The 139,985-nt window shown below is 35.2% G+C and overlaps 19 protein-coding genes and 2 pseudogenes across 27 annotated transcripts; 9 read left to right on the forward strand and 12 right to left on the reverse strand.

Moving 5' to 3' along the window:
* Positions 1 to 1,307: 1,307 nt before the first annotated feature.
* Positions 1,308 to 11,021, forward strand: UGP3 (UDP-glucose pyrophosphorylase 3). Of its 5 annotated transcripts, none has more exons than XM_011086579.3 (17): positions 1,313 to 2,113; positions 3,068 to 3,248; positions 3,330 to 3,479; positions 3,628 to 3,789; positions 3,885 to 4,057; positions 4,129 to 4,195; positions 4,784 to 4,950; positions 5,321 to 5,479; positions 6,455 to 6,546; positions 6,642 to 6,733; positions 6,961 to 7,038; positions 7,168 to 7,263; positions 7,490 to 7,564; positions 7,634 to 7,725; positions 7,832 to 7,994; positions 9,151 to 9,211; positions 10,595 to 11,021. In XM_011086579.3, exons 1-17 carry the CDS (start codon positions 1,434 to 1,436, stop codon positions 10,705 to 10,707), a joined length of 2,601 nt encoding a protein of 866 aa, XP_011084881.1. In that variant the 5' UTR covers positions 1,313 to 1,433; the 3' UTR covers positions 10,708 to 11,021. The 5 variants fall into 5 exon arrangements, 2 of the variants coding, with proteins under 2 accessions (XP_011084881.1, XP_011084880.1); XM_011086578.3 differs by having other exon boundaries at positions 1,316 to 2,113; positions 5,318 to 5,479; XR_016066283.1 differs by lacking the exons at positions 9,151 to 9,211; positions 10,595 to 11,021 and having other exon boundaries at positions 1,308 to 2,113; positions 5,318 to 5,479; positions 7,615 to 7,725; positions 7,832 to 7,849.
* An 853-nt stretch (positions 11,022 to 11,874) lies between these two features.
* LOC105167027 (U-box domain-containing protein 1-like) lies at positions 11,875 to 13,932 on the reverse strand. The gene has a single exon (XM_011086583.3). The coding sequence runs from the start codon at positions 13,930 to 13,932 to the stop codon at positions 11,875 to 11,877; it is 2,058 nt and encodes a 685-aa protein (XP_011084885.1).
* Positions 13,933 to 16,820: 2,888 nt separating this feature from the next.
* Positions 16,821 to 17,616, forward strand: LOC105167028 (LOB domain-containing protein 21). The gene has a single exon (XM_020695542.2). It carries the CDS (start codon positions 16,915 to 16,917, stop codon positions 17,380 to 17,382), a length of 468 nt encoding a protein of 155 aa, XP_020551201.1. The 5' UTR covers positions 16,821 to 16,914; the 3' UTR covers positions 17,383 to 17,616.
* Positions 17,617 to 18,071: 455 nt separating this feature from the next.
* On the reverse strand, positions 18,072 to 19,412 carry LOC105167029 (Tetratricopeptide repeat (TPR)-like superfamily protein). Its single transcript, XM_011086585.3, has one exon. The coding sequence runs from the start codon at positions 19,322 to 19,324 to the stop codon at positions 18,278 to 18,280; it is 1,047 nt and encodes a 348-aa protein (XP_011084887.2). The 5' UTR covers positions 19,325 to 19,412; the 3' UTR covers positions 18,072 to 18,277.
* Positions 19,413 to 24,174: 4,762 nt separating this feature from the next.
* Positions 24,175 to 25,071, forward strand: LOC148787610 (RING-H2 finger protein ATL66 pseudogene; annotated as a pseudogene).
* A 3,438-nt stretch (positions 25,072 to 28,509) lies between these two features.
* On the reverse strand, positions 28,510 to 29,591 carry LOC105167030 (uncharacterized). The gene has a single exon (XM_011086586.3). The coding sequence runs from the start codon at positions 29,455 to 29,457 to the stop codon at positions 28,699 to 28,701; it is 759 nt and encodes a 252-aa protein (XP_011084888.1). The 5' UTR covers positions 29,458 to 29,591; the 3' UTR covers positions 28,510 to 28,698.
* Positions 29,592 to 30,876: 1,285 nt separating this feature from the next.
* LOC105167031 (uncharacterized) lies at positions 30,877 to 33,137 on the reverse strand. Its single transcript, XM_011086587.3, has 2 exons — positions 32,938 to 33,137; positions 30,877 to 31,738 (listed from the first exon to the last, which is right to left on the reverse strand). The coding sequence occupies exons 1-2, from the start codon at positions 32,977 to 32,979 to the stop codon at positions 31,055 to 31,057; spliced, it is 726 nt and encodes a 241-aa protein (XP_011084889.1). The 5' UTR covers positions 32,980 to 33,137; the 3' UTR covers positions 30,877 to 31,054.
* A 672-nt stretch (positions 33,138 to 33,809) lies between these two features.
* On the reverse strand, positions 33,810 to 37,713 carry LEW3 (UDP-Glycosyltransferase superfamily protein). Of its 2 annotated transcripts, none has more exons than XM_088882963.1 (7): positions 37,369 to 37,713; positions 36,497 to 36,786; positions 35,818 to 36,004; positions 35,391 to 35,459; positions 35,085 to 35,278; positions 34,363 to 34,472; positions 33,810 to 34,264 (listed from the first exon to the last, which is right to left on the reverse strand). In XM_088882963.1, the coding sequence occupies exons 1-7, from the start codon at positions 37,669 to 37,671 to the stop codon at positions 34,020 to 34,022; spliced, it is 1,398 nt and encodes a 465-aa protein (XP_088739089.1). In that variant the 5' UTR covers positions 37,672 to 37,713; the 3' UTR covers positions 33,810 to 34,019. The 2 variants fall into 2 exon arrangements, with proteins under 2 accessions (XP_088739089.1, XP_011084890.2); XM_011086588.3 differs by having other exon boundaries at positions 36,497 to 36,783; positions 37,369 to 37,711.
* Positions 37,714 to 38,809: 1,096 nt separating this feature from the next.
* Positions 38,810 to 50,944, reverse strand: LOC105167033 (clathrin heavy chain 1). The gene is made up of 30 exons (XM_011086589.3): positions 50,550 to 50,944; positions 50,046 to 50,250; positions 49,209 to 49,297; positions 49,007 to 49,085; positions 48,762 to 48,889; positions 47,334 to 47,432; positions 47,142 to 47,250; positions 46,939 to 47,018; positions 46,615 to 46,842; positions 46,467 to 46,532; positions 45,877 to 45,993; positions 45,570 to 45,767; positions 45,356 to 45,472; positions 45,130 to 45,189; positions 44,901 to 44,987; positions 44,648 to 44,731; positions 44,419 to 44,553; positions 44,257 to 44,319; positions 44,076 to 44,180; positions 43,764 to 43,876; positions 43,411 to 43,663; positions 43,192 to 43,328; positions 42,833 to 43,111; positions 41,747 to 42,749; positions 41,141 to 41,626; positions 40,863 to 41,033; positions 40,595 to 40,780; positions 40,077 to 40,199; positions 39,698 to 39,808; positions 38,810 to 39,428 (listed from the first exon to the last, which is right to left on the reverse strand). The coding sequence occupies exons 1-30, from the start codon at positions 50,592 to 50,594 to the stop codon at positions 39,264 to 39,266; spliced, it is 5,121 nt and encodes a 1,706-aa protein (XP_011084891.1). The 5' UTR covers positions 50,595 to 50,944; the 3' UTR covers positions 38,810 to 39,263.
* Positions 50,945 to 53,318: 2,374 nt separating this feature from the next.
* On the reverse strand, positions 53,319 to 55,536 carry LOC105167035 (putative protein phosphatase 2C 25). Its single transcript, XM_011086590.3, has 4 exons — positions 55,005 to 55,536; positions 54,232 to 54,570; positions 53,940 to 54,119; positions 53,319 to 53,849 (listed from the first exon to the last, which is right to left on the reverse strand). Exons 1-4 carry the CDS (start codon positions 55,422 to 55,424, stop codon positions 53,676 to 53,678), a joined length of 1,113 nt encoding a protein of 370 aa, XP_011084892.1. The 5' UTR covers positions 55,425 to 55,536; the 3' UTR covers positions 53,319 to 53,675.
* A 3,885-nt stretch (positions 55,537 to 59,421) lies between these two features.
* GEA6 (Stress induced protein) lies at positions 59,422 to 60,190 on the forward strand. Its single transcript, XM_011086591.3, has 2 exons — positions 59,422 to 59,616; positions 59,741 to 60,190. The coding sequence occupies exons 1-2, from the start codon at positions 59,502 to 59,504 to the stop codon at positions 59,899 to 59,901; spliced, it is 276 nt and encodes a 91-aa protein (XP_011084893.1). The 5' UTR covers positions 59,422 to 59,501; the 3' UTR covers positions 59,902 to 60,190.
* Positions 60,191 to 60,506: 316 nt separating this feature from the next.
* Positions 60,507 to 61,526, reverse strand: LOC105167037 (early nodulin-like protein 6). The gene is made up of 2 exons (XM_011086592.3): positions 61,010 to 61,526; positions 60,507 to 60,927 (listed from the first exon to the last, which is right to left on the reverse strand). The coding sequence occupies exons 1-2, from the start codon at positions 61,224 to 61,226 to the stop codon at positions 60,602 to 60,604; spliced, it is 543 nt and encodes a 180-aa protein (XP_011084894.1). The 5' UTR covers positions 61,227 to 61,526; the 3' UTR covers positions 60,507 to 60,601.
* A 1,319-nt stretch (positions 61,527 to 62,845) lies between these two features.
* EMB2771 (E3 ubiquitin ligase) lies at positions 62,846 to 86,532 on the forward strand. 2 transcript variants are annotated; one of them, XM_088882596.1, is made up of 37 exons: positions 62,846 to 63,171; positions 63,758 to 63,821; positions 65,063 to 65,147; positions 65,591 to 65,877; positions 65,956 to 66,061; positions 66,146 to 66,303; positions 66,808 to 66,995; positions 67,068 to 67,137; positions 68,348 to 68,518; positions 68,972 to 69,462; positions 71,497 to 71,956; positions 72,440 to 72,775; positions 73,556 to 73,639; positions 73,865 to 73,957; positions 74,122 to 74,181; positions 74,270 to 74,368; positions 74,593 to 74,733; positions 75,831 to 75,911; positions 77,087 to 77,158; positions 77,303 to 77,374; positions 77,652 to 77,745; positions 77,821 to 77,903; positions 78,008 to 78,064; positions 78,191 to 78,268; positions 78,399 to 78,520; positions 78,618 to 78,778; positions 79,720 to 79,796; positions 79,874 to 79,987; positions 80,085 to 80,186; positions 80,406 to 80,546; positions 82,021 to 82,194; positions 82,466 to 82,529; positions 82,608 to 82,747; positions 82,830 to 82,978; positions 83,951 to 84,029; positions 85,013 to 85,111; positions 85,776 to 86,532. In XM_088882596.1, the coding sequence occupies exons 1-37, from the start codon at positions 62,948 to 62,950 to the stop codon at positions 86,166 to 86,168; spliced, it is 5,469 nt and encodes a 1,822-aa protein (XP_088738722.1). In that variant the 5' UTR covers positions 62,846 to 62,947; the 3' UTR covers positions 86,169 to 86,532. The 2 variants fall into 2 exon arrangements, with proteins under 2 accessions (XP_088738722.1, XP_088738723.1); XM_088882597.1 differs by having other exon boundaries at positions 67,074 to 67,137.
* Positions 86,533 to 86,953: 421 nt separating this feature from the next.
* Positions 86,954 to 89,506, reverse strand: LOC105167201 (endoglucanase 14-like). The gene is given in 7 exon segments (XM_011086824.2): positions 86,954 to 87,336; positions 87,339 to 87,366; positions 87,438 to 87,722; positions 87,935 to 88,087; positions 88,280 to 88,366; positions 88,513 to 88,926; positions 89,300 to 89,506. Coding segments are annotated over 7 exon segments (1,467 nt in total). The 3' UTR covers positions 86,954 to 87,043.
* Positions 89,507 to 90,376: 870 nt separating this feature from the next.
* On the reverse strand, positions 90,377 to 94,236 carry LOC105167202 (xylan O-acetyltransferase 1). 2 transcript variants are annotated; one of them, XM_011086825.3, is made up of 5 exons: positions 93,485 to 94,232; positions 93,204 to 93,381; positions 92,072 to 92,271; positions 91,785 to 91,943; positions 90,377 to 90,926 (listed from the first exon to the last, which is right to left on the reverse strand). In XM_011086825.3, exons 1-5 carry the CDS (start codon positions 94,063 to 94,065, stop codon positions 90,578 to 90,580), a joined length of 1,467 nt encoding a protein of 488 aa, XP_011085127.3. In that variant the 5' UTR covers positions 94,066 to 94,232; the 3' UTR covers positions 90,377 to 90,577. The 2 variants fall into 2 exon arrangements, with proteins under 2 accessions (XP_011085127.3, XP_088738920.1); XM_088882794.1 differs by having other exon boundaries at positions 90,800 to 90,935; positions 93,485 to 94,236.
* Positions 94,237 to 95,244: 1,008 nt separating this feature from the next.
* LOC148787611 (cytosolic sulfotransferase 12 pseudogene) lies at positions 95,245 to 96,332 on the forward strand (annotated as a pseudogene).
* Positions 96,333 to 96,843: 511 nt separating this feature from the next.
* LOC105167040 (xylan O-acetyltransferase 1) lies at positions 96,844 to 100,879 on the reverse strand. Of its 2 annotated transcripts, XM_020695301.2 has the most exons (6): positions 100,720 to 100,879; positions 99,882 to 100,453; positions 99,604 to 99,781; positions 98,391 to 98,590; positions 98,104 to 98,262; positions 96,844 to 97,370 (listed from the first exon to the last, which is right to left on the reverse strand). In XM_020695301.2, exons 2-6 carry the CDS (start codon positions 100,394 to 100,396, stop codon positions 97,022 to 97,024), a joined length of 1,401 nt encoding a protein of 466 aa, XP_020550960.1. In that variant the 5' UTR covers positions 100,397 to 100,453; positions 100,720 to 100,879; the 3' UTR covers positions 96,844 to 97,021. The 2 variants fall into 2 exon arrangements, with proteins under 2 accessions (XP_020550960.1, XP_011084898.2); XM_011086596.3 differs by lacking the exon at positions 100,720 to 100,879 and having other exon boundaries at positions 99,882 to 100,689.
* Positions 100,880 to 104,177: 3,298 nt separating this feature from the next.
* On the forward strand, positions 104,178 to 105,644 carry LOC105167203 (protein RESPONSE TO ABA AND SALT 1-like). Its single transcript, XM_011086826.3, has 2 exons — positions 104,178 to 104,973; positions 105,223 to 105,644. The coding sequence occupies exons 1-2, from the start codon at positions 104,743 to 104,745 to the stop codon at positions 105,493 to 105,495; spliced, it is 504 nt and encodes a 167-aa protein (XP_011085128.3). The 5' UTR covers positions 104,178 to 104,742; the 3' UTR covers positions 105,496 to 105,644.
* A 526-nt stretch (positions 105,645 to 106,170) lies between these two features.
* On the forward strand, positions 106,171 to 118,858 carry LOC105167041 (transducin family protein / WD-40 repeat family protein). The gene is given in 24 exon segments (XM_088882542.1): positions 106,171 to 106,421; positions 106,907 to 107,037; positions 107,554 to 107,638; positions 108,344 to 108,397; positions 108,583 to 108,674; positions 108,784 to 108,887; positions 109,277 to 109,352; positions 110,194 to 110,653; positions 111,582 to 111,920; positions 111,993 to 112,208; positions 112,333 to 112,431; positions 112,516 to 112,588; positions 113,834 to 113,961; positions 114,046 to 114,334; positions 114,428 to 114,627; positions 114,708 to 114,832; positions 115,259 to 115,376; positions 116,912 to 116,967; positions 117,043 to 117,136; positions 117,206 to 117,389; positions 117,508 to 117,582; positions 117,658 to 117,761; positions 117,845 to 117,907; positions 118,529 to 118,858. Coding segments are annotated over 24 exon segments (3,333 nt in total). The 5' UTR covers positions 106,171 to 106,361; the 3' UTR covers positions 118,637 to 118,858.
* A 4,020-nt stretch (positions 118,859 to 122,878) lies between these two features.
* Positions 122,879 to 125,655, forward strand: LOC105167042 (omega-3 fatty acid desaturase, chloroplastic). Its single transcript, NM_001319690.1, is given in 8 exon segments — positions 122,879 to 123,387; positions 123,505 to 123,594; positions 123,698 to 123,764; positions 123,884 to 123,976; positions 124,070 to 124,255; positions 124,424 to 124,504; positions 124,970 to 125,107; positions 125,199 to 125,655. Coding segments are annotated over 8 exon segments (1,344 nt in total). The 5' UTR covers positions 122,879 to 122,881; the 3' UTR covers positions 125,382 to 125,655.
* A 4,006-nt stretch (positions 125,656 to 129,661) lies between these two features.
* CZF1 (zinc finger (CCCH-type) family protein) lies at positions 129,662 to 132,646 on the reverse strand. Its single transcript, XM_011086600.3, has 2 exons — positions 132,488 to 132,646; positions 129,662 to 132,007 (listed from the first exon to the last, which is right to left on the reverse strand). The coding sequence occupies exon 2, from the start codon at positions 131,999 to 132,001 to the stop codon at positions 129,971 to 129,973; it is 2,031 nt and encodes a 676-aa protein (XP_011084902.1). The 5' UTR covers positions 132,002 to 132,007; positions 132,488 to 132,646; the 3' UTR covers positions 129,662 to 129,970.
* Positions 132,647 to 139,985: the final 7,339 nt, after the last annotated feature.

Genomic DNA, 139,985 nt, shown 5'->3' on the forward strand with positions numbered 1-139,985 from the left:
AAAAATATATTATTGTTATATATAAAAAAAACTAACTATCCCTCCCCACCCAACCTCAGCCCCCGCTGCCCCCCACCCCCACCATCCCCATCATCTTAAAATTGGCGGCGAATTTTTCAAATCATCGGATCTTCACAAATACTTTACCAAAATAAGTGAGGTCAGTTTCGTTAGAATCGTCTTGAAGAGACGAGTCTGACAGTGGTGGTCTGCGATTGAGATTCGATCAGACAACGACGAATTGATGACAAACATATTCGACGATCGTGGCTTGAGCCCAATCTCTCCAGTTGCGAATTCAAATTGAAGGTATGAAAATATTTCTCTTAAACAGAGGATTCGAATGATACCACTGGCGGCTGAAAACTCGTCTGGACGGTGCCGAAAACTTAGAGACAAGTTTCCGGTGCCACAAACTCATCTGTTCAGTTTTTTCTTTTTAAATTAATTTTATTTATATTAATTAAAATATATTTTAATTAATTAAGAATATTTTAAATAATTACAATATTGAAATATTTTAACTAATTAAGAATAATTTTAATAATAATTTGTAATGAAATATATATTTTAGTTAATTAAAAATAATTTTAGATTTAACAATTATAAAATTATTCAAATTTAAATATAGTTTAATTTAATATTTAATATTAAATATATTAAATATAATTTAATATTTTAATTAAAATTATAAAAAATACAAAAATAAAAAAGGACATTTTAATAAAAAACACATCAGAAAAATGCAAAACACAGGTAAAAAAATACCTTTATATACATAAAGAGCGAGTGTAATACACATTCCGTTAAAAACTAACGAAATGGGTGTTTGTTGCTGAGTTTTACAAAACACATATGGATTTTTAGCCTATTTTTAAGATTAAAGAAGTTTTTAATCGATTTTTTAAAATATAGAGAATTTTATGCATTTTGTCTTAATTTTTTTTGTAATGTATATTTAAGTAAAAGAGTATTTTAACTACTAAAGCCGGCGATTTATGGTTGTAACTTTGGTCCTACAAATGCGGCAAGGACGAATCCACAAAATATGGAGAAAATACAAACATCCAATCAAAATCATCCACGTGGGATGAGGTTTTCCGACAAAACTCAATGACTCGACCGTTAAATGCCAGAGGATGAACCCTACAATTCCTACGATTGATGCATCCACAGCATTGTACACTATACTCAAACTATACAAAAAAGTGAAAAACCCATTCGGTAGTACCCTTAGTGTCCTAAATGTATGACTCTTCGAAGCGCACTGCGGGAAAAGCATTTGCGTGCAACTTTCCCCCTTTGAATCTCTCTCCTGAACCTCCGCATATGCTTCCCGCATCTTCGTCTTATCCTTCCGCCACTTCCAAGTCTTTTTTCGCTACAAAAACACACACACAGGAAAGTGGAAACGCACACCTTCTCTCCCTCTAATGGCGCGAACGAGTAGTACGCCGGTTTTACACCACAATAATCCTCTCTTCACCTTGAATTCCAAGCCCTCTCACTCGCTCTTCTTCTTCAAGAGCTCGTTTCTATACTCCAATTCTCTCTCTTCTTCTAATTTTTCCCCGCCGATTCAGTTGCATTTACTTAAGCAGTCGCGGAATTCTTTATGTGCTCCTATCGCGCGGGTCTCCACCGCGCCGGTGGAGTACGCGCCTCCTGCGCCGGAGTTTGACTTTGATAAGGAAATTGCCAGGCTCAGGGCGCTGAGAGAGGCTCTAGCTAGTTGCGGGACGTTGGTGGAGAAGTTAAGGACGATTGACTCGGATTCTAGGGTTAAGTCTTTTTTCAAGTCGTGGAGGAACGATTTTGGAGGGGTGAGTTTGAGTGATTGTGATTTGTATTTGCTGAAATGCGTGGTGGCCGCCGGGCAAGAGCATGTGTTGGGTGAATTTGGGGCGGAGTTGGCAAATGGAGAGATTGAAATAGGAAGGAGTTATATAAAAAATGCACTCTACGCTTTGGCGGAGATGATTGAGAGTTGGGATGTGGATGGCGGGAGTAGAGGTCATGGTTTGAAAGACGAAGAGAAAGCGGCGTTGAAGTCTCTGTTGAAAATGCTTGGAGAACTTGAGCAGTTCTATGATTGCATTGGTGGAATCATCGGGTTGGCATTGCTGATTATTTATTTGTTGCTTTGTTATTATAATAAATGCCATATGTGTTTTTTGATTTATACATCTGTTTAATGCTTTGCATTCGGGTAATTGAGGTTAGTGTAATAAATGTACCTGGAAAAGTATTTAGTTTCACTGGATTCAAGTAATGTCCGCAACTGAGTTATATATCAGGAAGACGTGTTTTTGGGTTCTTCACATGTCAATGCCATTAATCTCGTACCACAGTTTGTTTGTACTGATGATAGAAATTAGCCGTATAGGATATTCTGAGTTGCTATGTTTCTATGACAAAGTTTAGACAATTAAAATAGAGTTCATCAAACCTAGGCTTTGACATCATTTGATTGAAGTAAATCAATGCTTTCTTATGGCTGTCAGTGTTCATTTCCGCCACTTGACATTTTCTTTCATGTGTTTGCCCTTTACTTACATTTATTTGTTTGACTTTACTGTTTGTATTACAATACCAACAAACTGTTGTTGCCACTCTCTTCTTAGAAGGGCATGTTTCATTATTCTCTTTCAATTCAATTGAAAAGTATTTTAGTCTCTTTTTTGATGTTTCATTTTGTTGTTCCTTGGGTGTTACATCTATAGTTCTTAACACTTAGTGGAGCTTAATGTATCATTGAGGAGATGCCATTTGCATAAATCTCCAAAATTGTTCATCATTTGCGGCTGGATGGACCATGCAAGAATACTCATTGTAAGGATAGCAATAAGAGTTATCTAAAGAGCACAGTTGCTTCACCTGCTGTAATAATGACCATGGCACTTTAACACTCAAGGTGGCAGCAGAAAAAATATAGAGCTGTGGCTTTTATAGGCTACTGAACCAACTTGTAACTTTCATATCAAACTTTTTGATGGTTGGAGAAATAGCATGAACACATATGGGATTAACTTTTGAGATGACCAACTTAAGTGTGTTCCTATTACAGATATCAGGCGACAGTCTTAGAGCTGCTTGCTCAATCAACACATGAAGGGCAAACCATTAATTGGTCTGAGCAAGCAGGTATGTTATTGAAATGCCAGTTTGTTGAAATTCACTCCCCTTCTGTCCTCGATCTTTCAGAAGATATCGAATATGCATCTCAAGCCGCTCTTTGGGGAATTGAGGTCAGTGCATATTTTTGTTTCTTCCTGAGCTTAGAAATCTGGATTTATTGTTATGTATTGCAATTGTTAACCCATTTTCAGGGTTTGCCTGTCTTAGGAGAAATTTATCCTCTGGGAGGGTCAGCAGACAGGCTTGGCCTGGTTGACCCTGAAACAGGTGAATGCCTTCCTGCTGCAATGCTTCCTTACTGTGGGCGAACTTTGTTGGAAGGCCTTATAAGAGATCTTCAGGTATGTTATCTTTATTTATCTAGCAGAGAAATTTTGTTTATGCCTATGTTGTTTTAAGGTAAATGATTGCTTGTGAAACATAATGGTCCTGAGGGATCTAAAAATATCCAATTGTGATCTAAATGATGAGAGATTTGTACTCTGCAAGGCTAGAGAGTTCTTGTACTTCAAGTTGTATGGAGAACAGTGCATCACCCCTGTTGCAATTATGACAAGCTCAGCAAAAAACAACCATGGGCATATTACTTATCTTTGTGAAAGGTTCGGATGGTTTGGAAGAGGAAGATCGAGCTTCCAAATTTTTGAACAGGTTTTGATTTGGTGCCGACGTTTTTCTGATGTTAATACTCAATAGGTTCCCTTTATTGGTTACGGCATATTGTAATGTTGTTTGTCAATTGCTAGCCTCTTGTTCCAGCTGTTACTGCTGAAGATGGGCAGTGGGTTGTAACAAGACCATTTGAACCTGTGTGTAAGCCTGGGGGTCATGGTGTGATTTGGAAACTGGCCCATGATAAAGGGGTTTTTAAATGGTTCCAGAGTCACGGAAGAAAGGGAGCAACTGTTAGACAAATCAGGTTAACTTCATTCTTATAACTTTGCTTTCAAATTTTTGAAACTGGATAGTACTGACACTGAGACTTTACAGTAATGTTGTAGCTGCCACAGATTTGACTCTGCTGGCTTTGGCTGGAATTGGTTTGCGCCAAGGAAAGGCAAGAACTTAATCTCTTACTATATCTAGTTTCGTATGTGGCTCAAAAGCAACTGTGTGACATGTGAAGGTGTATTAGGTGCAGTAAGATTTCTAAGCAAGCTTACAGAGGGGTATCTAAGATGTGTTACCTTTACTAGGATTGGCAAAGAAATCTGAAGGTCACAACTAATTTTTACACTATTCTTTCTCTTTCTCCAAACAACTGCCTTATGGATTCTATTTATCTTCTATGTTTGGGGCAGGACAAACACCAATGCATTCCTAGCTATATAATGAGTTGTTTTGTGCACTGTCAAATGCTGATGATATTGTTGCCGCAGTTCTATTAGTTACATTGTATTTGTGCTAGGCCATACTGATCCTAATAATACGTGCTATCTTACAATCGTCCACCACTAAGAGGTGTTTGTTTTTAATGTTTTGTTACCCCCTGAGGGAAGATGGATAGTATTCGATTCATGGTTACTGCTCAGCAACATATATTGCATTTAGACTTCTGAAGTTCTTTATGGATACTTGTGGTAGCAAAAAGCTGGATGTTTAATACAAAATCAGCACTAATATGTTTTGGTTTATTTCTTTTCAGAAATTAGGATTTGCCTCATGTAAACGTAATTCTGGGGCAACAGAAGGCATCAATGTTCTACTTGAGAAGAAGAATTTAGATGGAAACTGGGCATATGGCTTATCCTGTATTGAGTACACTGAGTTTGACAAGTTTGGTATCACGGCTGGGCCCCTTTCTCCCAGCGGGTACTTTTCTCTCCCTCGTACCCTTGTTATGACTGTGATACCTTTTCCCATGTGTTTGTATTTTCATATTATGATGTCTTTTCTCGTGTTACACACTTTAACAGAGTATGTTTTTAACGTTTTTCCCCCATGAAGTAAATTTTTATTGATTGTTAAGGTCACTTATTGATAGATATACTTAGTTTCTAAAGTATATTACTTGTTGAAATCTTTGTGGCGTGTTAATCATTTAAGTACTTGTTAAACACTTGTTTTTCTGCATTGAAGGTCCAAGGAAATTTCTGACTCATTAATCATGGCAACTCTAGCATTATGCTTATGTCTTCCATGGTTTTCTATTTCTAACTTTCAATATCTTCCTTCTCAGAAGCTTGCAGGCAGATTTTCCTGCTAACACAAATATACTTTACGTGGATTTGCCCTCTGCTGAGCTTATTGGATCAAGTAAAAGTGAAAGCAGTTTGCCAGGAATGGTGCTTAATGTTAAAAAGCCTATTACATATATGGATCAATTTGGAATGAAACACTGGTACAAGCTTACAACTTGGAAATCTCTTTTTTAGATCAGGAAGACTTCTGCTTTAACTATGTCCTCACATTGGTGTCTATACGCATATTTTTAAAAAATTATTACCTTGTCGACATAACTTTTCCAGTTTTCTTTTTCTGGCTTATGGAAAAAGGTCTTGGTGCCAACCTTGGTCTATATTAATTTTCTGTTGAAGTGGTTTTTGCGTGGAAATATACTTGTTCATTTTTTTTAGTTTTGTGGCTGCCTAGATGGGTTATATAGGCTCTTAACTTGGAAACTTTCAGTGGAAAATTGGCAGATGTAATTATTTTTATCCAGTACAAAGTGTTGACCTTGATATCGAATTGAAATAAACCCCCATCAAGTGAAAAATGTGTTAAAGGTTTAGCAAACAATTTCTCACCCTTCATATATTTAAAGAACCTGAAAAGAAATATGCTTTATATCATTGTGTAAAAAGAGGTTATGTATGTGTTTCGCATGAGCAGTTATCATATTTGGTGGTTGCTCTTTATCCGAATGTAGAGCGACACTGGAGTATTCAATCTGGCATTTAACTGGGAAATGAAAACAAGAAGAGAAAAATGTAAAACAACTCATGTCAGGTATTAATTGAATATTGAAGCTTGGTCGCTTTCTTTTTAAGCTGTGATGTTTCAGCAGAAGATGTGGTTAGAAGTTGTTACATGGAAATTCATAATTTAAGGTCAAACCAAATATGGTTGCCTATTCACCAGTTACTTGAATTTTAGTTGTTTTTTTAAAATATCATCAATTACTAAGCAGAAAATGATAGATAATGTCTGTGGTTCCCCATAGACTTGTCACTTGTCCTGTAGCATTTGTTTGCATTTAAACTGGCAAATAGAAAATTGGCGTAGCTTCATATTATAAGTTTCACTGTTTTACTCAATCATATGACATTCACTAAGATCAATCTGTAAGCAATTTTTACCTTTTGACTTGTCATAGCGTTTCTGGAGGCCGTCTGGAATGTACAATGCAAAATATTGCAGATAATTTTGCCAACACCTATTCTTCTCGATGTCATAAAGGCGTAGAAGGTCAGGAAGATGTTCTTGCTTTGTAAATTCTTTTGGAGTTTCTGATATGTATTTCTGTGCTAACATGGGAGTTATTCTGGTTAAAACATTTGCAGATGGGTTAGACACCTTTATTGTGTATAATGAAAGAAGGAAAGTTACATCTTCTGCTAAGAAGAGAAGGAGACATGGAAAGTCTCTGCACCAGGTCCTAATTGATTAACAGTTTGATACTACTTTTTGCATAAAGGGCCAGCCATGATTTCTACTGGAAGACTCTCACTTTTTTCCTGATCATGCTTCATTTTGTTATACCGATAACTTTCCGTTTGCAAAGAAAACTTGCTCTAGATAGCTTTCCACCTACTATTTTACAAGTTTCTTCTTACTAAAGTGCACATGTTTAAGGACTTTTAGTTTAACTTCTCATTGCAGACTCCAGATGGTTCTCTGTTGGACATCATGCGTAATGCTTATGATATACTTTCTCATTGTGAAATAACAATTCCGAAGGTAGATTTGAGATCTGTTTTGGTGTTTTCCTTAAGAATTTTTGAATTATATCAGAATACTTTCTCATCCAACATTATCTTTTACGCTTGAGATTGAATGCATGTATATTCTTTTCCCCCCGTTTTGCAGGTCCAGGGTAATGAAGAATATGTTAATTCTGGACCTCCATATCTCATCCTCCTCCATCCTGCTCTTGGCCCCCTTTGGGAAGTCACCAGACAAAAGGTAAGTCAAATTTCTTCTCACCGATTCTCTTATGCTATTGGCATGTGTTAGCTGTTTGTAGATCATGCTTTCAAGCGAAGCTCCTTAGGATTTGGAGATGAAGACCAGATATAGTTCTCTGATTATATAGAACTTTTTGTCTTGTATTTTGTTCAGAATAATGTAGTGACAGTGATCCACCTGGATTATTGAACCGCCTCTTCTTTCGGTCTATCTTGTTTGCCAGTTTCGTTGTGGTTCCATTGCCATGGGTTCTGAGTTGCAAATAGAGGTTGCAGAGTTTCTGTGGAGGAATGTTCAGGTATTATTCTTGTAAAAGAATAAGTGCCTGTTTCATTTACTTTTAACCAGTGAGTCTCGCTTATTGCAGCTTGACGGAAGTTTGCTCGTTTTGGCTGAAAATGCTGTGGGCTCAATTGAAATCAATGAAAATGGTGAACCTATAATACAGTATGGAAGGAGGTATTGCTAGAGTCACTCGTTAACAATGGAGACGAATAGCCATGAATTATGCCTTCCTTAAAAAGAAGTTGCTATGCCCTCCCTAAATAAAGTTTCATTTACACAGGTGCGCTAGGTGCAAATTAGAGAATGTGAAGATACTGAATAATGGAATAGATTGGAGCTCACGTGATAATGTTTACTGGAAGCATGACGTGCAGCGGTTCGAGGCCTTAAAGGTGATACTGCATGGAAATGCTGAATTTGAAGCAACGGACGTTGTAATACAGGTTAGTATGGTACTTCTATTGGTAATGTTTTAGTTGTCGTTCTTGTACTGGAAGTATTTTTCATATACCACGGTCTTGCATTTGACATTTGACAACCTACAACAATATCATTATTGGCGAAGAATGACTATCGATTTCTGAACTTCTATTTGGCAGTCCAAATATTAGATAAGATCTAATAGTAGTCAGAGTTGGGACAAAGTTAAGGATTGCTGGGTTTTGTGGGATTTGTGGATTTTGACACTTCTGAGAAAGCTATTAAGACTTGCAATGTCAAAATGATTTGACTTATTTGGGAACAACATAATATTTTGGAAAGCATTTGTCGGAAAGCATCCCGTGAAAGACTAAAGAATGAGCATGTTCCTGAGTCGTACAAAGTTGTGCCTATTGAAGTGAATGGTGCCAGAACTCAATTCAGATAGTTTGAGCTTTTCTAAAGAATGCTTATATATGCTGCAGCCAAGAAAGTTGTGATTAATTCCCCGTAGTTTCTGTACATTGGACCTGTAGGAAGTGGTCCATATAAATCCATGTGTAATAAGGTAAGATAAACTTTAAGCATGTGTGTTCAGATTTTGGAGATGATTCCTAAAGAAATAAAGTGGAATGCGGATCATATATCATATCCAGGTTTCAGTTAAGCCTTTGTTTTAGTTGGTTGTGCTGTATTGGGTGAATGTCTGCGGAAATCATAAATATAATCCATTGAAGATGGTTAACATGTGATTTTTTCTAATTTCTTCATTTTCTAGTGTAGTTGATAGGTCTCCAGAAGTAAGCAGTTGCCTGCAAGTGTAAGCAAGGTAGCAGAGTGATTAAGTTTGGAAGAAAGTCATTGTGCCATTGAATTTTTAATTGTAATTTTAACCTTACGGGTATTTGTCTGAGACATGTTTTTAGATTTCTCTTAAACTCTTGGTATGCAAAATACTGGTATTCTGGTCTTTTGGGTATCTTATATATTGTCCCAGTTATGCGCCAGAGTTTAGAGTTTATGGTGTAGTTATGCACTGGGAAATTACAGTGTTCTTCACTTTTGAGTCTGAACAAGTTCATGCAGATCTCATTATGAACATAAGTGAAGTCTTTAAAATGTTTAACTATAGATTGGTTGTATAGATTCATAAGATTTCATTTATCTTTTTGTGTGCAGGGCAATTATGTTTTCAATGTCCCAGACGGCCACAAAATGCAGGTTACATCAGGAATTTCAGGTTAACCATAGATGTATTTGGCGTATATGGTTTCCATTTTTGCACGCTTTTCTCATTCAATGTTTTAGCATTCCATTATATTTTCACTCAAAATTTATGTTGGCTACTGAACCATCTGTCCTTTTCACATGCTATATCGTTTATGTGATATAATGGAGCATTCAATTATTGATCTTCACTTGAAATACAGCTTCAGGTTAACCATAGATGTATTTGGTGTATATGGTTTCCATTTTTGCACGCTTTTCTCATTCAATGTTTTAGCATTCCATTATATTTTCACTCAAAATTTATGTTGGCTACTGAACCATCTGTCTTTTTCACATGCTATATCATTTATGTGATATAATGGAGCATTCAATTACTGATCTTCATTTGAAATGCAGCTTCCCGTACCCTCGATTACTGTATTTATTATTTTTCTAGGATGTATAGTACTAATGACGTCTAGTTACAAGTGCAACTTGCATGTGGTGAAGCATTTGGATATCTTCACCATTGAAAATAACTGGAAATAATAGGTCTCGGCATTAGGTTCTGACATACAGTGGTAGAATATTGTTCTCTTTGCCAAATCTGCCACCCTTCATTTTGTAATATATTGCAAATCTTTTATTCTTAATTGCTATTAAAATTTGATGTTGCTATTGAATATTTGTCGGGCATGCCAATTGTGTAAAATATTAGTCATAGACTTTGTGTTAAGAAGTATGTTAACTTTGGACTTGGGCATGAAACATGCCATTAATACAGATATAGGATGATTGTCAGATTCTTTATAGAAACTACATGATTTTTACAGTGTTAACTATGCAGAATATTGTGCATGTTCAAGAAAGAGTGTATGCCAATATTTGATAGACTTGTAAGGGAGAAGGAACATCTGATTAATTGGCTGGTAAACGGTAGTTATGGTTTACTTAAGGACTTGAAGACAGCATTATTATGGCTGCATGTTGGGGAGAAATGATAACATGATAAAGTAAATGCTGGAGTAACATATGTCAGCAGCACTTTCTCTATTGGGGTGTGATTACCTGTAGTGTTAATGACTTTTTATCAGGTGGTAGAGAGCTGTATCATTTTAAAAGATAAGGCATGTGTTTAGGTGTTGCTCTGTGCACAAGTATGCTCTAGGTAGTGAAGTTAAAAAGAAAGTCAACTATGCACCAAGAGGGTACGAAAGACTTCTGTGCAAAATGATGTCCTGCTGAACTTTCTGTGGTGTATTGGGTATTCCGAGACTCTGTTTCTGCCTAAGCCAACAAGAACGTTTGTTGAATCCTTTTCACTCATTTAACATTTTACTTTACCTCTATAGTGAATTATTTCCCATGTAAAGCATACTACTAACTCTAGTGTTTTATTGGAAATTTACTCCAGGTTTAGACGTCCAGTTGAAGCCTATTGAGGAGGATTTGATGGATAGTGGAACCTGGTTTTGGAACTACAAAATAAGGGGCACACACATTGAATTAGAATTGATAGAGTTGTAAAGACCTAACCTTCCACAGCCTTCATCGTGTGAATCATTGTTCACAGATAACGCAGTGGTCTCAGATAGTTGGTTCAGCTGCTTGGTTGAACAGAAGTTGAACCCATTTTCAGAATCATATCCTATTGTAATAAGTTGAGTGCTAGTATGACCAGAGGGTCAGAGCTGCTGATCTTGTAATTCATATGTAAATTTTGTTAAAGAACAAGGCCCAAGTAATATAGTGGTTACAGTCTTTCAGTTTCACCTCATGACAGTTCAAAATGTAAATATTAGGTCCTTTATATATTTCATACACCAGTTTCAATTGTCCAATGTTACTATATTCTTTTAGACTAATTAGATAGCATCTCAGTAAAGCAATTATTCACTCCATGTGAGTATGGAGATAAGGCTTTCATGAGTTGATTTTTTCTTCCATGAAACGCTTTTGATTCTTTAGTTAGCTGCCTAGCATTCATGCAAAGTCACAGATATTATGGTCTGCATGCACTTGTTGATCAATCTAGCACGTGCAGGCAAAACTCATGTAATATTTTCCATTGATGTAGCAGTATATGATTAACAGGATGAGAATGAGCATCATTTTAAACAACTCCTTTTTACTAGTAGAGAAAACATAATCAACTTCCAGCGTACTTGCTACAAAGAGAAACAAGATTGAAATGCCAAAATGATGTATTCTTGTTCTTTCTGTATGACTTTTATACCTGATTCCTTTATCTAAGTTCCTTGCTCGAGTCCTCCAGCAGCAACCTGAGTGTTCAAGGTAACATTTTCCACGAATCAAGTTATTCATTTGCTGATCTCTATCTGGTGACTCTTTCATCTGTTTATGGTTGTTAGTCTTTCAAATGTGCAGTCCCCAAACTTGGGCTGCAATCTTTGTGCAATCAAGGATAAGGTATGTACAGGCTTATTGCCTTTTCGTTCAGCTTCATATGTTCCACATTCTGTCTTATGTCAGATGCAAATAAGAAGACACTGTTTGTCATATGCAACATACATCTTTTATCAGTTAATGTTGCTATACAATTGCATAGGATATTTTTTGGACAGTGGCCTGATTCAAGTTTAGCCAGAAGCACAGAGGGGTATATTACAGTAACAAATTGCAGCGTCTCCGTTTATTTACACAAATTATCATTGCTAATGAATTTAACGTGCATCATCCAATAGGATTTGTCACTTGAGAGCAGCATCTGTTGAGTATTCTGAGCAGAGCATCAGCCTTTCGACGAGCTTTTGGTGACCCATCAGTGGTTAAGCTTTGCAGAGAAGGGACGCTGCGTGGATTCATCAACAGTCTCCGTGCAACATCCTCTCCCCCATCCTTACAGAGCCCCAGTAGAAGAGTAATTGAGTTCTCTTTTCCCTTGGAAGATCCAAATCTCAGAAGATCAATAAGAAGGGGTATCAGATTCCTGCTCTTCCTTATCTCTTCCAGTCCTTCAGGACATCCCAAAAGAAGGGCGAGCACTGCTAAGGCGTCATCCGTGACACCTGCCTTATCATCTGTCAACAGATTAATGAGCAAAGGAATTGCTCCTGCAAGTATTACCTTGGCTCTATTGACATTAAGAACTGCAAGGTTGAAGAGTGCTGTTGCAGCATCCCTTTTACCTGCTGGAGTTCCTTCTCCTAGGAGCCCGACCAAAGCAGGAATAGCTCTTGGGTGAGCACCAATAATTACTTTGTAGTCATCAATTATAGACAGGCTGAAGACTGCTGCTGCTGCATTTTCTTTGGCCTCCATCGTTCTTCCCGATTGCAGAACATCTACCACATTGTCAATTGCTCCAGCAGCCATAATTAATGTCTTGTTGTTCTCATTTATTGAAAGGTTAAGTAAGGCAGTGACTGCATTTTCCTGGATTCTGGAGTCGAGAGAACCCAGCAAAGTTACCAGAAATGGAATGGCTCCTGCCTCAGCGATTATTCTGCGGTTCTCCATTCCAGTTTTTGCAAGTAACCGAATCTCATATGCTGCCTGCCTTTGGATATCTGGTGATCCTGTTGCTAGTTTCCCTACTAAAAATTCCGCTGTCATTTTTACAGCATCTACAGCAGCTTTAGTTGCAGAAATATGATCGATGACAGTCTCAGAAGATCTTTTCTTACTAGTGGTTCTCTCTAGCTCTGACGATGATGTTGAGTCCACAGTTGGGATGTTGTTCTCCTGGCACCATTGGTGTATCAGACTTCTCAATGCATAGTTGGGTATGAGAGCCATGTGGATCAGCCTTTGCCCACTTTTCGGACATGTGTGATGTCCTGAATTTATCCACTGCGCTATGGAATTCCGATCATAAGTATGCCCTGATGCTACAATTACAGGGTCCTTCATCAAGTCCAGTGAAATTGGGCACCGGAATTCATCAGGTATGTTACACACCATGGACTGAGAAAATGATTGACCATGGCGACTGTTCATTGGCATTTTGCGCTTCTTCAGATCCTCGTGAGTCTTCATATGCTCATCCCTGCTGCAAATTGTAGTTTTGGACAGTGATATCAAGGATATGAGGTTGTTAATATTAGAAACCACAAGCAGCCCACCTGTGCCTGCTTGCTTCTCAGCTTCTGCCGCCAGTTTTGAAATCTCTTCTTCAAATTCCACCGGGCTTCTTAGACCAATGCCACTTAAGACGTCTCTAATTTTTCTGATATCAAAGAGCCCTTTGTTCTTTCTGTTCTTTTCGCTCATGAGGGCTATCAATTGGACAAGCTCATCCCTTCTCTGAATCTCCCTGTGGTCGACAAATAACTGTGCTCTTTTCGCTTGCTTGTGAAGAAGCTCGACTTGCTCTCTGGTATCTGCTGTTAAGTCAAGCAAGCTCAGAGGCAAAATATCCAGTGCTCTTGCCATCTCTTTCACCAATGAGTAAAACTGATTCGAGATGTATTCTGTTTGCATGAGATTCCAGAGGACACTACCTTCTCTGCAACTGTCAATCAGAATCTTCACTTTTCTGATTACCGAGTAAAGCTCGGTCAGGCACAAGATTGAAGATGGCGGAAGTGCTTTATCCGTGTCTTGGACCTCTTCAAACAACGACGAAAGCAGTCTTGTCCTTCTCATCATTGTTGAAATATTTTTCATCTGCAAGAAGGCGACCTTTTCCGTTGATGTAACTTCATTTGAGATGTGGATCAACGACTCCAGCAACATTCCTGATGGAAGAAGCCCTGAAGAAACCATTGGAGGTGGTACAATGACATCCATAACTGCTCTGTTTATTGAGAAACTCGTTGATCGTTGCTTTCTTGCATGACTTAGTACTCGTTCCGGGTATAGAAGTTGCCTGGAGAAATCGTCTTCATTTCGCTAAAACTGTTATAATAATATGATAGCCTATCGACCCTTTCTGTTTGTACTTTCTGTGTAGTTGACAATAATATGGCTGATGCGTAGAGAAGTTTGAAATTCTGGACTGCTGCCATTTGGAGCGCATACCGGCCTGCAGATTAGTCATATACCCTTGCAGTTATATATTCATTTCAAACATAAACATTTGATTTAAATATGCTAGTTGACGAGATCATACAGATGCAAATTAGGATCTGCTCTATTGATAGTAATTGTTTATTCAACTAGTTTGAATTGTTAAACGCGTATTTTGGACTCTTGTTATGTGTACTGCATTGCCAAATCCTAACGAAACCTCTATATTAAAATACAATATGATACGCCTGATTCATGCATGCCAGTCTTGGAGCTTCATGTAAGAGGTAGAAGGAGAATGAATTCTCTATTTGGATCCTAATTATTGCTGAAGTTTTCATACTAGGAAAATAATGAGTATGTGGAGCTTATTGAGTTGAGCTTTGTTAATTTTAAGTCCTGATCATAACTTAAAAACATGGGATAATTACACCATTCTTTCCGAGATTTGATATAATATCTTTGTGGTTTGAGAAATACATCAAATATCTTTGATGCTTTTCTTCCGCCCAACAATTAATAGATTCATCCGCTAGTCAAATATTTATAAAATTTAATCAAAATTCATATTTACCCCCAGATTGACTTAGTACTGACTTCAGGACAAATAAATTATTTCTGGCCAGATTATTCTTATACATTTTTTCATGTTTATGCATGTGATGAGGTAGATTTTCAATCTTATGAAGGTAGTTTGATTAGAAAATGATTGATTTGACCTACAATAAATTTATAAATTTATTGGAAGTAAATATGAATTTTTATTCAACTTTTTTACTGATGTTAGCAAATTTCATGAACCTTATTGATAGACGGATTAATTTGTTGGATAAAGACAAATGTCATGGGTATTAGGTATAAATTATAGGAGGTTTGCATGGAACACTAAATTTTAGAGGAAAACGGTGTAATTAAGCCTAATAACATTGGAGCTCCATGATGCTTATGTTAGACTACAAGACAAGAATGCAGTTGAAGACAAAAATTCAAGAAAATCAGCTAAAGTATGCTTATAAAATGCAATACGTGTGCAATAATATCACACGTATACTTCTTATAATTGAAACAATAATCTTTCTTTTCAGGTCATTTATGTTAAATTTAAATTAACGGAATTTTTTTGTGATTAAGGAAAGATTTTTTAGATTTATACGTATATACAATGAATAAAAGGAATATATATGAAATAATAAAAAATATAAGAAGCAAATTACATTATGCATGAGGTGGTGACAAGCACGGCTAGCTAGTGGCCTCTCCTCTTTGTTGGGACACCACAAATAACAAATTATTTGAACAACTTTTATCTCTAAGTGGGACTCTTTATTAGCATTATTTGAACAACTTTTATCTACTCGAAGTGACCCTTTTTCACCCTTCTCTTTTACTTCACTTTTTCTTTTTTTTTTTCTTTTCTTCGTGTTCTATTTGTACCAAAAATCAACTTTTTTTAGAGAAAAAAAAAAGACAGAAAAAACATTTTCAAGTAACCGACAACCCTTGGTTATGTTTATTTTGATGACTAATATTTTTTCGTTCTTTTTAAAATAATTTATAAAAAAAAAAGAGGACTATAGTGTGCCTCCATTTCAATCAAAATAAATAAGTTCTCATGTAATTGCTAATGTCCGTCATATTTTAAAATAATTTGAAAGTCAAATGCAAGACATATAGTTTCCATCATGGGATTAAACATTAGATGATGAGATCCTTAAATTATGCTAAGATTTCCACTTTTATGCAGGAATCGACTTTGAACCATAATTTTCTTGATTTGTCTTTTCGAGACAACTTTTCTTCAACCCAATGTTGTGTGAAACATGTCATCAAACTTTGGTTGATGAGTGCACATATATAGGACCCATTTAATTTAGTCTCATCATGCCACGAACAATTGTTCCGTCCGCTTTCTTCTTCAACTATATCATATTCCATCATTCCTCTTTAGACATTTCCATCATTCTTCCTATTTTCCAACCATTTCCTTTTTTTAAATTTTCAAGGTTGCAATATGGAATTTAATGATATTGGGTCAGTTGAATTCCATCAAGGTTTTTTTTTTAATTATTATAAATCACATAAAAAGGAGAACATGCGAAGTAATAATGTTGTTATTTATTGATTTGACAATTTATCAAACTGTTGAGCAAAATAATCTCTAAAATTACTGCTTTAGTTAAATTTTCGCATTAATTGTGTCTTTAGTGACTCTCATAATACACAAAATCTCAATTTTGACCTCATACTAAAACACCCCGACATCATTTAAGAATTAGGTAAATTACAAAAACCTCTCTATTATCCGAGAAATTATAAATACCCCCTTATATTAATGTTCGCATAACAACGAGCCCATTTCATTAGTCACTGTTAAGTTTTTATTCAATTTTTATAATAAATTGACCAAAATGCCTTTTTAAATTATGAGTTATAATTGTTTTTTAGAATTTTCTAAGATCTTTTTATGAAGTAATATGCCCTACCTAGTGATAGCCAACTTTCAAATCTTTTTTCCACTTTCAAATGTGTCTTTTTTAAAATTAACAAGGATAAAGTAGTAATTTTTAGCTCACCATCTAGTGACTGTATAATTAATTTTTATTTTGAGAGAAATATTTGTAACGTCTCAAATGGGATATTTATAACCTTGTTAGACTTCATGATGGTAACTGTAATATACCTTAAAATTTAGTTTCCGGTTTGGGGCTGAGGCCCATAAGTACTGATGATAACACACTCCGAGTAAATAAGAGAAGCTCAGGCATGAAGAGCTATCAAGAGCAACCTCGTTCAAGCTCTTCTTGTGCAGCCTGCAAGTTCTTGAAGAGAAGATGCACACCAAACTGCCAATTCGCACCCTATTTTCGTTCCGACGAGCCGAAGAAGTTTGCCAAGGTACATAAGGTGTTCGGAGCTAGCAACGTGAGCAAGATCCTAAACGAGGTGGGCGAGGATCAGAGAGAAGACACAGTGAATTCCCTCGTTTATGAGGCCGAGGTGAGGCTCAGGGATCCTGTCTACGGCTGCATTGGCGCGATAGCGTTGTTGCAGCATAGGATGGTGGAGCTACAACATGATCTGATTCTTGCACGAGCTCGTCTTGCTAGCTATGTTGGCCACCGTTCGTTGTTTCTGGATGATCATGGGGGTTCATTAATGGCTCCTTTTCTCGACATCCCAGAGTCCAATTCACTGCCATCTGATCAGTTTGGTCGATTCCATTTTCCGTAAATTTGTGTGCGCGCAGGTGTTTGTGTTGTCTGCAGGTGTTTGTGTAATGCACTATTGGATTTATCATGAGAAGATTAATTTTGAGAGAAATTTTAAGGTTTGGGTTTGTGTAAGATTGAGGGCAGCTGTGGAATATTGAACATGAGTTTGGGTATGGTTTAAGGTTTCATTTGTTAAAGATGTATACGAGGATGGATTGGTTTCTACTGTACTTATCCACTATAATTCCTTTGACTTCTCCTCTCTATACATATTTGATGAGACACACACACACAGAGGTGTTTTAGTTCATTTTAGAATTGTAGGAACCAACATAAAACTCTGGAATTGGTGTTTAGTTTCTAAATGAATTATGGCATAATTTCTACATTATATGGGTTCATCTTATATTTTAGTATCATGTTCAGCATTTCATTAATGGATGAAGTTTCAGGATCTGGATCTTATGTCACAACGTTTCTGTTTCATCTTATATTAAACTTTACTATGATAATTAGATGTACTAGAGATACTTTTTCTTGAGCTACAATTTTCCCATGTCTTCATTTTTGTTCCAGTAAGCAATGGATCAAACTGAAAGGGTCCATCCCCCTACTATACCACTTGGAAGGAAATCTGGCCAACGCACTGCAATCTATCTCATTACATATAATGCCACTCAACTATCTTTTGGCTTACCCATGTCAAAGTTGTTCCAATTATCATATTTTTCACAACTTTGAACTGATCATAAATTACAAAAGCGACTACTGTATACTAATTATCTAAAAATGGGGGGGCAAGCATACAAAGAAAGAAAATTTTTAGCCATATATATATACAATATAGTTATTATATAGTTGGTAATTCTTTTTTAGTTCGTACTGCAAGCCCACGACAAATATCGTTTAACTGGTTATGGTTCAGTCAAATCTATTATACATTGCAAATTTGGCTCTAAACCCTCCAATCCATCGGCAATTGGCAAACCCCTTTTCACCATCTCCTCAACCACCACTTTGGCCTCTGCAATTCTCTTCATATTCTTCAACCTACGCCCCAGAAACAAAAAGTTCTCTGCATCCAATTTCTTGTCCCTGCCGGCGAATATCCCCACGAACTCCAACGCCGCCCTATCACAGCGACATCGCAACATCTCGCTTATAATGTGCGTATATGTGGAGAACAACGCCGGCACACCATCCTCCACCATTCTCCTCATCAGCACCAACGCCGCCTCCACCTTCCGCGCCCTACACGCTCCTTGAACCAGCGCGTCGTACGTCATCGAGTCAGGCCTCATCCCTTCTGCTTCCATTTTCACCAACGCCTCCGCGGCGGAAGCCACGTCCCCGACAGAGCAGTGCGCCGATATGATGTAATTATACGATGTCAAGGCAGGGCGGACGTTGCACGCGTGCATCACATCCAACACCCGCCAAGCGGCGGACATCTCCTTCTTCCTCGCTAGCGCGTTAAGTATGGGGTGAAACGTAACTGCCGTAGCTCCGTACTTCTTCCTCGCCATGGTCTCCGCCACACGCAGGGCATCCGTCGTGCGGTACAATCTCGCGAGCTGAGCCACCACCGCGTCGTGCGCGTGTTTTCTGGTGAACCAATCATCGATGACGCCGAGACTTTGCAGGAGCTCGTCAAGCACGGAGGGATCTATGGCGATGAACTGGAAAGTATTGTTGGTGTTTAGGAGTCCATCGCTCATGCGCCTCGACAGAAGGTGGCGCACGGCGGCGAAGTCTCGTTTGCGGCCGGCGGCGTTGATTAGATCGTCGAACTCGGCGATGGATAGAATTGCGTTAAGGTTGGAATTGGGGCTTTGGGTGCTGAAGCAACGGGCAGCCACATTGTAAATCGGCAGCGAGAGTATGCAATTGTTGTTGAGCCTGCGAAGAGCTAGCATTTGGATTAGGGTTTCCGCAGAGGAGGAGAGTGGCAAAATGGGCATCAACCAATAACGAAGAAGGATTTAATGGGCTTAGGGTCTTGTAAAGCCCAATTCTTAGTTTATGGGCCAAATCCCCAGAGGCCCACAGTCCATTGGGCCCCACATTTTACTTAGCTTTGAATATAACAAATAACATCCTCTTTTGATTTTTATTTTTCTTATTTTGCCATGTTGAAATTGAAACTTCAAAACTTTTCACTCCATAAGAGGTATTAAATTCGATCTCATCTATAATTATCTAATTGCTTATTTAGTAGTTTATTGTTTATTGTCTTGCTATGGGCCCATTTTTGTATCTATTATGAAATTACCTAAAACTTGACATGACTGACGTGACATTATAGTATTTTCAATTATAGAAAATATTGATTCACATCAATTCTTGCAGATTTTCATTTGACTCTAAATATTAAAATCAAACATTCAAACACAAACACAAATTTCCTCAAATGTCACTCAATGTTATATTAAATTGAGTACCAAATAAAATCTTACTCTATAAATTTTTTTGGCAAATTTCAACAACTAAGTCTAAAAGAAATATTTAATATTTACAAAACAACATTTTAAGAATTCTGATCTAAATACTATTGAAGAGAAGTTAATCTGTTAAAGTTCTATGTCTAGTTTATGGAATGTACGTATTTACATTTGTCGTTTACGGAGGTTCTCTCTTTGTTAGATAATCGTAGTTCTTTAATTATTTCATATACGTTCGAACTTTAAGTATTTTATCCATAATAAATGTCTCTCAGCGGGATTACTCTAATGTAGATAATATGTAAGTCGATATCTATATGTTACGTTAGAATGTTAGATCGCAGATTCTCACTTTAGAAAACTCATAAATAAACTAACGTTAGAGTTATCAATAATAATTATTATAAAGAACTTTATAACAACGATTGTTATAATATTAAAAGGTACAAATTTATACATGGATTTTAAGTCAAGATAACCTGAAAAAATGGACAACAAACATGAACTTCCTACATGCTCCCTTTCACTTTACATGAGAGAAAATTCTAGTCCAGATCGAGCTCGACAGAATCTAAATCAATTTTATGGCAAGAATTTTTCATAAAGGAGTTTAAAATTCATTTCATTAATTATGTACATTAACATTCTTGAGAATTAGGTCCAAATACATAAATATTCTGTTTTTTACAAAATTATAGATACACTCCTGTGGGGTGTTGGTGTAATGTATCTTGAGGATGTTTGTATAAATTTTTGCTGTTAAATATGGCGTGTCGTTGTATTACAACAACCACCTCAATAGATCATTGTAATTATATAAAGAATGAGATGAATTTGTGTATTTGAATCTAAATTCATAAAGTGTCAATATGATATGTTTTGGATTAACACATTTTCCCAATCCCTTCTTACATTGTTCACAGCAGGTAAGTTTAGTATACGCAAATATTTTGATGTGACAATTTATATTTGTTGATACAACACAAAGGTTAGAATTCACAAGGTTGATACATATTATCTTTTCAAATTATTAATGGTGAAGCTCAAAACATAAAACCAAAAACAATTTTTGAATAGTTAAGGAGAAGAATGGTAATAAATTTCTAAACCCCATTGAAATCTTACTTTGTGAAATGAAGATTTTCAACAAAATCACATTATTAACATTCGAAAGTAAACCTTATATCATCTGAACAAATACTACTAACATAAAGTAAAATGACAGGAACCTGATCGAATAACTAACACAAGATAAACAAGATTAAATCGATCAAATCCCTTCAAATATATAGATCAATTCCCTATCACATGTGCAAGCATCACAAAACACATAATTGTCCGTGTTTCCAACTGAAGCCAAAGCATTTGTCTCCAAGAACCTATGACGATCATTGGTACAACAAGTTGGTCTGCCATTTAACACCTTAGGATTTCTTGTCTTGGCTGACCTCAAAAACTTGATTAATTTTTCACGGTAATATTTCACTTTTTCTCTGTACTCCACTGAGCTCTTCATTGCACTGAGTAACGTAACTCCTCTTTGTTTAAAGTCCTTTCCACTTAATAATAGAATGATGGTGATAATGTAATATGCTCCGACGTGGCCTAAACTTGCAGATTTGTTCAAGCACACAAGGGCTTTGGCTAGATTATTGCAACTGAAGTACTCAATCTGAAACAATTTGAACATAATTCTTAGTAAAGATCATCTGTCTATGCTTAATTTGTAAGAAACAAAGCAAAAAAAAAAAAAAAAAACAGTATGTACCATTCCCAACATATAGAGGGCATCGAGATTTTCACATTCTACGCATCGATTGATGAAACTTCTAACATCTCCATTCATATCGTGCAATGCATCCATAGGGAACTCATCGAGCGAGATGCACTTATACACATTGCTGCATTCTGCTACCTCTTTTAACATCTTGCAACTATGAATTGAATCAAAAATATGTAAATCAACAAAAGAAAAAGAAAAAAAAAAGGTAAATTAATACATATACATATATTTTTATACGGAAAGACATGAAATATTCATTTCTCATCATACCTTAGTTTAACATTGAAATAGCTATTCAACGAAGATGTTGCAACTCGAGCCAAAATATGGGTGAGCAAATCCTTAGGAATAGAGTCTAGGTTGCTACTCATTTCAAGAAAATTGTATAAGGACGCTAATAAGTCTAAGTGTATATGAAATGTAAGTATGTTCAAATGCTTCACCAATACACACATATATATATATAGTGTGAATATTCTTCAAGTATTTAATTTTTCTGGATTATGTTACTCACATTAGATATGTCGAAAATATTATCCAAGTATTTAATTTTTCTGGATTATGTTACTATATTAGATATCCCGAATTTTGTGACTAAGATAGAAAAAGGTTTACTAATGGGTCAAAATAATCAAATTCGTAAATTGGATAATTAGAGTCAACAAAAATCTGAAATTGGAAACAATAGTAATTAGGGTCATTCACATATAGGTCCAAATGTACATTGCTAAATTTTCTTATTCACACACGAATTATGTAATTATTTCTTATATATACATGATTTTTTGCAAGATTATCATAGAATATATGTAATAAGCTATTATTGATGTAATATTTGTCTAGAATATATAATTCCATGGGTTATTATAGATTATCGCTATCATTTTAATTTCATTGTGTGTGTAGACTATTGAAACTTTTTAGTAATAATTGCACATCCATAATAAGATTCGAGCACGTTACTTCTTTAAATATATTTTTTGAACTCCATGATACAAATTCAATTTTATTTAAAAAGAACGCCTAATATTAGAGGTTTTTCGTGCATTCAATTGTAGCATCTACTCACCTAAGGGTTCCGTTGTTACTTATAATAAAATTAGATCATGTCGTAGCTTATGTCGACACATTAATATATATAAGATCAGTTTATTTAACATCATGATCACCTAACGGTTACATAATAAAATTAAAAGCGATAGTAACGTACTTATTACCTTTTGTTGACACAACGGTAGATGTTCTTAAATTGTTACAATCAATTTACATCAAATAATCTTATATGCCTGCATGATGTGAATTAACATGCTTAATTTTGTGCTAGAACATCAGCTATACATCTTTTGCACCTATTGATGATAAGTTGAAAAAAAAATTCATTTTGTAATATGACAATTATATTAGGGCCTATTATAATTAGATCTATCATCATATTGCAAGCACATAATTAATATAAATAATATATATTTATATATATATCTATATATCCACATTCGGCCTACTAAGTGTCCATTTATTTTCTAAATAAATAATTTCACTGATCGTTCTAATATTGGATAATGAGCTTCTTATATATACTTGTTTATCTAATAAAAATATATATATTTATTTAATAATAATAATAATATATATAGGCAGATGTTATCATACTTTTGTGATAAAAATGTATCTTTTTATTAAAACACATTTAATTCACTAATAATATTTTTTGTACATACTTATCAATAATATTTTATATTAAATATTCTAAATAGTATACCTTTTATATTAAATATTCTAATACATTTGTTAAATAGACCAAGAAAATTATTGGTATGGATTCATAAGGCCATTGAAAATTGGGCTTAATTTAAAAATATAATAAATGATCGATATTGAAAAATCCATCGACCCATTAAAAATAGAGCTGAAAGCGTGTTTCCAATAACATCATCTTAGTTGCACTGATAATTATATTTACGTAAATTATCTTTATTTGTGTGCTAATTATAAGAATCATTCTTGATAGCTAAAAAGCATGGATTGTTTGTATAATATTGTTGACGTTTTCGAAAAATGTATGTGTAGTTTTTCAAAAAGTATAGGTAATTTATGTAAATGATGTGAACGTTTTTTTTAATATATGTGTAATTTTTCATTATGCAGAAGTGACTTGTGTAAATTATAATTAACAAATTAAACTGATCACCCACTACAAAATTACATATAAGTTTAATAACAAAAAAAATCAAAAGATAATTTTTGTATTGTCGATTAATTACGTATATTTAGTTATATGAATATTATTTTGTTGCAATAATGAATGTATTATTTTGTAAAAGTTATTCTTAACGACAAAAAAATTATTAACAACACATATGTAGTGATAATCTAATAAAAATTAATAATTATATTATATTATTATCATAAATATGTCAATAATTATCTACATGAACACTGAAGAAATGTATTATGATATTAAAGTGGAACGACGTCATTTTGATGGTGAAGAACAAAGTTGGAGGGGGGGGGGAGATAAATCAAATAATATTATAGTGAAAGGACTTGGACATCTATTTTAATGTATAAAGAAAGTAAAGCAAATTCCACGCGCGAGTAATTACAATCCCTTCCCTTTCCCGTTATAAGTAGAGGCGAGCTGAGCTGAGCTGCGCTGCTTATATATGTAAATGAAATGAAGTGTTGTGTTAATATCTGAAGTTCCCCCGTTCCATTCCAATTCTTCCACAACCACCACCCCCGCCTCCGTCATCACCATCACCAACTCCTCTATTCTCACCAAAACCCAAAATTAATTAGCTGCATTACATTATTTATATGCAACGTTGGCTGTATATATATAATCATTAATTGCTTTTTCCTGATCATGTCATCGGAGCAAGTAACCCCACAGCCATTCCGGTGGCACTACTCCGAAATCAACGGTGGCAACTTCGAATTACGTGGCCGTACTCTCTTCTTCATCGTCGTGCTCTTCTCCATCATCCTTGTACTCACCCTTCTCTTCATCTACGCGCGGTGGGTCTGCCGCTTCAGCCCTCCTTCTCCTCCATCTCCGCCTCCGCCTCCGCCAGCCACCAATTCCCCCTCCCGATTGCCTAGAGATCCGCAGCGTCGACCCCGTAGTCTCGACATCGCGGCGGTCAACAGCATGCCCATTGTGCTGTACAGAAGATCGGCCAGCAGCGGCGGTAGCCGTAACGAAGCGGAGTGCTGTATATGCCTTGAGATATTCGTGGATAAAGAGAAGGTGAAAATGCTGCCGGAGTGCCGCCATTGCTTTCATTCAGAATGTGTGGACGAGTGGTTCACGGCTGAGTCGAGTTGCCCGCTTTGCCGCGCTTCACTCCGAGTAGATTCTCCTGTCTGACTCCCACTTCTCTTCTTCCCTGCTCTTTCTTCTTTTTTTTATTTTTTTTTTTGTGCGAACTAAACCAATCACAAAACAATTATATCAACTTGTAATTTATTATTTTATTTGAATGGTACATCAATCATAAAATAAATATATTACACTTAATATATAATTAGTTCAAATTCAATCAAATTAAATTGAGCTAAAATTTCTCCAAACTATGAATTAATTGCGCTACAAAGTTGAATAAGTGTTGATATTCTCAATCCTAATCTTAATGGAGCACGAACTACGTCCATCCAAAGAGAATGAATGGATACTATGTTCTTATCATAAATCCTTTAAATATTGATTGTGATCACATAATTTGAAGAGTATTTTAATATTTATTCATTATATTTGGCACTTTAGTATATCATCAGGAGATGATATCCAATCTAACAAATTGAAATTCAAAATTAGTTGGTATTTATCATTTTCAAGAATATATAATAAGGCTAATTAAACATTATCCGTTTTACGGGATATTTTTTTGTTTTTTTCATTCGTATTGATATGGAGCTGTATATTATCATACTCCATCCACGCACGACGAACTATTAAAATAACTCAATTTTATAATTGTCAATATATATAGGAGTTGGAAAGCTAGTTTGGAAAAAATTGAATACAATGCAATTGTCAATATCCTCATTGGTCCGGGTCGAGATTGCCACGCATCCGGATTTGTCTAAATTCAACATCCTACCCGAATCCGAACCTGAAAAATGAAGGGCTCTCTAAGAAAAAAAACATGTTTCGTTATTGAGTTAGTTCCGAATTAAAACTTTCAATACTTAAATCAGATGAGAGAAGTGATTAAAGTAAATGTATGTATGTATCATAAATGAGTGAATATTCCAAAGTATATGTAGATAGGTCCAAAATATCATAATATGAATGAAGCTATATGGTGATGGGGGTAAAAATTGCTCGAATTAGTGTTCTATTTCAAGATTTTAAAACTCAAAACTCGCCATGATCTTCATTTTTTTGAATCCAAAACGCACCTCATTAGAGGGATTCAATACGAATTTTCTCTTATTCGAGTCCAATTGCCGCCCCTACATATCGTCTCCTAATTACACTCCAAATGAACAAATACCATTTATGTGGCATGCTACTTTTTTGTCATCGCATACTCATTAGGGATTCTCTCTCTCTCTTTCATAAAGAATATAATAGTTTATTTCTTCTATAATTTTTTTTAAAAATATTATCTTTTTTCAATATTCTAAAGCTCAGCTACCAATACCTTTGCTATTTTACTTTGCAATATATTTTATTTAGTAATAAATATTTAATTTTAATTAATATTAAAAAAATTATATAAATAGAGTATGCCACAAATTACTAACTTAGAAAGATAATTTTGTAAGTGGAACAAAGATGAAAGTTAGTAAGTAACAAAAAGAAGACCAATTAAAGAAAGGGGTAATTACACCGTCTTTCTTGAAGTTTGGTGTGAACAAATATAAACTCCCTGAAAATTGAGAAATTATACCTAGTATCTTGATGATTATTTCTGTCTAACAAATAAATTATTATGTTAGTCGAAATTCACTAAATTTGTTGATATTAGCAAAAATATATATATAAATAAAATTAATATTTAATATCGATTGACTTATTACTCACTATTGTAGGTTAAATAAATCATGTATGACCAAAATATCTTAATAAAAATGAAGATATACCTACTCACATGCATTATCGAATAAAGATGTATATAGATTGTTTGGTCAGAAAATATTTATTTAACTTGCAATAGGTCAATATTCAATCATGAGTAAATATAAATTTTTATTCACTTTTTTGTTAATATAAGCAATTTGGATGAATTTTGATTAATAGAATGATCAATTTATCAGAAAAAATAAATATTAAGGATAATTTTCTAAATCAAGAGTTTATATATATAATTACACCAAATTTAAAGAAAGAACAATGTAATTATGTGTTAAAAGAAAAAATGATAGCAAGACTGAATTATGCGGTCTATAGAATCCTTCACGTTGTCGCATTTGGATTTAAAATTCCATGTTCAGAAATGTAAGACTGATTTGATGATCCAACTTATCTATAAGTGGACCAACTTTAAGAATCTAAACTTACCATAAAAAAGAAATAACAACTTCATCCCCATCTCTATTTAAATATCAACAATATTTTCTTCTCTAATAAAACAGAGAGATTGCCCAAAAATATTAGAGTTGGTTTTATCCAAAAACCCATTACATCGCAGCAAACATACTTATCAATTAATGGTTTAAATTTAAAAAATATTTATGGTTTTTGTTTCTGGCTCCTAATTACTCCCTTTTGGTCTCCTTCCCTTTTTACCTAATTATGTGATACTGTTTCTTTATGACTTTCATCAAAATCCATTCATTCATCTTTTCGCCCAACTTCTTCATCATACATTGCATTTAATCATGGTACTGTGTGTGTAATGTGTTTCTGTATATTTCACTTTATTAGTGAAATTAAAATGAAAAGATTAGTGGTAAACACGCAATTAAGTAAGCCTGTATAACTAATGGGGTTCATGTTCATCCAAATTTGTATAATTAATTTTGGATTAAGCTATATACATATTTATGTAGTTGATTTGTATTTGATGGGACAAAATGGAAAAGTGGATAGAGTCTCTAATGTACAAGTTAAGCTAACAAATGTTGTGTTTTGTGTTTAGAGGGCAAAATTGTAAATTTAGTCCTATAAAAATAAAAATAATTATATGTTTTACTGAAAGTGGGACTATTTTTAAAAACTTTTAAGTGTTGAACTATTTTTTAAATGGGCATAGAGTTACCAAATTTAGAGTGTGTTTTGCTGAAATTGTTTAAATGATCTTGTAAATATGTACAGATATATTTTACTAAATATTTATAAAATATTGAGTCTTATTTTAAAAATAAAATTATACAACTTATAAGATTTCAGTAATTATAATATTGTGTGATTAAAATTAAAAAAGTTTGTTAAACTTTTAAAAATAAATTAGTAACTCCTACATTTTCTTTTCTTAAAGATTTTTTTTATCATTTTATTTTTGAATTTGATGATAAGCTTCTCTTTCAAAAATGTACATAAAATTTTATAAGTTTTCAAGTTACAATATATTTTAAAGAGAGTTTGAAAACATCTTATAAAATCTCTGAAACGCTTATAGGATTTTGTAAATTATTGATAATTTTCTATAACAATAGATTTATAATACACTCAAAAATAAAATATGAGGAACTTACAAATCATTTGGAAAAAGTAAAATAAATTTATTATTTTTAGAATTTTGAAAACTTGTTGATTGATGATCTTATTAATTATAAAACTATTATTGGAGTCGTGATGTGATCTGAAATTTTAATCTTATAATATTTTCGGTCTTCATATTGACAATGCAATAGCTGAATAGTTAGGATGGAAATTATCCAACATTATAAATACAAAAAAAAAAATCAAAACTAAATCAAATTATCGATTTATTTATGCATACGCATCAAGATATAGAACAAGTAAATTTTCTTAATTAGGTTTTGAATTTTAGGTAACATCTCTTTTTTCCTTTTAAATACTAAGATTACAAAAAAAAAAAAAACCAAGGAGAAGAAAAAGGAAAAAGGAAAAAGCGTTACTGACATTTGAAGTTAAGCAAAAGTGCTCGAAATCTATTAACGTTTCTCAGTTTGCATCTTAATTAGTACGCCAATAAGTCTACGGTGCTTTGTGGATGTGGGACTCAAACCCAGGCCCATGATCAAGCCCAAGGCGGAAGCCACCTTGAGCCCGTAACTTGTCAAAGTAATTCCGAACCTCTTGTGCCACCATCCTCTGCATCATCGTCATCAGACACGTATCTCCAATCTCTACCGTCTCTTGTGTCATGTTTTCCTTACCCGCGGGTGATTTTACTAATTCCCGTCCCGGCGGCAAAAGGGTCAAAGTGAGCCCATCAGGCCCACAAAGGCCCAAACCCATCTCCCCGTCCGCCAAATTCTCATCACCACTGTAACTACTCTGCTCCATCGACACACGCGAACACTGCCTCTTCAACCCCGACTCCGACGACCCGCTCCCCGACTCATCAGAACTCCGCCGCCTCTCCAACACGTCGACGTCGTGATAATTCCGCTTTCTTCTGAGCGTGGAATTCCAATGATTCTTTATAGCGTTGTCGGTCCGGCCAGGCAAGATGCGGGCGATGGTGGCCCATCTGTTACCGTGCAGGGCATGCGCCTGAAGAATCAGGGCGTCCTCGGCGGCCGTGAAGGGGCGGTGCTGCACGGTGGGGCTGAGCTGATTGCACCAGCGCAAGCGACAGGATTTACCGGAGCGGCCAGGAATGGCGCTGCTGATGAGGGACCAGTTGCGGGGGCCGTGCTCCTCCACGAGTTTGATGAGAGCAGCATCTTCTTGAGGGTTCCAAGAGCCTTTAATCTTCTCTCCACAGCCAGCGTCGCCATTAACGTCCATAATTCTCTATTTCTCTCTCTCTCTCTCTCTTCTGAATTCTCTCTCTATATATATAAACATATACGTATAGATGGAGATGTATATATATATAGAATAAGAGGGGTTTTGATGATAATTGTAACTGTTGGGGGGGGGGGGGGGGGGTTGTTGGCATGAACCTGAAACTGCTCGCAAATTGGCGAAACCACTTCGATTTTGTTGGTTAATCAGTTTCGTGTGCATGTCCCTCCGCATCCATTTTCTTTTTATTTTTATTTTTATCGGAATATTTTATAGTTATTGGTAAGTAGAAATTGGTGATGATTGAATTAGGATAGGTGGGGGTAGGGTGGGGTGGGGGGTAGGGGATATATCGGAAAATGCGAAGGACGTTAAGGAAAACAGTTGAGATTACGACCCACAAACTGTGGCAGTTAAGTTTTTAGTATTTTTCAAGTCTTCCGTCTCAACTACTTCTTATTTGCATAATACTTCTCACTTCTCTCTCTGTCTCTATATATATATACTTTGTAATAACAAGAACATACATATGTTTGTAATAACAAGTAAATGCATATGTTAAATGAAGTTTTAATATAGTAATATATATTTTATATCGATATATTGATTGAATTAATATATTGTTCAATTTATTTATATATGATATGGTCATGCAATCAAGATATATTTATATATATCAAGAATGATTTTTATTTTCAGGTGATGATGTTTAAATTAGTGTGTGAAGAATTATAGCTTCGATTACTCAAACATGCTCACATTGTAAAGATATATTTTAATTTGGATTCCGTTCGAATAAATTATTATAATTTAAAAACAATGATCACTAATTAAATCACAAATGTAATAATTGATATAAGGTGTTCAAGTTCAAGTGAAGTAAAAATCTTGGCATAGTGTGAGAAGAAATGATAGTAAATTTTTGAAATTGTTAAAAAGAATAATTAGGTTAATGGTTGGTAGGAGGCGGGCTGCAAACTGTACGTGTTTGCAGTTAGGCATAGACATATGAATGTGTCGGGATGTATGGCATTCAAATGGGGCCGTTACAACTCATACAAATGTTCAGGGACCATTTTTTAATGATTTCTTATAAATGTCTTTTCTATTTTTGTCATAAAAGTAATAGCGTTTCTATTTTCCCTTATAGTTTTCTAGTAAATGCTCCAACGAATGTTTATATGCATCAAACCATGAGAATCCGAAATTGAGATTACTAGTGTCATCCTCGTTGGAATTGGTTGAATTCACATCATCTCACTCTTAGATAGCAGGAGAAATTCTAGGTTCAAATTACAAAGGGAGAAAAAAACAAAAGAGGGAGGTTTTATAATTTTGAAAGAAAGTTAGATGGGGTAATTGGTAATTTAGCATTTTGGGGGAAGATATAAATGTAAGAAACACTACAAAAAATGCACATTCCATCAAGCTAATTTAGTTTATTGAAGCAACTAATACTATTACATACATGAAAATATGCTCTAAGGGGAAAGAGAAGCATGCATTGGCCAAGATAATCCTGTGGTACCTTGCAATTCCTGTAAGTATGGCCATAGAAGTTTGCTCCAAAGACCAAAAGCCATACACATCCATCGTATTAGTATTCGTTGAAATGAATAGCACCAACTTTCCAAACTATATATGTTGTAGCAAACATAACTGAGCTAATAAACACAAACGAAAAGATGACGAGGAAAATGTCCATACCCCCTGGTACAATATCAATAGTCCAGCCCTGCTTTGGCAGCCCTCTTTTGCTGTCATCAAATAAATTTGTAGGCGCCTCAGGAAGGCCGGGCCGCTTTTTCCCCTTATCGCTTTCTTGTAGGGCCTCTAGCAATTTGCTCCCAAGCTGTGGTTTAGATGGCTTTGCCTCTGTGTAGCGGTTAAGTACCCTGGCTGCCCTAAGTCTTTCTCGTGCTGTTAAGGGGGATCTTTTCAAGGTCGGTTTTGAATTGGCTGACCCATTAAGTACTTCAGAAACCTCAGGTTCCGACCCCACTTCAGCAATCGGTTTAACTTCATCTTCTGTGGCTGAAGAGTTTATGTCGGAGATTTTAGCCGGGGAACCATCATCAGAATATGAGCCTTCAGTTGTTTCAGAGACCTTATCAGTAGTTCCTATGGCAACATTATCACCACCAGTAGCTGAAAGGTGGAATCTCGATCTTTTTCCTTCTGTACATTGTCTTAATCTAACTGGTCCTGAGGGCGAATTAATAGAAGGGACCTTCAGTAATAATATCCTAACATTAGTCTTCTTGACCTGCTGGTACTTAGCCTGCAACATGCGTCGACCAAGAAAAATCAGCCGGTATAGCAGCTCATAGTCAATGAGATACTTTTTAATATTTCTATATGGAAACCTATAAATGTCCAAGTAACAGCTGAGTTCCTTGATGCACATCCGTAGATTGTTCGAGGCGCTGCATATGTTAATGAATCAAGCAGTCATATCAAGGCAGCGTATTGTTACTAGCCATGGAGAATAATGCAGCATTTATGTCGGTCTATGAGTTTCTGGAAGCCCCCAGTTTTACACCAAGCATTCTAGTTCGTCTAACTTGAAAGCATTAGCCAGAAGTACAAGCAACACTAACCTATTCGAGTCTTATGTCACCAATCTATACAGCCAAGCCACAAATAACATGCCCTCAAGAATCTTAAAAGAAAACAAAAAAAAAAAAAAAAAAGAGTATCTCAAAACCTAGCACATAACTAGGTTAACAAGAAAACACTATTTTACCAGAGTGAATCTCCACACCTCTGAGTGTACCTCGAAGAGTTTTAAATTCCAGTTGTCACCCGAAGGAACTACTAGGCTTTTCTTGTGTTCTTTTGGAGCCCAGGCCAATTTTTGACCTACTATACAATCTTCTAAGGTTTCTAAAACTTCTCATACCACTTTATATTCAAGTATGGTAGACTCGAGACATTATCCTTTTGCAATATTTGAGCATTATTCTCCAAAAAGACAAACACCGTAGCGTGTACGAATGGATTCTGATATTGCAGAACTGTAAAAAAATTTAAGCTTACTACTATTTTCCATCAGAAAAGTCGTAAAGAAAAACAATAACATAGAGATAGAGGAAACTAAGGGTATATTAGGGCGTCCAACTTGTTTTCTTATTGGGGTCATTATATGAAATTCTTTAATGTTCAAAATACAAAAGTTTAGGACATGTTTAGTGGGGTATTTTTGAGTAGTAGGAATTTCTGGAATTATTATGTATCTTCACTTCAATCCCTAATTTCAATCTGTTCAGCATATATAAAGTTTAACTCAACCCAGACACAGACACCAAAACAGAAAGAGGCATAATACGAATGATCTGACTAAACCACTTTATTCTTCGTTTCAAATTCTATTGAAAGGCAAAGCCAGTGAATTCTATGGAAGCCCACTCCAACAAAATTCAAATGGACAGAGAACGTTCTTCATATACTTTAACAGAATCCACACACACACAGACTTACAGTGGGAGCAAAGCCGATGACTGAATTCAAAGAAACAGCCATTAAAGAGTTTGAAGATTGTGTCGTGGAAGCGGCAAACCATTCACAATCTGTCTCTCTATCGCTGTGAGAGAGGAAGAAGAGAGCTCCAAAGCGATTGTTGAGGGGGAAGGGGGGCTACTGCCTACTGCCTACTGCCTACTGGTAAATGGATGGTCCTCATCCCACCTCTCATCTCATATCTCATTTTATTATTTATGATGCTCCTTTTTAATTTCTTGGTTTTATAAATTCTGATTGGACGACCTCACCTTCTAAATTATAACCTAAAGTAGTATTATATAAATCCTAAATTCGACTCTTTTATTTGTTATTTTACTGTTGTGGAGTATGGAAGAAAAGGAATATGGAACATGTTGTGTTATAAATGACATTTTAAGAGTAATAAGTAACAGTTCATGTGAGATATTTTAAAGCGATACTGCAATAAATAAATTATGGGTCCACATCAAGATCGATACCAAAACCACAAAAAAAAAAAAAAAAAACAAAGAAAGAAAAATTCCTTTCTTTCTTTTTTTTCTTATTATAAATTATATTAACTTTTGCTTGAATCAAATCTAATTATAAAAGCATTCCTTATTTGAGATAACACAAATTACAATTAAATCACTTGACATTGAAAATGAAGTATTACAAATTACAACTAAATCACTTAACATTGAGAATGTGTTACTAATAGCACCCCTTGTATTATTATACGCATATTACAAAATAAAGCAAAGACAAATACCATTTTAACAATTGTATCGAGTTTTTTTAATGTTCGTTACCATCGGGCAATGTCATTATAATTTTCCAAAAAGTAATAACACTTATATTTAGACATAATGTCGAGAAGGGTTAATATAATTTCACTCACTTTTGGAGCAATATTGACTAAGTTGGATACAAGTTTTTGCAGAGGTCTCCACCAGTTCCTTAGATTACCAAAGAAACACGTCCTTTTTTCCTATAGAACTTGAATCATGTTAGCCTCGTCCCTGTGTTAACAATTTTGAGGTGTGGCCTATGTTCAGTGCAGCACAACCATACTTGTATGATCATCTTGAATTATGAAACATAACTGGTCGAATAGCAGCCTTTAAATCTTGATAGAATCTTTGCTCTGAGAACTTTGAGGCTCGTTTTCGGGCAGCTGCAGCCATCTCCAACCGCTCGGATTCAGGCATTTTAATGATCCTGAGGATCGCATCTGCATACTCTTGCACATTTTGGGCAAGAAATCCTGTTTGCTTCCCATCTTCTGGTGATACAATGTCCATCTTAGGGCCAGCGGAATTATGAGCTGAAAAATCAACGAAATTTGATTGTGAATGTGACAAATTCAAGGCACATTCCGTGAAAGATAGCAAGAATACTACAAGGATGGAATAGTGGACGGACCAATTGGTATGGCTCCAGAAGCCATGTATTCCACCACACTGATCCCAAAATGCTCGTCTGTCATGGAATGAATTCCTGCTGCAGCACCACCTAGCAGACGCACCAGTTCACTGGGGGAAAAGAAGAGGAACGGAAAAACAGGGTAAATAGCATGTTTATAGAGTCATAACATGCAGTGGATGTAAACAATTTGAAGAAAAAAACCTACATGCCTGAAAAAGGTGCTAAGGAAAGTGTAGAGATGTAAGAGCTACAGTAATTTTTAAAACATAAAAAGAAAGTCGTGGCTGAAGGTCCAACAGCAGCTACCAAGGATAGGATATGCCAAAATCTTGGACATCTCCAATATTTTTGTCAAAGTAGAAAGTATTTTACAATGGCACGTGCAGAAAAATAATTGACATGGTGCTCACATCAAATCAGGCCAACCTAATTCTTTCAACGATTAAACAAGAATATGCTTACACCGATTAAATACACACATGAAGACTATGTAACTTTCCTGCAACATGATCAGAATTTCCTGTTTAAAACAGTATATTCACAAGGCTGGAGTTGCAGCATTATTTGCTCAGACTCTTTTAAAGATGCAGCATGTGATGGTCCTTAATTAGATTGCACATCTCCCACGGCATGTTTTCACTTGTAAACAGTCAAATCAAATTATAATCGGATAGGATAGGATTTAGTCCAAACTACATATACAGAGAAATGCTAGAAACCTGTAGGGTACATTTTCATGGAACTCCACATCAGTGTCCACATTCAGCTCCCTAGCATGGTCCTTCAAGCATTGCAATCTTTTCTTATCTGCTTCATTTCTGCAACTACCCACAAATTGGAGCTTAGGTCTCGGTAGGTCTGCTTCCAACTCCTTTATGGCAACTGCAAATGCCTCAAGTTGAAGGCTATGCGCCTGGAAAGATAAAAAAGCATCGAATTAAGTTCTATCTTATCAAATCTTTGACTGACAAAGAAATGAAAATGATTGCATAAGCATGAATACCTTGATCTCATAAAAGGCTCACCTTCTCCGGACGAAACTGAGCCACAGAAATTATCTTTGCAGGGTTCATTGACCTTTCTAACGGTAGCTCCTATTAGGAAGCCAAATGTCAGCATTACACTAGCAGGAAGAGATTCTTCCGGAATAATCCAATGCAGGCACCATCCACATTCAGTAGTACTATTGGCTATTTTTTTGTTCCTCCATATGCCAAAGATGGATCCTAATGTATAGAAGGTGATGTAGGGACATAAACTTAAATTACAAAGCCTCCCCCTTTCTTTCTTCAAATAATCTTACCTCCCCTGTTTGCCCTCCCTTTATTTCCTAATGATTATAGTGTGTACTCAACAGGCAAATTCTTGGAGGACAAAAGTGATGATATACAAATTGAATCACTCAAATAAGTTAGAAATCAACATATAGAAGGTACACTATAAAATACAGACCTGAAGACCAGAAGTGTCACAGGGAGGATAGACAAGCTTAATACGAGCTGTAATCCCCCAAAGCTTCTGAATATGAGACTGCGTCCATGACGAATTAACCATTGCAACATGTGTACAAGAGCCTACAATTCCGTACATCAAGCTGAAAAGCTTATAATAGACAGCTTTGCACTGAGAGAAGAAGACACTTCCAAAGAGAAATTTCTGTCAGCTTCATTAATAGATTTCAAGAAGAGCAAAAGTAATACGAGTATAAAAGTTTACTGACTCGTTTCTTAAGTTCACAATTTCTTAATATCGTTAAACATCTTGTATGAAAATCAGAACAGATATCATAAAAGCAAACAATAACTCCATGACATGTCTCCTTGATAAGACAGTTTGGTTGGTGTAAACGGGAAATGAAAAGGAATGATGGGCTGGGATTTTCTCTGAACTTTTCACATTCAGGGGATAAAGGTAGACTCTTCAAGGGGTACATTTTGTGTGTGCTTAAATATACATATATATATATTCTTTCCTTCTAATAATTCCAATAGGTTATACACAACCTACCAAGGGAGTCATACACCAACCACAATATAAGTCAAATTTCACAAATAAATCAAGATCACAAAATGTCAAATCTTGCCGATGTGTGAAGCTTGATTAAGGAGGTTTCAGTGACAAGTCATAATACCTCTTAGCAATCATAGCATCATTATTGTACATAGAACTCCGTGTCTGAACCCGTGATAGCATGTCTAAACTAATTGTTGGGTAATGGGTGTAGGAAAGAACTTTACATCCAAACATGCGCGCGGCAGGATATGTAAAAGCATACCCACTGGTATCAAAATAATATAAAGGAGTAAATTTGCACAGAGCTTCCCATGATAGGTACACTGATCCAAGGCTTTGTCCAATCATAGTGAATCGAGGATATGTAGTTTCTTCAACCCATTTCCTCTTATGCAGATATACCACCTGCTAAAGCAAATTACAACCATAAATCCTAGACAGCAAACTTCTGGCTATAATATTGTAAAGTGAAACTTGGATGACCTGAATATAAAACAAAAAATGGGACAAAAAAGAAATACAGCAGAAAATCACTCTCTAGTCTCTCTACAAACCCATAAAAGAACCGCATACCTCTCTGCCCGTTATCAAAAAGTAGCAGTAGGAAAGAGCATGAAAGTTCCCTAAGACTGCTGATAATTACTAAAGTATGCCAAACATCTGTGGACATCCATCTAATCTAAGAGAGAGAATAAAGAAACACATCCAAAAACCAGAACTTTCTTAAGTTTGTTGATCATTTTCGATTCACATTAGACATATTACCTTCACTATCTATCTTCTACCTGTATGTATATCAGAACCAATGGACAACAATGCTATCAGCAATCAAATTTTCCAAATTGAAACGAAGCATTCTCATCTAAAATTAAGTCCATTCCAGCACTTCATTTAGCATAAACTAAAACCACTGCAAGCTCTAACTCACAGTAAAAACATCTCCCCCGTGAAGAAAACATGACTAGTCCACAATAATTGAAAAGTAAATACCTTGGGAAGGCGGATCAATTCGACACCAAAGTTATCACGCGCTCGAGCGGCGAGAGATTGAGGAGAGCTGTCGTGGTCGCCGGTGTAGATGACGCAATCAAGATCCGGAGACTCCTCTTGGACGGCTTTGACTGCGCACCAAAGAACACGCTCTCCTCCGCCGCCATTGGTGAATGGGTGGAAAAATCCCACCGCTCTTTTCCTGCTTCTCCGGCAATGAAATACAGTGGAGATAACTCTGATGATAAACGCGATTACTAGGGTTGCTAGAGGCAAAGCTAAGAGGAAGAGCCTTGACGCCATTTGAGCTGAGAAGCGGCCGATTGGGTAATAATAATAATTAATATGCACAACAATACCAAGAATTAAATTTATTCAATTAATTGAATCATTATTGTTTTAGTTTTCAGGATAGAATTGAATGCGTGGTTTCTACTGCAAGAAATAGATTTTAAAGTTAATTATACTTAGACACACTTCAAAACTATTAACTTATACTTTTTCTAAAGTTTTAAAATTTAATTTACACCTCCATAAAAAATTCCCTTTCTTAGAGTTTGAGCAAAAAATGTTATGTTAGGAAAAAAAAATTATATTAATTTTTAGGGTTACTCCTCATTCAAATATTTTTCATATAATAATTTTAAATATAAAAAGAGTAATGTAATGAAGAATTTTTCAAAGAGTACATATAATTTCAAAAAAAAAAAATGAAAAAGTATTAACTTTCCATAATTCCTAAAAGAATATTGTATTATATTTGAATCGGTTTGTTTCTTCTAAATTTTTATATCAAAGTACAAAATTCTTTTATTATTCTATTTTCTTATTATTCTTCAAATTTAAAATAAATTAGGATAATCAATAACGCACTGAAAAGAGTATGTATTTAACTATTCTATTCTCTAATGATAATTTTTTTTAAAAAAAAAGACTGTAAATGTACGTTGATCAACAAAATATGAGACGGGAAAATCGAAGGTAAAGATTTTCAAAAATATTATACCTCCTGTGGGATTTTCTAGACATAAAATACTCCTGGGCTATCATAGAAGCCTGGAGAACATAATACTGTTGAATTAAATCCATTGGCGCTTATAATGTTGACTTTTTAAACACTATTCTTATTTGCAATGATATGCACAATGTGTCGGAGCCTGTTTGGACCAATGAAATTCATAGGAATAATAAATGTTACTCAACATGCAGGTAAACACTAACACACAACGCTAGAACAATTCCCACCCGCAATGTCATTTAAATTTTTCGGCAATTCTTTGCTAATGTCGTCCCTCAGAAAGGTAACCTGACGCACCAAGATAAATACAATGTCAACACCACCAAAAACGTACTGGTGTAATCAACAACCTGGGTTCAGCTCAATACCAGCGATTAGCGAAGGAACTAAGAGTCTGGAAAGCCTACATACAGAACTGGAAGATCAAACAAAATACATGTATGCTATTTCATAACTATACCTTGCAGGAAGGCATAAAAGTAGTAACAAGAAGGCCCCAACAGGAGAAATTCGAGGAATAACAAAACTCAAACTAAACCACAAAACGGCATTCAAAAATCAGTACAAAATGTCCCTTGCCATGTAAGGGAATTACTTATATAAAATACAGAACATCCTCAGCTTGCCGCCCTAAAGCTGCCAAAAAATGCCTCAGCTACCAAAGAATATTACAAAGAAGTATATCCACACCCTATGACAGACAACACCAAATCACATTATTTTCTAACTTGATAAAAGCCTCGGCCTTTTTGCCTGCCAATTCCCAGAAACGTGAAATGGGGATGAGAAACACACCGGAGTACAAAAACACAATGATCATACCATTGGTGTCCTCATCTGACTAAGTCAATCTCCAAGCATGAAGTCATCCCACAGATTAATAGGACCCCATTGGTGGCATGCCAAATTGCGGCATCGGAGGCATGCCCATACCACCCATGGGTGGGGGAGGGGCAAACCCCCCACCCATCCCAGGAGGACCTCCCATGCCTGGCATAGGTGGAGCTGGCAAAGCAAGAGGCAGTAACTGGGCATACATATTCTGCACCAAATAACGAAGCTAACAAGTTACTTGCGTATTCAATACTAACAAATTACCAGCAAGCGAGGTGTGCAGGTTCATATTGCAACTTAGGAATGAGATATGATTGAGCACTATGGAAAATGTAATGATCGATGTTTACATATTTACACATCAGTATAAGCACAGCTGGCATGCAACACAATGAGGTTGAAACACTATTCTTAGACCGAGGTTGAAAATAACAGAGGAATCCTTGCATGACTATAAAATTGTTTCAAGAGGTGTACCTGTTGCATCATAACCTCTTTCTCCTCATTCTCTTTAGCCTTCACCTCTTTGACAGCCTCAATCTTGTCTTTAATTAGTTCATCAACTTTGCCCGTGTATTCCCGGATAAACTGCATGAGAGGATAAAGAAAAATACACACTTGTATATTAAACATGTATCAACAAACATAAAATAAATGTACCAAGTTCTCAAGCAATATTCTAAACTTCACTTAAAAGGTTCACAGAGCATTTCATATCAGACGAGCCAACAAAAACAAAATAAATGTACCAAGTAGCAAGTTGCCAAGCACGATTCTAAAACTTCCCTTAAACATATATATAAGCACCATCATGCATAATTGACCAGATAAGAGGGTATTAAGGATGGACATTCACCTGTAACAGATATGGGAAGGCGAAGTCAATCATGTTATTCATCCACGCAAGTTCAAGTGCGACATCTGGGCGAATTAGATCGTAACAAACAAAGAGGCATGACGAAAAGCACTCCTTCTTACCCTACAAAAATACGAACAAAAATTAGATATCCATATCTCAACCACAAATATCTTAAAGAAACGATACTGCACTTTTCAAAAGCAAGTACCCATGTCAATTAGAAGAAAATAGGGCAAACAGACACATGGACCAAAAAATCAAAGTGTTAACCACCCATTTTAAACAAACATGCATCACATTGAAAATCTTACCTGTCTTTGAGCTAAGAGGTGTTCTCTTGCAGATCTATCTTATGATAAATGCAAAATAGATCTTGCATGGCAAGCACAACGCTATATATACATGCCATTTGCTTTCAGTAAAACAAATTCCATTCATGCCCAAAATAGAGAAGAAAATGGATATTTTTTCTTGGTGAAAAACACAAATAATACAGATAACACCATCAGTTGTACCTGTTCAATGAAGTAAACAAGCAACTCCTCAGCAAGCTCACGATCGCCAGATTGTGAAGCTGTCTCCATCGCATCCTTGTAAAGGTTGTCTTTCTTTGATAAGGCAATTGATTGCTTCCACCTGCCTGCCTTCTTGTAAATGTAGGCTGCCACGCGCCTCATCTCAAGAAGCTCATGTTTCTCAATCTGCTCAGGCACAAAGGAGAGTGTACATATAAGCCTAGAGTTGGCGGAACAACAGATAGTATGAAATCACATCAAAAGTAACCTTTTGAGCAAGGCCAATCTGATCAAAATTATCGTGCAAGTCAATTGATTCACGTAGCCTGTCGTAATCCTCTTCTTCTACATAGATCTCATTGAGAGCTTCATTCACTGCAGAGACATTATTGCTCTGAACAGCTACCATATATGGCTTAACAAGACGCAGGTGTCCCGCCTAACAGAGCAACACAAAATATTACAAGAATAATGTTACACCTCAGACTTTGAACCAAATAATAGTGCAGTTAGAAGGGGATTAACACAAGAAGCAGAAGTCTGAACCTTTCTCATAATGTCCACAACACGGGTGTGATCCACACGAAGAGCAAGAACGTTTAGAACATCATTGATGAGATCAGGGTGTTCTTGCAAATAGAAGTGCACAGCCTTGTAATACAGCTCCACATTGGCAACTTTGACAATAATATCTTTGAATTGCATGTGATCCCAAGCTTCAGGGGAGTGATTCATGACAGTTGTTGCAGCATTATCAAACTCGTCATACTGAATGTACAAGTAGGTGAGCTCTTGCCAGTGCTGCTGTTCGTCACATGCTCGGATCAGCTTGGGAATGTTGAGACGAGTAGAAAACAATTTAATGTGCTCCATGAGCTTCTCATGGCGATATCTAGCATAAAGGACACCAAGCTCCGTAAAGATACCCATATGCGCGCGTTCCAATCCCAAACCACTCTCCATTAAAGATATAAGCTCATTAAAGCATCCTCTGTTCTGATAATACTCACTGACCTCTTCCAGGTCATCAACCTATAAGAACCACAAAATGTTGCAACACATTACTCATATACAGATCACCGAAGGTGTGGCTTGAAGTTGATTCTATTAGAATGTACTACATTACAAAGCAACTGAATAGCTATAAAGTACCTGTACAATGATGTTGAGGCCACAAATCTGAGCCAAGCGGAACTCCTCAGCATCAACACAGGCAAAACAGACTTCCTTCCATGTCTTTGCGCTATTGGCTTTCCGCGCAGCATCAACAGCTCCTTGGAATTGTTGCAACTTCACTAATGTGCTTGCCAATTTGCCCCAGTTAGAGATAAAAGCAAAAATAATCTTTGCAGCCTCATATAAAGCTTCATCATACAAGCGATCACCAACATTAGGTAGATCGGCGACATTTGGCATGAGAATAAATTCTTCAATATCACCCAGCCTATCAATCTTAGCATATGCATAGATGAGCTCACTATCCACTTTGGGTTCTTTTGTTTTCTGCCTAACCATGAGAAGATATTTCACCAGGTCATGATAAACATCCCCATCCTCCGCAGCTTTGATGACTTCGAGGAACTGAGTTGCATCATCAGCACGAATAAATGATTCAATTGCATCACTGACGAGTCCTTCCCTGAGTTGAGCTTTAGCCACTTGACTCCATACAGCATCTTCTTCAACGCGGAATGCAAATTCTACAGCTCGGTTAATATCTCGGATATTATCCAACAAGACATTAACAGCCTGTACATTCAAATTGAACTTCTTAAATATAGCATAAGCTTCCTCGTATAATTGGGCTTCCACAGCCACTTCTCCAACTGCCGGGCCATCAAAGTTATCAAGTCTATTAACATAGTCCATAACCCTAGATGGATCAGCCTTGATTGCAGTTAAAATAAGTAAGTTCTGCAGGTTGAAGTTCCCACTGAAAGCCGAGTTTTGAAGCACAATCTTTTCAAGCAACTCAATTAGTTCGTGAGGAAGATCAGCTGTCATAAAAGCCTTAACAGCAGCAGAAACTTGTTCTGGACTTTTGCTTTCAGGCAAAGCAGTAGATACAACTTGATCGATGAGAAGTCGTCTGAATTCATTTTCAGGATCAAGAACCTTGGCCCAAAGATCACCATCCATTCTTTCAACCACATACCTACAACAACAATCCAGAGGGTCAAAATTTACAGAAGAAATGAAACTGAGAAGCCAGGCATTACAACTACATCAGTCACAAACCTCGCTTGCAGCTTGAACAAAGAATTCTTATTTGTCACGTTAATAAGTTCATCATCACATGTTCCTTTCCGGTATGCCACAACAGCAAGGGTAGGATCACGTTTCTCACAGTATTTACCCACAACACGAGGATCATAATATGGATTGGTGGTGAGGAAGTGTTCTGGGTTGTTGTTGCTATCTATTATGATTTTACCCAAAGCATTGTGGACATGAACATCTTGGCTTCCCTCACTCACAAGATGCTCCAAAAATTGAGTAAGTAGACGAAGTCGATTCCTGTATACACATCTCATACATAAGGATAATAAAGAAAAGGGCATCCTCAAAGAGAATTCACGAGAGAGTAGACAATGGACCTTTTTTCACACTCCTCCACCAAAGGCTCAACTGGAAGGAGAGAACGGACAGAAAGGATTAGGCCTTTAATGAAATCTTCAGGACACTCATCGTCTAGGAGCTGCCCAACAACTAATGGAGCATTTCCTGGATTAACCTATCCAGAAAGAAAGCAGAGATTCACTTGCATGAAAAACAAATCTCTACATCAGAAAGAACAACTCAAGAGGAAAACAAACCTTTTGCACATAACCTTCAATGTAGCGAAGCATATTGTTGGAGTACAAGTAATGTGTGAGGTCAGGAACAAAACCAAAGCGGTCACACACATTGATCAGTGGCCGCGCATCAGGGAGTTTCGCTTCCATTAAAAAGTTCTTAGTCTTTTCAGGATCATAGAAATTTGATTCCCTTGTCACCCGTTCAACCTCTTTAATTTGTCCAGTCTTGGCAGCTGCTTCAATGTACTTGAAGTGAATTTCAGGATCCTCACTGCCAAAGAGCAATAATTAGCACAAAACCTCACAAATAGGTTGTGAAACTGCTTATCCCTGGCAGTAGAAGTCTTCTGCTTCCTAAATAGATAGATTACCTGGAGCTCAAATACGAGCCCAAGAAGAAGTATAATCCTTCATATGATTTGAACTGCTCAAAGAGCTTAATACATGCTTCGACGCCCAATTGTTCGCAATATTCTTTTGCAACCTACACAGGTCACACGTCAGTATAGTCAATATGAGAAGGACAGAGTCAACCCAACTGAATAACAACTTAACTTCACATTCTCCAAGAGCTTGGTTCCCAAGAAGAATCTTTAAACACACTTCTACAATGGAAGAACAAAATTGCCAACCCTGCCTGGGAAAAATATCACAGACAAATTCATAGTAGTTTCTGACCCTACCTGGACAATTATCTGAAGGTTTCCTCTTAAGTTGACGAGTAAAAGATCTTTCATGCACTCTAGGGCCCATTCCTTAGACAGTGACCCAAAGAATTCCACAAGCGCCTGAAATAAGTACATCATTAGAAACTAATATGACCACTCAGAGAACGAACAGAGATAATAACTATAATTTAATAACCTGTGGCTCAATTGCATGAGTATTGACAATGACACGCTTGATATCAGGCAGTTCACTGTAATGCTGCAGGCATTAAGATATTGTTTAGTCAAATGGAAATGTGAGCATACCACATATGTCCTAACATAGTAATGGAAGTACATAAATGTGAAGAAATCAAACCTGAAGTGCTCGCACATAAAGACCTGCTTTCTCACAAAGTTGCGCAATGCGTGGCCTATCATAGTGACTAAACATGCCATTTGCCAAAATGGCATCTGCCACATTAGGGAATGTCACAAGATTGATCTCCAGGACCTGAAGTAAAACAGAGAGTCATGATTCCAGTGTTTGACAAGGAGATGCACCTGATATTGATCCACAAGACAAAGGGCCAAAATAAATGATTGACCTTAGTTTGCAGGTGGGCATGCTCCGGCAGATTTGGTTTCAGGACATCCAACAGAAATGCTGTTGCCTCACGGATCATGTTCCTCTGGTGAAAAAGTGATTCATTTAGAAAGATATTACTAAATCGACTAACTCAGAAACTTTAGGTATAAAAGTAAGAGCTTTCAGACACAAAACAGAGAGAAGATACAACGCAATAAGTTTCAGAGACATGGGACAAAATGTTCAAATAAACAAGAAGAAAATATTCAGACCTGAAGAAAGAGATCGGTAATGGTATTGTAATCAACGGGACAACCTCCCTCCATTTGAGACATCATAAGGGCAAAATTAACAGCTCCCTGCAAATATCAGAAACATCATCAAAAAATGTAGTTACATATATCAAATCCATATGCGCATAATATAATAAAAGAAAATTGCAAAAGTATGATAATTGATATCATCACGTATTGAGTTTACGTCATGCAGATCCAAGCATACCTGAGGATCTGACCGCAAAATGGTTTGAAGAAGGAACAGGTAGTCAGGTGTATACCCAACCTGTTTCAAGAAAACATAATTTATTAACAAAATCCATTAGATAACATCAGGGTATCAGCAATGACCAACAAAAGAAACAGCAGCTCCTCCTTATCTGACGCGACAATTATCCTGAACCAAATATAAGGACGGACTATGATATTTCAACTTTTATTATGCGCATAACCTGCTTTGAGTATATCAAGATTTTGTCAAACTCCCGACGCTCGGCAAAAGCCGCCACAACTTTCGGTGTAGCTCTGGCTTTGATATATATTTTTAGGGCAAGGTCATTGTCAACAGTCTACAGACAGACAAGAAAGATAAAGTTAATATCACGCAATAAAAGGTGGAAGCTTAAACATCATAGGAACAAATAAAATATCTGCAAGAGGTGAAACCTTCACAAGGTCTCCAAGCTCCTCACTACATTCCAATTTATCTTCAGCCAACCAGTTCTCCAATAGATTCTTCTTGTTCTGGTTGACAACAAGACGCGAAAGCTCCAGAGACTCAAATGCATTGAGCTTTCCTTTGGTTAACAGTGTTCCAAAGTACTGTAGCAGCGGTGGTGTCTGGCCAGCTTGAACAGGAACACTCTGAAAATGCACAAATTCCATAAGAAAGTTAATGCCATGACGAATGTATGCCATTGCCCGCTATGTGTCTGGTGTTGAGCAAAATAAATAGAGAACGGACAAAAAGTACCTGAAATTTGGCAACAGTATCAGGTGTCCGGAGGATGCCTTGTGGAGATTCTGCAGCAAGCTCAGCAGCCTCCTTGTACTTTGTCTGAGCAAACAATTCTTGGAAACGCTGGACAACCTATGGCATGCAAGACACCCAAAAAGGTAGCTCATCTTTATCCAATATGTGAGAATGTCTCTTAAAAAAAAATAAACATAATTTATTTAAGAGAACCAAAAGTGGTGCAACATTTGCCGAAAAGGAGTAAGATGATGGAAATTTCAGCCAGTCAAGTCTTCAAAATATTCTGCAGGTGACATGCAAATCATACAGGGAGAAACCCCCCCCCCCCCGGCAGAATCCAATCATATATGGTTGTACATTAATCATTTCATAAACATGTAAGGTAAGGGGAAGAAGTACTTAAAAAGGTTAGTCCAAATTCAATTCTGAAATAACTATTGCCTAATTCATTTATGCCTCCATAAAACCCATATTTGACATGGAAATCTTTACCAAAAAACATCCTTTGACAATGCGTAGTGAAATAGCTGCAAACTCTTCCTAACACAATATCTAGTAAAAAGGAAGAGTAGCCAAAATCAACTTACCAAATTCTCTGCACCAGGAAGGTTTCCTCTTTTGGCAAGATTAACAGCAAGCTCCAGATTGTTTAACTACAATATCATTTAGGATTCAGTATGTCTAATGGAGAAAGTTTAAGAATATATTATACAATGCAAAAACTAAAGAAGATACCTGCCCGCTGACAAAGGGCACGATAGTTGCGTCATTCACTGTAGCAAGTAAAACCTGGCCTCTCCTGTTAATTGCATAGAAACCTCCAATAGATGATGCTTCTGACGTCAGAAATATGGGATCAGGGCTGATTCTATTTCTGTATACGGCTGTGGCTGTTTCCAGATCATATACAAAGAGCAGACCAAGCTTTGTAATCACATAAATAAGACTATACTTATGAGATATCTGCAAAATCATGAAGGGGAATTGTGAGAGATGCAGAATATATGCAACACGGACTCACATGTTGAGATGAAAATAAGTCCTCCAAGATGAAAGTACCTGCATGGCCACTGGAAAATCATCAGCAAAATCCGGAGGGAAGAACAGATCTGCTTGCTTTTTTGTAAAAGATGGTTTCCCTGCGTAAGTTGCCAGCATTAACCAACCAATAAGAAGAAATAAAACCTGAAAAACACTATCCATGCCTACTGCATTATAAACCAAAGGAACACCAAAATCCATCACATGAAATATGTATCCACCTGGCTGAGCACCAAGCTCAATAACATGCAACTTGGATGTGATCTGACCAGCATTAGAGGACTTCGTTGCAAAAGAAATAAGAATGGAATCCTTATCATTCCCTTGAACCTGCTCGAAGGTACACACATAATATTACAGTTGCCACCATAAAGCACACGCAGAGCCAACAAATGCAAACAACAAACTCGTACTCTAAAAGAAGCAAATGATGCAGCATGAGCCTCAAGAGCTTGACTGCGTTGCTGATCCACAGAAAACAGCTGCATATTTCCTTTGACCAGTTGAGGCCGCTAAAAGAAAGAAAGAGCATGGTCAAGGAAACTGATAAAATTAAAAAAGAGTGTGAAACAGAATCTCAATCTGTGTATTCTATAGTATAATATATATTCATAGCAAAATTATCATGCTTAAAAGACTGTCCAGAAAGGTTAAAACAACGTCAGAAAAGAAGAAAATAGTCAGCATAAGAGGAATAACGAACTATATAAATAAGTGCAATATTAGTTAGCAGATGATCTTGGATAAGCATTAGGATAAAGCATCATTCAAAACTGTCTGCCAGCTAGAACACGGACATTATAACAATTCAAAATAATCTCCAGCATGTGATTGACTTTGCTACAATGGCAACAAACTTGAATTAAAATTGATACATTCTTCTGCTACATCTGTAAAAGGACGCAATTTTCCAATGTACATACATCATCTCCATAGCATGTTGGAGCAAAGGTATACAAGATGCACAAGAAAGAATATAAATCAAGAAAGGAATAAAAAAAGAAAAAGAAAAAGAAAGGAAGAACCGTTTGGCATTAGGCCATAAAATCAGTTTTGGCACCTAAATTTTCATTTCACCCGACTCGTCACTCCAATAAAAATCATAGTGCTACAGATACCAGAAACCAGGATGTTATAATTACATCCGCCCCTATAAATGGAACTGGCAAGCATCACGACTAGAGGTTGTAAGTGATAGATAAGAATCTCATACATTTTACAACATTTTTCTCACCCCCATTCCCAAATATAAGCACTATGTCTTCAAATAGAAGACCACATGCTGATATAGTTTTGGTACAACATACATCATACCGTTGGGTTGCCAAATTCCAGCATGACAAACTTGCAGAATAGTATGCATTCGAAAATTTAACACTGGCATTATCATGAATATGATAAAAAAGGAAAGCATGGTGAAAGATTGGAAGACAATTAAATCCATACAACCACCAAGTTATCTGAATTTGTCAGGTTTCAAAGCCAAAAAACATAGTCATTGGTTCTCAAAATTAATGGTGGTGCATTTGCATTGTGTAAAAGAAAATGCAATTTCAAGAACAAGTTTTATGATTGAACAGAAAACTCAGTGCTTTCAACAAGAATTCATCCTAAAAGTTGACAGCATCCATACATGTTTGGAAACAAATAACCAATAAAGTTACAAACCAATTACATTATTTCAAAAGTTTAAGCAAAAAGCAAGGAATAAAATAGCGCAACCAGAAAGACTGTACATCACAGAATTTTAATACTGAACAATGTCATTTTATATGAATTATAACCAATTTCTAACAATTTCAGATGAGTAACTCCATGAAGAAAAGTTGGTAATCACGTACCTCAGGTGAACCAGGAGCAATTCCAATCAAAACCAACCACTTTTCAGAAGGATCACATTTATAATTAATTATTTGGTTGTTGGCTAAATTGGCGGTTCTATCAAACATCTTTACAGGTTCAGAATCACCTACTCAGAGCAAGATGGAAAATACTTCAAAAACAAATACAGAGCAGATTTTTAAAAAAGAAAGGAATAAGTGAAGCCAAGCACTAAAATTAGGAAACCCAAACAACAAGACCTTACCTTCAATTAACCAGTGGTAAACTGAGGATTGTGTGACTAAACCCAACATCTTAGGGGTAATCCACTTCCAAAAGACAACCTGTCCAAGAGCATAATATCCATTATCCAGATAAGAGGGCTTGATAATACCTAGTTTCCACTTATCAAAAAATGTGTATCATATGCTGCTATTTCAATATCTTTAGAGCTAATATCGACTTGCCTGTTCCGGCATCTGATGTGACTTCATCTTTGCTTTTGCCTCAATGTTAAATATTTGTAAGTGATCTTGAGTGGTTCCAGGAAGTTGAGCTTCATCATGAAAACTAATATTTTCAGTATTAGGATCAATATTAAAGAAAGCAAGATCAATTATAATACGTACTAATTGATTCTCTCAATCAACTTGGACAAGCACAATACCATGACCCTTTACCAGCAAATAGCAGTCTTAGTAAGTGCATGTTAGTGTAACAAATTCCCCAAATATGTAAACAGATGCTAATGCAATTGCTTAAATTCCTCAGAAGTCAGACCAATAACCTTATTAGGCACAGAAGAGAGATTTTTCCAAAATACTGATTTGGACTCTCGCCTCCCTTTCAAAAAGCTATCAGGGCTTTTCCAATTAAATCGATTGCCATTATTATATAAGTGTTTTTAGAAGACATACTGGAGAGAGATTTCTCCACATAATAACAATGTGCAGCAAGCTTAGAGATAACAGGAAGCTGACATCATTATCAAATCCTTTCAGAGATTACCCTGGCCAACATTTCCTATTGTGATTTCTTAAAGCTGCATATGTTCTCCTAATTTAGACTAGCTATAACTCCAACATACTTATCCTACTCTACATTTTATATCTTCATTTTTCCACAAAATTCCTCATGAAACTTAATTCACCAAAATGGCGTCTTTGTAATAACCCACATCCATAATCCAGGCAAACCCAAATTTATCAAAAATACATCATAAGTTACATGGCAATAAAAACTGAACACGCCAATAAAATTGTAAACAGTTCACTAATTGAAAATGCTTAGCAGAATTCATTCACCTTTTAGTGCCAAAATTCTACTATTTGGATTCATAAGTGCCGAATCTGCAGTAATAGGCCGCCTCAATGGCTGCATTGGCATGTTCATATCAATGATCACCACACTATTTTGAGGAGCCGTTTCACGAACACAAATGTACTTATCGGATTCCATCGTCACATTCGTAAACGTAATGAACTGCGGGTTGATCCCTATGCTAGTCAACTGCAATCACGACATTAAACACACTCAAACTCCAATTCTACTAAACACAAGCCCAGATTACAATAACCTCAAAACAGAATCAACAGATCTGAAACTAAACTAATCAGAAAATAACCCAAACATGAAATGAACCATTATGTGCAACTGGCAACTATACCAGCACATCAAATCTAGCAATAATTAAGCAAATTCAGACCACACGATGCAAATGAGCAGTCACACAGTTGAAAACGAGAGTAATTGAGTTCAAAACAATTAAAATAAATCGCGACAAACGAGCGGGCAGAAATTCGTGGTACCGTGAGCGCTTCTTTCATGGTGATCGGAGCGTTTGCGGCCGCCATGGCGGAAGACACAACAAAGCTTCGAGATCGAAGCTCCGGATCTGGAAAAGGATCGGGAACGAGAGGTAAGAACGACGGCGTAGCAGCAGATAACTTCTGAGATCTGGAGCAGCAAAGAGAAACCCTCGAACCCTCCGAGAACCAAAGAGAAACTAAGAGAGAGAGATCTAGAGAGAGAAAGATAGGAGGGGGTTCTTCTAAAGAGAGAAACTAAAGAGAGAAGTGTGTATATATAAATACATATATATCATATATAATTTGACAGCGAAAATGGAATTTTTGCTGAGTCGAAAATTATGAGCGAGAGATCTGAAACACTAGGAAAGAGAGAAGAGAAGAGAGAGTGTGCTCTCGTGAGGGAAAGAGGGGGTGTGAGACACTGACTGTGTGATGGGAAATGCTAATCGTCTGCAGTTGCTAGACCTACAATTATGTCCGGTAGCTATACAAGTCGAGTGTCTGGACTATAAAACGCTTTATGATTATTTTTCCTGCTTTTTTTTTTTTGGACAAAGTATGTTTATAATGATATTGATAAGAAAAAAATATAAATATTGTGTAAACAAATAATTAATAATAAAATTTATAATATTATCTAAAATAGAACCTCATACATTTTATATCTTAAATTTGCACGTAAGGTACGAGTTTATAATTTTGGGATATAAGTACAATTCATTTTCAATTAATCAATCATAATTAATCATTTTCTCATTAGATTCGTTAATAAGTCATGGATATAAAATACTTAAAATTGCAGGCTTACTTCCAACATTTTATCATCCTTAATTTTATTCATAAATACTTGATTTTTGTACGTATTAAATCACATATAATAAATTACATAAGGAAAGACGCTTAAAAAGAGAATTGTAGGGATTGTAGGCTTTGTCACCACAGAAGTCTTGCCGTGAATTAAATATCTTTTTAAAAAATAAAAAATAAAGGACGCGTTGAAATGTATTGTGGGGGCGATGAGGCGCACTTAAGTTGGTCCGGAAGTGGGCAAAAGGTTCGGGCGGGGGCAAAAATGAAATAATGTATTTTCGTGGGGCCAATATTGCAATTTTCTTTAAGTTGAAGATACTTGAAGTAGTTAGGGCCAACGGCTGCATTTTGGGTAAGAATCTGCTTAGAAGCAATTGCAATTGATTGTAACTGCCGGACAGATCAACCATTTTATAGAATTTATTTATAGAGGTACTATTTTTTTTTTAAACAATAAAAAGGTAAATTGATGGAATGATCCCTTAATATTTGAAGCATAATCTTATTGTTCTTTAAAAATTCTTTTATACCTGTCATATAATTTTAATATTTCCACATATTAGATCAAATAATTTAAAAAAAAAAAGACAAATAGTATTTTTGAAATCGTTGTAAATTGAATTTTGAAGACACATTTCATATTGATATGATAAAATTGATTGATAAAAAAGGACGAAAATTATCTTTTTAATTGATAAGACTTGTTTTTAACGAGTTTAATGGGGTTGTATTAGACAATGCATCAAAAAGACTAAAATACCCCCCTTCAAAATCGGTCCAAGCCGATGACTCAAAATACGTTGATCATATTATACTATGGAGATTCATGACCATGCCATGTTGATCCGTATTTGTGCAGACATTTAACCCTATAAGCACCCTTCAAAACTATTTATAGTCACACCACATTATTTATTACTTTCATCCCAACATTTCATACTTTCTTTATGATCTTACAAACTAATTTAAGTGTTAAAGGGTTTTCATTGAAAATCACCCATTGAGCTTAAACGATATCTCTTTTTCTTATATTCCCGAGCATGTCATTTTGGACAACTATCTAGACGACCTCTTCCCAAAATTGGATTAGGGTTGAACGATGGTTTTGTCAATTTATTAAATTTAGAAAGTGAGATGAAGTGTCTTTAGCTTAATATGGGGTGTCGATAAGTTCAAATTTTCAATCTTGTGAAAAATTAAAAGTATTGCTTTAAGGTACATGAAAAGGCATTACAAATGTACTAAGCACTCAAGATGGAATATGTTGTCATGTTGAATAAGTATCACCCTTGTTTTATATTGCATTGTACATAAAAAGTGATGTAGACATAAAGTCGAACGCCTCGAATTTTTTTCGAAGAAAATCTAGTTTAGTTTATACTGTATATCCTTTATTAGTAACTTGAAATTGTTTTGGTAAGAACTCGTCTATTCTCTAATTCGTGATAACGAGAAATGATTTAGTTGATAAAATTACAAATCAAACTGTTATACAAATATTTATTTTTATTGCACCAAACAACAAAAAGTAGATGAAATTTATCTTCTTTCTAATCATATCAAACAAGAAGTACCGTAGTTCAGCCATGCAAAGTAAATTTTGACCACCACTCTCCTTTCCATTTTTCCTTTATTTGAGTTTGGTTGAACCAAAACAAAACAATTTCACACCACATAAGAGTACACCAGCAGCCAGACCTGACCATGTGACCACCTATGAAGATTTACGGCATAAACTCCAACCTTAATTCAATAATACAAACTCAAAAATAGAAACTCATCCAAACACGTTTTAAAATAGGAGTGGGGTGTGTAGTAGTCAACCTTCTCCTTTAGCATGAAAGTGATGTACATGTTGCGCATAAGATATAAGATGAATAAGAAGAAAAAACAATCACAGCCATAGGTTGATGTTAAAGACAAATGAAATATTTATCAGAAGCTGTGGAGCAAGAATTACCAATAAATTCTAGATTGAAATTACACTTGTGTTGTTGATTGATTACAGTTAGCATATCTGTTCAGTAATGCTTGGAAAATTATACATGACGGCCATAAGTTCAGCAATTCTTCTCCTCTTGTTGGCAAAATCCCTTATCTTCCGGCAGGCAAAATGGTGACTGTATATACAAGAAAGCTGATATATGACCTTCTCCACATGTATATGTCTAGTTAATGGACGTGACTGTTAACAATTATACTTCAGCTTTGATGTCAACCAACCGTGAAACTTCCCTACCTAAAGGGTTTAGGGAAATTTCGAGGATCATAAATATGTCTGGAATAGCGAATTTGCAGGTGCTAGGACTTCAATCATTTGTGTTGGTTCAGGACCTGACTTAACTGAATGACCATAACACTTGTATCATCAGCAGAACCTCTTGCCAGTGACAAATCAACTAGCTTCTTGCAAGCAGAGAATGCTTCTGGCTTCTCCACACCGGTACATAATGGTCGGACTACATCTACTGCTTCTTGATTGCTAACCTGCAAAGGAAATAGAAATGTTTTCAGTATCCAAGTTATTGATCAAACACCAGGTATAAAACAGAAGGGTTACAAAATTTCAGAAATTACCTTATCCCAAAGGCCATCGGAGGCAAGGATTAAAAACTCGCACTCTGGGCTAATCTTCAATACTTTGGTCGCCGGTTCGGCTATCACCCATTGTTTGAGATGACGATCTCCAATTGCTCTTGATACAGCAAGAGATCCATGTACTCTCCAAACACCATGGCAACAATCCACATAACCACCCTGCCAAGAAATTTCCAAAACCCATTAGCAAAACGTAATCCAAGCCATCAACCTAACAAACATTGATATCTCAATTCTTTCTGCAAAAGAGAGAGACAGAGATGGTGCTTACAAGATTCTCAATCCTCTCTCTTTCATCATTCAGAGAAGGCCTATGATCAACTGTGAGGGCCTCAGCAACTCCTCCTCGACACATAACAGCACGACAATCTCCAGCGTTGGACACCACCAAATCTCCTTTGTGTATCAATGCTGTCACACAACAAGTCCCACCTCGAATATCTTTTTTCAGGAACTCAGCATCCGTGGTGAGGTAACCCTCTTTCACCGCCTTTTCAATCTCTACTTCACTTCTCTTTGACATTTCATTCATAACATTCTTCTCCAGATTCTTTGCTGCAAATTCTGCAGCTCCAGCTCCTCCATGGCCATCAAATACGCCAAAGAAAGCCTGAAATCATAATCAAACACTACATCATATAAACATAAGTGGGGATTTGAAAGAAATACCAATATGGAACTATAACTACTTGCATTCTGTCCTTATTGCCCCAACAATTTTATGTCAAGATCTCATAGTTATAGATGTTATCCAAACAACTCCAACAATCTCCATTAGCAAATCAGCAACCCGTAAAAATTCCAACTTCTTCATGTATAATTAATCCTAATCAACAGAGTAACTAATACAGATCGACCAGTGGCCAAACAAATTACGACGAAAATTTTATTTTCTCAATTGAACAATTAATGCACCAATCTTCAACAGGTCAAGCTTTCAAGGATGCACAAGCAGATATAGTCAACAAAAATTCCTACAAAATCACAACAAACTAAGAAATTAAACAAATAATCGTGAAATTATGATTAAGAAATCCAACAAACCTGCTTAGAATCCCCTTTGGAACCTAGCACGGCAGCGTACCGATCCTCCATAACGCCACCCCTTTTCCCTCTCTTACAGTACACAGAATACCCCTCTCCTTCAACCTCCACCTCATCCAACCTATCAAAATCCGAGATCGTTCTCTCATTATCAAACCCAAAATTCATCGCCGGTATATCAATTCTCGCCGGCCTTTTCCTCTTCATCATCGTCACCACCTTCGACGGCCCTACTTCTTCATCTCTTCCTCCACTCAACGGATTCCCAATATGCTTGATTCCCAACCGAGGCGGAGAAGATAGCGACGACGGCGGAGGAGGAGGAGGAGACGCGGCGGGCTTACAGAATATCGGCGACAACTTTCTCGGCGACGGAGTGAACATCGGCGAGGTGGATACTGCAGCTACTGCACAAGGCATGGCTTGGAAAGGGTTTAATTCTTGGGGTATTCCTTCTTCTTCTTTGGGTTATTGGCGTTTGCTGTTTTTTTATTGTTCAATTTCTGTGAAATGGGTTTTGGTCGGAGCTGTCTGTCTTGATTGGGGTTTATATCCAGCGTGGTGATGGCGGGGAAAGCGGGTCAATACGGTGTCGTATACCAGGAGAACAATTTCAGCAGTTCACGCTCCCATGTTGGAATATCACAATAACGCGCTCAAAATAGAAAGCACAAAAGAAAATAGTGAAAAACACGGTAGCAAGGTGCGAGTGGGGAAGCGGAGTGGTGTAAGAATATTTATATCTCCAGTGCCACGATTTTGGGTTTCAAAAGTTTGACTGTGAGTCGTCAACGGTCAAACACGCAAATCCCGCTGTTTTATTCCCTCTCGTTTCTCATCTCTGACTCTGACTACGCCCTATACTTCATATACAAGTATACTTGTAAGTAATAGTTTTTCTATTTTTGCTGCTACGGTGGGCGATGGAGGTGTACAGTATATACCATCGGCGCCAACTAATGTGTGAATACGGATAAAAGTTAAATAAAATTATTTGACGTTAAAATCGTTGGATAAAAGACTCATTGAGATTGGATTTGTTGAATTTAATAAATCATGGATGCAATTTTTTGTTTAATAAATTTTTAAATTGGACTCGAAATCAATTCGATTGGTATAATTAATAAAATATATTTAATTTAAATTATTCAAGTTTAATTCATTTTGATTCACTTAAAGCTTGTTTGAGTTTGATTAAAGCAATGATCAAACGTAAATTTTTAAGCTCGATATTTAATACTGTGTTTGATTCGATTCGAACAATTTATATGATTTTTGGAATTTTTTAGGAGGTATTGAATTTTTTTTTTAAAATTTTATTATTATTTGTAACGAGTCACGTTTAGTCATAATTTTAGTTGATTTGTTTTAATTTAGGTAAATGAAGTTGAGTTATACCATTCTTAGCCCCTTTTTCGCAATTTTTTGTTTTGAAAAATGCATTGTATTCTTGTGGTGTTGTTGTACTTTTCTACTTCTTTGTATACAATTAAGAGATGTTTTTGATAAGCTTATACATTTTTTATAATATTTTGAGAGTTTATAATATACTAAAAATTGTATAATATTTTTTTTTACAAACATAGTTTATAAGTTTAAAAATAACATGTTATGAGCTTATAAGCTATTTTTCTGAAAAAAACAAAAAAGTTGTCATTTTAAAAAAGGTAAAAGATTTAGTCCAATACATTCAATTCCAAATACTAATTCAATACATTAATATTTCTAAATCAATAAATACATTTAAATTAAACAGGCAGTATACTACTATGAAAAATAAATTATATACCCATTAATTACTAATTTGACATTACTAAAATCATACGCATTTAACAGTCTTATTTTATCCAATCAAATCATTAACTTTTTTCTAAAAATAAGACCAAACATCTTATAAATTCTAATTATAATTTGAAATCATAAAAAAAATATTATTATATATAAAAAAACGCTAAATACCCACCCACCCCCACCTCGCCTTCCTCCGGATCCGTTGTCACCCCCGCCCCGCCGCCGCCGTCCCTTTCAAATTGGGAACTGCGATGTTGCCCCGCAAATGGGGGCGACGGTGTTGCCCAGATAAAGAGGCGATGGCGGCGTCATCATCGCACTGGTGTGCGAGCAGTGGCCATTGCCCTCCATTTTTTAATTAATTTAATTATATTAATTAAATATATTATATTTAATTAAGAATAATTTTAAATAATTATTACACTTAAAATAATTTAAATATATAATTAATTAAGTATAATTTTAGATAATTAATATAATTTTTTTCAATATTTTAACTAAATAATAATTAAATTATTACCATATAAGTTTTATAATTATTAACATTTATATTAGTTAAGATATTTTACTATATTAATTTTTATACTGTTATTTTAATTTAATATTTCAATTTAGAATACAAAACTTCAAAAAATTATATATATATTTTTTTTGATATTTTTAAGTAAATGTATTTAAAAAATATTTTAGCTTTTAGATATATAAAAAAGTTTAAAAAAAAAAACTAAAAACAAGTAAAAAAATGTATATATGGAAATGTATAAACAACATAAGAGTATTTTTGTCAAAAATACCAAAATATAATATGAAAAATAATTAAAAAAAACACCCACAAACACACAAGAAGCGCTTGCAACACACCTTCCGTTAAGTACTAATTGAATGGGTATTTTTTATTGGGTTTTACAAAATACATGAGGATTTTAGTGTATTTTAAAAGCACATGGGGATTTTTAACTATTTTAACAAAATACAGGGAATAAAATATATTTTAGCCTTATTATATTATTATTGGAAAAAGCTTGTTACATCTATATATTCCCACCAGGAATGGAGTTGCATAATTTAATTTTCTAGTCTATTTTGTTTCCGATTGCTTTGAGTATTCGATTAAATAAGTGATGGGATTATATTTAATAAAATAAATAATTAAAAAAATTATTGAATTAAATAAAATTATTTATTTAGAGATATTATTATATCAAGATATTTAGTTATGTATTTACCTTGATTGATACACATGGGGAATGGAAAAATTACTATTAAATCCTTTCAAGGTAAAAACGCTATAATCAATTATACTGTTTTTTATTTAATTCAGTGCATTAAAGTAAACGGGGTCTCATGGGATAATACCATTAACGAGCCTCAATTATGGTTAACTTTAAAAAGTTATTGTCCTTACAACTCGAGTAATTATACTAATATTACTCCTAGTACATTTAATTGAGTTTCAGCTATTTTCACCAATAATTGAGTTACATAATTTAATTTCTTAGTCTCGTTTATTTTATTTAATTAAACCAAACAAAACAATTATACAATTATTATTAAAATAGGATGTACCATGCATTTTAACTTCAAATAAAATCAAAGTTGACCCGTCACGAGAAAGTAACATCTAAATAAATTAGAATACTATTATTTTGTAACTTAGACTAAAAGTTATATATGTTGGGTGCAATTTTTTGACCCTCTTTGTGGTCAAAAGTCAATGATGTTTTTTTTTAAGGTAATGAAGTCATTAATGGTATTATGTAAATAGGTAAATTATAACCACTCACGTCAGATTTGATACAAGAATAAATATCTTCGCTATTTAAACAATTATAAATACATCTCATAAGATTTGATGAAATTATGTTATCATTTGATGGGGGTATGAAATTATCAACTTTGTCATTACTGTACTTTTTTTAAATAAAAAAATCGAACGGGATGAATGAAAATTTTTAAAAATTATAAAAAATTATCCACTTAGTTCATAAAAAAAATAAAAAAAATATAATTCTTAATTCACAAGTGTATTTTGGCCAGTTCACCAAAAAAGATTGATGAAAGTCTAACAAATTGGACTAACTGTCAGACGGTCGTTAAAATCAAACATCAGTGGTGTTTCTGAAAAATTTGATTTTGGCTTGGGTTTGATAAGATAAGTAATTATATGACAATATAATACACTTACATTTAAAAAAAAAATAATAATAAAATACATAATAATTATGAAATATTTTACTATACAATTAATTTGATTAAATTAAAAAGTTTTGGTATTTCTTGAGGTTGGTAAGCATTTTTCGTAAAACAAGTCCAAACAAATTCCAATTTACTGTGAAAATGTTTGTATGTGGTCCAGTTCAGACAACATAACGCCACAGACGCACACTGCACCAGTAAAACAAGATAACTGATAGTTCTAAAAGAGGAAAACAAACCACAAAACTTCCTTACTAAAACAGTAGTACGCGTCACCCCAGTGCACTGTTGCCCGGCTACGTGTCATTCCCCCCACCGCCGCCACACGTGTCGCTCTCCTCCGCCTCCCCCCACGGCTGAGTAAACCGCTACGTGTCGTCTGCTGCCCTTCTCAACCCTCCATGCACTGCTCCTATATACATCCTTCTTCACTCAGTGGTGGAGCATATTAATCGTTTTCCCATTGTAAGAAACAGCGAAAGAAAAAAAACAGTCCGATCGAAATCGAAAATGGCTTCCCAACAGGAGAGGAAAGAGCTCGACGCCAGGGCGAAACAGGGGGAGACGGTGGTTCCCGGCGGCACCGGGGGGAAAAGCCTCGAGGCTCAAGAACACCTTGCTGAAGGTATATGCATATATATATTTATCTGAGCGAACACTTTTATTAGAGCAAAACATCGAATATCTTGATGGGTTTTTTCATTAAATTGCGTTTACTGATTCGTTCATTTATTTACGATCGTGTAAAGGGAGGAGCCGAGGAGGGCAGACGAGGAGGGAGCAGCTGGGGACAGAGGGATACCAGGAGATGGGGCGCAAGGGCGGGCTGAGCACAGGCGACAAGGCAGGAGGGGAGCGGGCGGAGGAGGAAGGAATCGAGATTGATGAGTCGAAGTTCAGGACTAGTTGAATGGGAGAGTTGAGAGTTGTGGGTCTCTGAATACACTAGGTAGGTAGCTTTGTGAATAAAGGAGTGGAGTGGACTGGCCTGATGATGATGTTGATGGAAAAAGCACTGTAGTTTAACGTTTCTGTATGTTGTGGTTGTTGACTTCACTAGTGTTATTTCTGGGTTCCTATGTTGTTAAGGGTCTGTTCGGAGATCCGGAGAGGTGTTGTGTCTCTTCTTCTCTGTAGTGTAACTGTCGTACTGTTCTGGTGTATCAGAGATGTTAATTAGCAAAAATCTTCGGCTGGAACTTTGGTTTACTACTTTACCGTCAACTTATTGCGAAAGCACGTGAAAACATACAGCACTGGTGGTCTAATGGTAGAATAGTGCCCTGCTCTCGCTGGTGCACTTTTTTCCTTTTGCATTCGAAACCGTTTGGGATCCCATTAACGTCTTGCTATTTCCCGGATATCAAGGCATTCTCATTCTAAAATTGAGAGTTAGTAAAATAATAAGCGTAACAATGCATATGGACCACGTGTAAATTGTAATTGTGTTTTGTTCTTCACAAGTATCAAATATATTTAATTAACCATAAATGTAATTTCATTTGGAGACGCACGAAACAACCTTATAATGATTCAAGTAGAAAATCACACTAGTCGGAACCCTACTTCAACAATGGAAACTAATAATCCTTCCGTCCAGTCCACCGGAATCATACGAAGATCAACCCCCAAAGCGACGAGAGTAGCACAAATACAGTCTTTGCTATATTCGCCGGAGCAACGAACACGGCGCCGCTGGTCGGAGGAGGATCAGCGGCGGCCTGAGGCGAAGATCCATGCTCCAAAACTTTGACGACCATCTTGAGGCCCCTCTGGCAGTGGCCGGAGACGCCGCTGATGAAGTAGAACAGTCCAGGGCGGTCCAGCATGAAAACGGTGTCGCCGTTGTTGGAGAAGAACACGGGATGCGACGACCGGCATCTTTCGTACTCTTCTTCCGCCACTGTCATCACCGAATCCTTCTTGTACGTGAACCCTACATTTTTAATTGCGCAAGGGAATATCAAATAGTAACATCTTTAAAACCCGACTGAAAAACCAGAGAAGCTGAGACTTACGTAGGGTGTCGTTAACCTGGAACCGATTCTTGGAAGCCCAGTCATTGTACATCTGATCGTTCTTAGCCGGAGGAGTCGCCCACCCATACGGCCCACCGACATCCAACTCCACACACTTCACTGCGCGTAAACGCATCACTGCTAAAATCAGAACAATCAGAGCGAGGGAAGAACAATGCTTTCTGAGTGGGGTGATGGTGATGAAGCCAGGAGCCATTCTTGGAGATGAATGTGGTCTAGATTAGTGTTTTTGGTGATGTGTGTGGGTTGAGTTGATCAGCTTTTTATGAGCTGGTGTTGCTTAAAAAGAGTTCGTTTAGGGCGTGAACTGTGAACAGAAAGCTTGAGATGGAATCGGGGGGAGAGATACGAGGAGGAAGAGGGGGGCGTGCGTGGGGGTGTTTGGTGGCGGGTGTTTAGGGATGGTGGTGGACTTGTGTTTGACCCATCGCAACTGCTTTTCAAAGTTCAGGAGGATCGCTTTGGTTTTTCAAAATCATCAGAAATAGGTTAAGGCCTAGATTTGGATGGCTAGATTTTGAATTGTGTATTTTAAATTTTAAATAATAGCTTTCTTCAATTTGATTGGATAATTTTAAAGGTAAACGACAACCATCGTTTTGAGATTTGTTAATATTATATACACATTCTCATTGGTTGAAATTTACAAATTAATAAAATTATAAATATTCTAACAAAAATTCGGTTGTAATTGATTTCATAGTTGATCATTCGGACCTTCAATTTAAACATCTAAATCTCGCACTTATGAATTGGACTAAAAGCAAATGAGGTAGACAAAAATAAAAACAACTCAGACAAAACAACGACGATATATTGTAATTTGACAAATCCCAATGATGCTTATTGTAATTTGTCCTCGTTTTAATATTAAATAATTTTAAATTATTTAGCTCTAAATTCTTTCTATATTGTATAAAATATTAATTGATTTTAAATCCTTTTTTCAAATATTATCCTTAAATCCAAACTCAAATATATCGCTTCAAATGCAGTTTGAATGACTTTGATTAATGTTTTTTTCATTCGAAGGTCAAGTATGTTGAAGCCATCACTATTTTGGTATGGGAGACGAATCTATTTATCCAACCTAATTATGCACCGTTTATTTTATTGAATTGTGTTACTTGATATAACTTGATCATCATAGTTCTATACATAATTATATATTGCAGTCTTAAAACAATGTTTTCAGAATTAGATCAAATATTGAACTGATCAAGTTATTGTTTATTGGGTCATTGTACAATTGAATTAAATAAATCAATATTATATATGTATGTATATACATAATATAGCAATATATTATATATCAATTAATTAAGTAAAAAGATGCGAAAAATAAAACTCTCAATCATCTTCATTGGGAAGTTCTTGATTTGCGTTTGGTCGAGGGTTTGAAAATTGAGATAGCTGAGAAAATTGCAATTAATTTAAGGGCAAATCTTATTCTCATTTTCTCTTCATATTTTTGCCGATTTTCAGCTTAAAAAGAAAATATATGTCCGTAGATTTAATCGGTTCAAATTGGGTTGATTGAAATTGATTTATATGTATGATCCAAGTTAAATTCATGATTAGTTTTTTATCGGATTCAACATTAAATTGATCAATTCGATCCAAATATGATAACATAGATTTAAAATCTAATCATAAATTATATACATAACATATTAATGATTTTGAATTATTATTGATTCGAGGATATTCGATATCACTTTATTAAATCAGTCTCAAATTTGTACATTACCCTTGATTGAAAACAGTCGGATATCCACCCGGACCCAAATACCCGTTAGGGTTCTATACTTGTAACTCAACCCAGTTTGGATACCCAAACCCAACAAAAACCCAAAAAAGAGAAAAAGCGCGGGAGATTTGCTCACCTGCTCCTCACTCACCGATTGCACTCCGGAAATGCCCAGCGGCGGCGTTAGAGAGCTCACCGTTCTTTCCGAGTTCAAGCCCTTCGGTTTAACCGCAGAAGCTGCTGATGGCGGTAATTCTTCCTCCGACGATTACCATTACTTCCTCTTCGATCCCCAGGTCGCCAAACAGCGGGATGAGGCGGACGAGCTTGATGATGCTTCGCCCTTATCTAGTGAGAGGAGTGATCATGAGCTTTTTATCAGAGGAAATAGGTGAAGCCCGCATTTTTTAGATGGTTGATTATAGTTCTTGAGTTCTTGAATTTTTGGTATTTGTTGATTAAGAGTTTCGTGAAATTATGAGGGTGGAGTTGATGCAGTTTAAACTGTTGCCTGATTGAAGTCGCGCCGAATTGTTTATTGGAGGAAATTGGCAGTTCGGGAATGTGTGAATCGTTTTGATCTCTCTGGTTTAATTTATGAAAACAATGTAACGGAATCATCTTGTCGGGTAAAGCAGTAAGTTGTGAAAGAAAGTATATCCCTCTCCTGTCAAATGAAACATAATGATGCTCATAAGAAGGAAACATTAATCTTCGCTCCTGTGGCAAAGTGCATGAAAACATCTCCACTTGAAGAGACTGCTACTTAATGAGCAAATTTTGAACTCTCTATATTTTGATTATAGATAAGAATCATTTTGTTTGCAAAAAGTATGCACCGCAGAAAGTTTTCTATCCTGAAGTGTTTTTATTGCATGGTGAACTGAAAAATGGAAATTCATTTTTTCTCATTGATCTTTTGATTTTAGATGTACTTAATGGAAATACTAACTCTAGCCAATTTGAAATTGTGACAGAATCATATGGAGTACAGGCCTTAGAGTTTACAAGAGGTTTAGTCTACCCTCGAAGGTCATCAAGGTGATTGTGGTTTTCAAATGTTAAAATAGTGCTTTTTCATGAAGTTGGAAACTAGTTTAATTCTCCACTTTGTTTTCAGCATGTTGTTATGTTTTCTGTTGTTCACTACTGTGTTGTTGAATGTCCTTGGTAACAGACTTCAAGTTGATTAGCTCAAACGATATTCTTCTAAGACTGGGGAACAACCATAAGCTGAATTTGGTTCATTGTGTTTCTTTTGAGTTTGATTCAGTGAATGCGTACAAATGAGTTCATCTTAGGTGCACCTCATCAAGCTTTACTTGCCTGCTTTTGTTTGTATATTCCTTTCTCCAACGGACCCCTAGAGAGCTGGGATAGACCTTATCCCTAGGGCATCGAACTCAACCAAGAAATTCGAGAAAGAATTTCATTCAGCTGAGGAATTCACAGCACATCCCGTGACCCCTCCATTCATGCTAGAGATCCTCGTGACATTGTTCAGTTACCAAATTCTGCTTTGGTAGAATATACCATTCCCCAGCTTCTTTTTATTCTATCTGAATGCATTTTTTTTCCTCGCGACATTGTTCGTTTACCAAATTTTTCTTTGGTAACTGTACCATCCTCAGCTTCGTTTTATTCATTCTATCTGGATGCATTTTTTTTTCTATGTACATTGCTCCAGGTTGCCTGTGTGATTTCACTTGACTTGACATGCTTAGCCTTTTACTTAGAAGTTACTGCTCATTTTCATGCACTCGAGAATTATGTTTTTTTCTTTTGTTTTCCTGCAGAATGTAGATGCATGATTCCTGTAACATTATTTTTCTAAAAAACATGATTAGTTGTTTTCCTATGTTCACAAACGCCAACCATAAGTCTTGTTTAATAAAATCAAGCAATTGTTAGGATATCTGTTATTCTATGTCTTAGCGGTACGACCTCTGTTTATTACCCTTTGCTACATGAACCGTATTCTGTGATGCTAACTTGATCCAATATTTGAGAAAATGCAAGAGAAGTGAAAGTTAACATTTGATAAAACCTTTTCATCATTTGGAAAATTCTAATAAGAACTGTTAAGTTAACACTTATGTTCTACTGGTTAATTGGAGAACCATCATCCTTGGTTCTGAAAACCCATTTTATCTCACAAAAAATGAGAGAAATTGCTGATAAGAAAGCTAACTTCGTTCCTGTTTGTCTCAGGTATGAGCTTAGTTGGTGTTATTGCTCCATTTTTCAAAGTTGGAAATCAGGCTCATGTTAAAATGTTGCAGGTATGCTGGTGCAGGATGGGTGATATGTCTGAAGCCTTGCTTTGTGTTCTTCAAGTTGATAGGTTAACTATCTATGGAATAGCAGGTAAACTAATCATTTGTCTTTTCCTTTTTCTACGATGCTTCTTGAGTTCTTGTCTGTGTAGAGTTACCCAGGCACGAGAATATTGACAATGACCAAATATTTTCTACCTAGGGTCAATAACTGTAGTTGTCCTTAAGCTCTCTGGAAATGTAATCTTCCTCTTTGTTCCACTTTTAAATATTTAGTCTTTCTGTTACAATTTAGTCACAATGTGGTCGTATTTCTGATTTGTAATGATTGCATGAGTTCATGCAAATTGGCCTAAATTGTGAATATATTGGAACCTGATGGCCCAAAGTGAAATTTTTGCAAGTAAAGGGGTCAGTTGTTTGGTATCAGTCCTTATCTCTTTTATTTCCATATTCAACTGCTAGTCTTCAGACTGCATTTGTAGCTTGCTGCAGTATCTTTTGACAATGAATTTTGTGGCTGTTCCTCTACAGGTGAAATGGTTTCTGTCCCGCTTCCGCATGCCATTGCATCAATATGGCCTCTTCCATTTGGTTTACTTCTCCAGCGGGCACCTGAAGGGAGCTTACTAACAAATATTTCGTTATCATCTTCAAATCCACTTTTGAGTGCTCGTGATGTCTTCCGTCCAAAAAGGGATATTGGATATAGTCCTCAAAATAATTATACTCCGACTCATATATTTGATTTTACCACAAGGAATGATGGGACATCAATGCCTTCCCATCTGATATTGAAGGATCCCTTGGAGGATCCTCAGGTACTAATAATTTCTTTTGGTAATTTTGGAGAATTTTGTATTTTACAGAACATGTTATAATTATATATGGTTTCTTAGATAACTTATATTGAGGAAAGAGGGAAGTTGAATCTGATGCGGGAATTTGATGAAAGAACAATTTGGACTAGTGATTTGGTTCCTCTGATGGCATCATATAACAAAGGTATACACAATCAATTTTCTAAAGTTTAGTACTGTTTCCTCTTGGTTGTATTTACTAAGAGGAGATGCATAAAATTCTTTGTAGGAAAGATGCAGCACTCCCTTTGGGTGGTAGAAGTCAATAACTCCAATCTTGAAGCAGTGAAGTCTAAATCATCTGATTTAATTACTCCGGCCATGTCAACAAAGCATTCTTTCCGAAGGATATGGCAGTGGAAGGGTTCACAGACTGCTGCCAGTAAGGTGGCGAAACTTATTATCTTCTTTGGTGCCTTCTGGATGAACTCCCTATCAGCAAGACTTGTTATTTATACATCTAAAGTTTCAGTTCATTTTTGTTAGATGTATTGTTGAAGAAGAAAATCTTGAAATTTGCAATTGATGCTTTGGAAGCTTTTGTAGTTATGATATCTGCATGTCTTGTTTGGTTTAAGGGGTGTGATTGTGGGCGATTGATAATGACGGGTTGTCCGCAGACCCCTTAGCGTCGAACAGTTTAATTTTGTGTTTGGTTGGCTGGATTATTTCTTGGATGGGTTACTGTATGGGGCTTTTATGGTCGGATATGACCTTCAAGGCACAGTTGAACTGCGGTTTCCATAATATTCTCAGGAACAATGTTTACCCGGTTGGAGCACATATTAAGTTATAGACTGTATTACCTTTATTTAGGAGTCAAGCACCTGATTTTAATTTTCCTTGTTTCCTTCACATCTTTTGACTTTTTTGGTGTTAATTTTTCATCAGGTTTTTCTTGCCACCGATGGTGATGTTAGACCAATAATTTGTTTTCTTCTCCAAGAACAAAAGAAGTTGTTGTCCTTACGAATTCAGAGCCTGGAGATAAATAACGAGATAGTTTATGATATCAAGCCTGACATGAGCTGGAGCATATCAGCAATTGCTGCCGCTGCTGTTACCGTTACTCGGCCCAAGTATGTTTACTTCTTTTCTAATGTTAATATTTTTTCCCTCCTAATTTGTGCAGTGACTAGAGAGTAATGCAGAGCCAGAGTGGGACAACTTCCCCTTAGGGATGTCATTGCTTTGACTCCAGAAAACACACTTCTTCTCCATGTAAGTTGCTGGAACTCTCAGCTTATTCGTTCCCAATAAACTATCTCCATCTGTACTAGATGATTTATTTTGTGTATGCGCTCTCAATTTTTACTATCTGGGAGATGCCAGCTGTTAAGAAGTTGCTCTTTCATGCCTGTACTTTCTATTTCTGTTGGATCATGACCGCAGCTATTTTCCATATCCTCTGGAATCGAAACTCTATGTTTGTTATGTTTCCATATTTCTCTTTTGTGGATCATGCCAGTATAAATGTTATTCCCTCGGCAGCCAGAGTTCTGTGCTCCAAACAGTTTGTTTCCTTCTTGGTATAAGAAGAATTGTTTTTGTCAATAGTTTTTGTTGGTTTCTCTTTCATGTGTAGCCTGGAGGTAAATGGTGGAAGTGAATCTTTTGTTGTTGTTGTTTTTTTCTGTTGTTTTTTTCTTCTTCGCTCTCTCTTTTTCCCCCCTTCTCCTGTTAACTCCTTCATCTTTAGAAGACTATGTTAAGTAATATGTGATATTCCGCCAGGCTCTTTGCTTGTATTATTGTTTTGTTGGAGATCTCTCTCGCACATTCTCTTACTGAATTGTATTGTTCTTTACTGAATACTGAGATCAATTATGGTGGTCATGACCCATGTAAAAGAGGGTTTCATGTTGATTTTCTGTTGAAACAGACTGGGAGGTGCTCAAGTAAGAAGAAAAGGGATGTATTAAGTTACATTATATGCCCGAGGGAAAGATATTATTTATTTCTTGTTCCTATCAAGAATGATAACTGCCAATCGTGTGCGCAAATTTGGCTAGCTTATAATTAGAACTCTTCCTCAGTCTTTTCTGCAATTGGGACAGCTGAAATTAGAAATGATTGGAGTCAGCAGTGGTCCTTGCATAAATGGGAAATTGTTTTATTTACATAGCTGCATGTAAACCAGCTTCTTGAAATGATTATGCGAATCTATAACTTCTAAAATTAAGATGGACAATTTGGTTAGGATGATAAAAAATTAATGTACTACGCTAGGTTCAAGAATGTTTGATTAGTCTGTGACTTCATTTCATTACGGTTGATGCATCTGATAGTAACAAATGCATTCTGCAGGTTGATGTAAATGTAACTTAACGAGATTGCGTTTTGTGTAATCTATCACTTACCTTTTTATACCATAGTTTTCAGTCGAGGTTCTATGTCTGTGCTTTCACGGTGTTGGCCTTTATAACTGCAGTCAGGGAACCTATGCTTGTGCAAATACATTTTGCCTTTCCCTTTGGGTAAGGAACAGTTTTTGAGTGGAATCAAAGTTTCGGGGACCAACAACAGCATACATGATCTGAAAATTGTAGATTTAGCTGATGCTGTAGAAGGACGTGTGAACATAGTTCTGAACAATGGACAGGTATGTCTACAAATGAGTACAGTCTTCTGCAAAATGATCAATGAAAAATCACATAAATTACTAGAGAGAGATAGAAACTTTACACCTCTAATTAGTACATTTTACCTGGAGCTTCTTGTTGTAATGAGAAATTATGAAGAGAATTTGGGTACTTGGTTGGTTTTGGAGAATTTCAGTCAAAGTGAGATGAAGAATGTTCAATTACTTGGCTCTATTCCTTGGATCAACATTATGCTCTCTTTTTCTCAGTTGGAAACAACAAGTGATTCTATCTGGACATCTGAACATAAATAACAGAGAAGAGAAAACAGATTTAAAATGCACAATCTGAAGAAGTTTCTTATTAATCACCATAATCTTTTATATACTGTTAATTTTTTTTCAGCATTCTTTTTCCTTTTTATAGTAATCATGTTAATATGCATGCTAACTCTTTCCTTTTTTCTGCTTTAGAATTACAGATGTACATTGCGACGGAGTCCTTCATCATCTCTAACTAATGAATGTATCACAGCAATGTCAGAAGGGCTTAGCTCTAGTTTGTACAGTCACTTCCTTGGCCTTCTATGGGGTGATGATGAGTCAACTTATTTAGCTAATGCAAATTCTAGTGCTGATACAGAATGGGAGTCCTTCTGTAATGTGATAACAAAAATGTGTCGGAAGCCTAGTACTACCTCCCCATTATTGTCAGATACAGTTTCTCATTCATCTTGGGAGTACCTGATCCAGAGCAAATACAACCAGCAGTATCTCAGAAGCAATTTTGTTGCTGGTGCTTTTCCTGGATTATCATCCGACTTTCAGGGATTTGATTCATCTGGTACTATCATAGCTGACACCCCGAATACGGAGGAAACCTTCTACGTGAATTTCCTGACTGAAACACTGGACTCCTTGCATGCAGTGTATGAAACCCTTAAACTTGACAATCTCCGTAGAAGGTGCGACTTCTGTACTTTTTATCTTTATTATATTCCCTGTCTATGTCACTATGATAATTCTTCTTTCACTGTCATTCAGTTGGTTAATAGTGCATAACCTCTTTAATGCATATAAACTGTCCTACCGTGCCATAGATGCTACTGAAAGTTCCCTGTATTTTGGATTTAGCCTTGGACTTCATCAGAATGAATAATCTCATCTTGACCAAACAGCTCAAGCGAGTGACTCTTGGGCCGCAGCATGTATATAAGGACTAAAGTACTATTCATATCGAGAACATGACCCAGCTGGGTTTTCATAGCGTTTCGTTTACTGATTCGGGGAATCTACACTTGCTACAGAAAAAGCAGAAATAGGTTCATGTTTGAATCTTTCATTAGATTGGACCTTCTGAAGGTTAAACAACAAATTTGCATACAGTTTCTGCCCAGGTGGTCCAGAAAGAGCACATGAAGTCAGAATGCAAACAGAAGTTTTTTGTTTCTTGGGGGCTTTAGATCTTCTATGATCAATTTCAAGATGATTGGTTATTTGGATCAGTGACTATCACAACTGAGATCATTATAGAAAGATTTTACTGTAAACTCCATTATTAGTGTGAGTCCTGATGTTTCCGAGGAATAGGTGTACCACCAATTACTAGGGAATCACTCTACCATCAGATTTTACTGGTTGCTTGCCAGAGAATGTTGTCATTAGGAAATCACATTTAACTAGTTCCAACAGCTTTTCAGTTTCACAGAAGGATCTGTCTATGTACCAGGAATCTGGATTCACATCTTCTTATTTTTAAATGTTGACCTTTCTATACGGAGTCTCATGATTTAGATCCAAGAGAAATGTTCTTTTGGTGTTCTTTTTCATGAAACATGGCAACACATGAAAAATCCTCTCTTAAAAATCTCTCCAGACTCAGAGTAGCAATCAAAACAGTTCTAGCTTTCTGGTACTTTCAGGCTCAAGCTGTTTTTTCCTTTTTCCCTAACCACATTTGCCCATGCAATTGATGAATCTTCCTTTCTCATAATGTTTGGCTTGAGGAAGGTTGTTAAGTCAATATAGGGGCCTCAGAGGAGGGGGGAAGCCAATATTTGGTCAATGATGTAACAGATTGAGTGGAGGTGGTTCTATTGCCGGATAAAGGGGCTAGATAATGTCTTTTCCCTTTTAATACTAGGACCATACATGCAAACTCTAGAATGGATGTAAAGATACTAGTACGTCGTTGTCAAATTTACCATTCGGCAATGCCAGTACTATTAGACTCTTTTTGTAAGCTTGGATTTGATGTGTGAAGACACAAAAATTTGAGATGATAACACACTAAATTTTTGACTGGAGAATAGCAGAGCTGACTAGTCTTCTCTTTCTCAGCTTGGGTCTTCAAAGTTCGGTTGTGTTGGTTATCGATACGATATAGTTGTGGTAGTCAACAAAAGTTGTTTCTTGTTTATGTCTGTCAACTAAAGCAAGTCTGGTTTGCTGTACTGGCTTTTGGATGATGCTGACAACAGGGAAGAGAGGAATTAAAGCTCATAGTGATGGCCTGTCAGTAATTTCAGATAAAATTTTATGAATGAGATTTTAGATGAAAGATTGACAAGCTTCCCCGTACTATTTGCAAATAGAATTTGAGGGACAATATTGAAGTAATGTTTCACGTTAATATTAATCCCTGCAATGAGTATGAGTACTTGCGAATGTCATAGACATGCAAAGACGAAAAAAGGAAATAGGATACAACTTATATGCATATCTCTATTCCTGGAGCTTAATGTGCATCGAATCTGCTTCTGTTTTATGTATTTGTAGGCTTTTCAGAACTGGTATCCTTTGCTCCTTTGGTAATCTCTGTTTCTTATCTTTTTGGGGCTTCATTATGCCCGCCCACTTTAACTATTGTCCTATAATACTCTCTGTTGGAGATTAACTAGCATTCTCAATTTCTTGTTTCGGTTGAGCTTCTGCATTCATGCACAACTTGCAGTCTGAGTTCTACAAATTGTGGACTTAAAGTTTCTCTATTACTATAGGGACTTGGGTCTTCTGGTAGTTCTTTTATGTGATATTGCTGATTTCTTGCATGAAGTGAGCTACTTGGATCACTACAAACGTGATTTTCCTGGACTTGTGAAAGAACTTGGGATGTCTCAAAACTTGTTTATACCAAGAACTCCCCCAAGTTTGTTGAGATGGCTTGAAAACTGCTTGCAGCATGGATATGGTTTTGCCAGTACCTGTGACCTTCCACCACTGATCTGTAAAGATGGAACTTCTATTGTGAACTGGGCGCGGAAGATAGTTTCTTTTTATAGTCTCTTATCTGGTGCAGATCAATCAGGAAATAAACTGTCATCTGGTGTTACCTGTAATATTGTGCCCGGACTATATCGTACTCGGGAGGAGCTTACAGTTTTGGGAATGGTTGGTGAAAAATTTGGCTTGCAGCATTTGGACTTGCTGCCAGCTGGTGTCTCTCTTCCACTGAGGCATGTAAGTTGACACCTCACAATAATGATGCTTATTGTTGTTGAAATCATCTTTATTTTAAAGTTACCTTATGTTTGGGCTTTAGTGTCAATGGTGGTCAGTATGATTTTTCCTATTGGATACCCACCTCATTTATTTTAAGGTCAAACACATGAAATTCCTTTTATAATTGGGTGGCATTGAGATGAAGCTGGCTTCTTCATCTTGGCCTGACTAGAATACTATGACCACATCATCTAAAAGCTTAGCCTTTAGGGAGTATATATGCATTATAATACTCTATATGTTTAAGAGTGACTATCATGGTTTTCTAAAGAACTCTGAATAATGAGTAACATGCATCAGATGTTCATCATATGTTCTTTTATCTGTCCTCCAGTATGATTGTGAATCTTGTTGTGGGACTTGGTTATATTATCAGTTATTTTAGTTGTCCTGTGACATACAAAATTGTGAATCATTAGATGTTTGTAATGTGTTGCTTAGGCTATAGACAAGTGCCGCGAGTCTCCTCCGACCAATTGGCCTGCTGCTGCATATGTGTTGCTTGGTCGTGAAGATTTAGCATTGCTACATCTGAGAAATCCCACAAAATCTGTTGAACTTGACATCAAGAAGACAAATTTGATTTCAGTGTCTACGCCTTACATGTTACCCCTGCATCCAGTTACCATACCTTCCTCGGTTGCGGATACACTTGAAATGGACAGTACCAAGCTAGAGGACATAGATACTTTTGAGGGATCTGTGGCAGATGGAATGGAGCATATTTTTAACTCTAGCACACAGTTACGCTATGGTCGTGATCTGCGGCTCAATGAGGTGAGTTCCAAGCTAGCAACTTATGTTAACTCTGGACCAGCTGGAACTTTCTTTTTGGATTAAGATTCCCTTGAGTAACCAACCATGGTTTTGTATTTCTTGATCCTTTTAACTGTTATAGATTTCCTTGCATGCTGTATTTGCTCTGATTTCTTCTTTAAATACATTAACCTTCAGATCCTTTTCAGTTCTTTTACATGCTTAATGCTTATACGTTCTTTGTTAGAGTTGAAGAAGGAAGTTAATGATACTGCACTTCAATGATAATTGTTCATGTGGAACTTTGCTTTTCAATTAGCTCATGTACATTTGCTTGCTTACCTTCTTTTTTATGTTGTGTCCTTGATCAATTTGTTTTCTGGATTATGCACGACTCGAGCTTCAAGGCATGTGATGCATGCGCGCGGGAGTTAGATGATTTTGCTGCAGTCTGCACATGCACATACATATATGTTTCGAGTTATTTATGGATATTTGAATTCCCATTCTTCAGTTCTTTGATGTGGTTCAAGTTATTTATGGATATTTGTTTCACTCTGTTCTCAATGCAAGTGACATGGTTTCTATCATGTAGCTTTGCAGTTTGTTTTAGTCTGGCACTTTCTTCATCAACATAGATACGTGTTGGGAGGATATACTTTCTACTGTTTTGGAGATTGCTCTGACAGACATTTAGATTGTTTTGTGTTGTGTTGTCTTGATGATGCAACTTCAATTTAACTTTTTTGTATGTAGCTCTTGTAGATATTGCAGATGACAGTTCAATTGTGATTTTCATAGGTCAGACGACTTTTGTGCTCTGCAAGACCTGTAGCTATTCAAACACCTGTTAACCCTACAGCATCTGATCAGGACTTCCAACAGGTATCTGGTGCTTCAGTAACTTCAGTATCTGGTACATTTGTTATTTATAATTTACTCGCCAGTTTTTGATTTAAGCACATTTGTTATTTATAATTTACTACTCATGACAATATTCCACTTGAAAGATATTGCAATAGATATAAATTCTGGTTTCCTATCCCTCAAAGGTTAGGTTAATTTTTCTAAAGACATATGTGGTGGTTTATTCTGATATGACTTCTGCAGACTCAGCTCTGGCATCTTGCTCAAAGAACTACTGCTCTTCCTTTTGGTCGTGGGGCATTTACACTGGGTACAATATGTACTCTTTTGACAGAGGTGCTTGTTACGATGTTTTGGTATTTTTGTACTTCTCTTAACCCGTCATCTTTTGTCACAAGCCTCCAAACTGGAATTTTCCCTTATTTATTCCATACTTTTGTTTTACTACCCAAATGGATACATTGAGGCATAGTACTATCATTTGAATAATTTTTATTCAGGCACTTACTGTTCCAAAGCTTGTTTTAGCTGGGAGGTTGCCTGCTCAACAAAATGCAACGGTATGCCTGGTTGAAATAGTAGGTTAATATGAATGTTCATCTTGTTGGTACATTTGATAATTATACAAGAAATCGAAAAATGGCGCAGGTTAATTTGGATCCAAACATTAGAAATATTCAAGAGCTTAAGTCTTGGCCAGAGTTTCACAATGCTGTTGCTGCTGGCTTGAGGCTGTCTCCTCTCCAGGTCTATTTTCTATATATTCCTTCGTTTTCTTTACTGATCATTGGTTTCCAATATCAATACTGAGTTTTATGATTTTCGTTATTTCTGCATGGTGATGGACTTTAGCTCTACATTTGGATTGTGAATTTCAGCCTATAAGCGTGTCTTATTTTCTAAACTTGACTTTGCTTCAAGACTTGCTGGTATTCGCTAAATTCTTCTGCATTGTTTACTTCTATATGCAGGGAAAAATGTCTAGAACATGGATACTCTATAACAAACCAGATGAGCCTAATGTTACTCATGCTGGCCTTCTTCTTGCTTTGGGTTTGCATGGACATCTCCGGGTCCTAACTATTACAGATATATTCCAGTATTATTCACAGGTTACTATATCTATGTTTGGACACCCTATTATATCATGATTGTTGATTTTCTGCTTTTTCCTTTTGCTTTTCTATGGAGTCGTCTTCATTCACGAGACTAATTGCTTTTACGTAATATACATATATATATATTTTAATCGCACCCACCTGGTGTGCATATTTTCATTTTTCTTTGTAATTTTAGATTTAGTTTTTATTTTTTCTCATCAGCTTGTAGATGTAACCGCTGGACTCTTTTTTGCAGTCTTTTATCATTGGGTTTAGGGCAACATAATTGACATGCACTTAATTTTTTGGATTTACTATATGCATGATTCTTGCCATTTTTACCAGTGGTTGGAATATGTTTTATGACGAAACCTTTGAATGCCAGCTGGAGGGGCATAAATTTGCAATGCTAATTGGATACATAGTTGGGAAATTTTTCCTTGAAATGATATCTTGGAGAACTTCTGAACTTTAGTTTCATGTTATACCTATATCTACTCAAACAAAGAGTGGTAAAAATCAGAGCATATTGAAAGTTGGTCTTGTATGGTACCACAAGACGAGATTTCGTTGAAATTCTATTAGGGAATTTTCAAACATTAGGTTGCTATTGTATCTATATACACTAAGACAAAGAGTTGTCAAATTTAAAGAATACTGGAGATTTGTGTATTCAGGAGTTCTTCTCCAACAATGGCATGCGATTCATTGGTTTTCTTTTCCAGAGTTTGCTGGTAACTGAAAAGAAATAAAACTGCTTGCTTTGCTGGTGGTTATGCTGACCCTATTATCAACCAGTTATTTGCATCCAATAATCTTAACCGAAGTTCTTTTTGGCATGTGTTCACTCTGCAAGTATGGTTTACCAAGGCAATGGCATGAATGGGCTTTTGCAAACATATCAAGTAAAATGTTGATGCCTAATGGAAACAATGTCATAACTAATTTCATCCTTGCATTCTGCAATTTCACAGGCATTAAACCTGACCAACAACCCACGCAAGTACTTTGATTTGCTGCTCTATTTTGTTTTTATGCATTTCGTCTTTCTTACACTTCCAATATTTTTATGCTTCCCTATTCTCTCTGTTTTAATTTTTCCTTTGTAGGAACATGAAAGTACTACTGTGGGACTAATGATTGGCCTTGCAGCTTCATATAGGGGAACCATGCAACCATCAATTTCAAAGGTAAAAAACCGACACTTGTTTTATTTTTGAAAATGTTTTCAACTTTATTTCGCTGAGTTAATATGTATATACTACTAGAAAAATTTCTTTTGAACTAGATCATGAATTTCAAGCAGGTAATATTTGACCTGAAATTTCACAAGTTGGATACAAATCATTTTGGTCATTGAGTTGTGCTATTAATATATGTTGCTTTTGTCATAATTGCCAAATTGGTATGTGATGGATTTTAATGACAATTATAACCCTTTAAATTCTAACTTGGTCTTGCATATGTATATGATATATCCTTTTGACTAAAATTATCATAACTTAAGTTGACATGATATAAAATTGACAACAAGTAGCGATAGAAGTAACACAAAAATATATTTTTAATTGAAAAATTAAAATTAAATATACCTGAAAACAGTGATCTTTGAAATTATGTTTCATGAGGTTACATTTGAATTTGAATTTTAAAAATTGAGGTTGAAGAGAAAGAGTAGAGTTGATAAGAGAAACATTTGCTTTGCTTTTGCTACAGTTTACCCTTTGTGTTTGTTAGGCCTTTTGGATAAAGTTGAAGTCCAAAAAGTTAAAAACAACGAAAATGTATGGCTGCAGAATCTTCACTTTTAAATTCTCATGAGAGTTCAGTATGACCTTAAGGAAAAAATAATCTTGCCGCAAGATCAAAGTTATTCTGCCTCCAAATATTTTAATTTCAATTTCACTGTTCCATTATGGTCCTTTTGTGTCTTATATATGATAGACCTATGTTAATTATGAGCGAATTAGTGCAAACAAAATCCAATACTGAATGGAACAGTAGTGCTTAAAAGGTACCTTTGGTGATTATAAGAAAGTTGGGTGTAGAATTAGCCAATTAGGTGGATTTTATCTAGTGTATACCAATTTAACATACAGGCAAAATACAGTGCCAATTAGAAAATTTACAGAAATCTTATACCCATTAGAGATTAAAGACAAAACTCAGCTTATTATTTTTACTCTATTAACGGCAATTGGCAAGTATCTAGTTTTTGGTTCTATGCAGTGCTTCATATTTGTTCCCTAGTATTGGTGTAACTGGTTGAGAAATTTAATACTTTATACTTAATGTTTATATGCTATCTGGTGAACTCTTGTTGCCAACAATTGAGTATTGACGTAATTATTTCAATTTTCACCAGTCTCTATATGTGCACTTGCCTGCCCGCCATCCATCTTCATTTCCAGAACTGGAACTGCCAACCCTTATACAGGTAAATTGCCAAGGATTATGGGTGATTTGAATTGCATCTAGAATCCTTTGATGTTCCATTTTTGACCTGTTGCTTTGTGCCTATCTTAGGTGGTTCTGATTTTTCTATAGAAAGAGCTTTAACTCTAAATTTGTAAATTTCCAGTCAGCAGCTCTTATTTCTGTTGGGCTTCTCTACGAGGGATCGGCACACCCACAAACAATGCAAATTCTTCTGGTAATTTTGTCAGTTAATCTGATTCTAGGGGATCCAAGTTGATTATTATTGTTATTAGTTTAATTTTATTGTTTGACGTGTTATGTTTGAGCAATACTCTTACTGAAACCTACTTTTAAGAATGGCAGAGGCAAGTCACTATTCTTTTTGTCTTTTCTTTTTTTTTTAAATTTTTTACTTTGTATTCTCTTGCATATTCTTTTATCACATGTTATGAAATAATGGCAGTCTAAGATGCCGATATTGGTTTTTGTAATATGTTTAACTTCTTTTCCAGGGTGAAATAGGTCGCAGAAGTGGAGGAGATAATGTTCTTGAAAGGGAGGGCTACGCAGTTTCAGCTGGATTTTCACTAGGACTTGTTGCATTAGGTTTGGTTTTTAAATTTGTCAGTTAGTTAATTCTATGTTTTAGCTAACCCACACCCACCCCCTTTGTTAATGAAGGTTGTGGTGAAGAGGCTATTGGCTCTACAGATACCTTGGTGGGTCGGTTGTTCCAATACATTGGTGGCAAAGAACTTCATAATGTATGTACTGCCATATCTGAACCAGATATTGGTACAACTATGATTGTTTATTTTCACAGAGTTTTTGAAATTGTGTTGCTGATTGTAATACTCTTGGTTTACAGGATCGAGTCCCTCTCTTTTCATCATCAGCTGATGAGCACAATCGAAATGCTGGACAGGTTTGTTTGATACATTATCTGATATATTATATTGCTTTGTCGGAGTACCGATACACTTCGAAATCAATATATTATATGGTTTCAAATTTCTCATTTTCTCAAGTATCACCACTTTTCTCCTACTAGATTATCGATGGGAATCTATTCAATATTGATGTTACTGCACCAGGAGCTATAATTGCTCTTGCTTTGATGTACTTGAAGGTAAAATGTAGCATGAAGTCTCTTTAGTAATTTTTTCCTCATGACAAGTTATAACTGGTTTTTTTAGCTTCCTCTTATTTCCTGATCTTGTCCAAGAGATATTTTGGTTTAACTGCTGTGACTTGAACAGACAGAATCACAGTTGATAGTGTCTAGGCTGTCAATTCCGCAAACTAAGTTCGAGTTGCAGTACGTAAGGCCTGATTTTATATTGCTCCGTGTCATTGCTCGGAATTTGATAATGTGGAGCAGGTATGGTGTTCAGTTGGCATGCTAAGAGATGAGATGTTTATAAATGACTCTCTGAAATCTCTGAAATTGTGGTTAATGCCATCTTAATATTGCACAGAATTCATCCATCAGAAGACTGGATTGAGGCGCAGATTCCTGAAGTTGTCAAAAACGGGGTAAAGGGCCTTGGAAGTGACATGGATGATCAATATGAGATGGACGCTGAAGCATTTGTTCAGGCATATGTCAATATAGTGGTTGGGGCATGCATTTCTCTTGGTATGTCTCTCCATTGTTGAATATCGAAGAAATAATATGATATTTATTTGTATATTTTTTCCCCTAAATTTTTGATATGACGTCATTCTAACCTTATCGGTCACTTGTAGGAGCATGTCCAATATCATATATACAGAGTTGTTAGCTTTGAACTTTTCACATTTGGAATTATTACTTTCTTCACAAAATGGACAGACATGGACTTCACTTGTTCTTTGGCTGTTCGAAATTGGATGGCACTTTATCCTTTGTCATTCTAAACTTTAGCCAGGTCAAAATATGGAATCTTCTGATACAAGAGCAGGCTAGAACAGAGGCCTAAAAATCTGTATAGCGGTTTTCTGCATACAATTTCCTCAAGGAAGGTTCTTTGCGGTTCTTCCGTTTATTCTCAGTCTCCTTCCTGATTGTGTCTGATCTTTTCTAAGGATATGAACTTTTTGTGGTTTAAGGAATTAATTGAAAAAGGACTATTGCCCTAAACATCCTTTCTGCACATTATGGGAGTCAACTCATGCTTACTTTCTTTGTGGGAACACCTTTCTGAAGCTTTCAGTATAACTAAAGGTGAAAAAGAAAGAAAAAGAGAGGTTGTCAACCTCAATGTTCTCTCTAAGTCCAAATTGTGGTTCTTGTCTCCATTTATCTTTGTGGCTTGAACTTCCACGACTAACAAATGGTTTCACGTGGAATTTGACATATTTCAGTAAATTTATCCATCCCATCCTTCATTGCTTCTTTCTCTTGAGCCTCTTTGATTTCATGTTTAAACTGCCTGGATGTCAATTTACCACCAGTTACAGGTCTTAAATAACTTCTCATCAGAACTCTTATGACTTGATATATGTTATATTTCTTTATGGCAGAAAACGAGTAATAACTTCTCGGCTTCTGGTAATTCAGTGATTTGGCAAAAAGTATTAATCACGGCATGTTTGCAGGGTTGCGATTTGCTGGTACAAGAGATGGAAATGCACAAGAGTTGCTTTACAAATACGCTGTCTACTTCCTAAATGAGGTTTGTACCAAAAATGATGTTACTGCATCTCATATTGATCAACCGTATGTGTAAGAAGCTCACTACTGTACCTGCAGATAAAGCCTATTTGTGTTTCCAATGGAATTGGTTTGCCTAAAGGATTATCTGTCTATGTTGACCGTGGGACATTGGAGACATGCCTTCATCTAATTGTTCTTTCCCTATGTGTGGTCAGTATATCATAAGAATTTCACCTTTTTTTCCCCTTCCCTTTTTTGTGTGTGATTCACTAACAAGGCAATATGTGAGAGCAATCCTATGAAACAGGTAATGGCTGGATCTGGTCATCTACAAACATTCAGATTTCTGAAATTTCTTCGCAATCGCAACTCTGCTGATGGACATGCTTATTTTGGTACTCAGATGGCGGTAAGTCTACTAAACATCCATCTTTACTCCAATTTATGCTGCATATGTAATATACTGCAATACATGTGAAAGTAGATATATCTGATGGTTATATAAAGGGGCTTAAGCCTTGTTTGTATTCACTTTTATTCTCATTCTTAAATTTTGGTCTGTTTCAAAATGTGAAAGCATGTTGTTTCCAAGTGTTTCAGTTGAAAATATTTTCACCATCCTTTGTAGGTGAGCTTAGCAATTGGTTTCTTGTTCCTTGGGGGTGGAATGTGGACTTTTTCAACTAGCAACGGTTCTGTTGCTGCTTTGCTGATAACTCTTTACCCACGTTTGCCTACTGGACCAAATGACAATCGATGCCACCTCCAGGTGAAGCCATAATATATGCACAAGTGATACACTTTACTTATTTTTGTATTGCATGGATATTTTATAGGTTATGAGTGTTTCTTGTCTGGAATATCCTTAAATTTGTTTAACGCAAATACATGATTTGAGTTCTTAAGGCCTCCCTTTTTACTGGAAAAGGTTGCGTAGTACTGGGGTGTATCACTCACAGCCGAATCCTTTTGATTGCAGAAAAATGTGTAGGAAGGGGAACACAAATAGATATCTGTTCCTCTTACGTCTTAAACCATATGTTGAATACTTTTTCTAGTTCTTCACAAGGTTGCCAACATAGAGAGCTGTGATGCTAGGAAATTCTTGCTCTTGGAATTTGAATTGGGTGTTTATTTATATTGATCTCACATTATTCTTAGCAGAAAAGTAGGCTTGGTTTATCCTTATTTTTGGGGACATTGTGTATGCTTACTAGACCCTTACATGGGTAGGGATGACGTTAGGGTTGGTTGTGGAAGGTTTTGCAAACCCAAGACCGTGCTGTCAAACTGGTGCTGAATTCAATATGGCCCTGCTTTCATTCATCCACAATTCAGGACCTTGCCTTGAACCTGGCCAATGGGATTATATAATTATAAAATTATTACTAATGTTTTATTTTCTTTTAAAATATCATCATAACCTTCAAAATATGAGAAATAATGTTATTACCAATTAATCAATTATTTTGACGCTTGAGCATGCCTGTTTTTCTTTTTAAAAAGTTATTATTTTCAAACACAATTTGACCTTTATGTACACTCAAAGTTGTAAGCTATTAATGGTCTTTTTTCTTAGTCTAATCTACAACATATCATATCTATTATTTAAATATGATTACACATGTAACATTAAATATAATCTCACATTAACATATGGCATAAATACTCGCATAAGTATACATATATGAACATTTCTTTTGTTAAAATTAAATATATAATGTAATTATGCACATAACATTTATTTATTTGTGTGTGTGTGTATTGAGAAATTACGAGGCAAGTTGAGTACCCACTACCCACCAGAAGGGTCCAAAATGCAAAAACCCATTGCTACCTTTGACCTGCTTATAGGCTTAAAATGTGGGTCGAACCTAGGCCAGGACGGGACCAGCACCCTCTGCCATTACTAGTACTTCACTCATCAAGGAGCCCAAGACTCTTGCATCTCTTTCCAGAGTCTCTTCACTTTCTCCGGGGGCCTACTGTCTGAAATCTAGATGCTTTTAGGATATCGTGGCGCACTTCACATATCCACTTGGAGTAAGGTCTTTTGCTGTTGTTCAATCAACTTTACTGCATGCAGCAGGACCATCTATGTACTGCTTGATGCACTTCGCCTGCTTTATGCGTTTTGATATTTTCCAATTTTCAGTATCTGATGTTTGTTGTGACAACTAGTTATTCTGATAAAATCAGTGTAATAAGTTCTCTTCTCCGGTATGCACGGTCTCTGCTAACAGGCGTTCAGGCATTTGTATGTTCTTGCGACCGAAGCCCGATGGATTCAAACAGTTGATGTGGACACTGGTTTACCCGTTTATGTCCCTCTTGAAGTTACCATTAAGGAAACTGAACTTTATGCTGAAACGAGTTTCTGTGAGGTCACTCCTTGCAGTCTCCCAGAACGTGCAATTGTAAGTCTTGGTCTCCTTTCCATTCATGTAAAATACCTCCCCTTCCCTAAATATCTTCCAAGTGAACTTGTGCCCCGCTCAGTTTTGTATGTTAACTCTTAACCTGTTGGTTGTTCATCAGTTTATGGCATCAATGTTTATTATCATGGTCGTAAAATTCTGTACAATTGAAATAGTGTCTATTGCTTTCATGAGTAGTTTGAGAATTTGCACCGACTTGCCTTGCTGTTTGATGCATGTGATTGTACTATAAACTTCTTGTTTGCTGCAGTTGAAGGCTGTTCGTGTCTGTGGTCCTCGATACTGGCCTCAGGTTATTGAGCTTTGTCCTAAAGGTACGGCTGATGCCACACATTTATTTGATCAGCATTTTTGGTTGCATTTTGACTACACTGATCATAGTACTTGTACAGAAAAACCTTGGTGGAATTCCGGAGACAAGCATCACCCATTTAATTCAGGTGTTCTATATGTCAAAAGAAAAGTTGGGGCTTGTTCTTATGTGGATGATCCCATAGGAAGTCAATCTTTGCTTTCAAGAGCAATGCACAAGGTTTGCATCCTGCTTAATGTTTGCATTTTACCTTTCTCAATGTAGTGATCATTGGGTCGAAAGGATGCCTTTTATTGTGCAGATGAGTGGCTTGACACAACCAAATTCTGGCCCTGCAAGTTCTGAGTGCACAGGTGCAGTCACAGTAGACCAGTTGGTTAGTACTTTCTCGTCAGATCCAAGCTTAATTGCTTTTGCCCAGCTCTTTTGTGACTCATCCTGGAGTAGCAGGCAAGTTTGCTTCTTTTTGTTGTGCTTGTTTTAGCTAGTTGCGTCATCATTGTTAACTCTTGTTCAACGTAGCAACTAATGATGATAAAATTACCTACTCTACTAAATCGTGAGATGAAAGTATACAGCAGTTGTTGACCTTTAAATTAGAGACTACCTCCATATGTACATTTTCTGGTTTAAGGCACAGCCTTAATATAGTCTTGAATAAAAGTTTTACGTCTCTGAATATTCCTATTATTATTGATACATGTTGGACACACCTTCCTTTTTGATGTGGCAAAATTTACTTCATATGTGCCACCATAGCATCCATGACTACAGTTATGCAAGTTTTAGCATCTTTTATATCTGATTTGATTCAATAAATATAGCATTTGCTAGCGTAAGTAACAAATGTCACAGTTTGTAGTTTGTTTCTGATAGGTGTTTCCATCAAGAATGCAATTATGAAGAATACTTCTACTGAGGATAAATAAAATAATGAAACCCAATATCACTATAGTAAACCCAGAAAATTTAAAATTATAAGTTCTAGTTTTGCGATTTATGTCCTCTGATTCTTGCAAAGAACATTTTGTTCTCTAAAAGCATTCCCGTATTTGTCACTTATACTTTTTGGTACTTGTAATATATGCATCTTATCTATTAAATGTTTTGATCAGAACCAACATACGGACATGCTGGACACATATTTCTTTGTACTTTTGTCCTACATATGCTTTTGAATTTTGTAAAATTTATCATTGGTTGTTATTAGTTCAATGTCCATTACACCATTACAAGCATCTGAATCCAAATTTGAATGCTTATTTAACTTTGAAAATAAAGTACTGCTGCTTCTCTTGGCCATTTATTTTTAGCCTTGGCAGGATGGACCCATAGGGTGATGGTTTCCAGTAACTATAGGTGAAGTTTTAGGTAGGAAATGATTTCCACTTGGTTGTTATTATTTGCAAAATCTTTCTCCAGATCCGAGCTCGACTTTCAGGAATTCTGCCTTCAAGTGTTATTTGAGTGTGTTAGCAAGGACAGGCCAGCAATGTTGCAGGTAATCTCATAGATTTTCATAAAGTTGTACCTCCATTTTGCCTGATTGTGTATTCTATTTGCCAAAGGTGGGTCAAGTTGGGAACAGCATGCCACTCAATCTTGCGAAACTTCTAGTGGTTAGAATATCATCATATTTGTTAGAGTATCAGCGTTCCACCAATATGTTATTGTTGCTGGTACTGGGAATTGTGTTTAATTAATTCTGGTTCTTGCTGAATCAGAAGGAAACCCTCAAATAGAGAGTAAGGCCTTATATTTCTATTGATGTTTGTAAACTTTGTATTGGTCCAGTAGATCTGGATTCTAGTTTCTTGTTTGCTGATATTAGTGGGTTCGCATTGTATTACTGTCTGGTTTCACACACTGAATCAGATGATCTCCTTAGCTTCTGGCCAAAGCGCAACATCTTATCCCTCTGATGGAGACTCCCTTATGGGATCTTATAGAGAACTAACATGCTGTAATTTTGTAATCTCTAAAAGAGTAAAGTTTAAGGTGCATTTGAGTCGAAGCATTCTGGAGTTGGGATTTTAAGTCCATAATAAAAAATCTATTAAGTTTGTACTGGATAATTTCAATTTCAATGGATTTGGCCCTCTAATAGATAATTTTAGCTATTTTCTCAATCATTATGGTGGATCCTGATATTGGATTGATTTGGAATGCTTCCCTGAAATTCTTCCAGTTAAATGCAACACAAAGGTAGAACAGTATATTGTCTTATGGACCTTAATTTGGTAAAAGTTTGACAAACGTAAAGATCACTTCAGCTGTACTCTCAGAACTGTGTGCCACCAATTTGATTCCTGAATGTACACCTAAAATTGGATATGTTTCACGACTTAGCAAGGGAAACAATGCCAAGAAGTAGTTATGCGGCTTACATTGAGATTCAAATGTTGTCCCTGCGACAGAAGCTTTCTATTCTTGAGTCAGTCTCATTTAAGCCTCATTAAATGAAGATATTCTAAAATTATGCAGGTCTATTTGTCATTGTACACCACAATTGGATGCATGGTGGATTCGTTGATTAGTGGCACTTGCCTTGCCAGTGATTCGCTCTCCGTTTCTAGTTTGAAGGTACAAGCACCTGAGTCATAATGCATCCAATTATACAAATATTCAGTTGTTAGACCTTCTATGTGGGTTTATAATTAGTGATATTCCAGAGAGCTATATAACATGGATAAAGCATGGTAATTTCTGGTTCTTAGTAATTTATTTTTTTCAATTCAAATAAATTGCTTCTTTCATAACTGTTGTGAACTTCTTTGAGGCTAGCTCATTTTGTGGTTGGCCATTGGGCAGGCTGGGGACTGTCACTGTTCCTTGCCTGATGATACTTTCTTTCTTCTTTTCTTTTGGAAGCTTATACAAATAGGTAAGCGCAAGATGAGGTTTGCTGCTACATGAAGAGATGAATTAGTAATTCATAACATGGCTCAAAAAAGATACATGCATGAGAATAGATGTAGCTACGGAGAGGGCATCTATGTATTGTAACAAATATGTAGCTGTAACTGTTGAAAGCTGTGTGTTTCAACTTCTGAAAACTGAAAAAAAGCATGATTCAGTGATCTGTTCTGGTATTTACTCATTCACTGTTCAGTTGCTGGGATGGGTCTCCTGAAATTCTTGCCTCTGAATAGAGAAATATTTTCTGGATTGAGTTTGCATAATGTTGCCTCGGATTTCCACCAGGGACATGCTTTTCACTTTGCTCCTAAATTTTCTTTTGGCACAGATTGCTCTGGCATATAATGAAGCTCTCTCCAATGGAAGATTAACTACTTCAAGAGGGGAAATTGTGCAATCAGTTTTTCTGGGTTCACTCAAGAAGCGAGTTGAAGACCTTTTGAACTCTTTGAACTTGACTGCCGATTTCCATGCTTATACTATGTTGGGTAAATGGCCAACTGATGGTTCCAATGGAAAGAAATCCCAGACAATTCTTTCCTGGTACCTCCAGTGGCATAGCGTGCCATCACCGCTAGATATTAAAAGAGCTGTGGAGAAGATTAATTGCACCAAGATTCAACCATCTATTCCCTTGTTGCGGCTGGTTTTCCCAAGAACTGATATTACTGCAATTGATGTTATCAATAGTTTCTTGGTGTCCTCCAAGGTTGAAGATTGAAAGATTTTGCAATCGTAGTCTGCTAACAATGATGGCAAAACCCAGCCACAAGCAGCATACTCATAGACAGGAAATCTGGATACAAATAAGCAGCGAAATTGGACTTTTATAAGAGAAGGAATTGGCATAATCGGGGTGGCCCAGTGCTGTGTATTATAAACATCAACCTTCTGTTGTTGTAGATATAAGATATTCTGATCCCCTCATCTCATATTTAAGGTTGTAAATGTATTCTAGATTCAGGCATGTTGTATCACTGGTGAGTAGTCGGTCATTTGTGTAATATAAAGACCACTAGAAAAAAAGCATAGATACATTATGGTGCATTTTTGGAAGTTTAAATCGCTTCATAACTGTTTGTCAATTCTAATGGGAATACATGATGGTCTGATGGGTTGTTTTAGTTAGAATAAGAAATGATGAAACAGTAAATTATGTTGGAAATGGTAATTATATTGATGCACGAGAAGTACAGGTACCTCTTGAAACAGCGAAACTGCTTTGAAAAATTATGGCGTCGCAATGAACAATAATGTGTTTCAATGCAAGTATTTTGTAACTGCTGAAACCTTAGGCGTTTCGGTCAGAAGAATTTATGCTGCATGTTGGTGATTACCAATTAAAACAAGAGTAAATTACAATGTGATATAATTATAAATATTTTTTTTGTTATTTAAAAAGATTATCAATATACTTTTGATTTTAACGATAGCCTTTTATTTAAAAAAACTTGAAAACAAGAAATCATTGCATTAATCAATTTCTTATCAAATTACATAGCGTTGCAAAGTCCATTGCTCACATAAATGTGGCAGAAACTAACACACACCGCAAACTAATTACTAAGTTGTGATCCTGGACCTGCACAAAAATTGTCAAGCTGCAGCAAGACTTGCCAATACCCCAACAAGAGGTGCATTATTAGCAGTGGCAGGCTCTGCTTGCTGGTAATTATCCCTCGCATCCCTGTACTCGTCTCTCTGATCCGGACCCCCCACTACCGCCCCTTCCAGCACATTCGGGTTCTCCGCGTTCTTATGGAACCACTCATTGAACCCCTCTTGGCAGCTCACCGGCCTCGAATCCTTCTTTATCGACACTATTGATGCTCCTCTGTGGTGCACCTGTTTCGGATAGTTCGACCCGAACCCCACCATGTAGCTCATTTCTTCGGGTTTGAACCCAGTATGTAATCCACCTAATGAAAACCAATCAATACGAAATGAATCTCCAATTTAAGAGATTGAAGACTAGTCATTATTTCTGTACCTGAGATCTGGCAAAAGCCATTAAATCGTGAGGTCCAACATCGCCGGCAGCGCAGCGGAGAGTCTTTGTCCTCGTGCCGGCGAGAATACGTGCGTAGGCGGTGATGATGAAGGAGGAGCTGGTGACGTACTGAAGATTATCCCATTCCAGAAACCAAAGGAGTCCGCCGTTGGTCCTCGGCACGTTGCTGTTTCCTTTCTGTATGCAGTTGCAGATGTACTGCTCCGCGTTGTTCTTGTACTCACCCAACTTCCCCTCTCCCGACAACTTCCCTTCTAAAATACCCTGTTTTTTGACAGAAAATTCAAATGTATACATGTTTGTTTGTTCATGACTGCATGGATTGCAATCTAAATTGGGTTTAGTCGAACCTGAGCCATTGAATGATAAATGTAATGAACTTATCGTGTGATCGCTTTATAATTTAGAAATCGAACAAGTATATTACACTTGTTTGGTTCGACCAACCTGATTCTACATCTATGATTTTATGTTACCTTGGCAATAAGGAGTTGGGCGCCAACATATTTGTCGTCCCATGAAAACATTCTTCGGGTGCCACCTGAATTGGAAGATCCCTCGATGAATTCCAAGTACGTTTTGTCGTTGGTTGCCCGTTCTAGCCACGCCCCAGCCCACAAAATTTCGTCCTGTCAAGATTCCACCTCAATTTCCTCATCATGACCGCAATCAAGTCAATACAATGATTGATCGACAATTTAAGAAGAGTTATGGATCATGCGACAAGTACTATAATGTGTGAAATACATCGATTGGTATGATCAGATTTGTTTTGGATAAGAATATTTCATTATGTAACATACTAATATTAGTATTCTTACCTCATAGCCACTGCTTGAATAGAATTGTCCAGCAACTGAAATGCTATTCTGGTATTGACCAGTGTGTTTTCTTGCAAATTCAAATAACTGTTACGAAATGCAATCAATCATTACTAGGTAGATCCTAACTAAAATTTTACATACATAATATTTGAGGTATTTTAATTAAATATTATATATATTTGTATATATATATATATTCGAGGGGAGTGAGGAGTAGAATGAGTAGAAACCTGTTTAGCATGTTTGAGAAGCTCAGACGAATAACTGGGGTTAGATTTCCTGAAAGCAATGGAGGCGGCGGCAAAAGCGGCGGCGGTTTCACCTGCGAGGTCGGCGCCGGGATGTTGCTCGTCGATCCTGTAAACAGTCCTGGGCGTTGTCATGTCCTCGGGTCTCTGCCAACACGCGTGATCCGACCCGCCATCTCCGACTTCTCCATACAGCACGTTGGGCTCCGGGTGTGCCTTGATCAGATAGTCCGTTCCCCATTTGATGGATCTTAGAGCGTTAGATAACTCATTTCGGGCCTGGAGTTGCGGCTCGAATTCTACCACGCTCCATGCCAGCATTGTCACCGTAAAGGCCATCGGGAACCCGAATTTCACGTTGTCTCCCGCGTCGTAGTATCCTCCCACCAGATCAATCTGCACACCGACAGTGACATGCATGCATCAATATTAAGGCAAGTGATGATATGGCGTGTATACGTGAAGTCAATACAAGTACCAAGATGCTCGTACTTTACAGTAAAAGATTCTAACGGCTTTTACGTAGGTAATAAAGTGAAATACTGATGTTACATACTATGAAGATCATTTCATTTAAAAGATCGAAGAAGCTGCTAGAGACGAAAATCATTTAATTTCACATTCAGGGACACATGTGAAATTTTTCTTTCTTTTTTTTATAAATGAATGTATTGAGATTTATTTAACATGATTCTTAATCTGTTAAAGAGAAGAATCATTTAATATTAATATCTTAAACATTCAGCAGCATGCATTGTATAAGAATTACCCTGGCAGATTTGCCGTCACTAAGCGCAGAATCTCCCCGCCATCGGATGCGCTGGTTAGGGGGCAGTTTCCCTGATCTTTGTGCCTCATAGAACAACAAAGATTTAGTTAGAGCAGCTCCATAGTCCACAGTCGACACAGCATTCTGAACTTGAACAAAAAAACAGAAACCAACGACTAGCAGGAGACCAAACAAATGGAACGACATAGTTGCTAGTTTGCAAAGGCGATTTCAAGTGGAAAGGTTGGGATAGAGGGAAGTAATTTATAGTTGAGACAAAGAATGTACGAAGTTAATGTTTTTTGCATTTGATGAAAGAGGTGCATCTCCTTTGTTGTCTTGATAGCATGATTTTGATTAGGAGGAGATTGAGTATGCTTAAGTGTAGTTAAATCATAAATGATGATATGATGAACTTAGTTAATTATCAAAAACTATAATTAATTGAATTAGATAAATGTTCTTTACATTGAGATATTACATATTAATTAGTTATAAACTTTAGTGAGGATTAAATTATCTATATACATATCTATATTAATATGTCCAAGAAATTATAGTTAAGTAGGCAATTAATAGTTAAGAGATTATTATTTTCAAAGTACACAAAATGTGATTAATTAAGAAAGTCGCAGTTAAGACACTTTAAGTTATAGAAATCTTAGAACTTCATAATTACCACATGCACTAAAAAAATTTGATTTATTCTCTATGCTATAAATCACTTATGGTTTAAAATTCGTAGTAAATCAATACATACTATTTATTGTGGTCAAACAAAAATTACATGAAAATTTAAATTTTGACGATGTCAATTAACATTCTCTATGGTTTTATCTACGATCAAAATATTTGCTATAATTTTTAATCATAGCAAATATTTTGGCTTTGCTTGTAAAACCGACGATTAATAGCCGTTATGCAACCGTGATTAATTAGTATTCATTTTAAGATTTTCTATTTTTATCCATAATAAGATTTTCTATTTTTACAATTGAGTGTCTGCCAATGGGCAAATGTGCCTCCTTAATCATCCCCACACCCCCACCCCCACCATCCAAACTCAAAACAGAAGGAAAAGAAAACTCTGTGTTAAAATTAAAATCTTACAATCTATAATAAAAAGAAAAAATTTCTAATAATATGAAATACATTCACTACATACGAGATTTTTTCACGAAAAGCACGTGTGAACATGACATCATATGAGCTCGAAGAAACTCATTTCACGTGAAACCTCATTTTTTGTGGATTAAAATGTTACATAACGAACTTAAATTAACAGTGTGATATGATACGAGTATAGAGGAACTCATTCCACGTGTCAGGCAAGCCAGGGAGACACCAATGGATGCAGTCGGCGAAGGTGGCAGGGTCGGCCTGCTGCTCCGAGGTGAGCATTTTGCCCTGGCGGGTGGTATAGACTGAGGTGTGGGCGTCTTTTCGGTACTCGGACAGTGTGGTTATATTGAGGAAATGGACAGGGACTTTCATGAAATTTGTCACATTGGTTGTGAGAGCAAAGAGCCTTCTGTCGGTGCCCACGTTTAGTGGCATTGATGTGTTGAGGATTGGGGCTGTCTCCTTAGCACATTTGATGCCGTCTGGGTTGTCCCAATCTAAGCTCCTTCATGTCCTCGATATGAAATTATAACGTTAAATTTAGAATATTAATTAGTTTGAGAATTGTGAGAATACTAAATCAATCACAGAAAAAGTGCGTGATATACTAATGTGATTGGTTACTTATCATAAATTATACGTCAATCACACTATAAGTATATTGTATTTGTTATATAATTAATTCTAATCTCCAACCTAATTTAAAGTAGACTTTTCCGACACCTTATATATGTAAGACGTAATTGAATTTATAATATTACGTGGTATGTGTGGGTTTTAGCAGTGATTGAATTATTAGGAGTGGTTTAGCAACCTAGAATAATTATTTGAGAAGTCAAATTCATTTAGCATTTTATTTGGGAATATATTAGAGAATGAGGGTTCTACAGATTAAAAGAAAAAAAAATAGGAAAGGTAAAATTACAATAAGCTGATTTAATGAGATTTATCATAATTAGAAATACCTAATTATAATATAAAATATTTAATATACTTCTTGGAATTAACTGTTGTTTAACTAATACCCCTTACTTTGAGCTATCATGAGGGGTAATTATTAGACAATTGTTGATTCTATGAGGATATTTATAGTTTTTAAAATAATGATAAATTAAATAATTGAAATTATGTCAAATTTCAAGGGAATTTGTCGTGAGAGAGGCATGCATACTTAGGATTAAAACTAAATTTAATTATTAAATATCCGATTTTAAACAAATTAAAATCATAATATATAGGGAAAAAATTGAAAGAAATCAAAGCACTGGACATAAAATTTAAATTAGTTTCTAAGACAAAATTTAAATTAGCTTCTAAGCAAATTAAGGAAGAAGAAATAATGGAGTAGAGAGCAGGTAATTACTTGATGTGAAGAGGAGACATGCTCATGAAAAAGACTTGGGTCCGATTCGGATTCACATTCTTGTCGACCCACTTAGCCCAAGTCCTCAGCACTCTCCTATAAGCCAAGGCCCTATCCACTTCATCGTACTCCGTCGCACCTTCCTCGAATGATCCTCGACTAGTGTTCCACCAAACATCATCGTATCAATGACCCGTCGGGATCCATGTGTGTTTGTTTAGTGGTCGCAAATTAAGTAAAAAATAAAATAAAATTAATGACAAAATCATTATTATTTTATTACTTACAGAACTTTCATGGTGAAGGTGTTCATCCACCAGATGTAGGTGTTGAAGACTAAATAATCGACGTTCCTCCAGTTCTTGCCATGCTTTTTGATTGATTTAGGCATGATGATCCGGTTCAAGATGCTGTGCATCGTTGGATCATCTGAATTTGACTCCACCAGGAACGGAGCCCAGTAGAACTCCAACGTTGCATTGTAATCCTGCTCATTTAGTAACACTACTCTTATTTAGCTGGAAATATATTTAATTTAATCAACATATCTATTTTCTAAGATTATTTAGTTTATATATAAAATTAATTCACATCTGATTAAATTGGGTCCAACATAAAATTTGATGTGATATAAAGTTTATATTGTCCCACCTTAACCCACTTTAGAGGGGGTGGGGTGCATGTTGCTTAAATTACACGTACCAAATTTATTCATCTAATTTCACCAAATAATTATATAGTTGCGCATGTGGGTCCCTTACAATTCACATTCTTTTCATTTATTAAAATTTTTATTTTATTTTATATATTTTTAAATTTAATATTTCACTTCTACATGTATATATAATTTATTTTCTTAAATTTAATATAAAATAATATTTTATATTAAAAATCCAATATTCAAACTGCATGCAACCCATGTACCTAAGATTTTGCAACAATTACGAGAACGGAAAATCCAAATTAAAGTTAATGATTCGATGGATGAGTATATATATATATATATATTACATATTGTTATGAAGTTTTATTATAACATAAAATTCAATATTAGTAATAATTATATAATAAGTATAATATATAATTTAAATACTTAATTTGAAGTGTGATGGATCAAATAGATTCGAATTATAAAAACAAAAGCATTTCATTATATTAAACATTTAATTATAATGATGAGCGATGATCCAAAAAGGTTTAAAGACTCAAAAAAAATATTATAACTATTTGTATAGAATAAGTCTTAATTAATACATAAATAACCCTGATTATAAATTTCGTGCAAAAGATTATATATCCCAACTATATAATTATTCAACAAACCCAAAAAAGTAGTCGCAGACAGACATTCAATAAAGTAGTGAGTGAGTGAGTGGAGCAATAATTATGATTATGTCGAAAAAATAGAGTTGTAGTAACCTGGATTCTGAAAACAGACAAAGAGCCATTCTTGGTCAAGTTTTTCCTGCCCGGTCCCGGAGGAACCACTGACTGAACCAAGCAAATCATGGATTCCCACTGGTTCTTATTCAATGAGTCTCCCACGAACATCAGCCTCTTGTTCCTTAGTTTCTCCATCAATAATCTTGCCTTAAACCTTAATATATATTAATAATCATACAAAAACATATTCAGCATTCACTAAATATATATATAAATAATAGGACTTCCATTCAAGAAGAGGAAAATTATTAGGTTACTTAGGCAAAGAACAGTCTCTGGGCTGCCACCTCCAGTTCTGATACAAAGAGTCTCGTCTTCCATTCCTCATGCAAGTCACCTGCGCTGTCAGATATTCACACTCCTCTTCTCTGTAAATTGGATGCGAAGAATTATCAAATACCCATTTCCCTGTAAACAAATCGCACTCTTCAGGCGGGATTTCCATCTCCTCCTCCTCCTCATCAGCAGGAATAATTTCGACATTCTTCTTCTGCTCTTTTTCGAGCATGCCCGCAGCCCGGAGTTCGCTGGCGGCGCTGTGGTCTACTTGTGTTTCCACTACGGTTCTTGAATTCATGACTACAGAAACCGTCATGGAGGTTTCCGTAGTTTGGCCTCTTTGACTTTCTTTGGCTTTGGGGAGTGAAAACGGGAATTCGGCGACGGATTTGACGTTCTCATTGTACATGAAGCAGCCGAAGAGGAAGATGGAGAAGACCAGCACGAAGACGGAGAGGTTGCCGCCCTCGCGGGAAGCGGAGGCGGGGGGCTTCATGATGGGGGCGTCGGCGTCGGAGTAGAACTCCGGAGAGAACTTGCGGCGGAGTGAGGGCTGCATGAGAGAAGGGGGAGGGGGAGGGTGAGATGAGAGAGACTATTAAGAAGGCATGAGATTAATAATGAAGTATAATTCATCATCTCTACTAACATTATTTATTGTAATTAGTTTAGTAGATGAAGGAAATTAAGAAGAGTTTGCTGATGAAAATGTAGTTTAAGTTGGCGATTGTATTTGTTACTCTCAATAACAATTTTTTTTTAAATTTTATTAAGGAAAATAAATGTCATGGAAAACTGAGTATGATGTACTTAAATAATTAATGGGCTTTACAAATCTTTATAAATCCATCGATGCGCGAGCGTAAGTCAGCTATATATATAATTATTATAAACATGAGATGTTACATGGTATTTAAATATTTTATGATTTTAAAAGCTTGGGATGCATGTGATTTTCTTCAACTTAACTTTGATGCTGCATGTTGAATTATTTATTAGTCAATATATAGTTTCTGATTTGAAACATTATAATATGTAGTGATGATTATTTATTTAACATTGTCCAAGTCATAGTTGTAACTTGGAGGCATTGGGAGTATTTCATACTATTTTACTATGTTGTAAAATAAAATTTATGTTGAGAATTGATATTATTAGTAGTAATTTATGAATTATTTTCAAGGAAAAGACGGTAATTTATGAAAACAGTGTGCAGCATTAAATAACAGCAAGTAGGTGCTAACAACACTAGACAAACAAAGAAGCTAGAAATCTGAGTTTCTGCAGTGCTGCTTCAAAACGTACGTACCACCTTCTCCATCACTTCCCCTGCCCTTTCTCTTGTTTCTTACCCACCACACAAACCAACAGGTAAGAACAACTCTTCTAAAACTCACGCACCCCACCCACGCCTCTCCATATCTTTTTTATTTATTACCAATCTTAGGTTGTATATTTTTACCCTTCATAATTACACTTTAGTCAATGCCTTCCACTTCACTAGTATTTAATTTCTCAACATCGTCTTCTTAGAATCCCAATGCCCTCAAATTTTGAAAACACCATTAATGCATGCAACCTAATGCTAATTTCAATCAAATTTAATTAATCTCAACAAGTGTATTGATTTGATTCGTCTCTTTCTAGTTTTGGTAAGAATTTTTGGGCTAGCTAGCTACCCTTAAACCCTCAAATCTGCTCAGGTAACAAACTCTCTCATTCATCCCTCTCAATTATCTCCCAATAATTGTTCACCATGTCAAACTCACTCCCTTCCCAAACCCCAACCTCCAACAATATGGACGACTCTCCAAACGAGCTGCCAAAAGCGCGTTTCTGGGAAGCCATGGACATCTGCCAGTGGGAAGGCTTCTGGTTCGAGCCCGGCCTGGTGAAGCCCGCCATCACCTTCAGGTCAACCTTCCAGGCCAGAGACGACGACCTTCTCCTCGCATCAACACCCAAAACCGGCACCACATGGCTCAAAGCCCTCTCCCTCTGCATCATGCAGCAAAACCAAGAACACGACATCTTAACAGTGGAGAACCCTCATTTCCACGTCCCCACCATTGAAAGCACGATTTATTCAACCAAGCCCCAGAAAGCTGACCTCTACGACGCATCGGCTCCTCGTCTGCTCCACACGCCGTTCTACCATATTCCATCAAGAATTCAGCCTGCAAAATCGTGTACATTGCCAGGAACCCTAAGGATACCCTAATCTCAATGTGGCATTTCTTCAACTCAATTTTCAGGCCGAATCAAGAACCGTTTCCACTAGAAAAGGCCGTGGATTGCTTCTGCACTGGAGTCTATCAATACGGGCCTTTCTTCGAACATGTGGTGGACTACTGGCAGGAGGGCCAGAAAAGGCCTGAGGAAATACTTTTATTCAAATATGAGGACCTGAAAACCGACCCAAAGGCCCAGGTATAATATTAGTCACAAAAAATTATTAATTGGGAATTTTAAAAGTACTTTCAAAATATATTTCAAGCAAAAATAATTTGGATTTTATTGCAATATAATTTTTTAAGAATGCATGAGATTAATATTGAAATATAATTCACATTAAATCAATACATACTATTTACTGTGGTCAAACAAAATCATACGAAAATTTAAGTTTTGACCACGGTTAATTACTTAACATTTGCTATGGTTTACCTATAGCCAAAATATTTGCCATAGTTTTTAACCATAGCAAATATTTGGCCTTGCTTGTAAAAACGACGACTAATAACTATTATGCAGCCGTAATTAATTATTATCCATTGAGATTTTCTATTTTTATCCTTAATAATTAACCATAATTAAAAAAGTTAGATTTCTTGTAGTGATGGGACCTAATTATTTTTTACATCCCATTAATTTGTCATCATATAATACTTGATACACTAATCTGTTTTCGATTTGCATTAATTATTTACAAAGGTGTCATTAATGCTTTTCTTTTCTTTTTTCTGATTTTGTTTGTGTAGAAATGATTAACATGAATATTATACAAGTAATATGTATATATATGTTAAATGAAATATAATTTGAACTAAAAAATCTAATCCAGTTTTGGTGGGCTTTACCCAAGCAACACTTCTCAATTCCAATCATAAAAAAAAAAATAAAAAAAAAATAAACATGATAAGTTAGCAGAAGAAGCACAAAAATTTGATGAAGAAATAGTTGCAATTTCGCTTTCATTTTATTTTCCTACCAAACATTCATATATATTACAATTGAGTGCCTGCCAATGGGCAAATGTGCCTCCTTAATCATCCCCACACCCCCACCCCCACCCCCACCATCCAAACTCAAAACAGAAGAAAAAAAAAACCCAGTGTTAAAATTAAAATCTTACTATTTATAATAAAAAGAAAATAATATGAAATACATTCACTATATACAAGATTTTCTCACGAAAAGCACGTGTGAACATGACATCATATGAGCTCGAAGAAACTCATTCCACGTGAAACCTAGTCCTTTTGAGGATGAATATGTTATCTTACAAACTTAAACTAAGAGCGTGATATGATACGAGTATAGAGGAACTCATTCCACGTGTCGGGCAAGCCAGGGAGACACCAATGGATGCAGTCGGCGAAGGTGGCAGGGTCGGCCTGCTGCTCCAGGGTGAGCATTTTGCCTTGGCGGATGGTATAGACTGAGGTGTGGGCGTCTTTCCGGTACTCGGACAGTGTGGTTATGTTGAGGAAATGGACAGGGACTTTCATGGATTTTGTCACATTGGCTGCGAGAGCAAAGAGCCTTCTGTCCGTTCCCACGTTTAGGGGCATTGACGTGTTGAGGATTGGAGCTGTCTCCTTAGCACATTTGATGCCGTCTGGGTTGTCCCAATCCAGGCTCCTTCATGTCGTGGATATGAAAATATAATGTTGAATTTAGAAGATTAGTTTGAGAATTGGGAAAATACTAAGTTAATCACAGATAAAGTGTGTCATATACTAATAATATGATTGATTACTTTTAATAAATTATACGTCAATCACACCATAAGTGTATTGTACTTGTTATGTATATATAATTAATTTAAATTTAATCAAACCCAATTTAAATTAAATTTTTCGACACTTTATATATGTAGGACGTAATTGGATTTATAATATTACGTGGTATGTATGGGTTATAGCAGTGATTGAATTATTAGGAGTGGTTTACCAACCTAGAATAATTAATTTGAGAAGTCAAACTCATTTAGCATTTTATTTGGAAATATATTAGAAGATGAGGGTTCTACAAATTAAAAGAAAAAAAGAGAAAAGGTAAAACTACAATAAGCTTCTCCTAAACTTTATCATAATTACAAATGCCTCATCATTATTTAAAAATTTTAATATACTCCCTAAAATTAACTATTGTCTAACAAATACCCCTTATAATGAGCTATCGTTGTGATACAAGTATGCATACTTAGGATTAAAACTAAATTTAATTATTGAATATTCAATTTTAAATAAGTTAAAATCATAATATATAGGGAAAAAAATTGAAAGAAACTAAAGCTGTGGACATAAAATTTAAATTAGCTTCTAAGCAAATTAAGGAAGAAGAAATAATGGAGTAGAGAGCAGGTAATTACTTGATGTGAAGAGGAGACATGCTCATGAAAAAGACTTGGGTCCGATTTGGATTCACATTTTTGTCGACCCACTTAGCCCAAGTCCTCAGCACTCTCCTATAAGCCAAGGCCCTATCCACTTCATCGTACTCCGTCGCACCTTCCTCGAATGATCCTCGACTAGTGATCCACCAAACATCATCGTATCAGTGACCCGTCGGGATCCATGTGTGTGTGTTTAGTGGTCGCAAATTAAGTAAAAAATAAAATAAAATTAATGACAAAATCATTATTATTTTATTACTTACAGAACTTTCATGGTGAAGGTGTTCATCCACCAGATGTAGGTGTTGAAGACTAAATAATCGGCGTTCCTCCAGTTCTTGCCGTGCTTTTTAATTGATTTAGGCATGATGATCCGGTTCAAGATGCTGTGCATCGTTGGATCATCTGAATTTGACTCCACCAGGAATGGAGCCCAGTAGAACTCCACTGTTGCATTGTAATCCTGCTCATTTAGGTAACACTACTTCTATTTAGTTGGGAATATATTTAATTTAATAAACATTTCTATTTTCTAAATTTCATTTATTTTATCTAAAAGATTTTACTCATTTTTAATCTAATTCTAATAAATTATTTTTTTAAACTATATATCAATCATACGATAAATATATTATACTCAATATATAAAATTGATTCACATTTGAACAAATTCGATTCAAATTAAAATATGATGTCATATCAAGTTTATATTGTCCCACCTTAACCCACTTTAGAGTGGGTGGGGTGCATGTTGCTCAAATTACACGTACCAAATGTATTCACCTAATTTTATCAAATAATTATATAGTTGCGCATGTGGGTCCCTTACAATTCACATTCTTTTTGTTTATTTAAAATTATTATTTTATTTTATATATTTTTAAATTTAATATTTCACTTCTACATGTATATATAATTTATTTTCTTAAATTTAATATAAAATAATATTTTATATTAAAAATCAAATAGCATGTAATCCATGTACGTGAGAATTTTGAAACAATTACGAGAAAGGAAAATCCAAATTAAAGTTAATGATCCGATGGATGAATATATATATATATATATATATATATATGTTACATATTGTTATGAAGTTTTATTATAACATAAAATTCAATATTGGTAATAATTATAATATATAATTTAAATACTTAATTAACGTTAATTTGAAGTGTGATGGATCAAATAGATTCGAATTAAAAAAGCATTTCATTATATTAAACATTTATAATGATGAGTGATGATCCAAAAAGGTTTAAAGACTCAAAACAATATTATACTATTTGTATGCAATAAGCCTTAATTAATACATAAATAATCCTGATTATAAATTTCGTGCGAAAGATTATATATCCCAACTATAATTATTCAACAAACCCAAAAAAGTAGTCGCAGACAGACATTCAATAAAGTAGTGAGTGAGTGAGTGGACCACTAACTATGATTATGTCGAAAAAATAGAGTTGTAGTAACCTGGATTCTGAAAACGGACAAAGAGCCATTCTTGGTCAAGTTTTTCCTGCCCGGCCCCGGAGGAACCACTGACTGAACCAAGCAAATCATGGATTCCCACTGGTTCCTATTCAATGAGTCTCCCACGAACATCAGCCTCTTGTTCCTTAGTTTCTCCATCAATAATCTTGCCTTAAACCTTAATATATATTAATAATAATACAAACATATTCAGTATTCACTAAATATATATAAATAATAGGACTTCAATTCAAGAAGAGGAAAAAAACTTAGGTTACTTAGGCAAAGAACAGTCTCTGGGCTGCCACCTCCAGTTCTGATACAAAGAGTCTCGTCTTCCATTCCTCATGCAAGTCACCTGTGCTGTCAGATATTCACACTCCTCTTCTCTGTAAATTGGATGCGAAGAATTATCAAATACCCATTTCCCTGTAAACAAATCGCACTCTTCAGGCGGGATTTCCATCTCCTCCTCCTCATCAGCCGGAATAATTTCGACATTCTTCTTCTGCTCTTTTTCGATCATGCCCGCTGCCAGGAGTTCGCCGGCCGCGCTGTCGTCTACTTGTGTTTCCACTACGGTTCTTGAATTCATGACCACGGAAACCGTCATGGAGGTTTCCGTAGTTTGGCCTCTTTGACTTTCTTTGGCTTTGGGGCGTGAAAACGGGAATTCGGCGACGGATTTGACGTTCTCATTGTACATGAAGCAGCCGAAGAGGAAGATGGAGAAAACCAGCGCGAAGACGGAGAGGTTGCCGCCCTTGCGGGAGGCGGAGGCGGGGGGCTTCATGGTGGGGGCGTCGGCGTCGGAGTAGAACTCCGGAGAGAACTTGCGGCGGAGTGAGGGCTGCATGAGAGAAGGGGGAGGGTGCGATGAGAGAGATTATTAAGAGTGCATGAGATTAATATTGAGATATAATTCATCATCTCTACTAACATTATTTATAGTAATTAGTTTAATGGATGAAGGAAATTGAGAAGAAAGGAAGAAGAAGAATTTGTTGATGAAAATGTAGTTTAAGTTGGGATTTGGTGAGATAGGAATGGGGTTGTCTTGAAGAAAGCGGTTAGGTTAAGATGCATGGATGGTGGCGGGAGCCTTGTCCTTCTCACCTCGTCACTTTCTAACTGCTCTTACTTCCCACATCTTCTACTTTCTTCTTCTAAGTGACTCTCTGTCTGTGTGTGTGTGAGAGAGAGAGAGAGACAGAAAGAGAAAGAAGAGAGAGAGAGAGAAAGGAGAAGAGTTGAGTTATGCCAAAGATTCTTGAGTTATGACATAATTTTTATATACGGGACATGCATACATAACTGCAAATATAAGATGCAATATGTATTACAATAAAAAATCCAATCTTGAGGGTTGGGGGTTAGTTTTGTCCTTTTAGCTGGACATCCAAATATTCAAAGCACCTTTCTTTTTACTTTTTTAGCTTGACTTTTGGTCTAAAAATATATTCCTATGTTTTCTCCATGAATCCCATTGTTTTTATATACGAAAGTCTAAAATTTTCTATTTATTGGTTAAAATTATATTCAAAATTAATAATATCATAAGAGAATTATTGTTTAAGCAAATAAAATCTTACTTTCGGTAACTCTCTTGTAATAATATATGAGTTTCTCATTCCATCTGCAAGAAAATTCTGAATTTCTATTTTAGTTTTTTTCAAAAAAAGAAAATACTTGCTAGACATTTTTTTTATAATTTATTGGTAACTTTTCAAACAACGAGAATATATATTTATAATTATATTAGATTTTAAAAGAACTCATTATATTTTATATGAAATTTAACATATATATAAATTTATCCGTTTGAATTTCTCTTATGCCCTTCAACATTCTCGGAAAAAATGTAATTTAAGTCCTGCAATTTATGGGGGGTGGCATTTTTTGTTCTGCACGAATTGATTTTCGCAATTTAGTCATGTAACTCTAAAAATTTGGCAATTTTCATCATTTTTGTCAGAAAATTACATGTGATTTCATGTCTCAATTAAATTGCATTTTTAATCCTATAACTTAAGGAAGTTGATATTTTTGGTCCTACATAAATTTATTTGCAGGACTAAGATTGCAAGTAAATTACAATTTTCGATCAAATTGGCTGAAAAAACACTAAAATTATCAAAATTTCAAAATTAAATTACGAAAATCAATTTTACAAAACTAAAAATACTATTTTCTTAAATTACAAAACTAAAATTACAATTTCCCTTTCCTTCTTTCGTGTGTGTGTGTATGGAGTAAAATGATCTTGTTTGTTTCACGCTATACATTTTTTTATTCCATAAATAAAAAAAAGTAAATTGGAAATAAATTCAAATAAATTCTAAATAATTAATTAATGCACCCTTTTAATTGCACAATATCCAAATATACATAGGTACTTTCACTGTATACCAATTAATATATATGTTCTCATTAATGTTCTCTTAAATTACTAAATATGTGGCTTGTTTGATCAATTGAAATGATCATCATGTCTGGGCACCAAAATAATACGACAATAAAATTATTGATCACCATGACAACCAATGGTTGTTGACAATAATTTTATTTTATTGTCACCATGACAACCAATGGTTGTTGACAATAATTTTTACAAGTACGATTAAAATATTTATATGACTAAATTCCATAGCTCATAAGCCATAACCATGACCAAATTTTTTTTTACTGTAGATAATTTAAATTTTTGTATCGATTTTTATTTAATCATAATTAATAATAGTCATTTATCACAACTTTAATACATAATCAATAAAATTGTTGCTAATAATTTTTTTTAGTACATGTATGGGTTCAAATTCCATTCATGTTTGAATATCAATTTATTTTAATAATAATTATTTATTTGTCTATTGTAAATATGATTAGATGTAATTAATTATTTTTAAAAACTAAATAAATAACAAACCACTCAGGTCTATATATATATAAACAATATATACAAAAAATATTGGTATGCCAGATTTTAACCGATTTATTTAAATATGTTAGTTGTAATGACTAAAGTGGGGTACCTTAATTTATATGCATAATACATGCTGAAATTTTAAAATATTACAGTAGGAGACATAATTATTTGTAGTTAGTTTTCTTTTTTTTTTTTTAAATTATATATATCTGATTTGGTACGCCTATAATGAGAATTTAACAGAGATAACCCTACCAATTTAAAAAAAAAAAAAAAAGAAATAGTACAAGGATGGGCCTACGTACTTGTAGTAGTTATTACATACAGAGTAATAAATCAAAGAGAAACAAAGTGTGATTAGACAATATTAATTTTAACGTGCAGACTAAAACCCACTTACGTACAATCATTGTAAGCATGAAAAAGCAAACATTATTAATTGTGTACCAATTATTTTTAAGGCAAAGTTACATTTCCGTTCTGAATTATAACTCGTTAGTATGTTTGGTTGCATAATTTATTTTATTTACATATTTTGTTATTTTTTTTGATAAATTTAATTTTAAACATTTCACAATTAATTATTATTTTTTACAAATATAATTATATATTGATAATTTTAATGCTAATAACAAAAAATGAAATATACTCCAATACGAATGGAACCATACGGAAAACATAAATATAGGACGGGAAGTCGTGAGTTATAGTACATATTGCGTCGAATTAATCCAAGCGGACTAGGAATTGGGATGAGTAAAAATATATATTGGAAATATAGAGTGAGTCAAAATTGAGTAAGACAACAGTTTGCACGTGCGCGCATATATATATATATATATATATATATATATATATTTATAATATTTTTTTTTATGTGTTCCATATTTTAGAACAATCCAAAAATAGAATCAGACAAAGTCAAAATTCTTGGCCTTTAAGACAATGTGATCATGGTACGTCGCTGCATTTTCATCCATGGGGGCACTGAGCTAAGCTGCTGTCTCTTCGCCTTTCTAATCGACAGACCCTAGTGGAGTAGAGACAATTCAAATTTTCATCACTTTCTAATCCTAAACCAGATCCTTCACTTTCTAGATTTTACTTTTTTCATTTTTCTATCGTAATTTTCAAAATTAAGATATATGATGTATATTTCAAATTCATTCTTTTAACATTTTATAATAAACGATTACATGACAAAATTATCAAAATAAATTGATAAAAGATCAAAATTACCAATTTTCACACTATCTAGAAATAGATAATATTTTTAAGCGAAACATCACCGCATACAAAAATGATACTAGCAGATAATACCATTTAATCCTAATTGTGTCCAAAATGGGAAAGGTCTAATACAAATCAGGTTTGGTTAGACCTGACATTTATTAAAAAATGACTAATTACATGGCAATTATATCACACTTCCCCTATAATTAATTGATTCGATCAAATATAATTTGTATAAGATTTTTTCGTGCATAACGCTAGAAGGATCTACTGTTGGTGTTTTGTTTTTAACTCTTGTCTAAATCGTAAATTTTACAACTTGTGTCTAATTAATCTTTGTCGGAAGTGAGAGTATTAATATTACATTATTATATATACTTGATGCCGGATCTAGGCGAGATTGGAGTCAGAGCTGATCAATTCTTCTTCCTCCATGAATTTCTAAAAGAAATTGAAAGTAGTGAGAGATACAACCTACGGACAAAATTCTGCAGAAGTTGCAAATTGAGAACAGTCGGCCAACAAATAACTCCATCTTTCTCCATCAATCTTGTGACGGCATTTCTTGTCCAAATCTCCTCCACGAGAGTCTCCTCCTCCTCATCTTTGTCACGTGATGAAAATGCAAATTCTTGCCCAACAGCGATGGAGTTGTCCAGTTTCTTCAATATTCTCTCATCCTTAGCCGCGAAGCTTGATGTACTATATAACCAGAATATTTGGATTCTTGATTGTACATGTTAAAGGGTAATTGTTGCATCATGGTTCTTCCTGTAGTGCCATTGCAAACCAACGACAGTGCTCAAACGTTTGAGGCCTTTGTAGACCAATGGTTCATAGATAAAGAGCATTATCTCCGGGACCTCCTCGGACTTATTTCAAGAAACGGCTGAGACAATGAGGTGAATGAGGCCCAATGCAAAGACCTTATCGACCGAGTCATTAGGCACTTTCGCCAGTACTTTGAAGCCAAGGCAAGAATGATTGGGGACAATGTGTTCCTAGTGCTTATGCCTACTTGGTTTAGCTCGTTCGAGAGAGCCTATCTCTGGATGGGCGGATTTAGGCCTGGATTGGCATACCGGCTTGTGATCAACAATGTCTTGGACTTGACCGAGGAACAGTCTTGGAGGATAAACACATTGATGACGGAAATCAAGGAGGAGGAGAAAGAAATCACAGATGAGTTTGACAAGGTCCAAGAAGTCATGGTAATAATTATTACTTCCTTCCCTTACATAATAAATTTGGGGTAATGTGAGGTAATTGTGGTACATACTCGAATATGACTTGATCCGAACTATATAAATTTTTGTGTCGTTTTTAGATTTTAGATATTCTTGATTGTATTTAAATAATTAAGTAATAAGATAGAGATGTTTCAAGAATCTTGATAGAAACTCATTGCAAATCCCAACTATTTATACTTAATGTTCCAACTTGAAATTCTGGCCTTGCAGACAAGTCCACCGATGCTGGAATTGTTGAGGCATGGGGGCCAGCTGAGGAACGGGTTAGGGCATAGCATGGCATTGCTTGTCGATCAGCTGAAATCAGTGTTGGAGGCTCTAGTTGAGTGTGCTGATTTTTTGAGAATGAAAACTGGAATAATGCTAATAGAGATACTAAAATCGGGTCAAACCATCAGGTTCCTGGCAGCTGCGATGCAGCTACAACTCATACTTCGTCGATGGGGGATGATGAGAGATGCTGAGCCAGATGAATATGTTTGAGACTTAGCCTATCTAGCTAGCTAGGAAAGGAACAATTTAGCTTATTACCAATTGTTGGTTTGTTGGCTGTTGCTGTTTTATTATCTTGATGATTTATTGTTGTGCAAGTAGTTCCCATTTAGCTGTCAAACTTTGTTTAGTTTACCAAAATTTTGAAATATACCATTATTTTTTAAATAATATATTATTGATTATCATTAATAATTCATATATACTCGTTTGTGAGACCAAAGGTTGTATAATTTGGTAGGGAAACTTTTTCATGAAGCATCTCTTACCATTTATCTGGAGTTAATTAAGACGCCTATACATGAGAAAGTCCTATTTAGAGGTATTTAATCAATTACATAAATATGTGACTGCATTTTAGTTTAATTAATTTATTGTATATAAAATTATATACTAATTACGTGATAATGTTTTGGCATGTTGGAATCTAATTCCCTTGATAATCAATGAGAGATGGACTAATCTTGGGCCTCGATAAATGATGAAATCAGATTATTTGAATAAGAGTCTAGCCCTATCAAATAGGGTCCAACAGTGCAATCATCCATGATCCAAAGTTAGAGCATTTGAAACAGATGTCCAGCCCACTCACACCAATATGTAGCTAATAATCAAACGCTCACTCGTCTTTCTTGTATTCCATCACTACCCATTTTCTGCCAACTCACCTTACTTTTGGCGTCACGTTACGCACACAACCCACTCTATTAACAATAACAGCTCCACTCGCGACCGTTGAACATCAAATTCTTCTTCAGACAAATTCGAACATAATCAATTTTACCAATTTTCATAAAAGTCAAGAGAACTGTTCCTGCTTATAAAAAACAACAACTGTTCCTTCCTTCGAATATATTATGTTTGCTAAATTATTCCATAAGTCCCCTCAATCCCAAACCGCAACCCCTTCTTCCCAGGTAAACTGAAGAATTTCCCTCCCCCCCCCCCCCCCTCTTTTTTTTGGAAAAAGGATTCCTTGTTGGTTTATTTCATCTTGTTGATTTTAATTATCTAGAATTAGCTCATTTGGTGAATGTATTTTATTAAATAACTTTGTGATAATAATAGGATTATTTGATTTTAGTGCGTGAGTGAGTCGAATTCCCGTGATCTCAATATTTTGGAGGATATGGATTCTTGATACTTTGTATATGGTTTTCCCAATCTGAGATAGTACATGATACCCGTAATTTTTAGGTTTTATATGATGAAGTAAGGAATTGGTGGGAAGCTGTGCTTGTGGAATAATTTCTTGAATTTTGCTTAACAATTGAATATCCATGGAAAGTGCCATTTTTCAGTAATTGCAGCTAGCATAAGTATAATTGTATTCCTAATCATCTATTGACAACTTCGTCTCTTTAGAATTTGCTTATCAATAATGATTTACATTTTTCTTCAGCCGGATGTTGCGCGTGAAAGCATGGCATCATCAGAATTTGCACCACGTGTTGCTGTTCATTATGGCATCCCATCAACTGCATCAATTCTTGCGTTTGACCCAATCCAACGCCTCTTGGCAATAGGGACTCTGTGAGTTAAATCCTCTTTTTCACATGAATAGATTCAGTGTATTTGGTATTTTTGTTTCAGTAATAACGATTCCTCAATATTCGTAAGGCATACAAGCTACTGTAGCATGGTTTATATGGCAACCCTTCACTTATCATATCTTAAAGCAAATTACTGATGTCAATAGCAAATCGTAAGCAATTACCTTGTTGCATTTAACTTTGACTGATTATCTGTTACATTATAAACATGCATTCTTTTGGAGTTACCTTATACATTCCTGTTTAGAATCTTTACATTCTTCGGTTGCATTAACTTGTCATCATTAGTTAATAATCATAGTTATTAGCCCTGGAGAATACCTTCTAGGCGTCATTGCTGGCTCTTTTCATGCTATAAGGTGTGAAGGACAAGAGTTGTTTACATGTTAAGTGATAGTTAGAACATCTAGTTCGTGGCGGACATCCTGGCCATCAAAGTTTGATTGTCCATGCTATGCTTTTTGTAATTCTTTTCTTTTATTTAATGGGATTTCAGGGATGGAAGGATTAAAGTGGTTGGTGGTGACAACATTGAGGGACTTCTTATATCTCCCAAAGCCCTACCCTTTAAGAACCTAGAGGTTTGTCGATTTATTTATGGTAGAATTTTCATCTTATTCATCCTCCTCACTCTCTATATTTGTCTTAGTTTGTTCTCTATTCTTTGACTTTGAAGTTTTATTGTTTATTTTGACAAGAGTTTCCAAACCGCTTACTAAGTGTCGACAATTGAGGAATGGATTCTTCCATGGTTTTATCCTTTATGTTATCACTGTTTGACTGGTGGTAGCTGCTGTAGTAACTGTTCATTTTTATAAATGAACCTTTGTCTTGGTTTATTCTCTATTCTTTGACTTTGTTTTTAGTTTATTTTGACAAGAGTTTCCAAATCCTTACTAAGTGTCGACAATTGAGGAATGAATTCTTCCATGGTTTTATTCTTTATGTTATCACTGTTTCCTTAGTGGTAGCTGCTGTAATAACTGTTCATTTTTATAATTTATATATTTTAGATATAGTTTTCTGGTGTTTACTTGACTGTAATTCTGTCGATGTCTTCGTACACTCTTACCCATTGATAAATGGTGAAAAGCCTTCTTATTACACATGTTGTCTGAGTTTTTTTTGTATATGTTAATTCAATGTTTGCATGAATGAGCGAGCCACTGATTTCTTTTCTAAAGAAAACCTGTGACTCTTACTGATGTTATAGGCTTTTGGCTTCTGGCTTCTGGATACTCAAGTAAGACCTTATTTTATTGATTTTCCTTATGTATTCTTTTCAGTTCCTGCAAAACCAAGGGTTTCTGGTGAGTGTCTCCAATGAGAACGAAATTCAGGTACGATAGTATGCCGGCTATCCAACTTCATCTGCTGAAACATTTTTGTCTTGCTCTGGAATCTGTGGATTTAATTCGTTCTGCAAAATCTGTTGATTCATTTCTATCTTCTTATTCCTGACATTCTTCCTTTCACTGATCGCCAACTTTGTTCCTTAACTGTTGACATGTATGCACCTTGGCAGGTCTGGGATCTAGAGAAGAGGCGTCTCTCTTCAAATATGCAATGGGAGTCCAATATAACTGCATTTGCTGTTATATCTGGTACCAATTTCATGTAAGGATTTGGAAGTTTTACATATTTGCTTCTAAAACTGTATGCTTCTGGCTGAAATGAATTGCCAGAATGGTGGCCTGATTATCCTTTGCTTTTGTGAGAAATTCAGCTATGTTGGTGATGAGTATGGGTTCGTGTCTGTGCTCAAGTATGATGCTGAAGAAGCAAATATTCTTCAATTGCCATACCACGTCCCTCCAAATCTTATTGCTGGTAACTTGATCTTTAGACAATCATAATACACGTGTGTTTACTTATTAGCAATGTCCAAAGGTCTCTTATTAGATGGCTGCTGTGAGAATTTACCCTGTCTGAATTAAGTAGACAGAGAAGGTCTCCAAGAATTGAGTAAATCTTTTGGTCTTCCTTTATAACTTTAGACAATGAAAGTTGCAAGTTAGTGTTAATCAAGCCCCTACTCCCCGTAACAATGAACAAAATTGTGTAAACTTAATGGGAAGTATTATAGCTTTAGATATGCAGGTCTTTTGGGCTTTGGCAACCTGTTCCATTCTTGAAGAGAATCTCAATCTTTATTTTTTTCATGTAGGGTTAAAGTTTTTGCCTTACAAAATAATTTTGCGGTGTCATTAACTTTGTAGAAGGAGCTGGGGTTTCATTGCCTGATCATCAGTCTGTTGTTGGTGTACTCTCCCAACCCTGTTCATGCGGGAATAGGTAATACATAAAGTTTTTAAATTGAATACGGATCTCTTTATAAATTTCAGCATCTGATTTTCATACCTTTGTGATTCTTGTGTTTCTTTGCTCATTCTTCAAAGGTTTGCAATTCCTTAGATGCGATACCATGCTTCAATTTTTCCACTAGCATGTGAGGCCTTTCCTGCTTAATTTTTTTATGTTTTCTAACAATTGCATGAAGGAGGCACAACAAACACTGATTAGAGAACCTTTCTTTTCTGTCTTAGTTCTTTTCACTTCAGAAAACAACTGCAAAAGATATGCACAATCATGTGTTTTTTACTTTTACATAGAGTTTATTTTCATCGTAAGTTCTTCCTTGTTAGTCTTCACTTAATCACGATTTTACATTCATTACAAAGTCTTTCTGCCTCCTTATCAGTTTATTGTTAGTTGCCCTTGGTTGAGGAGTGGTTCACTTTGACCCTTGGATTCTTTTGAATAACGTACGTATTTCTCCTAACCCACCACTCTTTTAAGTATATAAATTAAGCTTTTAATATTGTTGAAACATTTCCTGAAAATATGAAAATTATATCCTTTATATTAAAAAAAGTCCCAAAAAATAATGGGTATCTTTTTATATATTGGAAAAACAAAGATATCGACCCGGTTTTTATGGTAACCCAGATTTGTTCAGGAAGAATATGACATATAACGCCACCATTTCCATCTGTAGATCCATGGAGATTAAAGATATTAATACAGATATCTGTTACAGTAAGGAGATTCAGCACAGACAACTTCAGTTTCCCTGTAGTATTTTTATTGCATTTAAGAATTGAATTGAACACTGACTGCTGCTCTTTCTTAATAGGGTTTTGATTGCATTTGAGAATGGGCTGATTATTTTGTGGGATGTTACTGAAGATAGAGCTATTCATGTTAGAGGCTATAAGGATCTGCAACTGAAAGAGCGTATGGTTGTGAAGTTTTCGAATAATGAGAGCCATACCTACCTGAATGATGCACTAGATAATGAAGAAACAGAAAAGGAAATAAGCTCTCTCTGTTGGGTGTCTCCTGATGGGTCAGTATTAGCTGTTGGTTATGTGGATGGAGATATTTTGCTATGGGACCTATCAGTTTCTGACAATGGTAAAGTTCAGAGAACTCAAAAGCCACCTAATGATGTTGTTAAGATACAGCTATCGTCGGCCGACAGAAGACTTCCTGTCATTGTTCTCCACTGGTCTCCCAAGAAAGCTCAAAATGGTTCTGGAGGTCAACTTTTGGCCTATGGTGGGACAGACATGGGATCTGAAGAAGTACTAACGGTATGCTCTGAACTGCTGGCTATTAGCTTCTCACTTTTTGGAGGTATATACATGAATCTTAGTAGCAATAACGAGAACCATTTTCCTAAATTGAATTTCCTGTGCTGTAGATGTGTCTCGTTCTGCTCTTCCAACTAGTTAGGCTGCTATCTAACTTGAGTCCCAATGAGTGAAGTCTGGCTTAGTTTCTCTTTCTCTTGTAATGTGTTGTGTCTCCATGTATTGAGATTGAGGCACAGTACATGTTCTACAGATTGCTTGGAAAATTTATGTCTGTGTATGTCTATAGCACACTTGATCGATTATGATTGCACTGAACATTTAATAATGGGCTACCAGCTAATTATGTCTTCTTTCTGGACCTCCCACATGACCTCGAATAAAAGCCAGAATCCATCTCTAGATTTTCACAATGATATGCTCCTTATATGTGTTAATGCATCAAAACGTATATTCATGTACAGTACAAAGGCAACAGATGCCATTGGGTCTAATATTCTTAATATGAACGTTCTAATCGATGTATCTAAGTTGTCACACCTTACGTTGGGGATCTAAGAGAAACAGAAATTAGAGCAGTTTAAATGTCTAATGTGGAGCTAAGAGTGGTCACTGAATATTCAAGTAGCTCCCCCGGATTCTATGACCTGATCCGATCTAGTTCCTGATTCAAGATTCTAAAAGATTTTGCTCCATATAAGGCCCAAAGATCATACAAATTTATGTGAATATAACTGTTTCTGCAATGCCTTTTTTTTTTTTCTAACTTTTGCTCTACAACATCACTCCTTTTTATTGTTCACATGATTTTCATACTGTCCGCAATTAGAATGAAGATGTGTAAAGAAGTCAAACAAGATTTGTTATTTCCTGCTTAAGTCTTTAGTGATGGATATATCATTTTTCTGCAAATGATCTTCTATTGCAGATCCTCGATCTTGATTGGTCTTCTGGGTTAGCAAAGTTGAAGTGCATCGAGCATGTTGACCTTAGACTCCATGGATCTTTTTCAGATGTTCTTGTCATATCAAATTCTTATAAGGCGCAGAACAAAATGGCTACATCAATATTTGTATTGACCAATCCAGGACTTCTGCATTTCTACGAATATGCTTCTCTGTCTACCCTAAAACCTGAGAGAGGAAAGAATCATTCTGTGCATGCATTTGAATATCATTCAGTTATACCCACAGTGGAACCATATATGACTGTGGGAGAGCTATTTATGATGAGTTCAGAAAGAAACAATTTTTATGCACTCTCAGAGGTATTGGATATCTTCAGCCATGATCTACAGATACTCCTTCCTTGAGTTGTTCATGTTAATGATCAGAAATAGTTTTATTAGACAGTTGCACCTGCAAAACAACAATCAGAAACGCTGACTGGCAGGAGCACAAAGTGGCCTCTGACAGGTGGCGTTCCTTATAGAATATCAGAAACTGAATGCAATACTATCAAGAGAATATATATAGGAGGGTATCAAGATGGATCTGTTCGAATTTGGGATGCCACATTTCCGGTTCTGTCACTTGTTTCTGTTTTAGGATTTGAGGTTAGTGCAGTTCTAGCTATAGACTTGAACTTATAAATTGTTTGCTATAGTACCTTGTCTATATACTGAGTTTTCAACATACTATTTATTGCACACTAACATAGCATATGCTGCATGCTGGCAGATAAAGGGCAATGAAGTTGCTGGTGCAAATGCGCCGATATCAGCTTTGGATTTATGTTCTGCTAACTTAACTTTAGCTATTGGCAATGAATTTGGTGTTGTAAGGAATAGCTTCAGTATTTTTCCTCACTAGCTTTTCCAGAAGTTATTGATATTACTGAAAAAGTTTCATATCTCTATACAGATTTTCCTTTATAGGTTACATGGAAATTCAGATCAAAGAGCCGTTACCATCGTAACTGAAACCAAACATGAAGGTGAGGTTTTCATTTTCATTTTGTCTGTGGTCATCCTTATTCTTTGTTTAATGGTTTTTTGCTATCAGTCATTTTACTATGCTAAGATTGGGCTTCACGCCTGGAATTTGGCTTGTTTGGCATAAACTAGTGAGCTTATGTATAATGAAGTTCTACTGAAAAAGAAATATGTATAATGAAGTTAATTTTTAGGATTTTAAGGTGGGTTTACTATTCTTTGTAACTAGTTTGAGTTAGCATCAAAATTTGGGAGATGGGAGCTACAACTGAAGCTCCATGTAATCAAAGGATCCTAAACTGACCTTATGATTGTTTGCTCATCTTTTAGCTAATAATATCCAAAGGGTGGAGCAGGTTAGTGACTTGCTTCCTATCGTAAAATATGCATGTTAGTTGTTAACATCATCAGATTAAGAGGGTGTTTGGCTGAGTTTATAAGCTACTGAAAACATATTATAGGATCTTAAAAACCTTTTGGCAATTTTTTTTCTAAAAGCTTGTAAGATGTTTTGGATCATATAAGCTCCTTAAAAAAAAAGATAAACTTCACCTGACTTTTCCTAAAACATCTTTAAGCTCTTTAATCTTAACATTCAATAGACAAAAATACACTCATAATTTTGTTAGTATTTCACTTTTACCCTTCATACAATTGACATTTTTCATTCCAAAGCAAAATTATCTATTTGTCTTATTTTGTTAGCTTTTTCGGTCGTTTTTACAGTATGAATCGCTTATTATGCCAAACACTCCAACATCTTATAGGCTTTGAAATCTTAGTTATCCAAATACCTTTTGAGCTTATTTTTAAAATAAGATTCCACATTTTTAAGTTCTTAAAACATCTTATATGATGTAGGAGCTTATAAGATGTTTTAGATAAGATTAGCCAAACACCCTGTAAATCATTTATGAGTTTTCTTTAATCTCAGATGTTACTTATGGAGCTTCTTGATAATGACTCTATCACTACTACTGTTATCACACCATTGGTACTCTCCAAAAGTTTTGTCTCATAACTCAAAGTAAGGGGGTTTACAGGATAGACAGTTCTGAATAGTGTATAAATCCCACCTACTTTAAATATGTTAGGATGTAACTCTTCTTGGTGTTAATTGTAGCAGTTGCGTTTTATTTGTCTTTCCTTCATGTTGCTGTAAGGGATCCCAATGTCCACTGCGGGGGTGTTTTCAGTAGTTTATGTAGTAGGTTCTCTTCAATGACCAGTGTGTAGTTCATCTGCAGTGCATGATTACCTACCCAAGGAGAGAAATGCTTGTTCTACCATATATTCCATACTTACTTCTGCTGTGGCTGCCTTACAATTTGCAACTTCTGGCATCAGACTTGTTGCTGGATTTGAGTGTGGAAAGGTACTGTTACTAAAAAATTATTGAATCATTAAATGCCTGTTAACCAATACAAATTAGTCTAAAATTGTATTTGCCCTGTTACAGGTTGCAGTGCTTGATACTAGTTCACCTTCAGTTTTATTTGTTACAGACTCTGTGTCTAGCTTGATGTCACCAGTCATTTCTGTGGCTATTAAAACTTCACCTGATACTTATGAGAATAGTGCAAACAACTCTGATGATGGAACTGGAAGTGAATCAGCAACAGAGATCATTCTTTTCTTGATGAGAGATGCACACATGGTCTTGATGGATAGTACCACAGGGAATATGATCAGTTCACCGCCAGTGCGTCCAAAAGAAAATTCGATTGCAATAAACATGTATTTATTAGGTAATATGCTCCTCTTTGCATAAAATCTTATGGTTTATTTCATAATCAGATCCTTACTTCTTCAGATATGTTCTTGAACCTGTCTGCGTGCAGAATTGAAGCATCCTCACCCAGAAGGGTCCAGAAATGATTCAATTATGTCTTTCCAGCATATAGAAGCTATGCAGAGTGATTTATCAAAAGTCGAAGAAGCTATGCAGCGCACAAATTTAGAGCACAAGACCCTGGCATCTCAGATTTTACTCTGTTGTGAGGATGCTTTTTACTTTTACCCATTAAAGTCTTTGATTCAGGTGCTCTCATGTGTTAATCCACTCTCAGTTTAACTCAATAGTATTTCTTTCACACCTTTTGACAAATCGTTAATATGTAGGGGGATCATAATTTTGTCCGCGAATTGAAACTTGAGAAACCATGTTCTTGGACTGCAATCTGCAACAGAGACACAGAAAAATATGGAATCATAATAGTTTATCAAAGTGGAGATATTGAAATAAGGTATTCATTTATTGTATATTATCTTTTCGATTGTGATAATGTTCTGTTAGATGGCACCTGACTCATGATTGATAATGTACTGCATAAAGGCAATTAATTGTCAAATTTGCCTTCTCTTCTTTTTTATATATATTAAGTGCAAAGCTACCTGGTAATTCAGTTGGATTGAGTACAACTAAAATGCTGCGACCATTCTCTAAAGAAGTATTTTGTTAAAACATGTTCACCTCGAGGTAATTTATGTTAAAAAGGGGCTGTAAGAAAAGAAATACACATATCAATCTCCATTCAATTATTGAGGCAGTTGGTTTTCCCTGACCATTTTAACTGTGATTTTGATGAAATAGTTGGAGTACATATTTTTTCCCATGCATTCATTCATGCAAAGGAAAGTATAGATAAATGTTAATGTTTTGTATCTTTTAGGTCTTTACCAGAGCTTCAACTGCTGGGCAACACGACTATGATGTCACTACTAAGGTGGAACTTCAAGAACAATATGGACAAGACAATGAGCTCTTCTGACAAAGGGCAGATTACCCTGGTTGGTTCCTTGACATAGAAATAGACTTCACCTTAAATCCTACTTGCATGTATTTTCTGAATCACTGAAACTTCATCCTCTCTGTATAGCATGCATCTAAAAGAAGGTAAGAACTAGATTCTTTACAATTGTTTCCCTCCTTTTTAACTGAAGAAATTAACTCCCCTTGCAGAACCGCTGGTGAACATGTTCCCTGCCTCTGATTCTCAAAGCCCTGGTTAAATTTACTGCCTTTTTTGGCAAATATAAAATTTCCTTCAAATTTCTCTAAACTGATTGGTTTAAATTGACTGTTGAATATTTTTGCTAGCTTGTTCCTTTAGAATGAGTAGAAGCGTTAGAATGTGGGGAAGCTTATGTATATCTTGCCTATAGTTGGTTGACTTATCCAACTGATTGAGCTGCTAGTTCCTAGTGTAACCTCACAATGAGCTCACAACTATTGCTGCTATCTTTGTAGGATATATGTGGATTACGAGAAGGCATTGCTAGAGAATTCTTGTTGATGATATAATGGCTTAAGAATAATAGGTAATATATATCTAGATCTCTAAACCAATATCAGTCCCTTATTCGAGTACGATGTGAATTGGAGAACCTCAGTTCTGCAACAGCAAGTTATAAAGTTTAAATGACCCGGGTATGATTGAGCAAGAATGGGCAATGCAAAAATTGAACACTTCTTACTGGATGATGGTTGTGTATCCTTGCTTCTAAAAAAATGAATGGAGTTTAAAGAATGAACAAGGGGAGAAAATCTCGTGCTGCAAATGGTACCTTGAATTAGGTGGTAACTGGGATGTGGACAAAGAGAGATCTTAAAATCTGAAAGTTTACTGTAGCAATTTCTTTTGTAGCATACGATTAGAGGAAAGTTATTTTAGTTGAGAGGGAGAGGGTTAAGTCCCAGTAGACTTTCAGATCCCAAGTCGAATCAGACTTTCAGAGACGCAGTTTCAGCCCTTGAGATTCTTTAAGTTGTTTGCAACACCTGATCTGGGCTAGAATAGTTTAAGGTGTATACAGCTTCTGATCTTGCTCAATCTTAGTTTGCAGGTGGCCATCTGGGATTTGGATTATAACAGTTCAGGCTCAATTGCTTTGATATACAATCTTAATTGCTGCTGACTTTAGAGTTTCACACTGATGATCTATTGATAGAATAAGAGTGGTAAACAGAATAGCCCGCCTTTTTGATGGCCTGATTCTACAATCTTATGTACCTGCTTGAAATTGGTAAAATTGAATTTTAATTCCAGAATTATCTCTTGCCTGCTGAATACTTCATTATTCATTTCCTCTTTCTTGGAGTGTAGAGCTGAGAAAATTTTTGGCATGCACTTTATTGCTAAAGCCAATTTTTATTATTCAATGTTCTACTAATCCCTAGCGTAATAGTTGCTAGGTTATAATCTATTATAATTACGGGATTCTATCATGGCAAGAGATTTTGAGTACCATGGACATAAGAACATTTTCTGAAACTCAATCATATGGATATGTTACTTGAGCTGATGGTGTTTACCTTGTTCTAGGTCAATGGAGGTGAATTTGTTTTTGTATCTCTTTTGGCATTTGAAAATGAATTCAGGTCAGGCCCCCTCTCTCCGTCCCTCTCTCCACCCGCTGTCTCTCTGATTCTTGACAAGAAGCTTTCCTGTTTTAGGATGCCCGAGTCATTACCTTGCCTACATGATAAAGCCCTCGCAGTTGCTGCAGATGTGGACGTGAATTTCTTCCAATACCAAAAGAAGGCACAGGTCATAAATACATTCTTGTTTTCTTCAATTTTTTGAACTCTAGAAGAATTTGATTATTCTTTTGGACAGAGTGGTATGCCTGGATTTGTTAGTAATGTGATAAAGGGGTTGAAAGGGGTTAAAGAAGAGCAGGATATCAACTATAAGGAAGCTCGTGAAATTCTGATTGCACATCTGGAAAAAATATTTTCAAGGTTTCCGTTCTCTGATCCCTATAATTCATATGATCTAGAAGATATGGAACTTCAAATAGGTGAGTTTGAGTTGGCAACTCCCACCCTAAAGCAAGTTGTATTCTTGATTTGGAGATACGAAGAAATAAAGAAGTTTTAATGACTTCTGCTCCTAAAATTGTGTAATATTATTTGCAGATGACGTTGACATAGACATTGATGAACCTGTTGTTGTGGTTTCATCCTCACAAAAGAGCAGTGATCATATGAAAGGTAGAAGTTATGGATTTCTTTTTATGGTAGCGATTTAAGCTTTGCTGGGCCTGAAATTCTTTTCTGCCTATTCAGCAAAGGAAAGTGAGAGGGAAAAATTATTCGAAGGCAGTTCCACTGATGTTAAACCAACAACTCGGACGCGTGAAGAAATCATTGCAAAATATAGGAAGACGGGGGTAAGTTATTTCCTTTAAGTAGCTTGTTCATTACTGCATGCTTAAATGGTAATTTCACCATCTGACTGTTTCTTTGGTTTCAGGATGCAGCAGGTGCAGCATCAGAAGCTAAGAATAAACTTATGGAACGCAAGGAGAAACTTGAGGTAATCCCACCAAAATCAAGTGCTTAAGATTAATACAACGGATACTGAATATTCTTATATTCCAAAGTTTGAAGTTTAGTGAGAACATTGAGACGTTGTTGTGACCTTTGTCCAAATTTAGATGTTGATGTAAATGGGTCAGAAGCAACTGGAGACCAAGCAGTTATTTGTTTATTTTTATGTGACTGTTAACCGTCTCAACAACCACGAAAATTGGTTCATTATATCGAGCAGAGTTAATTACTAGGGTTAATTACAGTGACTTCCCCTGAGCGGCAGTGCAACTACAAACTATACCCCTAGTACTCACAAAATTTCAAATTCCTTCCCTCCAAGTTTCTGTGTTGAAAAACCCAACAACCTGAAAGCTCCAAACTTATCCTGATTCAAAGACAAAGTCTCTCTTTTATGTCAACAATAATAACTTTACCATACCCTGTTCGCATCTCTTTTTTCAACTTATATGGAGTATATCTCTTTTCTGGAGTATTTTCTCGAGTTCCAATTCTGTCATCGTCTTGGATATGCAAAACCAGACTTGTGCTAAATGAAGTTGTCTTCATGTTAAAACTGTTCTGTAGGTCTTAACATTTCTGAATTTGCTTCTCTGATTTGTTCCAGCAACTCAGCAGACAGACTGCAGAGCTCCAAAGCGGTGCTGAGAACTTCTCATCGTTGGCACATCAGCTTGCTAAGAATATGGAAAAACGTAAGTGGTGGAATTTATGACTGCATACATCACCTGATCTTCCTGGCTGGAATCAATCTTTTATAAGGCTAGAAATTTTACAGATATTATGACGTAGTTGGTTTGCGTTTGAAGTCGGATTATTGTATGGTCGATTTGTTCAGTACTCGTAATTTAAATCGTGATGAGTGCAAGTTATTATGTGATTAATTACATCTATACTCTTTTAAAAGTGCAATTATATTTTTCTCTATTTACGGTTATTATTGATTCAGAGTAACCCATTTTTTGGTGCTTTTATGTTGGGAAATTCAAGTCCACATTGGATTTGGTTAAATTTGAATAAATTATATAAAAAGTGTAATATATTTGTTATATAATTGATACATTGTTCACAGAGGATAACCAATCACATAATATGTATATTATTTTACTATATAATCAATTTGATCTGAAATAATTATTAGTAAAGTCATATATAGTATATTTCAGTAGCTTCCACAAGTCGGCACAAATGTGTCTTAATACGAGGACTAGGTGTTAATGATCTCAAGATTGAGAAGAGAGAAGGAAAGAGACCGTGGCCGCAGCTGCTCAGGCTCAGCCCCTAGCCTCTCAACTCATATTCAAAGTGGGACAACATTGCATGAGATCCAAACAAGAGAATCCATCTTTTCAGAAGATCTCAAACCCAAATCGTTGGGTAGATTTTCTTGGAAATTCTTTCTGGGATATCCTCTTCAAAACCCCATATGAATATTTCACAAAAAACGTTTGGTGAGAGGGGTTTTTATTCAATTTTCTTTTATTAATTTCAGCAAATTCGGTGAATTTTTACTAATAGGGAATTTATTTATTGGATGACAACAAATATTATAAAAGTGCAATATAATTAATATCCAAAAAATGGTCTATTTTTGACCCAAAAAAAAAAAGAAAATAAAAGAAAAGGCAAGAAGAAAGAAACAGTCTCTTAATGTTAAATATTTGAGAACACAATAGATTGCAGGTATGAAATTAAAATATTTGCTTCTCCTACTTAAACACGTTTAAAAAAAAAAAAAAACACGATATTTGGCTGCATGAATATAAAAATGGTGTCGACCACAAAACCTTGTCGTGGTTGACAATAATACAAATCAATTTTGTTAATAAAGGTAATATTGTAACATGATTATGGTCCGTAGTTAAACATCCTAATCAAATATCTAAATCCAGTCCTTCAAATTTGCTTAATTAAAGTTTCTCATTTTTGCTTTTTTTTTTTCTTCTCTTTAAAGAAATTGATCGGTAATAATTTATTACATCAATTGGTATTTTAAATGTTAAGAGATCGAAATTCTAATTTGTGAGACGAATAGTTCTCGTTTTTTAAAAGATTATATATTTTTTTCACCAAATTATTCTTATAACAATAAAATATACTTTTGTATGTGTATTAGCGTAGGAAGATGTAGTAAGATAGTTTTGTTAAGAAAAAAAGATTGGATGATGTGGAATAAATCATTGATAAGTCAATTGGATATTAATATAAATTTTTTTATATTTTTTTGTTTATTAATATCAATAAATTCGATGAATTTGACTAACAAATAAATTTATTTGTAAGATGAAAATAAATATTAAAAATTTTAAATTTTAAATAATTTACATATAATTATATCAAATCTGATGGAGGTATAATAATCCGTACTATATTTTTCGCGGTATAGTGGACGGAAGAGTTGGAGAAAAGCGGCCTTCCCAATAATGATTGAGATTGAGAAATAGGTCACTTAAACAGTATTAATGATTTTCACCGGCCATGGACAATTGGACATGGACGGAAAAACATTAATTTATTTCAAACAAATTTCATCTTACAGATTAATTACATTTTAAGTGTTATTATATTCATATGATTTTTAATATAATTATTTTTCTTAAAAATTTTATATTTATTACAATAATACGAATTTACCACATAATTAATTTAATATAACTGAGCGTAATTGAAATTAAAAAAAATTTAATTAATAGTCTTTCACTTGGACACAGTGGTTAAGTTCAAAATCATAAGTTTGGATCCTACTAAATATATGGGAATTTATCTTGTGAGTTTATGTAATTTGTTTTATAATTTTTATTTATATTGATCAATTGATTTATTATTAATTACTCAGTGTATCAAAACATTGATGTAAAAGGATACGAGCTTTGAGTGTGGTCGGTGGCTTATGTTTGAGGGTACATTAATAAGTTCTACTTTTTTAGAAATTACGAGATTAAAAGTAAGAATTTTGTAATCAATTAGACCACAAATGAAAAGATCTTAAATTACTGGACGAAAAATATTATTAACCTAAATAATTAAATAATTGCTTTAAACAGAGTTTATTTACTAGGGTTAAATTATCCTAATAAAATTTGTGTCGCTCTACCTGGTCGGTGGCCGGTAAGAGGAAAAACTTTTAACGGCAGAGGGCTCCCACTTTTTGAAAATGATCAAATTGACCCCTTCCACTCAAAACAAATGGACCCTTTGAATCTAAATGTGAAAATATGTATGAAATCCAAGTCCGACCACGTCAGTCAGTTGTCTTTTCCCTTCCACACGTTTGGAAAATGGGTCAAAACATAATTTCTTACTAAAAGGGGGTTAAAAAGCAATTTACACTAATTTGTCCCCCACATGATACGCGCCAAAAATCCAACTGCTAGATTCCAAGAACGTCCCATGACTAGTTTGGTATACACCCAATTGTTGTTTTTCAAGAATTCAAAGTCGAAGACGAAAAAACGAGGTAACTCATATATTATATTTAAATAGCAAATTTTCCTTCATTTAAACGAAAATTTCATCTAAAACTCCTTTTCGGATTAAAATAAATAATATATACTAGTAAGAAAGAAGAATATTCCACTTGGAAATACAAAAAAAAATCAATAAATCCCGATGATACAATGATGTTAGGTTGAAATAATTTAATATTCTTTTTCTGTATAAACATAAAATATGATTATTGAATGTATAAGATCAATTAATAATGATATTGGAGCTGAAATGATCGATTTGTTAAAAATTTAAAAGTAACTCGAGAACTTTTTAGTTTCTTATACAAAAACTTTTAAATTTGAATACTCTATTTTACTGATTTTCAATTTGCGTTGTACGAATTCATTGTGGAATAGATAAGTTAATTCTTTCTTCCACATCTTATTTGAAGTACAAAAGTGTATTATAGAATTCGTGCTGCGCATGATTACATATCATTTCATCGTTTAAATAAAATAAAATTTTGCTCTTCGACTATCACTTTAAAAATTATCACTAGAGAATAACATAAAATCAAATAAAATAAGAAGGATAATTACATTCCTCTCTTTTAAAATTTGATGTAATTACATGTAAATACCCTATAGTTTGGAAAACTACATCTAATACTCTTGAGGTTTGTTTCTATTTAATAAATAAGTTCCTTGTTAGTCAAAATTCACATAATTTGATGATATTAATAAAAAAAATCGAACAAAATACAAATTTACTCATAATTGACTTATTATTGATTTATTTAATTTGTAATAAGTTAGTATTAAATTAATTAAAGATAAATACCAATTTTTATTCTTTTTTTTTTTGTTAATATCAACAAAATTATTAAATTTTGATTAACGAATGTATTTATTTATTGGATAAAATATTAGATATAATTTTTAAAATTATAAAAAGATTATACATAAATTATATCACATTATCAGGGAAAAAATAATGAGTGATGGCATATTTATGATTAGGCCAAGTCTCTCTGATATTGGGACCAATCTGATGAGCTTATATTATAATTCATGTGTTAAAGCGGACCCCCACAAGTTGAAAACCGCCTTGCTCTACTTGACAGGGAAAATTGAGTAAAATAAAAAGGCATAGAAATCACGTTCTAGCTGCTGACTTGCTGTGTGGGAAATAGGGAAGAAAGAGAGGCCCATAAGAGCGTGTGTGTGTATATAAACGAACCATTTTGCCCTTAGAATTGAATTATAGTTCAACAAAATCCACAAGACAAGTTGAGAGGTTCTTGGAGGAGCAGAGACTTGAGGTTGAGGAGAGAATCCCTTGTATTATCTCTATCTACTCCACCAAAACCTCAACTTGCATTCTATCGGGTACTTACATACATACATATATATATACATATTTCTGCAAACCCTTTCAGTCCACACGTTTCTTTCTCTCACTTGATGTGAGGGAGCGCATAAAAAGCTGAAATCTTGATAGAGTTTTTTAGTTGGGCCGACTTTCTCTCAAAATGGCGAGTTGGGTTTTATCAGAATGTGGTCTGAGGCCACTCCCGAGGGTCTATCCTAAGCCAAGAACTGGCCACCCTTTGTTGAATTCCAATCCCACAAAGCTGAGATTTTCAAGAACAGATCTTGGAAATGGTTCTTCATTCTGTTTGTCGAGTGGGATTCTTAGGGAGAAAAACTGGGCTCTGAGGGTGAGTGCTCCGCTGAGAGTTCTGCAAGTGGAAGAAGAAGAAGAAAATAAGGAAGGGGAGAGAGTGATAAATGGCGGAGAAGAATTTGACCCTGGGGCACCGCCTCCATTTAAGTTATCTGACATTAGGGAAGCCATTCCGAAGCATTGTTGGGTTAAGGATCCATGGAGGTCTATGGGCTATGTGGTTAGGGATGTGGCTGTCGTTTTTGGATTGGCGGCTGTGGCAGCCTATTTCAACAATTGGGTTGTTTGGCCTTTGTATTGGTTTGCTCAGAGTACTATGTTCTGGGCTCTCTTTGTTCTTGGACATGATTGGTAATTTTTATTTCTTTTTTATAATGATCTTCAAGAAAGTCAACATTTTGCTGCTTTTTGTCTGTTCAGTTTGTGTTGGATTCATGGGTTTAATTTTCATGTTCTGGATTTCTGCAGTGGTCATGGGAGCTTTTCAAATGATCCCAAGTTGAATAGTGTGGTTGGTCATATTCTGCATTCTTCTATTCTGGTTCCATACCATGGATGGTATGTCTTAAAATTTCTGTTTAATCTTGAATTATCATTCATTGTAATCTGTATTGTTAGATTGTAAAATGAGCTTAAAACACTGTCTTGGTGAATGGTACAGGAGAATTAGTCACAGGACTCATCATCAGAATCATGGGCATGTTGAGAACGATGAATCTTGGCACCCGGTGAGTCCTTTTTTTCCAAGTTGCTTGTTTATTAACTTAAAGTTGAAAATCCTGATGAAATTGTAATGATGCAAAAAAAAAGATAAAAATTCAATGTTTACCTTTTTGTTTCTGTTTAGTTGTCTGAGAAGATTTACAAGAATTTGGACACTGCTACCAAGAAATTGAGGTTCACATTGCCTTTCCCTCTGTTGGCATATCCCATCTATCTTGTAAGTTGGTTACTCCTTAACCTGGAAAATTTTCAATCAAGTTCACAATAAAAGGTTTCTCTGATTGGTTTTAATCATCGTACTTCATGACAGTGGAGCAGAAGTCCTGGGAAACAAGGATCTCATTTCCACCCAGACAGTGATTTGTTTGTCCCAAACGAAAAGAAAGATGTGATAACATCAACAGTTTGTTGGACGGCAATGCTTGCGTTACTTGTAGGGTTGTCTTTTGTTATCGGTCCGGTCCAATTGCTCAAACTATACGGCATTCCTTACTTGGTTAGTCACTTCAATTCCAACTGATTATATGACTACTTCTATTCTGGGAGAAACGTATGCCTTTAATTTTGTTTACTAACTGTATAGACTTCTTTCAATTTCTTTTTAGTATTTGTTTGCAACGTTTGATCTTCTTGGTAAAAAGCTTGGGATTTGAATCAAATGCAGGGAAATGTAATGTGGCTTGACTTAGTGACCTACTTACACCACCATGGCCATGAGGACAAGCTTCCTTGGTACCGCGGAAAGGTAAAATCAAAACAGAATATTTTAGCTGATGTTGTGCCAAGATGTGAAAATTCCACCGAGAATAAACAGAGGTTTCTGGAAACTAAGCTATCTGGGAAAAAAGGAATAATTGAGCAGTTAGCACAAGAAATATATTGGTCTACGTGATCTTGTCGTGATTCAATTAGTTTCTACCTTTTAGTAATATTTTAAGAGAATACTTGTGCTAGGAAATTGCTGATAGATTATGAAATACATGCAAAAGATAAGAAAAAAAGGTAAAACACGAGTTTTACTTGATTTAAAGAATGCCCCTAAGTCTGCAGGTTGTCAAGTTTCTCTTACTATTATATAGTTTCTACAATACGGAACCTGCAAAATCTTATAACATTACTGACGATATACTCCATTACTCAGTCACTTATTTAGTTGTTGTGTTCGGTAATATAGGAATGGAGTCACTTAGTTATGTTTTTGATAAAACAGGAATGGAGTTATTTGAGAGGGGGGCTTACGACTCTTGATCGTGATTATGGATGGATCAATAACATCCACCACGATATAGGGACTCATGTGATACATCACCTCTTCCCTCAAATCCCACATTATCATTTGATAGAAGCTGTAAGTTTTCTCCATTTTGCTCGAGAAATTGTCCTCACTAATCAAAGTTCCATCAACAACGATAGAGCTCTGATTTCTGTTTCCTATGCAGACTGAAGCTGCTAAGCCAGTACTGGGCAAGTATTACAGGGAGCCCAAAAAATCGGCTCCTCTCCCATTCCACTTACTGGGAGATCTCACACGAAGCTTGAAGAGGGATCACTATGTGAGCGATGTGGGTGACGTTGTCTATTATCAGACAGATCCTCAGCTGACTGGAGCTGAGAAATCGTGATCTTGATAATATCAATGGCTGAAAAGCCAACTCTAAGATCTCGATACTTGGCAAGTCATGACTAACTCTCTGTTAGCTGTTGCAGACACTGGTATGAGCTCATATAACCATAATTAACTGCAGGGCCTTGGATTCTTTCACCAAGAGAATTGAATTTTTTCCTCCCGTGATGGAGTACAATATAGTTGTTATAGATCACAAACACTTGACGCCTATTTGTGCAAGGATGTAACGATGTCGCGATGTACTTCGATATTGAAGGAAAATTTTCTCAATAACTTGTGTTGGAGACGCTCATGTCATTTTACATTGTCCTTAGCAGATTCCAGGAATCCAGACTTATCAAACAACTTTTTGAGTTGATGGGATTTATGCAAAGTTTATATTACATAAATGATTGTAATTGTCTTCAAACTTTTTAAAAATAACTCCAGATTAATATCGTGGAAGTGGGAGGGTGGGATCTATTTAGACAACTAAGCACGAACATGGAATCAGAAAAACATATCAATTATCATCCTTTTTTTTATACAAGAGCCCCCAAATCAACAGTTATGTCGATGCTTTTTATTTATTGCAAAGGGATTCATCTGATGATAAATTTATAGCTTCTTGTGAGCTCATGTAGATTGACATAAACATGGAAACTCTATATGCACAACGCCAATTATAGAAGTGGAAAATTGCAAATTGGTTCTTGGATGGCTGCTGCACATCTTTCTCTTCTAATCATACACATATAAAACTAGTGGATACTTGAAATTTTTAATAATACATGAAAACTCAGTTTCTCCTACCACTAATAACCAGACAATATATGAACAGAAGACTTGTACTATAATCAGTTTTTCAAGATGATTTTTCATTATTTTTTAATTTAAACTTATGTCAAGTAGCTTAGGTGAAGTAATCTTGAGATGACCTCGGAGTCTGTCCCCATAACATTAAACTACTCCTCTAATAGATATTTTGTTCACCTTTTCATTCTTTTTAACTTCAACGCCTAATTTAAACTCATAACAATTAGTTTATGTGAAGTAATTTCTATGACTTTTGAGTCTGTCCCAATTCCATACACATTAACTATTCATGTTTTAGTAGATACTGACAGATATCGCATGCCATTCCCACACACATCGATTTTATACGTGTAAGTCAAGATAAATATAAAAATTTTACTAATATTTTGTCTTTCGAACTCTGTCCAACTCAACTTTCAAAATACAATAAAAATAGAAAATAATTATTGATAATATCATAAATGACTTACAATTAGGACCCACACACCCCTGGAATTGCATAAGGAACTCAATTGTGATTAGCTGAATAGATATCCAAATGAAGGTCTACCCAATACCATACCGGGTGTTGTGCACTCCGTGCAGCAGAGAATTACACATGCTCAGTAACAATAAAGTATTCTGTATTGTAGTTGGCTTAAGGCCCATTAATGTTCCGGACCAATTGATTGGGGATGATTGATTTCTATTGTAAAGGCCCGATGTATTGGCATGGTGTCTTGGGCTGGGCCTAAAACGACCAAACACAGTCCCTGGCCTTTGTTTATAAAATTTTCATGCTGTTGATTGGTGTCTTTTCATATATGATGAATGATGGATAATATATGATTAAGAGGATAATGTTTCTATTAAATTTAAATATAAATAAATTCTTAAAATGAAAGAAATATTTATTTCTTGAGAATAATAAATTATGCACATTTAAAGTAATAATACAACCACTACTATCATTTATTTCGTTATAATTAAGAGGAAAAAACATTTGGATGCATTTTGTAAATCAATCGATACTCTTCGATTGTGCCAAGTATTACTCGCTTTTTTTAACTGTAAGTGTAAGACTTATGATTTTATTTTTAAAAGACGTCTTACTAATGAATGAAAGGAAATATTAAGACTTATAAGGCGTTAAAGTTTGTGAGTACAAAATATTCAACTTTTTATCTATTATAAAAACTCTAAAGATGAAATGAAATTTTCAAGTTTAAGTAAGGTGGGTGGGGGGGGGGGGGGGGACTATTCTTAGGTAAAAGAAGTAGAGAGGGCGGGAGTTAGGACAATGGAATGGAGAGGATGCAACTTTATTATGTTTTGTTTTGCTATGTGTGGTGGAGAGTGAGAGAGAGATGAGGACAAAAGGTGTAAGGTCTTAGGGGCGGCTCCGCATTGTAATAAAAATCAACGATAGATTCAAGGGGGATGGGACCCACAAAGTTGAAATTTCAGACAGCCATCATCAACATCATCATCACTCTTTTCTTTCCTCCCAACTTCAGACCACTACATATGATAGTCAAAAACTCACACCTCTACCTTAATACCTCAACAATCAAAACTTCTCTCTCTCTCTCTCTCTCTCTCGTAAAATCCTGCACTATATTTATTTTTATTTTTAAATTATTTTTTAGACGAATCAAAATATAATTAATATTTATTATTATTCAGAAACACCTTATTTAGATATTTTAAACTGTTTTAACATAAATACATATATACATAAATATATATAAAAAAATATGATTTAACTATGATTTGACAATGAATAGTAATTTTTGTCTCTCAAAACACAACATTAAACATACAATACTTATTTTAAATTATTTTCAAAAATAAATCCAAACATTCATCCTATCTCTAACACACACTTATTTATCTTTATTTTTCTCTCTCTATCTCCACAAAACACTCAGAAAACGAATCCACACATTATGTTGCATTCCCAATAAGGTTTTGCTCCAATAATAAAATTAAAATTTATGGATCGTTATATCTATACTTCCCTATTTCTTATAATTTATTTATACAAATCGTTCATTATTGTTAAAAAAAATTATATATAAATTTATTAAAAAATCAATATTATTTACACAAATAATTCCTATTTTTGAAATATTATACTTACACCTCTAAAAAATGACAAATTATTACACAAACTATATCTACTTTTCGGCATTATGATAATTTATATAGTTTTAAAAGATAAAGATTATATATATAAATAATTCATAAAATCAATAAATATAATATAATTATCCCTAAAATTTATAAAGAGATGATATTATGGTACCGTGTTCTCAAAACAATCAGAAAAAATTCAAATAAAATCCATGATATTTAAAATAAATTAAGATTTTATATATATATATATATGTTTGGGTACGGTAATAAAGTTGTTAATGGGAAAAAGTAGTAGTTTATGAAAGTGGGGAGTAGTGGTGATGATAGTGTAGGTGTAGCACGCTTTAATAAGGGGTTTCTTTCAATTCAAATACCACTTTTTACTCACCTGAATTATTTAGTGCGATTATTACACTGTGTACGCTCTGTCTATTTTGGTACCGAAAGTGACCACCACTACCACCCCCAGCCCCGGGCATCCAACATTTTGGACACTTCTGCCTGCCCCTGCCCCTGCCCGCCCCATTTTTGCCCAAACCTAAACAAATCTCTCTCATTCTTCTTGCTTTTTAACTAAGTTGCCTCAATCCCTTGTACATAATTTGGATACATAATTGGGATTAACCTTTCTTTTCTTCTTCCATTTTACTCTATAGAATATAAGAAAAATATATGTATAAGAAAAAAATTTATATTTGATTGGAAAGAGTAAATGAAAGAAAAGTAATATTAGACATGTATGAAATTCTTTGTTTACATCCAAAAATAGGGGGAGAAGTTGAAGCATAAAGGTATCAGGACAAAAAAAATACAGATTTTATTTTTATTTACATATCTACAAACATAATTTATCTATGAAAAATTCCCTTTTTTATGTAAGATTTTGACATTTCAGTATTTAAAATTTACTTTTTTTTTTATAATACCAAACAATTTAACAGATATTATTATTTTCGTTAAATACTTTTTTTTTTATAATACCAAACAATTTAACAGATATTATTATTTTCGCTCCCAATCGAAGCCCCACTGCCAACCAATGTTATCATTTTCAATTCAATTTTATATAAATTTTCTGTGAAATAAAAATATGTTTCGATTATTGTATTTTATATTGAACTGTGAGCTCAAGTCAATATAATTCTTATGAGAACACGTATATCTTCACTTTTAATTAGTATTTCAAAACTTAAAACTTGGAAGTGGAAACACAAGCAAACAGTTCCGTTACAAATCCTAGATCCAAACATGGTGCTAAAACAAGTCTCTGAATTGGAAAGCAGTGAATTGTGGATTGTGGTGCACAAAGCTCTTACCAATTCAAACCAAAGTACAATAAACATTTAATACTTGCACTTAATGTAAAATGCAGAAAATTCATTCCTTTGATTTACTTATATGATCTTCAATATGGAAGAATACTCATATCGAAAAAATAAAATTAAAATTTGAAAAAAAATGAACAAATCTTGTTTCTTCAGTCTAATCTTTCCAACACCCCAGAAGCATATTCTGATCAGTAATGCTTTCAAGAAACTGTTAAGTCTCCCTCTTCAATCTACTCACTATAGATATAATAATGGTATAAATAAGAATTTGAAAGAATATCAACCCTATGCAGTAAACATCATCATCTTCAAGCAATTTTATGTGGCAAGAATGCTGCTCAAGTTAAGCCACAATCTGCTCCTGCTCTATGTACATTTGATCAAGCCAATGCTGCTGCATTGCATCATGAACACCTCCCTGCCTCTGCCTCTGATCACCACCGTATGCTCCGGCTGAAGTACCACCCGCCGGAACGTCTTTCACCAGTGAATTAACCCAAGACACATCTGGCTCATCGATGTTTGATGCAGCCATGGCTGAAGGTGTGTTGGTGTTACCACTCCGGAAACCGAAAGATGCCGATTTCCTAAGCTTGTTCACCTCCTCCCCATTGAAGCCCCAGTCTAACTTCCCATCCGGAGAGCTCCACTCTGAGAGTTTCGATGGCATTAGACTTGGTGAATTGGCTGAGCCTGAAAGGCTGGAGCGGTAGCCAACTCCACTGCGGTCAATAAAGCTCTGGCTCCGTTTTGTGAATGCCGACGACCTTGAATTCATGACGGCTGCAGCCACGGCCGCGGAGGAGTCAAACCCGTATGCGGAGGGCTTCCTTGACGGTGAGGAAGAGACGTTTGATGGGTAGCTCGCCCGCAGTTGGTTCATGTTCTGCCGGATCTGAAGCCCGGTAGGAGATTGTAAATGGGAACTGGAGGTGGTGTTAACTTTGGGTGAGAGACCTTGCAACTGAGATAGTAAGGTTGGATCGAGAGATCCGAAAACATCATCGAGGTTAGTAGGCTTCAAGTCCCCAATTCTGCTGTATGGGGAAGAAAGGCTAGCCATCTCCTCCACCAACTGCTGCCTTTGCTGAGTGCGGATTTTCTCCAATCCCAGCAACTCCATATCCAATTCCATATCTCTTGCGCTCAAAGTACTCTTGAGCCGGCTCCCCGGGAGCTGAAGGGTGGGTGGTGTAAGGTTGATCTTGTTCTGCCACATGCTTCCGCCCATGGGAGACGAACAAGAAACCGATGGAGACATGGGCGGAGTCGAAGAGTTAGGCAGCATTAGAGAAGAGGAGCCGAGGGACAACGGGCTAAGAGTTGTCAAGTCTAATGAATTAACCGACACAGACTTTGGAGAAGGCATAGCTGAGCCTGTCGAGGCGTACAATGGGCGCAACTCCTCCGGTTTGTGCGCAAAGAAGCACACTTTTCTCGAGCAACCGGTCTCGTCCTTGCAAAGACGGGTTCTGTATTGGGCAGGATGCAGCCAGGATTCAAAGACACCATGAGCATATTCGCAAGCATCGCCTTTCGCACAACTTCCCTTCTTGAATTCAGGACAAGGGACACAAGTATAATGATACTTCCTTGGATCACGCCGCCTCGCGTTCTCGCCGGGATGGACAAAAGGGCACTCAGTCCAGTCATGAGAATAAGCCCTCGAGCACGGCTTCACCTTGAAGCTATACATTCTGAACTCGTCCGTCCCATATATTCCGTTGTTTATATCCGGCAAAGATACATCAACCGGATACTCTTTCTTTTCGCTCCCATCTTTCACAGCCCGGGGCGTTTTTCCTTCTTCTTCCTCCTGATCACAAGCCTCGACAACACTAATTCCGTTCAACAGCATCTCCAGTGTTCTCCTCTTCGAATTGCTAGAAGATTTGACACAAGGAGCAATCAGGTCACCGGGCTTCTTCCCATTAACATCAAGAAGATTGTGATCGGCAGAGGCATCGATCAAGAGCTTGACAACCTCAACCGACGACCACGAGCCACCGGCAGCAGCACAGTGAAGAGCAGTGGCCCCATCGGAGCCACAAGCTCTATTGACATCAACCTTGCCAGTTCCAACAATATACTTCAAGATCTCTGTGCTTCCATATTGAGAAGCAATCATGACAGGGGTTCTCTCTTCAAACCCCATCTTCCTAGAACCAAAGCTTCTGCCATACCAAAAGCTAACTTCATCAACATCACAACCCCTCTCCTCTACTTCACATATGAAGCCAGCCAAATCGTCTGTGGCTGCCAGTTCAAGCAATTTTGAGCAATTTTTATGCAAAATCACTTCCTTCTCCTCTTGCAATCCAGCCTCCATCTTCAAATCAAAAGGGCTGAGTTTACTCTTAGAACCACCGCACATCAAACCCTGAAGGATAACCAAAGAACAAAGAGAAGTTAGCACCTTTCAGATGAATCACAAACTTCAAATCTCATTACCCATATGTGAATCTTGATTGTATATATACACACATACCCACACAGACATATATGTATACATAAATTCTCTACCAAGGTAGAGTTGTCTTAAACTGACTCTCCTAATAAAATACAATTCTTTTATTAAACATCAAAAGACCCATTCCAGCAAACACCAGGGTGTCAAGAGAAGAAGTTTGAAAGATCATCAAAATAACAAAAACCCTTTATCTATCTGAAAAATAAAATAAAATAAAAAAACTGCCTTACAAATCAAAGCCCACATCATAAAAATTCAACCTTTGAAACAAACAAACATCAAACAGCTCTTTCAACACAAGCAACTTCCTCAAACAACATCAAGAATATTAAAAAGTGATAAGATACTACTCTTTAACTCAAAAAAAAAAAAAAAAACAAACAAACAAACCTTATCAAGAGGGTATAAATCTTTGAAACCACAAAGACTTTGGGTATTGAGAGAATTATTTTGAGTTGTGGATTTTGTTTATATTACAACACAAAGTTGTGAAAGGAGGAGTGTTTGGAGGCTTGATATATATATTGCTCAAAAATTCAAAAGAGGTACGAGTCTTAGGAGGAAGGGAGTAGGAAAGTGTGACTTTTCTTCTTGCTTCTTTCTTTCTTTTTTCTTTTAATTTATTTTTTCCCCCTTTTTCCCCTCTTTCCATTAGCCCAACCAGTCAAAGTCAAACCTTCAAAGGGCGGGGCCCACCCTCACACCAGTTCTGTGTCTTACTGGTTCCATTATCTTAAACCCACCCGAACTGTAAATACAAATAGAAATGCAAATGCAAGTGAAATGGAAATGCAAATTCAGATGCAGATGCAAATTGAGATGCAGTTGGGGGGTGGGTGGGTCCCACTTGAATTGCTGCTGAGTACTGAGAATCCAATATCAAAAACCCGCATAACGGGTTTGTCCGTCACGTGTGGGGCTCATCCTCCCCTGCCCGGAATCTCAAAAAACAAAATCCTCGCCGGCCGCGTGTCACGTGTCGTTTTTTTTATCCTTTTCCTTTTTAATAAAAACGATAATTCTTACAAATTCTAAATATATTCACAGTACAATTTAGATATTATAATAAACTCATATCAAATTAATATTAATTACAATAAATTTACATTATGTGAAATATATACTATATATTTGATGGGACTTAAATTTATAACTTCAATTTATTACCGGACCTCAAACTTAATTACTGGATTTGATGGGTGTCAAATTCATCAAAAATAATTTCTACGAACACTTTTGAGAAGTGTGAGTAGGGTCGAATCCACGTGGATTGATTTTAAATTAATTCTTTCAAAAATAAAAATAATTAGGGAGTTTATAATTGTGAAGAAAAATAAAAATAAAAACTAAATTAAACTAAAGAGTTAATAAAATTAGAAGAGATAAATATAAGATAAGAGTATTCCAGTTAAAGACAGGATCCTGCTTAATTCCACGGTCGATCATAAATGCAAAAATAACAATCATTTATGATAGATAAATTGGTTATGGCAATTGGTACAACCTGACGACCTTACCTTTCCTTACCTTGTGGATAGTCAAGGAACTACCGTTTACTAAATCCCTAATCAGTAAACAACCTTGAGAACGTTCTCAAAATTTAATTTACTGACATCATTAAGAACTAGAAAGGCCTAATTCTAACCAATAAATTCCTACGAGGATTTACTTAAGTTAGATTGTGCATTCCCCGCAACATAATCGAAAATTTCTACATAATTAATTATACTATGTTAACACTAGTTATTGAACTAAACAAACAATTACGAATTTACAAATTCAATTGGCTAGGCAAAGTATTTTTGACAATGAATAACGGTATCTATCATCATAAAAAGCACAGAGAACAGGAGATATGAATGAAAGTAAAAGTATAAATTAGTTCTCACAACTTATTAGAATTAAGCATTCATCAAGTCTTCAATCGGAATGAGAGAATTAGCTAGACATGCTCATGAAACAACGCATAAAAAGCAAAGTAAGAAAAGACCATAAAAACACAGAAAAATAGAGAAATGAGAATTCAATGTCTGAAATTCGCAAGAGTTGAAAAGTTAATCCTTAAATTGAATTACATCACACACACATATATAACAATCACTAGATACCTAATTCTACTAGGATTAAAAGATAGATTCCTAATTGAATTAAAAGACTAATGAAAATAAAATTATTATTCTAGTTAAACTCCTCATTCATCAAAAGGTAGTCCAAACAGCTCCAAATTTTTGTCAAAAATCGAGTTTGAGACTTGTCCAAATTTTCATTTTGTTTCTTTTCTTCATTTTCCGCTCTATTTTTCCTTAGTAGACTAATGCTGCAAAATAATAATTAATTTGGAGCATTTTGGTCACAAAAGAGATCAAAATATCATATGAAATAAGCACAAAATGCGATCCCATCAAAATATGTTTATTTTTATCCAATTTTAATGGTGAATTTTGGGCTTTGTTTTTTTATATATTTTTTTTATTTTAGGTCGACTTATATGTAATGATTGATTTATTTTTTAATGGAAAATATTGACTTCAAATTAATAGTGTTGCTGGCCAAAATTCAAAAGCGTAGGACTCTAATTTATTATTGCTTTTAAATAATTCGATAATAATTATCACTTTAATTAAAGAAGTCAATAAAGAGGAACACTATCCAGTTTAAATATTCAGACATTTATATGTTCTCATTAAATGTCTCTCGCTCAATGTATATTTATTTGTGGTATTATTCTCAAAGAATATTTTAAATATATTTATTTGTCGTTTAAGAAAAAGAAAAAGTATCTCATCGATCGATTTTAATTATAATTTTTTTATTTTTTAACAACAAATCTTGACTCATAGTATCAATTATCATCATTATATTTATCCGTGCCGTATTAGACCGATGAATATTTATCTCACTTAATATAAATTTATTGTAATGCTTATTTATCTATATGTAATGTGATTTTTTTTGTAATTTATTATAATGTGAATTTAATCAGTGTATGGATCAATTATAATAAATATCTGTCAAAAAAAAAAAAAACCCATCTAATATTACATTTCCGTTAAGGTACTAAGGATCTTGTAAGAGTTTCTATGTTGTACACTTTGTGTTTAATGATATGTGCTTTATTGCTCTTTATTGAATTGAAATGAGTTCAAAATAATAGACTTTAGACTAAGGAAGATAAAATTTGAATTTTTGTAATAATTTATAAAATAATATATCTAATGTTTTATTACCTCCCTTTTTTCAATTTTGAATTTGGTGAAATGGAAGGTGCTTCTAATTTAAATAGTAAAAAAATAATTATTAAATCATGTTGAATCAAAAGTAGTTCAATTTCAATTTATAGTACGAAATACTGTTTGTTTGTGACGACATAGGTCCAAATTGAGGTGGGCTCGCAAATTGATTCACCACTAATCTTTTAAACTAAATAAACAAATGATTATTAGACTAAAATATGCCAAGAATTTTTATTAATTGTAACAAACTAACAAAAGTAGGCACACGGAAGTGGAACAAATGTTTCAGGGTTAATTATATCAGATTTCCTTTAAAGATGCAAAATTTTATACTTTCTTTAAAAATATTTCAAAGTTACACGTATATCCTTCTAAAAATTCATTATTTACATCTAACACCTTTTTGTGATGATTTGAACAAAAAATACTCACGTTAAGAAAAAATTACATAACTTTTTAATTTTACCCCTCATTTAACATTCTCATGTAATAATTATATACTTATAAGGAAAAGAATATAATAATATTAACTTATATCATGTATATATATATTATATTTATGCTCTTATAAATACAAAAATATACATGAAACTATTAAATTGGAGCAAAAATTGAAATTTATGTATTTTTTTTTACATCAGCATTTTTCATTCAAATCCTAACGAGAAGGAATCAAGTGTAAATGGAGAATTTTTAAGGGGATGTATGTATAATTTTAAATTTTTTTTGGCAAAAGTGTAAATTCATAGTTTTAAAAGAGGTTTAAGTGTGATTAATCAAATACTTTATATATAAAATAAAATAATCGTAAATTTCAGGTGGTGGAAATTTGAGGGTTTCAGCTTTGTATAAACTATACATACATGTCAATTAACATTATTGTCTAAACGCCCGACAAGATAAGATAAAGGATAAGCCTACTACCCACTCACTCATTCTTAGCCCCTGCTTTATCACATTAATATTATGGGTTCGAATCTCATTAATGTATAAAAATATTGTTTCATTTTATAGTAAGTATCGTTCTATTTTAATAATAATTATTTGATATTAACAATTAGTATCTGATTGTTATAATTATAATTGTTGCTAGATTATAAACATTTGATATTGATAATTTTAATCAATTTATTCAATAAATAATAATTTATTATTTTTACTAAATATCTGAGATGAATTTTGATTTTTAAATTATTAACTTAAACCCGATATGAATTTGATCCTATCATAATATTATTTATTTTCTATATTTAAAAATAAATATTTTTGCATTATATATTAACATATGCAACATAAATAATAATATGATGATGATGCTAACTTAGGAAAACTCTTACATATACAGAATATTTTTCATATATTATATAAATAATGATAATTATATTGTAATGATTGTAATGTGAAAGTGACGTGGATGAGGAAGGTTGGGTGTATGCTCATTGCTTCTCACTTTCTCATATCAAGTCAAAAAACTTTGGCTTTCTTTCTTTTGTTTTCTCTAAATATTAAATTATTCCATCAATTTATTAAGAAAATATATTTTTATTTTCGCACAATATTTTAGTACGAAAATAAATAATACTCAAGATTTTCTTTCAGAACGAGTCGTATGTCTGAACTTATTCAAAAATTGGAAAAATATATCATCGATCCATGTCCCGTTTTAATAATTTTTTTCGATGAATTTAATTTGTAACTAATTGTTGAGTGTGTGTTATTTATTTTGGCAGATAATAAATATAATATTTTACGTATAAATTGTATAGCATCAAACGATTTATAGAATCAAGTGGCCATTTTTATTTTTCTTTAAATAAAATGAAATATTTATGTTAAATTGTTCATTCAGTAACTCATAAACGTCCAATTAATGAGATGTCTGAATTGAAATAATAATCTCATCAAGTTTAAAAGTAGCAAAAGGATGAAAAAATGGAAGTATCTGGAAAAAGTATTAAAAGGGAAAATAAGGGGAAAAAATTGAGAATGTAATTTAATATTTCTTATTTTTTAAATTACACTTAAAAAAAAAGGCATTTTCATCGAGATCTTTATTTTTTACTTTATTTAAAATGTAAATAATACAGAACAATCACAAAAATATATTTAAAAAAAATATTAAAGACTAAGTGAAAACAAAAAATCACCTTATTCTTTCGACTTTTGTAAATAAATTCTGAGTGGTAGTATACAGAACGAAATGGAAAGTCACAGCAGCTTAGTTAGTTGACGAAATCGAGATTATGGGCTCGAGAGTTTGAAGAGTATTAATGGATCAGAAATCCAAAGCACAACACAGAATGCGTACTGGATTTTTTTATTGTAATTCGTATTTCATCTTCTACTTCATTCAACATACACACATTATACGTACAAGATGACATCATATATTTTATTTTTAAAAAAAAATATACAAAGAATGTGTGTTTATGTTAAATTAAAATAAAAAATAAAATAAATTTTACAACAAAAAGTAGCGCGTTGTGGTTGTGGGAATGGGTGGGGAACAGACTACAAACACCCACACCCACAATAATTCATCATCACACACGTACGCGCGCATTCTCATCTTCCACTTACCCCCCCACGTTTCTTATGCTTTCTCACTTCTCCTATTTTTATATTTTAATTATTTTCCAATTTTGTGGAGTGGATAACATTAATTTATATTAATAGTATTGGGAGTTAGGGAAGTGTCTGAGTGAATTTCAACATAATAATAATAATAATAATATTTCAATCATTGGATCTTCATTCCTAGGGATGCCATTTCGCCCCCAACAAAATCTGGATTTCTTTATTTTCAATAGATATCGTTTGTTATAATATTATATGAAAGATTAATAAAATATATTCATAATTTTAGATACACCCATATTTATGAATTTTTAAACGTATAACTTCCTGATTGCGGCATTAAACTTACTATCTAAACAAAATTTTATCGGACGCATATTCAACTCTATTTAGGATGAGTTTTTTGTGATCATAAATGAAATCTAAGGTATGTTTCAAATAATACACAAGGGTGAATAGCAATTTATAATTCTGTGTTAGACAGAAGAGCAATTAACCTCCTATATAAAATAAACATCAATTAAAACATAAAAAGACTTAAAAAAATTGATGTGATAAACTACTTCTTTAATAATGTCCAAATAAATTTTAAATAAACTATATGTGTTAGCATAAATAAAATTTATAACAATCTGATTTGCTGGATTACAAACGTAAACAGTTGATAGACATACGATCAAACTCTAACAAAAATGAAATTAAAAATAAATTGAAAAATTACAATGATAATAGAGATGATGGGATTCCAGCATTAGAACTACAACGATCAAGTTAAATATGAACAAAATAAGTCGAAATATTGGAGCTAGAAGTAAGACTTGCGCAATAAATATTACCATTCACTTTTGGAAATGAAAGTTTTTATAACTTGCAGCCACTGTACGGTCGCCAGCTGGGTCCTTGGATCATGCCATGTGTCCAACATCGATGGAGGGTCATTGAACTCGTTTACCTTGGGTTGGGCCCTATTCCTTTAATTTCTTCATCCTGGGCTTTACAATATGGGCCAAGCCCACTCCACTATTTGAGCCACATTACAATAAAAAATGAAATTTCATTAAATAAAAAACATTTCAACAGTACAAAAACAAAGGCTTGATAAGGCTTACATAGCACCCAGTAAAAGGTTAAATGGGCCGACTCCTTGAATCGGATTGGGGTCCTCTGGACCAATTTACAGTTTCTTGGGCCATATTTGTATTGGGCCACTAGGCCCATAAGTCCAAATAAATATTCGCTAGACTAAATCATATACGCAAAAATACTTAACTCAAGAAAATAGAGTGAACACAAATAAATATTTGTGAGTAATAATAAAGAATTATCAGAATACAAGCGAAAGAGTTTTATAGTTTTATCATAAGGTATTTTATTTTATAATATTTGTATTAAAATTATTCTTCTTCTTATTATTATTGCTGTTTTTTTCTTTTCAAGGTAGAGGTACAATTAAATTCTATATAATAATGATTTGTAAAAATCCTTCGATCACTGTAGTGTTGTTCGACTCCCATGTACATGAAATAATATAGGGTTAAGCGATACAATTGAAAGTCAGAGAGAGTCGATGCTAACGAAATTTACATGTTTTCGAGGGTTATCTAAAGTACTATTTTCTAGGGAAGGACCTCTATTTTTGAGTTATTAGGTTTGCAATATTTGTCAACAATCTTTTTTTTTTTTTTTTCCTCAATGAAAATATGAAAAACAAACTAAATGTGTTTTATATTAAACATGTGTGAACTGTGAACTTTAATTACTTGGAAGATAACATTGAAAATACGATCACTATTAATAGGCAGAGCATTTTTTTTATATAAAAAAAAAGAGGTACGAGAGTTTTCTACACTCTATTGAAATTCTCCGACCCTTATATATAGTGGAATTTGAATTAAAAATCTCTTAATATTATTACTATTTTTATGAACTTTATATAAATTTTTAAAGGGATAATCACATTTACATTTCTAATATTATTCATATAAATTTTCTGATTTGTGTAAACGATACTGATGTTTCTGGTGAATGTAAGTGTAATTTCTCATAAAATATAGGTGATTTGTACAAATAGATTGTAG

Source organism: Sesamum indicum, linkage group LG7 (genome assembly GCF_026168435.1).
Source record: "Sesamum indicum cultivar Baizhima isolate 11 linkage group LG7, ASM2616843v1, whole genome shotgun sequence".
Lineage (NCBI taxonomy): Eukaryota > Viridiplantae > Streptophyta > Magnoliopsida > Lamiales > Pedaliaceae > Sesamum > Sesamum indicum.

Bases quoted from the DNA above. Each gene is read 5' to 3' on its own strand.
- UGP3 (XM_011086578.3), top strand. From the start codon at position 1,434: ATGGCGCGAACGAGTAGTACGCCGGTTTTACACCACAATAATCCTCTC. The intron at 3,480-3,627 runs GTATGTTATCTT...GTACTCTGCAAG, and splicing joins GCCTTATAAGAGATCTTCAG to GCTAGAGAGTTCTTGTACTT. The intron at 7,995-9,150 runs GTTAGTATGGTA...TTTTGTGTGCAG, and splicing joins CAACGGACGTTGTAATACAG to GGCAATTATGTTTTCAATGT.
- LOC105167027 (XM_011086583.3), bottom strand. From the start codon at position 13,932: ATGGATGTCATTGTACCACCTCCAATGGTTTCTTCAGGGCTTCTTCCA.
- LOC105167028 (XM_020695542.2), top strand. From the start codon at position 16,915: ATGAAGAGCTATCAAGAGCAACCTCGTTCAAGCTCTTCTTGTGCAGCC.
- LOC105167029 (XM_011086585.3), bottom strand. From the start codon at position 19,324: ATGCCCATTTTGCCACTCTCCTCCTCTGCGGAAACCCTAATCCAAATG.
- LOC105167030 (XM_011086586.3), bottom strand. From the start codon at position 29,457: ATGGACGTTAATGGCGACGCTGGCTGTGGAGAGAAGATTAAAGGCTCT.
- LOC105167031 (XM_011086587.3), bottom strand. From the start codon at position 32,979: ATGGCTGTTTCTTTGAATTCAGTCATCGGCTTTGCTCCCACT. The intron at 31,739-32,937 runs GTAAGTCTGTGT...CGCATGTTGCAG, and splicing joins TCATCGGCTTTGCTCCCACT to GCTAAGTACCAGCAGGTCAA.
- LEW3 (XM_088882963.1), bottom strand. From the start codon at position 37,671: ATGGCGTCAAGGCTCTTCCTCTTAGCTTTGCCTCTAGCAACCCTAGTA. The intron at 35,460-35,817 runs GTCTGTATTTTA...GCTTCCTAATAG, and splicing joins GTGACACTTCTGGTCTTCAG to GAGCTACCGTTAGAAAGGTC. The intron at 34,473-35,084 runs GTTTCTAGCATT...CTTTTCCCCCAG, and splicing joins CATGAAAATGTACCCTACAG to TGAACTGGTGCGTCTGCTAG.
- LOC105167033 (XM_011086589.3), bottom strand. From the start codon at position 50,594: ATGGCGGCCGCAAACGCTCCGATCACCATGAAAGAAGCGCTCACG. The intron at 47,433-48,761 runs GTACGTGATTAC...TCTTTCTTTTAG, and splicing joins TTGCTCCTGGTTCACCTGAG to CGGCCTCAACTGGTCAAAGG. The intron at 41,627-41,746 runs GTACTTTATAGC...TGGTTCTTATAG, and splicing joins GCCTCAACATCATTGTACAG to GTTGATGACCTGGAAGAGGT.
- LOC105167035 (XM_011086590.3), bottom strand. From the start codon at position 55,424: ATGCCTTGTGCAGTAGCTGCAGTATCCACCTCGCCGATGTTCACTCCG. The intron at 54,571-55,004 runs GTTTGTTGGATT...TTATGATTTCAG, and splicing joins CCAAAGGGGATTCTAAGCAG to GCTTTCTTTGGCGTATTTGA. The intron at 53,850-53,939 runs GTAATTTCTGAA...TTTCCTTTGCAG, and splicing joins CCGATGGCCTTTGGGATAAG to GTTAGCAATCAAGAAGCAGT.
- GEA6 (XM_011086591.3), top strand. From the start codon at position 59,502: ATGGCTTCCCAACAGGAGAGGAAAGAGCTCGACGCCAGGGCGAAACAG. The intron at 59,617-59,740 runs GTATATGCATAT...GATCGTGTAAAG, and splicing joins TCAAGAACACCTTGCTGAAG to GGAGGAGCCGAGGAGGGCAG.
- LOC105167037 (XM_011086592.3), bottom strand. From the start codon at position 61,226: ATGGCTCCTGGCTTCATCACCATCACCCCACTCAGAAAGCATTGTTCT. The intron at 60,928-61,009 runs GTAAGTCTCAGC...TTAAAAATGTAG, and splicing joins CCAGGTTAACGACACCCTAC to GGTTCACGTACAAGAAGGAT.
- EMB2771 (XM_088882596.1), top strand. From the start codon at position 62,948: ATGCCCAGCGGCGGCGTTAGAGAGCTCACCGTTCTTTCCGAGTTCAAG. The intron at 68,519-68,971 runs GTATGTCTACAA...TTTCTGCTTTAG, and splicing joins TAGTTCTGAACAATGGACAG to AATTACAGATGTACATTGCG. The intron at 79,797-79,873 runs GTTTGTACCAAA...CTGTACCTGCAG, and splicing joins CTGTCTACTTCCTAAATGAG to ATAAAGCCTATTTGTGTTTC.
- LOC105167202 (XM_011086825.3), bottom strand. From the start codon at position 94,065: ATGCAGCCCTCACTCCGCCGCAAGTTCTCTCCGGAGTTCTACTCCGAC. The intron at 92,272-93,203 runs GTTACTACAACT...CTAAATGAGCAG, and splicing joins TGTCTGTTTTCAGAATCCAG to GATTACAATGCAACGTTGGA. The intron at 90,927-91,784 runs GTAATTACCTGC...GAGGACATGAAG, and splicing joins ATGTCTCCTCTTCACATCAA to GAGCTTAGATTGGGACAACC.
- LOC105167040 (XM_011086596.3), bottom strand. From the start codon at position 100,459: ATGCAGCCCTCACTCCGCCGCAAGTTCTCTCCGGAGTTCTACTCCGAC. The intron at 98,591-99,603 runs GTTACTACAACT...CTAAATGAGCAG, and splicing joins TGTCCGTTTTCAGAATCCAG to GATTACAATGCAACAGTGGA. The intron at 97,371-98,103 runs GTAATTACCTGC...CACGACATGAAG, and splicing joins ATGTCTCCTCTTCACATCAA to GAGCCTGGATTGGGACAACC.
- LOC105167203 (XM_011086826.3), top strand. From the start codon at position 104,743: ATGATTGGGGACAATGTGTTCCTAGTGCTTATGCCTACTTGGTTTAGC. The intron at 104,974-105,222 runs GTAATAATTATT...CTGGCCTTGCAG, and splicing joins ACAAGGTCCAAGAAGTCATG to ACAAGTCCACCGATGCTGGA.
- CZF1 (XM_011086600.3), bottom strand. From the start codon at position 132,001: ATGTGCGGTGGTTCTAAGAGTAAACTCAGCCCTTTTGATTTGAAGATG.